Source organism: Gossypium raimondii, chromosome 12 (assembly GCF_025698545.1).
Source record: "Gossypium raimondii isolate GPD5lz chromosome 12, ASM2569854v1, whole genome shotgun sequence".
Taxonomy (NCBI): domain Eukaryota; kingdom Viridiplantae; phylum Streptophyta; class Magnoliopsida; order Malvales; family Malvaceae; genus Gossypium; species Gossypium raimondii.
The window spans coordinates 46,571,868-46,716,046 of NC_068576.1; the positions used below are offsets into that span (position 1 = coordinate 46,571,868).

General features: G+C 32.6%; 11 protein-coding genes across 19 annotated transcripts in view; 3 read left to right on the top strand and 8 right to left on the bottom strand.

The window, feature by feature from the left end:
* Window positions 1-1,990: 1,990 nt before the first annotated feature.
* LOC105764528 (uncharacterized) lies at window positions 1,991-6,086 on the top strand. Its single transcript, XM_012583133.2, has 13 exons — window positions 1,991-2,158; window positions 2,266-2,327; window positions 2,500-2,553; window positions 2,639-2,714; window positions 2,871-2,941; window positions 3,344-3,445; window positions 3,626-3,715; window positions 4,110-4,184; window positions 4,458-4,490; window positions 4,737-4,814; window positions 5,124-5,189; window positions 5,478-5,590; window positions 5,862-6,086. The coding sequence occupies exons 1-13, from the start codon at window positions 2,104-2,106 to the stop codon at window positions 5,881-5,883; spliced, it is 897 nt and encodes a 298-aa protein (XP_012438587.1). The 5' UTR covers window positions 1,991-2,103; the 3' UTR covers window positions 5,884-6,086.
* Window positions 6,087-9,783: 3,697 nt separating this feature from the next.
* On the bottom strand, window positions 9,784-11,900 carry LOC105762225 (AP2-like ethylene-responsive transcription factor At1g79700). The gene is made up of 7 exons (XM_052625886.1): window positions 11,539-11,900; window positions 11,363-11,445; window positions 11,237-11,245; window positions 11,048-11,136; window positions 10,874-10,947; window positions 10,641-10,691; window positions 9,784-10,549 (listed from the first exon to the last, which is right to left on the bottom strand). Exons 1-7 carry the CDS (start codon window positions 11,760-11,762, stop codon window positions 9,820-9,822), a joined length of 1,260 nt encoding a protein of 419 aa, XP_052481846.1. The 5' UTR covers window positions 11,763-11,900; the 3' UTR covers window positions 9,784-9,819.
* Window positions 11,901-18,144: 6,244 nt separating this feature from the next.
* On the bottom strand, window positions 18,145-26,545 carry LOC105764529 (alpha-amylase 3, chloroplastic). Its single transcript, XM_012583134.2, has 13 exons — window positions 26,010-26,545; window positions 25,420-25,550; window positions 25,249-25,303; window positions 25,056-25,169; window positions 24,811-24,931; window positions 23,880-24,235; window positions 22,588-23,213; window positions 21,977-22,166; window positions 21,550-21,656; window positions 20,327-20,576; window positions 19,937-20,059; window positions 19,164-19,331; window positions 18,145-18,717 (listed from the first exon to the last, which is right to left on the bottom strand). Exons 1-13 carry the CDS (start codon window positions 26,286-26,288, stop codon window positions 18,559-18,561), a joined length of 2,679 nt encoding a protein of 892 aa, XP_012438588.1. The 5' UTR covers window positions 26,289-26,545; the 3' UTR covers window positions 18,145-18,558.
* Window positions 26,546-34,127: 7,582 nt separating this feature from the next.
* On the top strand, window positions 34,128-36,375 carry LOC105764532 (mitochondrial outer membrane protein porin of 36 kDa). The gene is made up of 6 exons (XM_012583142.2): window positions 34,128-34,290; window positions 34,389-34,456; window positions 34,914-35,024; window positions 35,210-35,296; window positions 35,437-35,645; window positions 35,869-36,375. Exons 1-6 carry the CDS (start codon window positions 34,242-34,244, stop codon window positions 36,173-36,175), a joined length of 831 nt encoding a protein of 276 aa, XP_012438596.1. The 5' UTR covers window positions 34,128-34,241; the 3' UTR covers window positions 36,176-36,375.
* A 205-nt stretch (window positions 36,376-36,580) lies between these two features.
* LOC105764530 (hypersensitive-induced response protein 1) lies at window positions 36,581-40,365 on the bottom strand. 3 transcript variants are annotated; one of them, XM_012583136.2, is made up of 6 exons: window positions 40,190-40,365; window positions 39,072-39,263; window positions 38,624-38,744; window positions 37,650-37,741; window positions 37,468-37,564; window positions 36,581-37,238 (listed from the first exon to the last, which is right to left on the bottom strand). In XM_012583136.2, the coding sequence occupies exons 2-6, from the start codon at window positions 39,258-39,260 to the stop codon at window positions 36,880-36,882; spliced, it is 858 nt and encodes a 285-aa protein (XP_012438590.1). In that variant the 5' UTR covers window positions 39,261-39,263; window positions 40,190-40,365; the 3' UTR covers window positions 36,581-36,879. The 3 variants fall into 3 exon arrangements, with proteins under 3 accessions (XP_012438590.1, XP_012438593.1, XP_012438592.1); XM_012583139.2 differs by lacking the exon at window positions 40,190-40,365 and adding an exon at window positions 39,779-39,822; XM_012583138.2 differs by lacking the exon at window positions 40,190-40,365 and adding an exon at window positions 39,396-39,666.
* Window positions 40,366-65,930: 25,565 nt separating this feature from the next.
* Window positions 65,931-73,057, bottom strand: LOC105764533 (uncharacterized). Of its 2 annotated transcripts, none has more exons than XM_012583149.2 (11): window positions 72,791-73,057; window positions 71,912-72,158; window positions 71,195-71,272; window positions 70,507-71,078; window positions 68,765-69,388; window positions 68,503-68,657; window positions 67,957-68,141; window positions 67,722-67,855; window positions 67,272-67,627; window positions 67,092-67,195; window positions 65,931-66,627 (listed from the first exon to the last, which is right to left on the bottom strand). In XM_012583149.2, the coding sequence occupies exons 2-11, from the start codon at window positions 72,123-72,125 to the stop codon at window positions 66,557-66,559; spliced, it is 2,493 nt and encodes an 830-aa protein (XP_012438603.1). In that variant the 5' UTR covers window positions 72,126-72,158; window positions 72,791-73,057; the 3' UTR covers window positions 65,931-66,556. The 2 variants fall into 2 exon arrangements, with proteins under 2 accessions (XP_012438603.1, XP_012438597.1); XM_012583143.2 differs by having other exon boundaries at window positions 71,912-72,212.
* Window positions 73,058-78,454: 5,397 nt separating this feature from the next.
* Window positions 78,455-80,743, top strand: LOC105764535 (aldehyde oxidase GLOX). The gene has a single exon (XM_012583152.2). The coding sequence runs from the start codon at window positions 78,802-78,804 to the stop codon at window positions 80,479-80,481; it is 1,680 nt and encodes a 559-aa protein (XP_012438606.1). The 5' UTR covers window positions 78,455-78,801; the 3' UTR covers window positions 80,482-80,743.
* A 700-nt stretch (window positions 80,744-81,443) lies between these two features.
* LOC105764534 (protein NRT1/ PTR FAMILY 4.6) lies at window positions 81,444-85,668 on the bottom strand. The gene is made up of 5 exons (XM_012583151.2): window positions 85,501-85,668; window positions 85,202-85,313; window positions 84,871-85,088; window positions 82,836-83,276; window positions 81,444-82,747 (listed from the first exon to the last, which is right to left on the bottom strand). Exons 1-5 carry the CDS (start codon window positions 85,501-85,503, stop codon window positions 81,773-81,775), a joined length of 1,749 nt encoding a protein of 582 aa, XP_012438605.1. The 5' UTR covers window positions 85,504-85,668; the 3' UTR covers window positions 81,444-81,772.
* A 14,478-nt stretch (window positions 85,669-100,146) lies between these two features.
* On the bottom strand, window positions 100,147-110,824 carry LOC105764536 (serine/threonine-protein kinase STN7, chloroplastic). 5 transcript variants are annotated; one of them, XM_012583154.2, is made up of 12 exons: window positions 110,740-110,802; window positions 107,708-107,763; window positions 104,217-104,644; window positions 104,037-104,126; window positions 103,595-103,717; window positions 103,381-103,479; window positions 102,945-103,113; window positions 102,761-102,854; window positions 101,768-101,861; window positions 101,627-101,683; window positions 100,552-100,965; window positions 100,147-100,456 (listed from the first exon to the last, which is right to left on the bottom strand). In XM_012583154.2, exons 2-12 carry the CDS (start codon window positions 107,748-107,750, stop codon window positions 100,295-100,297), a joined length of 1,773 nt encoding a protein of 590 aa, XP_012438608.1. In that variant the 5' UTR covers window positions 107,751-107,763; window positions 110,740-110,802; the 3' UTR covers window positions 100,147-100,294. The 5 variants fall into 5 exon arrangements, with proteins under 5 accessions (XP_012438608.1, XP_012438609.1, XP_012438607.1 ...); XM_012583155.2 differs by lacking the exon at window positions 107,708-107,763 and having other exon boundaries at window positions 104,217-104,715; window positions 110,740-110,824; XM_012583153.2 differs by lacking the exon at window positions 107,708-107,763 and having other exon boundaries at window positions 110,740-110,821.
* A 7,549-nt stretch (window positions 110,825-118,373) lies between these two features.
* LOC105764537 (ethylene-responsive transcription factor ERF119) lies at window positions 118,374-121,209 on the bottom strand. Of its 2 annotated transcripts, XM_012583159.2 has the most exons (3): window positions 121,059-121,209; window positions 120,368-120,658; window positions 118,374-120,250 (listed from the first exon to the last, which is right to left on the bottom strand). In XM_012583159.2, the coding sequence occupies exon 3, from the start codon at window positions 120,027-120,029 to the stop codon at window positions 119,013-119,015; it is 1,017 nt and encodes a 338-aa protein (XP_012438613.1). In that variant the 5' UTR covers window positions 120,030-120,250; window positions 120,368-120,658; window positions 121,059-121,209; the 3' UTR covers window positions 118,374-119,012. The 2 variants fall into 2 exon arrangements, with proteins under 2 accessions (XP_012438613.1, XP_012438611.1); XM_012583157.2 differs by lacking the exon at window positions 121,059-121,209 and having other exon boundaries at window positions 120,368-120,997.
* Window positions 121,210-143,414: 22,205 nt separating this feature from the next.
* LOC105764538 (alpha-xylosidase 1) overlaps window positions 143,415-144,179 on the bottom strand; it is a 4,777-nt gene continuing 4,012 nt past the window's right edge. Inside the window, exon 3 of the mRNA XM_012583160.2 lies at window positions 143,415-144,179. This exon is cut by the window's right edge and continues 1,294 nt beyond it. Within this exon, the coding sequence (XP_012438614.1) occupies window positions 143,594-144,179 (586 nt within the window). The 3' untranslated portion in view covers window positions 143,415-143,593.

The window sequence follows — 144,179 nt, forward strand, 5'->3', positions numbered from 1 at the left end:
GTCACGACCTCGAGTCTTTTAAAGTCACAACAACACTTGTTGTTTTGATAAGGTCATGACGTGATATCCATGGTGTCATGATGAGGGAAGTCAATGAGTTACATCGCAACCTGGAACCCCCAAAGTCACAAAGTCAACCTGATAGTTTTAAAATCTTACAATTTGGTCCTGTTTCGACCTCGGGTTAGAAAAAGAGCTTTCGTAAGCTTGGATAAGGCCCGAAAATGATTAAACAACGTATTGTGAATATGTTTTATACTTGCCAACATGCATAAATGGTTAAATTGTGTTGTAAATAGTTGTGGTTACTCCAACAACGAATATGGCATCTTGTAGCTTGGACTCAGTGATCGGATCGGGTATGGGGTGTTGCATTGCTGCTCAACATAAGTATTTAGACTGACGTATATGAGAGATTTATCAAAATTTACTTTTTGTTTAGAACTCACCTTATATATGTTAAGGACCTCCTTAACTTGTTCAGCCATAAATCTCGCATTCCATAAGACAAAAGACTATTGTTTGCAAAGAAAAGATTATTGATCTAAGGCCTATGTTGATTGGCCTTGACCCCTCAAATAGTTAAATTCTGCTTAAATCCTACTATTGAGTTAACATCGCTGAAAGACCTTGTGTACATATTAGGGAGAGATAAAGGGACAAATGATCTCCTTATCTCATACCTTTCTCAAGCTAAAAGGATTATGTAGTATACCATTAATTCAAAAGAAATGAAAAAAAAAGTTACACAATTCATTATCAAATTATCTCAAGAAGTATCAAAACCCATACAAAATATGATGTCCCTAAAAGAGGACTACTTCACATAGTCATTCACTTTCAACATGTCCAATTTCATGTAAAACCTTTATAAGGGCATTTTTGGAGCTTTTAAGATAGTGCACAAACTCATAAGCAACCAATACAATATCCAAAATAAGTCTATCAAGAACAAATGCACTTTAAAACTAGCTAATGCAATGAGTAATAATATGTTTCATGTGATTAATCAACACCTTTTAATGAATTTTGCATATGACAATACACAAATTAATTGAATTAAAATCATGCATGGAATAAAGGCCAAGGTAAACAATATTGAACAAGTGAATCTACTATTTTTCTATTGGAATTGGTACGTGCTAATATCACGTGCTAATATCAATATGTTTTGATCTATCATTTCATATTTATCGATATTACAAAATATATGTATATGAAAATGTTTATAAATATCAAATAAATAATTCTAAATAATATTTAAATATAAAATATTCATCAATAATAATAAAAACACTCAAACTCTACAAATAAAAATTCATCATTCAATAAATCTAAAATTAACAAGAAAAAAAAAGGCGAAATTCTTACAGTTACTAACTCTGACATGAAAAAATGTAGTGTCATGATCACCTTCTTGAGCCAGGTCCCCGTAGATTGATGGCTTCAATATTGCTCCTCTTTATTAAGTATCTTCCTCAATTTGCCCTAAGAGAAAGCATAGCTTAGACATTGACATCCGAAATGTCATCATTCAATGAATCAACCATTTTGTTAAGAACATTTATATAGTGGTTTCATGCTTTATACCTTTTCCTTAGCTAAAATTTGAGATGAGTCCCAAATTCCTTTGATAATTGTTTTGTTTATGTTTTTCAACTCTGAATTGGTCTGATTCAGTCCAATCCATTTTCCTATTTATAAATAATATAAAATAATTTTATAATTAAATTTAAATAAATCAATTTATTATTATTTAATTTGTAAAGCAAGCTATTTGGGTGAATCTGAATCAGACTCAAGCTCGGGTTTGAAAATCATTTTGGAATCAGGCCTCGGCCCTAGGTTAGACTAGCCCAACCCAACTCATATAAGTCCAACGCAACATTCAACATATGTAAAACGACACTGTCCTAGTTCCTCAATATGTAAGGCTATTAGATTTGAAGCGTCGTCGTTTAGGAATGACAAACCATGTGGAAAACAAACTTGTCTCAGCAGCCACCTAAATACCTCCGTGATTTTACTCCTCCGTTCTCTTCCCTAAAATTTTCCCAGTCTCAACCAAACTCTCTCTGGTGACCCTTCAAAAGAATCACCGCCATGGCGATGCAAACCGGAGTCGGCTTTTCGAAGATTTTGATCCTTGCCGGCGCAGGCACTTCTCATTTTCACTCTCTTACTTCAATCATCCTTATATTCTCATTTTGTTTTTCTTCTAGTTCAATTTTGACTTTTCTCGTTTCGTAATTTTTTTCTCTTCAGGTTACACCGGTACGATCCTTCTCAAGAACGGTAAGCTATCGGACATGTTAGGCGAATTGCAGGTTAGTTTTAACTGTTTCGCATTTATTTCAATTCGTTAGTTTCTCGCTGCCATCTCATTGAACTTACTATCCTTCGGTTTATTATTTATTTATTAATCTCTAAATTATGTCCTTCTAACTTTCTTTCTTTTTCTTTTTTCCTTTTTTTTTGATCTGGTAATCTCTTGTGAAGGGACTGGAAAAAACTGGGGACCAATCAGATGATTCAGATGCCCTTCTGGCTCAGGTATATGATTAAATAGAGCTCAAATTTTAAAATTTTTGGTTGTAATTTGATTCTTTTTTTTTTTTTTGTGTTAACTAATCCGTAGGTGCGTCGTCTCTCAACGGAGATTAGGCAACTGGCCTCAGCACGGCAGATAACTGTTCTGAATGGGGATTCCGGCGGTATTTTTAATTATATCTGCTTAAATAGTAGTTGGTAGCTTTAAAATTAGAAAATGTGTGAAACCGGTTTATGATTATATTAGCCAGACTGAACGGTGCATTTTCTAAGTGAATGTGTCTTAGTTGTTTGCTTTTTCTTTTCTTCTGATTTGGCAGTTAAGTTAACCTCTCTGGTAATCCCTGCTGCTACCTTGGGGGCATTGGGTTATGGTTACATGTGGTGGAAGGTATGTAAATTATAGATATATTGGCATTTTTTCCATGATTTGTTTGACAACATGAGAAAACAACACTACCTTAAATATGATAGGAATATCTCAAAATCTATACTATACGAATTATTAACAGACTGGCATTTGTATAAATATAAAATACCTTAAATATGATAATGATACGGCAAAATACATGAACGTGACATGGATGCCCAAACTGCCTGGCTCATTTCTCTATCCCTTTTTGATTTATTTGCTTCCACATTATTAATACCTTTAGGATAAAATCATACTCTTGCTTACTGATATTATTATTTTTTAAAAACTAGCTCTCTTTCTGTCCATTCATGTGGTCTGCTTTATAATTAGGTTAATATGTTCTGTTTCTTTCTTTTGTTGTCTTTTTTTAATTACTAGGGCATTTCGTTCTCTGATCTATTTTGGGTAACAAAACGCAATATGGCATTGGCTGTGGAGAACTTAACAAAACATCTGGATTCTGTGTCAGATGCTCTCTCTGTAAGTTTATATTCTCTTGTTTTCATTTTCTTAGCATTTTGTTTTCATTGAGCATGTTTTCTACGAACCAAATGATTTCCATTGTCAATATCATGTGCATCTCTAATATGAGTTGACCTAGTTAGTATATAAATTTTGTATGAAAACCACCTTTCATTACTTTACAAATTATGTGGTCAGGCTGCAAAGAAGCATTTGACCCAACGTATCCAGAACCTGGATGATAAAATGGAAACACAAAAGGAAATCTCAAAAAGCATTCAAGAAAGTGTAAGTGACATGTTTTCCTTTTCTTTTACCTGAACTTTGAAGTCAGAATATCATATGCAACACAACCTCATTGAATAAGGCCCACTTCCCCACTTGTTTCTTCTTGCATTGCGTATGAATTTTAGTTTTAAGGAATGAAGAGAGTAGGTCAGACATTATTTTTTTCAAATTCTTCTCATATGACGATGAATCTGTGATGATTTCAATAAAAATAAGTGGGTTTGGATCATTCGTACTTGGTGTTAGAATATGAACTTTATCATGCGCTTATTTGCTGTTTGGTACTGGGCTCTTGGTTAATATACTTGGATTTTAGGGTCAGTAGACAACAAATTGGATAGATCAAAAGAATTAATGTTTTACCATCTTTAATGTTGTTCATATATGTAAACAGGTAGAAGAGGCTCGTATGGATCTTTCCAACATTGAATATGATTTGGATGCACTGCAGAGAATGATTTCTGGTTTGGTCAGAATTCTTTTGTTCTTCTCTAATGTATTTTGCAGTTTTGTTATTGAGAAGCAGTTGTTATATTGTATCACATTGGCTGCATCTCTTCTTTCTTTCTTTCATTTTGCCCCATGTCAGGAGATATTAAACTTGTTAATGAAATCTGGTTCTCCAGAAACATAAAGGAGCATTGCTATTTCTTTTTAATGTCTTTACCTTGTTCTCGAATGTCATGGTATTTGTGTACATGTATCTGATCTGTTTTGCTTTTCCACCTTTGCCCACTTGCAGGATGGAAAAATAGGTTCATTGGAATATAAGCAGGTAAATAACTTATTTCACCTTTTCTTGTACTTTGCAATATTGAATTTCAATGTGTTTCTGGGCGGGAAATTTCATTGTTTGACCTTGCTGCTTTACCCTGTGATCACCTGCATGGGCTGATTGTGGCACTGATGAAAAAGAATGTGATATTTAGTTTCATGCACATCTGACTTTAAATTCTTTTGGTATGCAGTTTCTTTATTGATTTTGTTTAACAGGATTTACCCACATGTTTATTTTTGGCAGGATCTTGCCAATGCTGGTGTGTGGTACCTTTGTAACATGGTTGGGGGCAAGAAAGCAAAGATGCCTGAAGCCCTGCAGGTTGGTACTAGTAAGAAGATGACTTTTTAATTTGTTTGCACATTTTGTGTTTGCAATGTGATGATATTTTCATTCCATCATATTTAAAAGCAAAAAGGAAGGGGGAAAAATGGGGAGGTTTGGAGATTGTCTTTGTCATTTGTCTTTCCTTATTGGATCATTTCATCTTATAAATCTGATGGTAATCCCTGCTAGTCTGTAATAATTACATGATTCATGTTTCTGTACTAAAAAACAACCTTTCTCATTCCATCTCTGCAAATGTTTTAATGACTATATCTTATAGTCTGATTTGACATTTTCTTGCAGGAGCAACTTAAACTTTCTGGGAAACCTCGTTCTTTACTCATGCATTCAGGAACTCCAACTACAAAGGTATCTTTTTGTGTTCATAGATAAATTTTAAATCTCTTGTGCTCTCACATCTACACATGCACACACGTAGTGCACTTAACATGTGGTTGAATGAAGTGTGCATTGACAGGTTATCAATATTAGCTTGAATGTGATAGCTTAAACTTTCATGGATGAACCCAATTAATGTGTTTGCTCTACTGCTTCCTGGGTTATGATTGCTTGCTGGAGTTTAAACTGATAACTTTGGAGTTTAAAATTTTGACATGCATATCGTTTTCTATAATAGTTTTACCTGGTTCGTTTCAGGGTCTGAAAGACTTTGTAGATATTTTTTCTGCAAGTATGAAAGATTCAGGTCGAGATGTTATCGTGCAAGATGATATTTATAATTTGGAGGATGAGCCAAGAGGCCTGCACAGGTGTGATTCACAATCTTGGAAATCTTTTTTTTTTTTCTTAAAGAAAGTTCACCCAAGTTTTAACCTGTGGAAAACTGTTTTGGATGGCAATGCTATTACAACTCTTGGGGCATGCCATTGTTGTGGCTGTAGTTTTTTTCTCTTTAAAAAAAATATTCTGGAGTTGATTTCTTAAAATTTTGTAATAGCTAAAAGAAAGTAATATTATGATAGTCTTAAGGAAAAAGAAAGCTTCGGTCCATTTTGTTTCACATAAATTTGATATTTGCAGGAGCATTTCAGGTAGGTGTTGATGGCATGTTGGCAACCAACAATTTGCAGTTTGGCAGTTAGGAGAAATTAGCTATACATGGTAATGAAATGATAAATCCAAGTACAGAAGATTTAGTTAGCCAAGGACAAAGAATTAACTTCATATTGTTTATCTCTGTTTGTAAACTATACCCATTTAACAGTTGATTCAGTTTAAATCTTATTATGTTATTTTGATTCTTCATTTTCCGTAATTCTTATTATCTCCAAGTATATAGGAAAGCTTTTAAAATATACATTAGACATGCATACTCGCGGCATCCTTTAATTTTGGTAATTGTGATAAAGGTTTTTTAACGATGATGATTGGAACTAAGTTATGAAAATATGTGATATGCTGTATGAAATTAAAAGTGCTAAATATTGGGTTTGAATTCTTTATCCAGCTTAAATTTTTGAGTTTTAAGTGAGAATAATTATCAAGTTTAGAGATTAATTTAGATAAAAATAATTTAGGCTTCAATGTGAGAACAACTTGAAAAAATATAATCGTTAGATAAATTAACAATATGCGAGACAGTTATTCAATACCAACAAGGGTTTGTTGTTGACCTAGTAGAATATTATGTTTTATATTAAAATGCTATTATTTAGTTAACCCTTGTTGAAGCAAAATTTTTGTACCGTTTTTCTATAAATAAAACCTATGAGCAATAATTACATTGCCATTGAGCATAATTATTCTGTAAAAACATAGTGACAATTTTTTAGAATAATTTTTTTAAAAAGTTCATAGTTTTTGGTTCCGTAGAAATAATTAATATTTTTACTTAAAGTTAATCAAATTTTTTATTCTGTACACTTGGTTCGTTTTATTTGAGCCCATACTCAAAGTAATTCGAGGATAGAAGATAGAGGAGAAGATCGATTGATAGAAAGAAAGCCGAGAAATGAATTGGACCGCTTCGTACAAAGCATAAGTAATAATTTAGTTAAGAATATATTACTATAAATATCATAAGGCTAGGTTTTAAGAAAAATTTTAAACTCCAACTTTGCCTAAAAATACTATTTTCTAAATTTATTTTTCCAACATGGCCAAAATGTTTTCCCATTGTAGAGGTTGGCATCATCAAGAAAGGAAGAAGCAAAACAACCATAAGACAGACGAACCAATGGGGCATAACGAGGCATCCATTGGTAAGGTGACAAAGGATGAGAGCCTTGCTGCCAAAACACGGATGGATCGATAAATGTTTTACAATAAGAAAATGATGTTAGATCTTTGGTTCAAAAGGGTGACCTAGAGAATTCCATGGTTAGTAGCTGGGGAATATCTTAGCTCACCTTCGTTGACTATTGTTATCAACAAACATCTCGTTCAACTTCTTCAGTACACCATCTTCATAGTAGCAAAGACAAGGACAATTGCGACCTCCTCAACATGAGAACTTCAATAGAAGACCAAGAAGGAAACCAGTGAATGAAAATGTTAGCGGAGGTGATTGAAAGAATGTTTATCCACCCAAAAGGCACAACACTAGCAGTGACATCCTATTCAAAATGTTCAAAAAGGCAGGACATCTTGTTCGGCCTCTTCACGGAAAATATAAAAGTAGTCCCAAAGAAGTGGTTGACGTTTCCCTTGAATAACAAACAAGGAATACAAAAATTTGGCCTAGCATATGGAAAAGAAGATTAAGATGTGATGTCTTGTCCCCTGTGGAAGAATTAATTGAAGGCCAAGGCATAATGTCTTAATCCTATTACACTTACAAAAATTAATATATGAAGTCCTGATTTCCTTGAAAAAACAACCGAAAGCCAAGATGTGAAGTTTTGTTCCCTCAATGAATTGGCTAAGGTGCAACGTTTCATCCCCGTTATGCCCATGAAGACAAAAGTACGAGGTCTCATCCCTATTGGATGAATCAACCAAGACGAAGGAGAGAGGCTCCGCCCCATGATGATAATGACCATAGCAAAAACATAGGCATAAGGGCCTACGACAAAACTACCTTTTTAGGCCTAAACAAATTGTATAAGAAAAAGCCACTACTTATTCAGGTGAAAAATGCCTATTTAGGTAAAAAAAATGCATTTTTTTTAAATCAATGCAATGCACTCATCTACCAAATATCAAAGTATGAAAACACAGATGCAAAAGAATAACATGACAAAGCTCAAAAGTGATTAACAATAAAAGCAAAAAAGTAATTTCTTTCTTAATGCTTATAAAATATATGACTAAAAAGTCATTGTTGTCAATCTCTTCGAGTGAAATATTCTCAGGAATAGATGAAGGTTAGCCATCAATGCTTTTCCCTTTTATAGCAACATGTATATCCCAATTTCATCTCTCTAAATTAAAGTTTGTGACACCTCACACTCGATCCAATCTCCGGACTTGAATTTGTGATGCTACATTACATTGCTGAAGCAACTCAAGCTACTATAACACAAATACATTCAATTTAATCAGTCATATAATTCATATACATGTATTTAGAAATTCAATGACTTCATTTCATCAATTTATAGAATTTTATAGGTTAATATTAGAGTTAGGACTCGAATTCAAACTCAAATACTAAATTTCAAATTCATGTCTCGAGACAAGGATCTCTATGTCTCGAGATAGGTCATAACTTATTTTGAGATTTTTAGCTTCAAAGTTAGCATGTTTCAAGACATGGTGGTCGTTAATGATGAAAAAAAGGTAAAAGTTGAATCTACGTAAATTTTCCTCATAATTTTTTCCCTATTAAATTGTTTTATTTATAAGACCATTATTTTATTTATAAAATTATTATTTTAATAAATAAATTTCATGTTAGAAAATATGAAAATATATATTCATTTATTTATCAATATTTTTATAATTTTGTATGCATTTTTATAAAATCTTATGTATTTTTATCGAAAAATAAATTTTAAATAATTTTTATTCTTAAATTTTTAAAATTTTATTTTAAAAATAAGACTAAATTTTCAAAATGTGTAAAATTGAGGGCTAAATTTGTTATTTTTTTAGATTTAGACTAAATTGATAGAACAGTAAACATTAAAGGTATAAATTTATTAATGAAGTAGTGATCAAAATATTAAATTTTGATAATGTTGATAGCTAAAATGAAAATTTTAAACTTGAGTGATCAAAATAGAAACACTTTAATAAATGGATAACTAATTTTATAGTTAAAGAAAAAGGAAAAGGAAAACAAATAGAGGAATTTTTTTTTTTTGTAAAGAAAATAATTCTCCATGGCAGTGGTTTGTCGCCAAATGCAAGGCTCCATTATCAGTCGACTACTCGTCATTTAGTTCGGTGATGATCCCATTTATCCTTTTTACATTCCATTAAAAATATTATTACAGTAGAAAACAAATCCAGGGATCGGCTTGGCATCCACTTCTTCTTTATCTGCGTTAGTAGAGTTCTACACGAGTTGGATAAGGCTAATTAAAAGATTTTCAAGTTTGGGTTCGGCTTGATTTAAAAAATGAGTGTAAAATTTTGTTAAATTCGATCTAGATAAAAATATTAAATCTGAATTAGGTTAAGTCCGCTCGTATTAAAATTTTGTATATAAAAATAAATTTACAAATATAATTAATCAAATATACTTAAAACTTAAAATAAATGTTTCCAACAAATGTAAAAATATATGTACTTAAATAACACTAAGATAAGTACAATTTAACAAGTAAATACCTCTATATTAATAGCAAAATTAATAATAAAACAAAAATTATATAATATTTAAACAATAAAAATAAAATAATAGTAATATAATAGTAAAACGATAGGAAAACAATGAAAAAAAAGTAAAAACAGTAGCAGTTTTTTTTTCTTCTTCAAATTCAGATAAAAAATACTTACATGAGGCTTAACTCTTTTAGAAAATGAATCTTATTTTTTTTTATCCAAATCACTTTTCTCGGCTTTGCTTCGAGCCGGGCCAATATGGAGAACCCTATGCGTTAGTTAAAAGGTTTAAGGCACCATTCCACATGGACTGCCCTGTTTTATTGTACAATGGAACTTTACTTTCCTTTGATTCTAAACCTCTGTTGTTGGAGCACATAAAAGGGAGTACACCACCATCAACTTCATTGCACAACATTTCTCCCCCTCCATTCTTATCAACCGCCACCTTCTCTTCAGTTTGGTCGTAGTTTGCGTTCAAGTTCTGCTCTACTAGTTTGTTAAACATCGAAGACCTAAGCAGGAGACTCAATGCTGGTGATGACTTGGGACAAGGACTAACAACGCCCTTCTTTCGGATATCTATGGCTTCTTCTGTTAGAGGATTGGAGTTAAAGAGAGTTAAGCCATTTGTTTGCTCAGTTGGGAAAATGTTCGATGTCATCATCGGCCGAGTTGCCGAGGCTGTCTTAATTTGTTCCGAAATAAGGGCATCGTTGGCTCCTGGTTTTAGCCATCTGATGTATGTGCTTAAATCAAAGTTGGTTACAGCATTGATCCCTCTGTACTCGATCGCTGCAATATCATAAGCATGAGCAGCCTCCTCTTGTGTACCTGCAATAAGAGACCGGTTCGTCGGAATTAACCGAAGTTGGACGTATAATAAGGGCATGTTCAAAAGCATTGAAGTAAAAAACTCACTGTATGTGCCGAGATAAAGATATTTATTTCCAAAAACCCTCCCTATCCTTGCCTCCCATCTCCCATTATGATGATGCCTGCAATGCAGTTGGTAAATGATGTTAATTAATGTTTATTTATTTTTCTACATTGAGATAAAGGTTAGGTTTTGTCTCCTTATTTGCTTACCTTGCTACTCCTCTATACCTGGAAACACCCCTTGAGAATCCACTGCTTCTCCTATAAAACCAATGATTAAATACAGAAAAGCTCAAGTCATACATGATATCTACGTACTCGTCCTTGATACATATCCCAAAATGGATATAGGGATACTGCCTTCTAGAGACCCTCTAAATACATGGAAATTTTGACCAAATAAGAAAATGTTGACATTTTAGCAACTTGGGAAGGGAAATTACCTTCTTAAAGAGGCCAAGTATTCCTCCTTTGTTACACTTCTCATTATCTCAATCTCCGTGCCATAATCAGATACCTGAAAAGTGTATTGTATGTGCATTTGACCAAATATTAGAGATTTCATGGCATCAAAGAAACGAAAATAACTCTCAGATCAGAACAGACGGTAATTTTACAGGAAAATTTGTGAAAGTTGATGTTCCCCAGTATTTAATGGCAGCCAAATCATAGGCTCTTGCTGCAGATTCTTCTTCATCATAAGCTCCTAATAAAATAGCCAAAATACCAGAAAAGATATTAAGTTTTCCATTTAATCTACTTTACTCCAAAAGAAAAATGGTATTCAAAAGTTTTTAAGTACTCACCAAGATAGACTGTTTCATCCAGCAATTTTCACCCAAGGTTCAACCACGTGACAAATTAAACAATCATAGCATTAGCAAATATGTGTATGTGTCTGATAAGAAATCGGATTTTACAAGTCAAAATACCTTGTTTTCCCTTCTTCCTTTGTGTCGGATTCCATGAACCTTTATCCCATAAATGAGCTTCGAACCTTCCGGTCCAACGATGTCTGTTTCAGCATGTATCAGCTTCATCCTTTTGATAATTAAAACATTTTAACAAAGAAAACTACGAGAGAAAAAAAAAAGTGCATATGAAAAACCTGCTGACACCCCTGAATCTTGAACTTCTCTTCACAGTAGTTGCTGTAGGTTGATCACCTTGTAGCTGTTGATGCTGTTGTTGTTGATTACTCAAGCCTAATGCACCATTGGAGTGATCTCTTCGACGTCTTTTGATGCACTTAGTGTCGATGGCATTGTCTTCCGCCGTGCACAAACGAGTTCTTCCGGGTCTGAATTCAGATTTCGCAGTGACAATTTCCATGGTTCTGTAATTGACTTTTGCAGGTTGCTGGACGATGAGAAACTGAAAAATGGTGTCTGAGATATATATAGGTGCGGCAACTTGATCTTTTACTTATTCTGTTTCTTTGCTGTTGCAATTTGTCTGATATGGTTAGGGACAAAACCTGTCGATACTTACAACATCAGCGAAAGACAAAAATGAAGTGTCCACATTCAGCCAAGCTGGAACTATAGTGTAATTACCTGAGTTACTGGTACTCCTAGTGTGATGTCTGATATAGATATATGTCTGAACAAAGACTGTAATGAAGGCCTAAGAGAATAATCCTTATTCTATATAGCGGATGTCTAGTGTAATCAGAACTGACTCCTTCCTGTTCCCTCGTTATCTTCAAGGTTTCAGACTTTGACATATATATCTAATCCCTTCTTAAACCATTTCCAGACTTGGATAAGGTTATACCATGTTAATGATATTTAAAAACCAGGTCTTACATTTAAACTTTTACACGACAGAAACTGGTAGCTATGGTTTAAATAGCGGCTGTAACGCAATGGTTTTAACTCTTCCTATGGTTGATATTTACTATAATCAATGGGGAGAGTTTTTGTGATATCTATATTATCATAATGGACAAAGTGGAAGGTTAAAAGGAAGCCAAGGCGACAAGTTTGGTATGACAAATGAAATTGGTTTTTTATGTCCAAGAAAATGCAAGTTTTTGTCTTCTGGGATATACCATGTCTGACAGGAAAATATGTCTGATTGTGCATAGTCCTTAGGACTTTTCGTCAACGAAACTTCTATATGCAATCATAGCTCATCTGCAGCTTCTTTTGTTTAAATTTGAAAATTTTGACTAGTTTATTTTTTTCTGCACCAAAAAGAAGAAACATTCACCACGGAGCTCTTGAGGTTTAGGGCGATTTCTACTATATACATAAAGAACCTATAATATTCTCTCTTATTTTTAGAGACTTCCAAGCAGCTTTTTTTTATTATTTTTCCTTCTCTTTATTTTACTATAAAAATAAGAGGCCTGAAACTATATTTATAACAGTTTTTAAGGAGTGTAAATATGGTTAGTTTAATCTTTTACTTCAGTAAAATGGATTTGTTTGGCTTTTAACTAAACTAGTATTTTGGCTCAACTTTGCTTGGGTTGTGTTTCTTTCATATCACTTATATTTATATTTATACAAGAATAATTGTAAGTTCAGGAAACTAATACCATCAAAGAATTAACCAATAGAGGAGAAATGCTTGTTTGGACCACCGCCATTCCTGTGGACATAACAATTTTTCTTTCTCTTTTTATAATTTTTAAAAATTTTAAATCAAATTTTTTTCATTTTGGAATGGCCAAAGTGAAATTTACCATTATTAATTTAAAATTTTATAAATTATAAAGAAGTAGTTTTTTTAAAATTCCCTTCTTTCACTTTTTGGTTGGGCTGCTTGACAATATTTTTTTTTGTTGTGAATTACAATAATAGGACAAAATCCTAACAACAACGCAACTCAAACCTAAGCCACACCTAAAGTAGTGAATACCCTTAACTATTAAGCCATTATATAAGATTCTTGACAATGCTACTTTTAAATAGTGTATTATGCCTTTAGAAATTTTTTATTTTTTCTTTAATCACGTGATGGACATGCAACTTACCATCATATAAGTCATTTCCAAGTTTGATTTTTTTTTAAATGAGCATAATTTTTTACATTTCAAATTTCATGCAATGATAGATTTGAACAAAAAGATCATCTTATCCAAACCCACATGAATTACCCAACTAAAACAAAAGGTAAGATGTTACTCTCAGAAACCTTAAAGATTGTTTTTAAGCATAACTTGTCATATTTCAAGTTCAACATTAAAGCTTTATCTTGATAAGTTTGAATAAAGATATCATCTCACCTAAACCCACATGAATGACCCAACTAAAACTAAAAGCCAGGTGTCACTACCAGAATCCTTAGGGGTTGTTCTTAATAAATGGTATAGATATGAATAAAATGGATATTTTATTATGCATTTTTATTTAGTAAATTTTAACAAGAATTAATAATTAAGTTTTTATGTTATTTCTAAACTATTGGAAACTTTGACTCTCTTGTTCAACCAAGAGTTATAACTAGTTGTTTGGAGCAATCAAAGTTTTGGGTGTTGGCATATTTGACCTTTTTACGACTTATGTTTTATTATTAGTTAATAACAAATTATAAGAGAATTTCATAGTAAATTAGAATATTATCATTATCCATTTGATTAGCCTTGAAGAGGAAGGAAAGAAGTTTGAACTTTGGTTAATACTCATCATTATCTTTCTCTTTCTCTTTCAGAGTATTTCAAGATAATTAATAGAATAGAATCAACTTTTAAATGAGTGTTTCAAGGCTATTAAAGCGGTGCTGGTTGAACACTTAAAAGAGGCATATAAACAAGTTGTGTGTGTCACATATTGTTTTGTAGTTTTGAGTGTTTTTGTCAACACTTTTGTTGTATTTTCTTGTATTATTTTGTGACACTTTTTAGATATTCTTTGGAGAGTTTTATTGATTGTAAAGTGAGGTATTTGGGAGGGTGGTTTGTAACAATTTGGATTCGACTTTGAGGCTACAAATATCTGTGTGTGTAAATGGTAGTTTGGGCTTTAGCTAATAATTGTACCAGATACATTGTTAAATAAAATCATTTTCTAAGTGAGGCTCCGCAGAATAGGATTGGTGAATCCGAATTATGTTAACCAACATTATGTGCTATCTTTTCTTTCTTTGCTCATTCATTTATTTTGCCTTTAATCAGTTCCGTTCAATTTTGTCCCAATTTCAGTTAGAATGAAATTATTTTACAACCAACCAAGTTATCTATTTAAACAATTGTTGGAATGGAGTACAAATTGAAGGCTTTTCCAATTGGTATCAGAACGGGCTTCAAACATACTTGAAGGAGATCTTGAACTAAGGTTTGCAATAATGAAGTCCAAGAAGAATGTTGTTCTATCTCACGTCCACCTACAGTGATTAAAGCATCAAATTCAAACCATGATAGATATTCCTTTCAACAACCACAAGGAAATGTTCAACCAAATGTTGAAGAACATGGAAGCGTTATTTTAATTGAACAAGTTCTTAAGGAACGAGTTCTTAAGGGAAGAAGTTATCAATCTCAAAGAAGAAAAATAAAGGCTTGAAATTGTGGTCAAAGAAAAAGATAATGTTGTCATCAATTTTAAAAAAGCCAATGCAAATTTTGATAAAACTATATAATAAAAAAAAGGATGAGATCATTTTGCTAAAATGGATGCAACTTTGAAAGCAATTGAGCAAGAGTTTAATGATGCCAAAGTCATTCTCAAAAAATATGAAAGGCAAAGTAAAGATATCTTAGCTGTTGGGAGATCCAAACCTGGTTGTAATGTACTTGGTAAACACCCTATATCTCCTACGAATTTTGTTAAATCTAATGAGATGATTGCTACTTCTTCCTTTGAGATAAGTAAAAGGAAGAATAACAAATATGTTTGTTACTATTGTGGAAAGATCGGACAGATTAGATATCATTGTTACAAGTTGATGAATGATCAAGGAAGGAGAAGCACAAGGAAAATTCAATCTAATATTGCAACAATTAATGGAACAACACCTAGACAACAACATATGTCACAAGAAGAAAGGAAACTTAATATCCCCACTGTTTTAAGATGACGGAAGATTGAAAGAAATTTAACTCGATTGCCAAAACAAAAAGAACAAGGAGACCACAACTTAGACAAGTTTAGGTGAGGAAGGATCAAGCACATTTATGTTATAAAGATCAACGTTTGATTGATACTCGTGTGAAGCATGAAGTTACAACGGATGGAGATCATATTGAAGATTTATCGAGCATTGGACAAATGTCATCTAGATTTTGTGAAAAACACTATTGTTGTTCCATAAGCTACAACTCATCTTGTTGATGAAGTAACTTTTAGTCTCATCCCCTCTATACAATAGAATGCAAGCTAACAGGGGATGAATAGTAAGGGAAGTAATGATTTGGTGATTTTTTCTACTTTGATTTTACTTATGGTTGTTTTTTAATGTTTCTATATTTTGAGTTGACGCTTCTGAGTTGATATTATTGCCCGTTGTTATTGCTATATTCGTGTTGATTTTAGAAGACAAGTTTTTTTAAGATATGATTTGGTTTAATCATGGCATTAAAGAGGTTGGTGGATAAGAAAGCACAAGGAGAGACGAAAATGAAACAACATTATTTATTTTGGTTGTCCAAAAAGCTCAAGTTTGGGGTTTTTGAGGATCGATATGAATTTATTTAATGCTTATATTTAAAGGTTGATAGTTAAAAAGTCATTTTTGCTGAAAAGATCTCTTGGTGAGGGGGAGCACTTTTGACATCTTTGCTAAAAAGGGGAGAAAATGATAGCAATAAATGAAATGTTATTGTTGACTTGTTGAATATGTTTTTGATGTGATGATGTTTTATAGTTATAGTTGTTGTATTTCGCTTTTGTCAAAGGGAAATATGATTTTGATTTTTTAAAAACTTTGTTGATTCGATAATAGTTTGTTACTTTTAATTTTTATGGATGGACATAAATTTGACTTATACCTTATGCTCTATATCCTTTGTTTTTATCTTTGGGTTTTTGATTCATGCGTAGTTGATTTTGTGATGAACAAGCTTGGTTGTTGATGTGAGAAGTGGTTATTTCAGCATGATTCTACCTCTTAGGGGGAGATATTCTAATTCCCTTAGTATGTGACTTGTTTGGACTGTGTGCTAATCAGTTGTTGCAGGATTTTTTCAAAAAAAACTTTGACTATCTTATTTGAACAACATTGAGAACAAGCTGTTTGGAGAAATTAAAATTTTGGGTGTTGGCATATTTGACTTTTTAATAACTTATATTTTAATATTAGTTAACAACAAATGATAAGAGAATTTCATGGTAAATTAGAATATTACCATTATCCATTTGATTAGCCTTGAAAAGAAAGGAGAGAAGTTTGAACTTTGGTGGATGCTCATCCTTATCTTTAAGAGTATTTCAAGCTGTTGGAGCACTTATTTATGAAGGTTTTTATATGACAAATGTCGAAGATTTTCAATTTTATCAAAACATTGTTGGTTGATCTTGAAGAGACCAATAAATAGGTTGTTTATGTCACACATTCTCGATTAGTTTTGAGTGTTTTCGTCAATAACTTTGTTGTATTTTCTTGTGGTTATTTTGTGATACTCTTTAGTTTTTTTTTTTGGAGAGTTTTATAATTGTAAATGACGTATTTGAGAGTGGTTTGTAACGATTTGGATTCGACTTTGGAGCTAAAAATATCCATGTGTGTAAAGAGTAGCTTCGGCTTTAGCCAATAATTGTACCGGAATCCCAACTGCGTAATCTCTTCCTATTTTGCTCCTTGCTTTATTTTATCTTTAATCAGTTCCATTCAACTCTGTTCAATCTTTGTTAAAATGAAATTCTTTTACAGCTAATCAAATCTGATCAATAATTGAAACGTATTGCAAATCGAAATTTGTTTCAGAAATTATCTTAATTACTACAAAGTTATTATGATAGAGTTTACTATAACTTTTTCGAAGTGATCATGCCAAGTTTCAATGAGAGATGGATTCAATGGGTGACCGTGTCTATTTTCGACTTTTGATAGGGCTAAGGTTAACGATGTCTCTCGAAGGCAATTGTGGCTTTGAGGGGATAGCATAAAGGTGATCTGATGTCCTCATACCTTTTTATTTTATGCGTAGAGGGACTCCCTGCTCTTTTTACGGGTGCGGTTTATTGAGGTGAACTTCATGGAGGTGTGAATTAAACTTCATCCATATCTTACCTTTTTTTTTTTTTTTTTTTTTTGTGCTAATGGTGCGTCATTGTTCATCCGAGCTCGTGTTATTGAAAGATATGTTACGTCTTTATGCAGAGTGTTCCAACCAACGAGTTAATAAGAATAAAATTTTTATTTTTAGTAAAAAATGGGCCTGGCAAAGTTGAAGGATCTTATTGATTCGTGGGATAATTATATTTCAGTCAATTTGGGGCTACTTATATGGATTTCTAGGTCCAAATCTGCCACTTTTAGGTTCATCAACGATAAAGCTTGGAATAAAATTTAGAGTTGGAAAGGTAATCTTTTCTCTCGGGACGGTGAAGAAGTCCTAATCGAAGTTGTGACTTACCTTAGTATGTCTTAGTATGCCCAAAGCTTTGAGATCTCCAGGTTTTAATTGTCTTTCATTCCACTACTACTACTACTACTACTACTAACAGTTATATTATAAAAAAGGTCATATCAATTTTCAAAAAACTTGACCTGACAATCGCGATGATATATTTAGATAGAGATAGAACCAGGCTATTAAAAAGCAGGATCGCAGGAAAACTGAGAACTAGAATTTAATATGAATAGAAAAAACAATAAGAATATAATATATGTATCCTATTTGTAGAAGGCAAGAAATCGGCCTTCCAGTATTTAGTCTCAACACTCGTAAAGCATTTACACATAAACTATAGTATGGAAAGGATACCTTTCCTTCGACATTAGCTAACTGGCTCCAATAATCACCTGGTCTAGCCTTGCCCTTAATCAATCACTCCTATGTATTTCTGAGTAAAAAATGGTACAACAATGGCACTAGCAAACAGTATTATCAGTGAGGGCCTACACCCTTCCTGCTATCCCCAACAAACACGACACTGGTTCGATATTCTTCAACTTGATGGTTGGCATCCGTATAGGATATACACATTTGGAAACATAAATAATATCAATGGTTTTACATTTAAGATGTTTCCCATACCTTGTAATCCCTCCCTTCAAGGGCCAAGGACCATCTTTGGGAACCACTAGGAGGCTCGTAATAACCTGGTCCGATCTTCATCGCAACCTTTTCATCAATAATTGCAGCATACACATCCCTCTCTGCCTTGACGATTTTAACCTACCATATATAATTCATAATATCAAGTCAATAATTTACTTTTTCCAAAATCTGCTTGTCAATTTTTAATCTGGTTGGTGATTTGCCAACAAAAGGTGCCTAAACTTTTTCTAGAAGCGAAAATGAAGAGCAGTAAGGTAGCAAATTTGTGGCGGAGATAAACTAGAAAAATCAAAATCAATTAGATTTATACATCATACTTCATTTTGTTCCTGAACAGTTAAAAGCAATCCATATAAGCAAGTTAGATACACTTGGATCAAGTCCAGCAAGGGTTTCCGGGGAAATCTAATAAACAGTGTTTATATTACTTCCCAAAATTCTCTCTTCATAAAGTCGCTCAGATTGCCTTAGTTCCCAAGTATAAAAGAACTTGAATTTATTTGGGAAAAGCTTTCCACATAAACCTTGGTCCACACATATGAAGCAAAGTTATTAATACTTACTAAACTCCGGCAATGGATTCCGTTTCTGTTTCTGACAGAGATAAGGCTGGCAATCTCAGATCGATGATGAGAGAAAATATGATCATAGAACACAGCCGGCGTTCCTGGGTGAGTCAAGATATAAGCATATCCTTGCATTTCCTTTCCACCTGGGAACCTCCAATGACCCTTCAGAAAAGTTGCAAAAATGGATTAAAGGATAAGTAAGAGAAAAAATCTTTTCAAAAAACCATGGAAGCAGCATCATAGCAAGGTCTAAACAAGAATCCTTTCATCAAAGAAAAATTGCAGTGGATATACACATTAAATCATATACTAAAAATCAACCATCTATTAAGAATTAAGATGATTACTTTGTCAGCCTAACATAATATTAAAAGTGAACTTACCTTTAAATCTTAAAAATAATAATAACTTGCTTAAAGCATCAAACAAAATAGTTGTAATACAGAAGAACCATCCATGATCACCTATTAAGAAATTCATACAACTATCTACTGAAACATGTTAACATATGTGAGGATGCTCTCTTCTATAAAATTTTAGAATTTAGTAAATTTTAACTGAAACCTAAAGAAGAAAATCAATTATCATAGATGAGAAAGAGGAAAACAAAGGAAGACAGAACTACAACAATTTCTTCAAGCCTCAATTTCAGCAAAAGTGCTATTATCACAAACACTTGACTGGCATGCATCATTGCTTCTTTGGATTACTTCAGCTCAGAAAAAATGAAAAAGAGGAAGAGTGAAAGACTCAAGTGAGCTTAAAACCTGGGTAGAACCAGTGTCATGATTCTCTATAAAGGTAACAGCACGAGATGGCCACCATCCAACAACCCCAGGAGGCTTCCCCTTCTGATCCGACAATCTCCAATATTCACATCTTTCCAGAGCCTGAGGGGAACAATTATCCATAAATATGTCCTGTGCCTTACTACTTTAGAAAATAAATTATTAGAAATAATTGCAAGGACAAACGACCAAGAGCAAGGACCAGTAAAAGCCAGGTGCAATATACCTAGAATTAGAAACATCAAATAGTGATTCCCAGTTTGTGGGCAAAGCTATGGAGACAACCAATACAAAATTTTTGTTTGAATAAAATTCTATAGATTGTGTCCATGAAAACGCTTAACAGGAGAAAATTGAATAAATGCTTACTGAATGAAGAATTCCCTTGGTTGTGACATCAAATGCACCAGCAGTTCCATTAGTAGCATTGATCCAGTCAACAATTCTCTGTCGGTGGGAATCTTGATTGTGGTCCATTTCACCATAAGTGTAACTGAGAGAATCCCAATATTCACCCACAGCAAAGTAAGGTCCACTTGCTTCCAAGTAGTCCTTGACATAACCACCCCAAAATCCTCTGACAAAATCCAGCCTCCATCCATCATAACCAATTTCTTCCCTACAAGTCACAAAATGCCAGCAAAATACTACATGAACAAACTCATGCAGTTGAAGTACGTATTATGGAGAAAAGGAAATAGATCTGTCCTATCATGTAGAAGAATATGGGGTCAGAAATATTCTTGAAAGAAACAAAGATAACATGTTCATAGATTCCTAATTATTAACAGTATATCAGCTCAGCTTCCGTGGAATAAAAGTTGCCACCAATTAAATAATGAGAAAGTTCAAAACAAAAACCAAATAAAAAAAAAAAAAGTAAATAGTTAAGGTGTAAATATGGGACACGTAACCATAAAATTGAACCTAAGTTTTAAGTATTTGAATTAATAAAATATCTCAACAGAATGCAATTTTGATGCAAGTGAACTAGTAATAGAGATGCCGAGAGAATCCATTATTTGAACATGATATTGTTAAATTTTAACAAAACCTTTAGTAAAATTAAGCCATATAACCAGCATAAAGGTAGAAATTTTCAAATGTCGAGGATTGGGGAAGAACAACTATGTTGCACCTTGTTTGTTTACAAAATGAAGATTTTCCATCAGTACAACCTATTTCTGCCAGGCCATGCATTTTTGTTAGAAACTCAAGATAAATACTTATTATAAACTACAACTGCAACTATGTTTCTACTTCATTCATGTAATCATCCTATTGCCAGCATATACAATTAATACAAACAATCAACCCAGTCCATGGTAGTGGCAAAAAAATCTAAATATTTCATGATACCTATATTGTACATCTTCTATTCTCAATTTAGAGCATTTTAAGTAGGCTCTTGACACAAAACAAGGGATCTTTGGCACCAGTGTTAAACCAAATATTCAGTAGGTATGTGTCCATCGCAACTTTTGACAGGGAAAGAAAGAATGCAAAAGCATCATCAAACTAAAAAAATACATGCTCTAGTAATCTTCTTATGCATACTAGATGGTGGAAGGAAATGAAATTCAAGTTTTAACCTCAGCCAGCCAAGCCATTCTTTCAGATCCTTCCTCACAAACTCTTGGGAATGATCAATGTTTGGAGCAGCATGGAAGTTATCTCCACTACTTTTGTTGCCCCGTCCCTGTATGAAAAAAAGTTCATACCTTCTGGAACATCAAACAGTAAGATGCATAAAGTTCAATCAAAAGGGGCGATACCAAGCTTAATATAAGCAATATTCTTCAGGTCTAGATTGAAAATTTGGAAAACATGCATAAATACGGCATGAAGCTAGCTGAACGATGGTTGCCTATATAACAAGCACAGTTAGAGGTAAGCCATATGGGAACTTGTACAACAACTGAACTGTAAGTCAACCAAGAATTCTAAGATGTGCTATCCATGAACCTCAAAAGTTCCCTGTATTGCTAAAGCTTTGAGAATCAAAGAGAACATCAATACCTGAAAATGAGGATCATCTGCAACCACTGCACGATCATCCCAATTTAAGCGACCACCAAATATATTCCATACACCATTCTGATTTTTAAAGTGTGCACAACGATGATTCAATACAACATCACCGAGAACTTTCATACCAACTTCATGGAGGCTTTTTACAAGTTCCTTCAGCTCATCAATAGTTCCATATCTGATAAATCAAGAAATTCACATAACCTTTTGCTTTAGGCCCTTTGCGGAGCATGTAACACATGATTTCTTTCATAACAAGACATAACTATTGACTTTCTACATCTCTGGATGTCCAATAGGTAGTTTGCAAGCTATCTTTAGACTAATACAAGTAACAGAAGTCTAATTTTAGTTTTACAATGACAGTTTCTTTTAAGTACAACAAAGCGGAGAAGAGAAGGTACAAAATCTGATACTTGGACACCAACATTATATGAGCCACTGAAGCAAACATAAAAAGACATAAAGTTTCATCTTGTTTCTTGGAAAAGGAAAACTTGAAAGTTCATCTTTGCAAGTTTCAGCTTCTATGACCTAGTCCAAGCACCATCTAATACACCCAAAAGATTGATTATTTAACACAAGCTCGTAATATGTACCTGGAGTTTAGATTATACAAGTCCTTCGGCATGTATCCTTCAGGTGACACAGACTCTGTTGGTGGTGGTAGCCAAATCACAGTAAACCCAAGTGAAGATATTTCTGAAGCTTTTTCTTTGAGTTCCATATACCATCGTCTGGATTTATGAGATTCCCAATTGAAACCTTGGCACAATATTTCAAACCCTGTGCCTGTTCCAGAGGATATTTTAACAGCAGGCTTTGTTGTCTCAGTTTCTGAAACAACTTCATCTGGAACAGTTGTAATGGAGCTCCGGAAGATGCTATACGCTTCAGCGGCTAGCTGTTCAATTTCTTGAAGAATGCTTTCTTGCACTTCCTTTTTTTTGGTCTTCAGACTCTTCTCAGAGCTAAGGCCGCTAACCAAGTTTCGTATCTCATTGATGATACCATCAGTATATGATTTACTAGAAATTTCTTCACTTGTACTGTCAGATTGACCATATTGACCTGGAACACTACTTGTACCCAAGAGGGGAACATAGAAGTCGTTTTCTTTAAATTTCAACCAAGTATTATCATCCAGCTTGAGTACAAAAAGAAATCCAAAATGTTCCTCATCTAAAGTGAATAATGCTCCTGATCTGTTCCCCGTAGCTTTTGGCTGCAAAAAAGATTTTGATGCAAGAACAGTAAATGAATAAAATAAAAATTCTAAATCAAGATAAATTAAACAAAGCGCAAGGATAAAGAAAAAAAGAAGAAAACCGATCTTAGACATCCTAATAAAACTATCCAATGAAGAGGGTAAAAAAGAGAAAAAAGTCAAAAACTCTAGAACATAGTTACAACAAATTAATTGCTGTTAATCATTGACCTTAAGTTCATTTCAAAATTATTGGAGTGCATCAGACGAACAATATGTTTTAGTCAAAAACTAGCTCTTTCAAACATACAGTTACTAAACTAAAAAGAAGAAAAATAAATGCAACTGTGGTGTGTAAAGAATACGATCATACTATTCAATTCCTTTGATTAGTAATCTCTTATAATATTTTCATCCTTTAGTTACTGCAGAAAGGTGTTCCAGCATAATCTAACAAAAAAAATTGGCATCTGTACCCCAAACAATTATAGTCTTCATTTTATCAGAAGTAACAAAAGGAAAACAAAACAAATGCATGAAACTAATAAAAACTATTTCCTGACATGTAAATAAGAAAATATAAGCTTGCTCAACATATTTTAGCAAGAATGGAACTACTTATGTGTAGTAAGAGCTGAGTCTATGTTTAAGTTCTCGCTGAGAAAATATAATTACAATTCATACCTGCAATAAAGTGCGTAAAGCCTTGTTCTTGAATACAGTTGTTTCTGGCGGGTACGGGGCAGCAGGAATTTTCCATATTTTAGCATCATCTCTGCAAACACCCCAGTGAACTACAACATCTCCAGGTATATCAGTTTCCAAACACACAACAACTTTTCCTGTTTCAGGGGACTTCCTAACTGCAACACTCACTAAGTTACCAACAGAAACTTCTTTTACAATGGACTGCTCCTCATAGAACCCTTCAAGGCACCTATTCTTATTTTTGGAGTCCTTGGACTCTATGCTGTTGTTTTGACTATCAGCATGTGATGCTTCTGACTTAAGTAGCACATTAGAGAACTGCTGCAGAGCACCTGGTATCAAGAGTAGACAGAGAAATGTGTCAGTATATCACTAAACAAGGAAGGGAAAGGATATGAAAGATATGGTGGGAAAATAGTTCATTGTGTTCCCACCCTTACCCACATCCCCTAAAGTAGGCTCAGATGGGATCCTATAAATAACCTGGAAGTAGGCCACTTGACTCATTATTCTATATTGACCTGTAACTGCACCTAGAGTTTTGGGGAAGAAAGCAAAATTCAGCCTCTGATACACTAACCACAACTCATGATTGCACAGGGTACAAACCACAGAACAGACAAGGTAGATAACAATAGTGTGATTTCAGTGATGTTAATCCTACTCATCTTTTCAAGTAAATTAAGCGATTGTCTTTTTCTAGTAAAAGTTAATTATTAGTTCAAGACCACTGAATTCCAGGATCTATAATATATAACGTATCAGGAATGACCACCAACCAGTACGCATTATCACACCAGAAACTTAAAAATAAAAAACCATCCTTGATGAATTTAAATTAATAGCGGAAACTGATTTCTTGTATAAACTGGAACATGCAAAAACAGAATATAACACTTTCAGCAACCTGACCATACGCCAAACCCTCTTTTCGCTCCAACTATATTGCCATCATCCTCAAGGTAATCCACAAGAGGCACCTTAAAATCCATACCTCTGTGCTGATACCATGCTCCAGTTTCTTCATCCTGCAGCAACATATTATCCCCAAAATCAGGGAAAGGCAAAAGCAAGATGATATGATAATAAGATTGACTAATGATTATAATGTCTAATGTAAAACCTCAATCACTTCATATTGTAAATACGAACCTTCAGGACAAAATGTATAGCAGCAATTTCACTGATGGGATTAAAATCAATCTTTACTTCATGAAAAATATCCCCTTCAGACAATTTCTTCAACGGAGTTTCAATAGCATAGTCCTGAAAAGATTCCACTTCATACATATATGTTCATAATGAAAAGACAGCCTTCTATACAAAATTAGAAGCCAATACATACTTTAATGGGAATTGAACCAGGAGGTCTCATGCCTTTAGGAGGTTGATCCCATTCACTGCAAAATCCGAAAGACAATTTTTTTAGCACACAGAAAAAGTTCTAAATAGAAACGGCAAAGTAACATCTTTCCATGCAAAAATAAATATCCAAAGGGGCAAGATCAAGGCTTACCTGCCACTATCTCCAAGGTAAGAAACTCCCCAATGAAGAATCCACTTACCTGGAAGACTACATCCTACTGTAAATTGCCAATCATGCTGATCCTTTGATCGATCCAACCTGATGAAAAATTTTCCCTCCACCTAACATTTCAAATCAACGAAATTTTTTGTCAAAAAAAAAATCAACGAAATTAGTGACCCCTCAAAATAAGAAAACATCTAATCAAACTGAAAACAAATCCCAGATCTCTGCTCAAAATTGAAGTAATTTCACTTTTCAAAGACACACTGATACTAGAACAGAACAGTCAGATCTGATCGACTTAAAAACAGTACCTTCCCCAGAAGTTCTTACCATGTATTGAATAAAGAATCGTTGGTCAGCCGAATTCACAAAACTAAAATCAAAATTTTTAAATTTTTCATATTTTCCTCCAGAAATTTTCTCAGCCACCAAGCATCCAAGTTTAGAAAAGAAAAAGAAAAAAAAGTTTCAACTTAAATTCAAAAACTTCCCTTTTCCAGGTAACGAAACAAGCAAAACACATGAAGCAACCATTTCGACATACAAACAACAATATAAAGCTAATGATGAGAAACCTTTTCAATTCGCTTGACGGGAAAAATATCTTTGTACAAGATGTCATCGGAAGAAGAGATGTCGAAGTTGCCAATAAGAGCTGTTTCAGAGGAGCTGGCTCTGACGACATGAATCGTCCGACGAGGATTGAAGCTACATAAGCAAGAGCCCCGAGAGAGGGGAAGCTTTCGATTTCGAGAACAATCCAACGAGCGAGGCGGTTTCAGCAACACCTTAGCTTTGGGACGAAATAACAGGGTAGGGTTCTGGAGAAGAGAATCTATGGTAACCGCCGCCATGGTTGGCCGCCGATGGAAGTGGAAAGACGTGGATTTTGATATTATTTTTATAGTACTTTTTTGCAGAATCTCGTAAACGAGAAAGATGAGGAGATGATAATTGGATTATTATTATTGTATTATTTTTCTCAATCGTATAAGCTTTTTCTTTCTTTTTTTTTAGTTCGATCTGAATCGTTAATTTGGCACCAAACAAAAATGAAAATATCGTTGAGCTTCAAATAACGCAACTGTATTCCCTTTTAAGCATATCATAAATGTGTGGGATTCTGGCTTTTGACAGATTCGAATGGAGCACTTCAAATTTATTTAAAACATCTAATCTAAGCCTGTTGCAAAAGAAGTAAGGTACAGTTTGGTCTTTTTCATGAGAATGTGATTGTTAATTATAATTAATAGCAATGACACACAGAAATACCAAAATACTGATTACATTTCATTTTTAAGTATTTTATTAATAATTATGACAATAAAATTCGAAATTATCTCATCAAATAATTTATATTTTTTTGTTAATTTTAACATTTTATAATGACAAATATATAATTTAGTCTATTTGTTTTAAAATTCAAAACTAATGTAAGTTGAAATTATAAACACAAATCTTTTAGTTCAAGAAAGATGGAGATAATATTTGGATTTAATTTTCATTCTGTAAATTAACTGAAATAATAATAATAATAATCATTTATTACTGGCTTGGAGAAGTCGATTCCAATTTCCAAGTCTATCTCCATTACACATTACCAAATAAACTTTCGGCAAAATGAAAAAGGGGAAATATGAATCTGCCTGCTTTACACTTTTGCTCTTTACGTACGTCCAAAAAGTCCAACGTTAATTGTTTAATAAAGGATTTCTTAATTTAATAATTTAATTTGTTTAATAATAAATATAATAATTGAGTTGAATTTGAATATCAAATGAAAGCTTATACATAAATAATAGCCTTCTTTTTTTTACTTTTAATTTTAATTTACCGTTGATGAGTGTTTTGGTGAGTCATCTCTATTTATATGATATAGGTATTATTGATTGATATGACATATTAGCAGGGGTGAAACTAGGGGTCCCGACCCCCTTAAAATAAAAAAATTTCTATTTAGGCCTTGAAATTTTTAAAATTTTAAATTAGTAAAAGTAAAATTACACTTTACCCCCCTAAAATGATAAAATTTTGATTTAATCATTTAAAAATTATAAAGACATAGGCTATTAAAATGGTGAAATTATATTTTTATTATCATAAGAATTACAATTTAATTTTGGCCCCCTAAAAAAATTTATGGCTTCGCCCGTACATACTAAGTAGGTTCCATGCATTTAAACACATATCTTATTCTAGATTTAACACGTGTTTATATGGTTTTATGAGCGATCTCACGTGTGACTTCACAAGAGAATGTAAGTATTTATCCTACAAAAACTTATTATTATACAAGCTTAGTATGCAATCTAGATACGCAAGCTTCAAGTTTTGGGCCAATGATGGCAAGTATCATCACAGCCCTATTTCCTTCAAAAAGCTATAATGATTCTAGCTTTATTTCTTTCAATTTTAGTTTCTTGTTTTCAGTTATGTTATAGTGTATACACAATATTTATCAAGATAATTACTCTATTAAATTTCTTGAAAACTATTATTAAAGGACTTCGTTATAATAGAGCATTAAAGTGTTGGTTATGAGATTGGACTCCAAGATGATTAAGCAAAGGAAGATAGATTTTCATGTCCCATGATGTGATAGGGTTATTTCGCTGCCTTTGATAATAGTTAATTGGTTGTTCGAAGTTTATTCTCAAAATAGTTTGATGATAATTATTCTAACATGTAATTATTGGTTGTTGATCAAGTTGATGCATCTTTAATTAATTTCCAAACTTTCTAATGTAACAATTATTGTTAGTTTGTCTTACTCTTCTATTGCACTATTTTTGCGTGCAATAACATTTATATTATAGTAATTATACAATAATTTATAATATTTTTTTGGTAGTTTGTACTGTGCATAATCTTGATGTCTTCTACTAATGGCGGGTGACTTTTACTCATTTGATAAAGTGCAAAACCTAATTGTCCTTTCTTACTTGCAGTTGCAGATCCACTCTGATGGGAAGTCGCTTTACCGACAATAATACTTAATATAGCAGATGTAGTTTATAGCTTGTTCTAAATCCTAGGTGATACAAGATCGAGCTATTAGACCTCCATTACTGCTGATAAGCATGAAGACATCCTTGTCCCTATTATCCCTTGAATTCAGCTTAGAGTAAGAATGTGAGAAGAGGTACTATTAAGATTGTTGGCCTGCAACTCTGGTTAGATTGGAGTTTCGTAACCTTATTAGGAAATTCTTAGTTCTTACATTAAACTTCCTTCCCAATTCAAAGCCATTATGTGAGCATATACACCGCTTTACCGGCAATAGTACTTCATGTAGTAGATGTTTACAGCTTCTTTTATAATTTAAAATGAATTAATTAACTATATATTTAATTATTTGTTTTAAATTTTAAATTATTTATTTTATTTTATTTATCGCTTATATTATTCACATAAACTTAATTATTTAAAAAATTATTTTACGTATCAAAATTTTTATTGATTAAATAATTAATGAACGGGTACAACGTATCATAATAAAATACATGTTAATTCAACATTTTTAAAATAAAAATATTGCATTAAATATTTTATAAAAATTGAGATAATATTATCTCATTTTTTAAAATTATACATTTTATTTCTTGCATTAAATTTGGGTCTACAAAGGTGTCCTAGCCAAGTCTAAACTTATCTTTGAAAAAGCGTGAGCCGCCGCATTTCCGCCCTTTTCCACGTGCGACAAAGAAATAACAAAGAAAAAAAATCCACAAAATACTTTCTAGTATTAGAATAATATTTTATTTGTATAATTAAATGTGGATTTTGAAATATTTTATTGAAGGCAAAATTATATGTTAAATTACACTTTCGATTTAAATTATTCAATTTTTGAAATACACAGCATAAAGCTAAAACTTATAAAATAGATGCGATGCATTAACATTCCCTATTTAGGTATTTTCATTTCATTAAAATTAAAAATCATAAAAATAGAATTTCATTATTACTTTTAGATATTAATTATGCTTTGAAGTTTTTAATTGTTATAATATTTTAATTATTTAATATATTTTAATAGATTCAACAATTTAAATAATAAATCTTATATTAATTATATGAAAAACAAATAATTTAATGAATTAAAAAGTTTATTACATAAAATCATGTATAATGCATGTGACAGAAAAATAAGTAAAATAATAGGATTAAATTACATTTTGTGACTTAAACTTGACAATTTTTCTCATATTCTGACCGAACTTTTTTTGTTTAAGTTAGGCCCTGAACTTGAGAATTGTTCTCACATTGAGATCTGGACTTTTTTTTGTCCAAGTTAGACCCTAAACTTGGAAAATGTTCCCACATTGGGACTTCAATTTTTTTAAAAATCTAAGTTAATCCTTAAAAACCCTAAAGTTCAAGCCTTAATATGGGAACAATTGGTAAGTTCAGAACCTAATATGGGAACAATTGCCAAGCTCAATGCTTAACTTTGACAAAAAAAAAAGAAAGTTCAGGCTCAATGTGGGAAAAGTTACCAAGTCTAACTCCCAATGCAAGAACAATTGCTAAGTTTAGGACCCAACTTTAACTAAAAAAAAGCTCATACCTCATTATAAAAAAAGTTACCAAATTCAAACCCCAAATAATGATTTAACCCAAAAAAATGCATTATAATGTGATCTAATATTTCACATTCACATAACATATATAATTTTATATAAAAATTAATTATAAAATATGTATTGAAAAATAGTAGTCACAATAAATATAATAAAATCAAATCAAAAATTTAGATACGTTATTAATTTGTAATAATAACATGATACTAAATATAATAATTAAAAATTTTATTAACATATTTTCATATATAACCATTATTTAGGAGCTAACCTAAACCTTAAGAGATGTTTGTTTAGTCGGATAGAAAAAACATGTATATGTCATGGGCTTAGAATTTTAGTTTGACAAACCGTGCGACTTTAGGCAATTCCTTTACTTCAAATATATCTAAGTCGGCTTATCTATCGAAAAAGCAGGAATTCTCAAGGGAAATTCTCTAAGGAACCGAAATGAAGCGAAAGCAAACTCTCGAGCGAAGAAGCAAAAAGTGAACCAAAAAGCCATAAGAAAACTAAACACACTAAGTGTTTGAGTAAATGCTCTCAAAGTGTTTTTATAACTTTGAAGAGTTAAAATTGAGTTATTACAAATGAGGGAGAAGACCTCTATTTATAGTTGTGCTCCCCCAAATTCAACGGTACAATTTAAATTATATCAACAGTCGATTTTAAAGTCTATCCATAAGATGAAAATCCTAAGAGATTTAAACTCTATACAATTTTATCCTTAAAATTTATAATAGTCACCATGGTAACTCTAGTTTAACTAGAGTGTTCCACTAGGCCACCAAGGCTTCAAGTAAATTGGTTTCTCCAGGTGTTCCACAAATCGGGCTAGTTCAAGTGAATCAAATGAGCCCTATTTAATCAATTAACCTCCATGGGACATTTTGTGTGCATTCGTCATGGGATTTGGTTAGCAGCTCGTGACATTCTCCCCACCCATTCTTGTGACGCCTTCATCACATCCTCAAAATGACACTAGTTTGACTCGTCTCAAAACTACCTCAATGCCTCAACCATTTCCCAACTACCTCTTTGTTGGGTAGTTTCACCCCTCGAAACATTTTTCTTGGCTTATGTCTCCACAGTCGTCTCATTTGAACTATCTCTCTCGTTTGTGCTTCTCAATTGTAAGAGCCTACCACTTTTACTTACTCCCATTTTGACTTGCCTCGATCGAGATCCCCTTAATCCTCACAAATAGATTTAGGCACACCCAAATTGAACATTGGGTTAACCTTGAGTATTGGCGCCAACTCCAGTTTGTAAGCCTCAAGACTTACCCGCTTTAGAACTCTGAAAGGGCCCCTATGTCTTTGCCAAGCCAATGGTAAGTTATAATGAAAAACACTAGAAAAGTGTTTGAGATGTACCTCGCTCATAGCATTTACTCTGTTTAACTGTCCAGTTTGCATCACTACTTTTCTCACAAAGTTTGATGCACAACCCACCTCTCTCATAGGTGGTAGCCCCACTGATATCTCAACAAACTTCATACCGATTTTTTATACCTCTAGCATTTTCAATGAGATCTTTTTAACACTCCGATTTAGCAAGTCAACATTCCCACCTCAAGGAATACCCTTGATTAGCTAGATCGTCAATACTATATTGGCTTCACTCCTCATGTCTCGACTCACCAGCATAACGCATTATTGTTGACTAGTATTTGAAATACATAAGCAATCGAAAAAAAAAACCAAAAGAACATTAATTTTGTCAAGAAAATTCAAGCAAAAAACAAAGTCATAATTATTTAAGTGCATTACCTTGAAGACTTCGTTACCTTTCCATTGGCCAATTTATAGCTCAACTCCTTATGTTAATTCCACATTTGAGACCTCTTTGAAATTTATCATCTTGTCTTCTTAATTGATTTGCTAATTGAGAGACCAAGTTTTTCCACGACTTTTTTCGACATAAACAAATTAGATGCCCTTGTATCAACAAGTGCACTCCTCTTTTGGCCTACGATGTTAATGTCCTCCTCATCAAGATCTACTTTCTCTTCTTTACTAATCATGGATATCTTAGATCGCTCCAAACAGTCTTGCATCATTTATGGAGCACAATATATGAATCATTGTATTGGCTTCTTTTCATTCTCTTTACCCCTCAAATGGTTGTTGGGTTTCCTCTTCTCATTCTATGGTTTCCCATTACCACCATTCTTACTATTTCCATCGTTGTCATTTTTATCTTGTTATTCCTCATTATCTCCCCTACCATTGCATGTCTCTTTGTCTTATAGACTCAAACTTCTCTTTCCTCGGACCAAGCTCGACAAAGGACTCTGCCTCAGCCATAACTTTGGTAAGTTCTTTGACCTCTAATTGATGCAACTCTTGCTTCGCCCAATGCTTCAACCCATCATTGAACTAGTAGAATGCTTCTTTTCCACTCAAATTAAGGATTTGGAGTAACAACTTAGTCCCGAACATACTCTCGAATTGTTCCTTGTTGCTTAAGTCGATGCAACTTAGCCTAAGCTTCTTCCTCAACCTGCTCGTGGGTGAAACTACTTCTTAAATTCATTATAGAACTCCACCCAAGTCCTAATAGCAATATCACATTATCTCTCATTTGTGGACCTACGACGCCACCATGAAAAAGCAACATTAGTAAAATAAAATTGGAGCGATGTTTACTTTAGTGGCATAATCTTTAATGCCTATCGTATGGAAGTACTGTTCCATCCCTCCGTAAGAAGTAGTCCACATCCCTTACGGACCTAGTCCCCTTAAACTCTTTCAGTTTGGAAACATCTATATTACGTTTGGGTGTTGCCCCCATCATCCATTTTCTCACGATAGCTCTGCACACAACGAGCTCTCCCCCGAGCTCTTCAATTTTCCTGGCCATGGTTTCAGTTTCCTCTTTCAAAGCTATGATAATAGTTTCAAGAGCATCATTCCTCTTAGTTAGCTTTTCATCGGTGGATTTGAGAATCCCTTGCATCTCTTCCACATTAGCGTTGATGACACCTAAATCATGTTCATTGAGTTGATCTTTCCTCGAGTCTACCTTTACAGTGCGTGCTCAACTACTCCAAGAGTCTCCCTTACATCACCCATGGAACCCTTGAGTTTGGCAACCTTGCCTTCCAAAGTTGACAGCATATCCCTCAATCTGTTAGCTTTCTTGCCCCCCAAGGGTCTCATTAGGCTCAATCTGCTCGTCTACTCTTTTCGTCATCTCAATTGGTGCCTTATCGAACACTAGCTCCTGATACCAACTGTCACGAGACTAGAACTTTTGTATGGCAAATGTGTGGCCTTAGGTGATTCTTTTGCTTCAAAACCGCTTAAGTTAGCCTATCTCTTAAAAAGAAGAGAATTCTCAAGGGAAATTCTTTAAGGCACTGAAATAAAATAGAAGCAAACTCTCAAACGAAGAAGCAAAAAATGAACAGAAAACCACAAAAAAACTAAGTACGCCAGTTATTTGAGTAAATGCTCTCAAAATGTTTCTATTACTTTGAAAAATTACAATTGACTGATTACAAATGAAGGAGAAGGCCTTTATTTATAGTCGAGCTCTCTCAAATCCAACATACAATTTAAATTACATCGATGATCGAGATTAAAGCTTATCTACAATATGAAAGTCTTAAGGGATTTAAACTCTTTACAATTTTATCCCTTAAGATTTATAATATTCACCATGGTAACTCTAGTTTTATTAGAGTGTTCCATTGGGTTACTAAGGCTTTAAGTAGATGAATTTCTCTATATGTTTCATGAATCGAGCTAATTTAAATGGGTTAAATGAGTCTCATTTAATCAACTAATCTTCATGAAATATTTTATGTATATTCCTAACAAATTTTGATCTGCAGCCCATAACATATAGCCTAACTTAAAAAGAAGGTTGTAAGATTGGGCCGAAGTAAAATAGTTTTAGCAAACCAAACAGGGCCTACATAAAACACATATTAATTATCACAGGTCCGTGACCGAAAACGTGATGAGATGCGGCGAATATGCCCAATCTAGATTCCCTACTCCCGAGGCTTCAACAACCGTAGCAGTTAATATCAACGGTCAAGAACAGCGAATATTTTTATCCACGCAAGATCAATGGTCCAGAATCACCAAATATTTAATTTTGCTTTTTTAATTTATTCTTTTTCTTCTTCCGTGTGTTTCGCAAACAACCAAAAGCCAGAAAACCAGCTCTCGTTTCTCTCGTTCCCTCTCCATTTTCTCGGGAAAAAGAAGCATGGGAAAAGGTCCTGGTCTCTACACCGATATCGGCAAAAAGGCTAGAGGTGATATTTCAATTACTCGTGCTTTTTTCGTTTATCTTTATTTTTTAAAATTTTTTCTACTGTTTTTATTAGTTTTTTCTTTTCTTTTCTTAATTTAGATCTTCTTTACAAGGATTACCAGGCCGACCACAAGTTCACTCTCACTACTTACACTTCCAATGGAGTCGTGAGTTCGTCTTTTTAATTTTTGGATATCTAAATATCGTTTCCTTTTTCAGCTAATTTCACGAAGCTTCTGCTGTTCATTTCCGGTTCTTTTTATTTATTTTTATTTGTAAGAACGAACTCACATTTTAACTTCCCTATTATCTGTGTCCCATAATTTACATCGACTTTTAGTCTATTATGTTTGTTGAATAATTTCAAGACTTATGTGTAAAATATGTGTGGCAGTTCAGCATGTTATTTACTTGCCATGTTTATGTATGAAATCATTTTGCTTTTGCCTAGTTATAAAGATTTCATATGATTTCTTTTGATGTAGTTGCATGAATATTTTGTATGCCTGGTTTTGTGATTAATCTAGAGATCTATGGTTTACGGTCTTTGTTTCTTTTGTATATGCTACCTTCTTACTTCTTATATAATTGATTTTCTTGTTCTTTAATTTGATAAATATTTAGGCAATCACATCAACTGGAACTAAGAAAGGTGAATTGCTGTTGGCTGATATAAGCACCGAGCTGAAGAACAAGAACATCACAACCAATGTCAAAGTTGACACCAGTTCTAAGGCAAGTTGTCAATTTTTCTTTTTTCACATTTGGTAAACCTTTAATTTCGATGCATGCCATCTCATTACATTGAATACAAAGTTAAGGAATGTTTTTGTCTTGTACAACTCATGCCATGGTGAATTCAACCTTCTTAGATATACTATCTAATTGTGATTTTTGGGGGTTTTATTTTTATGTTTCAGCTTTTCGCCACTGTTACTGTTGATGAACCTGCACCGGGTTTGAAGACAATCTTTAGTTTCATTGCCCCTGATCAAAGGTCTGGCAAGGTAATGGAGACTTCCTTACTCCTGCCATTAAGCTTTTTGTTCTTAAATACCAACATTTTGAGCTTCTTGTTTGTCCTTCCCTTCTGTAAACTTGTAGGTTTCATGAGTACATGACAAAGTCTTTATTATTGTTGTAACAGGTGGAACTGCAATACCAACATGAATATGCTGGCATAAGCACTAGCATTGGATTGACTGCAAATCCCCTTGTTAACTTCTCTGGCGTGGTTGGAAACAATAGTGTCACTGTTGGGACTGATCTCTCATTTGACACTGCCAGTGGTAACTTTACAAAATTGAATGCTGGGTTGAATTTCACCCATTCTGATCTCATTGCTTCCTTGACGTTGTAAGTGCTTTCACCGGAGCAGGAGCCGGGGTTGATTATTTATGTTTCACATGGAACTTGTATTGCATTGCTTTATATGATCCTCTGGTCATTTATTGGTTCATAAGCAGTGAAAGTTGCCTAGAAATATCTGCCTTTCTTTTTTCTCCCTTGTGCACTGATTGCATTATTCTACTTGTTATGCTTCTGGTTTTGATAAGGTAGTTTTGTTGATTAACTCTAGGAATGATAAAGGCGACACTCTTAATGCTTCCTACTACCACATAGTTAGCCCATTGACTAACACAGCGGTTGGTGCGGAGCTGAGCCATAGCTTTTCAAGTAATGAGAACACTCTCACAATTGGTACACAGCATGCTCTTGACCCATTGACAACGGTAAAGGCTCGACTGAATAACTATGGCAGAGCAAGTGCTCTAATCCAGCATGAATGGCGCCCAAAATCGCTCATTACAATATCTGGAGAGGTGGACACCGGAGCAATTGAAAAAAGTGCTAAAGTTGGGCTGGCCTTGGCACTCAAGCCCTAGGCAAAGGCAAAACTGTTTTTGTTGTGTCATATGGAAGGTGGGCCTTAATTTTGATTGGTTGAGGACTTGGAGAAAAATAGTGTACTTTCATGGATTATAAAAATAATGTTATTGGCAAACCGAAATTGGCAATTTGCTTTGTTGAACAAGTGTTGCTTACATCCAATTAGTTCAACTTGTTTACTTCTTTCAGTCACAAATCTTGCAGGCAGACATGGGATTTGGTCATTTGCTATTATTTGCTTGATTTCAGATTAACTTACAGAGATCACTATTTATCTAAACCATTTTTTATTAAGCATACTGCTTGTTTTGTTTTAATACAATTGAAATGAATTAACACCCTGGCAATTGGCATTTAGCATTTTGTTGATTTGTTGATCATATCTTAAATTGTGTCACATCTTTAGGTACAAAGCCATAAAAACATTTTATACAAATTCATAAACCGGGTCACATTTTCTTTAGGTACAATAATAAAGTGCTAATACTATCATTATTTTTTCACAAACAATATATAATAAGCCTAAATTATAAAGAAAATCTGAACCTTAAAACCTTGAGCTATTAAGACGTATAACAACCGTTTTGCCAAACTCGGATTATCACTCAAATGCATATCAAGAAGGCCATTGTTCTTGAGTAGAATGACTAAACAATACTATGCTGGGATGCCCAAACTACTAAGCAACACTTGAGGGTACTCAGTTGTTTTGGCTTGCTTGAAGAAGACCATCCCTGATTTGAGAAGCAATGTCTCTTACAGCACCTGGCCCATGTGGGATGAAAACAGAGTTGGATTTTGACGATGCACCGATCTCCTTCATTGTGTCGAAGTACTGTGTCACAAGAACCATGTCCATGACATCCTTTGATGATGTACCAGGTACATTCTCAGAGAATGCCAGCACACTGTCTCTAAGTCCATCTACAATAGCCTGTCGCTGCCGAGCTACACCAAGCCCAGCCAGATACTTTGACTCGGCATCTCCTTCTGCTCTCTTGATCTGCAATATCTTCTCTGCTTCAGCTTTCTCATTGGCAGCCACCCTCATTCTTGCCGCTATTTATAACAAGCCAACATATATCAGACCTATTTACAGAATTTATGGGGTTTTTTTTTGAGAGAACAAAATTTATGTTAAACAAGCTAAAGATTTTCAAACATAATTTCTTCAAGTGAGGACAATTAACATTAACAAACAAGGCAAGTTCTCAAAAAATTAGGGGGAAAAGAGCCAAATAAAAGGCGAAATAAATATATATAATTCATAAAGTTGCACGAATCATACCTGCATTAATCTCATTCATTGCCCTCTTCACATGCTCATCTGGTTCAATATCCACAATAAGAGTCTGAACAATCTCGTACCCATAATGTGACATAGCCTAAAGATTCAAACAATACGTAAGTTTTACCTTGTACAACCTTGGTTAATCCAAACCTAAAACAACAAAGCAGGCAGGGCAATACCTTTTCAAGTTCCTCTTCCACAGCTCTCGCTATATCATTCTTCTGTTCAAATACTGCATCCAGCTCCAACTTCGGAACACTTGCCCTAATAACTAAATTAAAGTATATCCCATTAGTTCATCGTCAGAACAGTGATCTACAACCAGATTGACTTGAATTACGAGAAGGAAAAGTATGAGATGGCATGATAAAATGAAAACACAGATTGCAAATTATATCAATTATTCACATCCTCCACGAGGTGAGGATAAAATGAAAGTCTAGAGTAGTCATGAAACAGTGCAAGAGAATAATGGATTAGAAAGTTCTAAAATAATTGCAAGGAAATCCTTATTGAAACATTTCATAAGCTGCAATACAGCAGAGACAAGATTGGAACCTAAGCTCAACTGGAAAAGCCCAAAGCCAATCCTAGGAAAAGTGAAGCTCTATAGGGTCTTTCTGTCCAGGTGTGGCAGTTTGCATCTTCATAGATCCCTTTTTTGTCCAATGAGAAAAAGATGATGATTCCGTGGATAATGGAGGAGGAATAATGAGGAAGTTAGTGGTAGGGCTATTTAAATTCCCAAAACCCATGAACCGAATCATAATTCATACATAATGCTGAGCATAAGTTACTTTCATCTAAAACAATAAAATTATAGTGGGAAATTAAACATGTCAAATAGAGGGCATCATTAGCATTTTCCTTTTTCTTTGAAAGTTAGAAGAGATATATTAATTTAGTTCAACTGAAAACTTTCAAAAGGAAGAGCCCATAGAAGCACAGTAGATAAGTATTTAAGTCCCACACCCCATATTCCATACTGACCCCCTGATTTGCAAATAAACCACAATAGCATCCTGCAACCTTTGCAATAATTATAGACAAACTTCAAATAAGCACAAACCACATATTTGACATTCTAGATTATGAGCAGAGCAGCTATCATTCAAGTTTTTACACAATTTAAGGAAATCTAAAGCACACATACCATCAAAGACATAGGATTGAATCTGGGCTCTAGTGTTGCTGAGTTTATAGAAAGCATCTTGTGCCTTTTCAGCTAAGGCTCGGTATTGAATTGAAGCAACCACGTTAACAAACACGTTATCCTGAAGGCATAATAAAATATCAGAATCAGATGGAATAAATGATGGAGGACTAAACCAAAAAGCCTTTCAACTTAAATGAGTACATAACCAACTATAGCATCAATATAAATGATTCAGAGGTCACAATGCTGGTATCAGACTAATTACACCTTTCTCTTTATATATATTCCAAAGAATGAAATTTAAACTTCCTTTACCAATTATTCCCCTTGTCTACCTGATGGCAAGCATTCCATCTCACAATAACAGCTATTTGGGATTGGCTGTTCTTTTTTTTTTAAAAAAAAGATGCATTGTCATGCGGGTATCAATTATGCAACAACAAACCTTGGTTTTTGTTTCACATCGAACATCCAGTTGCTGCACACGCAAGGAGAGAGTACCGGCTGCCTGTTTCCCGAAACACCACGGCAAACAATGACAACCAGGCTGAAGCACATCATCAAACTTCCCAAATGCTTCTGTTATAGCTACAGTTGACTGCTCCACTTGAATACACCCAAGAGCCTGCCCCATTTTCTGATCAAAATAAAGTATTCCAAAAATCAATACGCATACACAGCCTTCAATCAATACACTAACTTTAATCCAAAAACACGCGCGCGCGCACACACACACACACACAAAAAAAAAAGAAATCCTTTTACACACATTTCTCGCCTGGTTTGTAGAAAACTGAATAAGCGATTTCTAGACGTCCTTTAAATACCCCCAAAAAGATATAATACAAGAAACTCGTACTAATATTTAACACCCATCATAATAAACAAATGTTAAAGAAGACAGATGTTACCAGTTATAATCGAGGTTTTCGGACCAAAAAGATAAAATAGAAAAGATAAGAACAAAACGATGAAACTTTCTTTGAATTTTTCTACATTGAAACTGACGGCAATCAAAGAATTAATAGCAATTCTGATGCAATTACAGTTCAACCCTTTCATTGAACTAATCAGTCGGAGTATAACTATAATTTAAAGATGCAAACAAAATACGCAACATATAAAAAAACATTTTTTGAAAAAGAACACAACTTTATCAAATGCGAAAAATCGTCAGCCGTTGTGTTGCTTAGAAACTAAGAAATTTGACAGCAAATCCGGCCTGAGAAACCACCTATAACATTTTCAAAGTATTAAAGAAGATTACTTCCATTAAAATATTGTTTAACTTAAAATTACTACTATTTTAAACTATTCCGAGTAAAACAAAAAAAATATATTTTTTTTAAAAAGTCAAGATTGAATTGAAATAAGGAAATCATGACGGTTCTGACAGAAAACGAAGAAACCGAGTGAAGCCATAAAGAAACTGGAGATTAAGCCCTAATTTCCGACAGCAAAACAAACAGAAAACAAAGCAAGCGAAACCACAGAGGAAATAAAAAAAATTGCAGCTGAATTGCATTAATTAAAAATAACAACAAAAGAATATCTTTGAAATACCTAAAAGAAGGTGAGAAATCGGAATTGAAGAGTACCAAAAAGTTTGAGTAAAATACAGTATGCTGTTTTGTTTTTTATACAAAGTGTGCTGTTATTCTGCTGCCAAAAGATATGGTTTATATAGTAATATAATTAAGATTATGCAATTTCCAGGAAACGACGGCGTATAAGAAGAATCTGCTAGGAAACAATGGAAAAGGAATTGGAGACGTTTAGTCTACGGACTCGTTTTCTCTGTCAGTTTCAACTTTTAAATCAGCAAAAGCTGCCATTTATTACCCTCATTTTAAGTTATATATTCGAGCTGTGTGAACTAAATTTTAAGAGACTATTTATAAGTTAAGTTAAACAAAATATATATTCTTTATAGAAGATTTAGTATTTATGAGTATAATATATCTAGTATTTATTAACATAATATATTTGACTTTAATTAGAATTATGTTTTTTCAACCTATAAATGGATGTAATCGAAACTCCTCTTGTAATCATTCGAATTTGACATAGTGAATTTTTTTTCTCCTCTGCCCGTAATTTTTTTCCCGAAAGGGTTTCCACTTAAAAATCTGTACTCATTACCTTCGTTCTATTTTTACAAATTGGTATCAGAGCTTTCGGGTTATTCGTCTTGGTTAAGGTAATGGCGTCTTTGAAGTATGAAATTCGGCTGTTGGATCGCGACACCAGATTTGTGTTGTGGCAGATTAAGATGCAAGCAGTTCTTGCGCAAATAGATTTGGAGGATGCCCTGCTAGGGATAGATATGATATCTTCGACATTAACGGATGAAGAGAAAAAGCGTAAGGATTGAAAGGCGTTAACATAATTACATCTGCATTTGTCTAACGAAATTTTGCAAGATGTGATGAAGGAGAAGACCGCCACTACATTATGGAAGAGGCTATAACAAATATGTATGTCGAAAACTCTAACCAGTAAGTTGCATATGAAGCAGCATCTTTATACTCATCGTTTAAAGGAAGCTGTACCTATGCATGAATAATTAACAGAGTTTAAAAAAATTCTCTCAAACTTGGAGGCCATGGAGGTTCAACCTTGTTAAACTTTATTCGTTGATTCTACTTTGTATGATAAGGAAGATTTAGGGTTGATTCTACTTTGTTTGTTGCCACCGTCTTATTCAACCTTTAGATACATGATTTTATATAGCCGCAAGTCTCTCACAATTGATGAGGTTTATGATTCTTTGACCTCGTATGATAAGATGAAGCATCTTGTGGTTAAATCAGACTGTAAGGGAGAGGGTTTCATTGTTCATGAGAGACAAGATCGGAATACTGATGATGATTGTGGAAGGACACAAGAACGGAATCCTTGTAATAAATCTAAGGGTAGATCAAAGTCTTCAAACAGAGGTAAAACTTGTAATTTCTACAAGAAGAAAGGGCACATTAAATCTGAGTGTTATAAGCTACAGAACAAGATCAAAAGAGAGGCTGCAAATCAAAAGGGAAAACAACTAGAAAATTCTAGTGAAATTGATGTTGTAGAAGACTACATCGATGGTGAATTTCTAGTCGCTTCTGTCAACAATTTTAAGGTGAGCGAGGAGTGGATCCTTGATTCGGGTTGCACCTTCCACATAAGTCCCAATCGGGATTGGTTTACAACTTACGAAATAGTGTCTGAAGGTGTTGTTTTGATGGGAAATAATGCTTCGTGTAAAATTGCAAAAGTTGGAACGATTAAAGTTAAGATGTTTGACAGAGTTGTCAAAACACTTAGTGACGTGCGACATGTTCCAGAATTGAAGAGTACTCTTAATTCAAAAGGGTACAGATACACAACTGAAAGTGGGGTTTTGAAGATTACCAAAGGTTCCCTCGTTGTGATGAAAGGGCGAAGAAAGACTGCCAAGTTATATGTTTTGCAGGGTTCTACTGTTACTGGTGATGAAGTTTTCGCTTCCTCTTCGTTGTTAGATGATGATATTACTAAACTTTGGCATATGTGCTTAGGGCATATGAGTGAGAATGGCATGACAGAATTGAGCAAAAAAGGATTTCTTGATGGGCAAGGAATTTGCAGACTAAAGTTCTGTGAGCACTGCGTTTTTGGGAAGCAAAAGAGAGTTCGATTCACTAGAGGAATCTATAACACGAAGGGAACGTTGGAGTATATTCATTCTGATATGTGGGGGCCATCTAGAGTGCCTTCGAGAGGTGGAGCTAATTATATGCTAACTTTTATTGATGATTTTTTCAGAAAAGTTTGGGTGTTCTTCCTGAAGCAGAAAAGCGATGTGTTTTCCGCATTTAAGTCTTGAAAAACATAAGGGAAAACAAATAAAATACCTCCGCACAGACAATGGCTTAGAGTTCTGTTCTGATGAGTTTAATAAATTGTGCAAGTTAGAAGGGACCGTGAGACACTTGATAGTTCGTCATACTCCACGGCAAAACAGCGTTGTAGAACGAATGAACAGAATGATCATGGAGAAGGTTTGATGTAGTCAAATGCCAACTTACCAAAGTCGTTTTGGGCCCAAGCAGCCTCTACTACATGTTTTTTTATCAACCGATCTTTATCCATTACCATTGAGAAAAAGACTCCAAAAGAGGTATGGTCTGGTAATCTTGTTGACTATTTTGATTTAAAGATCTTTGGGTGTCCTGCGTATGCTCATGTTGATAATGGAAAATTGGAGTCGAGATCCATTAAATGTGTTTTTCTTGGTTATAACGCTAGTATAAAAGGGTATAAGTTATGGTGTCTTGAAAATAGAAAAGCTGTGATTAACAAAGATGTTTTTAATGAAACTTGTACAAGCCCAAATATGCCCGGGGCCCAGATAAATATAAATCAGGCCCAACTAAACCTAAAATGGCTCAAACATTAACCCAAACAAAAAAATTCAGAAACCCTAGGTAGCCTCCTCTCTCCAGCCGCCGCAAGCCGCAACCACCCTCGCATATCGCGCCCCTCGCTCCCGCACGTCGCGCCCACCGCTACACGCGCGTCGCGCTCATTCTTCTCCAAGCACGCTCCTGCAACAAACAACCACAACAGAAACTACCACGCAACAAGAGAAATAATAGGGAATAATAGAAAAATAGGGATTTGATGTTGATTGTTTTTCTTATGATTTTCGGCTATATAAGGGGGCTTTAAATTTGTAAATGGGGGGACTTTTGAGTGTAAAAAAAACATACGAAAATAGGGAGGATACGAAAAACAGAGGGAAAAAGGGAGAGATACAAAATTTTTTGGAATACAAAAAGGTGATTTTTTGGGGGGTTCTATTTTCTTACTTTCGTTTTTTTATTTATTTTTATTTTATTTTATTTATTTTTTGTTTAAAATATAAAGAAAAGGGGGAAGAGACTTACCTGGTCCTCGGAGTCGTCAGGCCGGTGTCTTCTCCGGCGAAATCAGGTCGTGAAGGCGTAGGCCGAGCGGCGGCGCAAAGGTGGGTTAAGGAACCCTAGCAGAGCACCTTCCCCCCTTTCTCTATTGTTTTAAGAAAAAGAAAAATGTATTAGAATGGTGTTTTTGAAAGAAAATTTTAGTTTTTATATTGAAGACGAAAACGACGCCGTTTTGATGGCCAGACCCGCGCGGTGACCCGACCCGGAGGGGAGGATCCGCGCGTTCTGGCCGAATGGGATATTTGCGCTATTAGTCCTTTTTTTTGCAACGCGCTTCAATCAAATCTTTTTTTTCTCTTTAATTTAGCCATGCATTTTGTTTTTCGTCTTAATTTAATCCAGTGCTGCGCAACATATAGGAGGGTGGGATTAATTTCCCTTTTGGTCCTCCATTGTTTCCTGCGCAATCAAATTGGTTTTTTTATTTATTTTCGAATTTGCCCCCGTTTTTTCGTCTTTTGTTCAATTCAATCCATTTTTTTACATTATTATTATATTTTTATTATTACTTGTTTATTATTCTTATTATTATTTATTATTATTAATATTATTTATTATTTTCATGTACTTATATATATATATATATTTGTAAATATTTATTCATATTGGTCTTAAATTAAAATTTTGTTTCATACCATACATTAACTTTAACATACCTTTCGGGAAATATATTTTGGTTTTGTCTAAACATTAAAATCATCATATTTTATAAATTTTCAAAGTATTTGGCGTTCATGATTCTCGAGAAAGACCGTGTCCTAACTTACTGGATTGCGATTATTCTTCGATGAATTTAGAACGCTAAGTATTCATTTTGCATTAAATTCGCAAATTTTAAATAAAAGCTTATTCTTGGGAGTTCAAAAATGTTGGGTCCTAACTTACTGGTCCTGATATTTTGACTTCTCGAAATAAGAATTTTCAAAAGCAAAAGGCAATATTCGGGTATTTTGAAGATTTAAAAATATTGTGCCCTAACTCACTGGGTGTGGTGTTTTATTTCTTTGAAATAAGAATGTCTTACTATTTTGTTTCATTCATGAAATAAAAAGTTTTATTTTAAAATCTTTTCAAATTTTCGACCCAAGACAGTAAATAATCAATTTGGTACCGATTTTGGGCGTTTCGAGGGTACGAACTCTTCCTCGTATGTAACTGACTCCCGAACCTGTTTTCTCAAATTTTGCAGACCAAAATTATTTTTAAGGTGAGCCGATCACACCCCAATCAAGGATCGGTGGCGACTCTAATTTTTATTTTTAAAGTCGACAACTAAATTTTTGTTTTCAAAAAACGGTTTCGACAGCTTGGCCACTCCGCTGGGGACTGTGAGAGTCGAGCTATAAACTGATTATATTTGTCTTTGTGTCGAAAATCAAAAGTTTTTTAAAAAAATTTTCATGATTTCCCTTCGCATTCATTGATTTTTCATCTTGGTATGTTTGCAACTTTGCATTTGCATTTTGCATTTTACCTTTAAGTGGGAACGAGAAACTAGTCCTTCGTGAGGTTTTCACCTCCGTGCAGGGTAGTGGACCGCTTCCGGGATACATCCGTACCTATGTCTTCGTGAGATTTTCATCTCCGTGCAGCCATAGGGAAATCTATCCCCCTGAACTGAACTCGATCCACATGAGTCTATAACGGGTGAGAATCGAGGAATCTGCTGGTTCAGGTACCCTTACTCTAGAAACTAAGCCTCATATAGTGAGCTTTAGGAACTTGCCCTAGGTAGAGCTATACCAAACCCTAGTGGATTCCTGAATAAATGTTCTTGCTATTTCATATTTGTGTTGGATTATATATTTTTGGTGTGATACTGACTTGGGTTTATTTTGTTTTGATTGCATGACATCATGATTGCATTGCATTTGCATCTTAGAAAAGAGATGTTGATTTGAGTTCGATTACTAGATTAGAAAGCTTGTTATGGAATATGGGTTTCTTGATAAGGTAGAAGATAATACGGTGGTCCGAAGAAAACATGGCACGAAAAGCCTAACAAGAGGAGTATACGACTTTGCTACATGACCTGAGGATCCAAATTGTCAAAGTGTATTCAAAAGTCATCAAAGGTCCCAATCTCATAAAGAAGCTAATGAACGTGAATGAGCGATGATTTACGACCTAGATCAAACAAAAAGGAGATCAAATTCGTAAGATGTATCTTAGTATCTGAAGGGTCGATGTCTTCACTTGGAGTATGAGGGTAAAGCCGTATATATATATCCGCTTTATGTAAAGAGATTTGTTTTCTAGTAAAGTTTTCTGGTAAAAAAATTGAACATGAATCAACGTCTCTTTTCGCATTCATTTCATGCATTTGCATTTCATTACATCATATGCATTAAACACAGTTAAAGGATCCTAATTAACTAAAATCATTGCTCAGTTAACCTGAAAACCAACCAACCAACCAAACATCGTTACGGTACTCGAGCAAAGATTAAGGACATGGATCAGAGATTAGAAAAACTCGAACAGTGTCAGAAGGAGATGCAAGACCGACTTCAGCTCAGGGTGCAAGAGCGGTTAGATAAGATGCAACAGGATATGTCTGAGAAGATACGAGAATCCCAAGATGATATAATGGCAAAGCTAACCAAACTATTGACTGGAGGAGGTGATAATGGAAAGGGTCCCATGGCTGATGTCGATGAACCACTCTATCCTCCAGGCTTTACTCCTCCACATGTTCGAACTCAAGTTGAATATCCGCACAAACCCACTGTCACAATCAGGCCTCAGCAGTCTCAAGCCAGTGCTTCGAACTTTCAAGCTAGATTGGGCTCTAACCCCGAAAACTACCCTATTAACTCTACCATTCCTGACTTTGATGAAGTGGCTGAAAAGGAAAGAATAAAGGAGGAGTTGCCAAAGCAGTTGGAGGAAAGGTGCAAATGGCTCGAGGAGAAATTCAAGGCGATGGAAGTCACTGAAAGCTATCGCGGGATTGACGCTAAAGAGCTAAGCTTAGTTCCAGATTTGGTACTCCCTCACAAGTTCAAGGTGCCAGAATTCGAGAAGTACAATGGGACAACTTGCCCAGAAGCTCATATCACCATGTTCTGCAGGCGAATGGCTAGATATGTTAGCAATGACCAGCTAGTGGTACACTGTTTCCAAGATAGCCTCACAGGGGCAGTATCTAAATGGTACAATCAATTGAGTCGTACCATGATTAGTTCATGGAGGGATTTGGCACTGGCGTTCATGAAACAGTATAGTCATGTAGCAGACATGACTCCTGATAAAATCACCCTTCAAAATATGGACAAGAAGCCAAACGAAAGTTTTAGGCAGTACGCACAAAGATGGAGGGAAGTCGCAGTCCAAGTTCAGCTACCGCTCTTGGAGAAAGAAATGACCATGCTGTTTATTAACACACTGAAGGCACCGTTCATTACGTACATGTTAGGGAGTGCTACAAAAAGCTTTCCTGATATAGTTATGAATGGAGAGATGATCGAAAATGCCATAAGAAATGGAAAGATCGAGACTGGAGAGAGTAACAAAATGTCAGTCTCAAGGAGAAGATAGGATGAGGTGAACAACACAGGTTACTCTAAATCAGTTACTGTAAGTCAGCCAAGAAAGGTGGTTGGTAATCAACAGAATTCATCGAGTCAAGGTTCCGGCATAAAGATTGAGAAGTTCTAATTTACACCAATCCCAGTACCATACAAGGAACTGTATCAAAATTTATTTGATGCACATGTTGTTTCCCCTTTTCATGTAAAGCCTCTACAACATCCGTATCCTGAATGGTATGATGCGAACGCACAATGTGAATACCATACGAGAATTACAGGACACTCGATTGAGAATTGCACTGCCTTCAAGAAGCAAGTTGAAAGACTTATTAACATAGGTATTGTCAAGTTTGGTGACTCGTCTAGCGTAGGAAATCCGCTGCCCAATCATGCTTGAGGATGGAAGGTCTGCAATGTATGAAGAAGTGGTGAGAAATTTGCACATCGATGCCAAATATGCAAACACAATTAAAAGGGTCATTGTTAGATATTCGTCTTAGAGGTGTTTTAAATAATGAGACTGCAGAGGAAACCCTTGAAGTATTTAGAGTCTGTTAGAGTAATGTTCAGAACACACTTGTTGCTTTCAGCCTAGAAGCAATAGGAATTTCTTTGTGAAATAGGCTCCCGTCTAAACATTATTATTTTAATGAAATACATTATTGCAATCATCTTTGAGCAAATGTTCTTTCATTCTTTACGATTTTTTTTCATTCTTTCAGATTTTTTCTGCCAAACCATTCATTCGTTCATTCATATTATTCATACATTCTTTTGTATATTCTTTGGTACCCACTATGGGTCCCCAAATATCAATGACATGAGTGACGCCGCTACAGACTCAGAATCCCCTTTTGGGTAAGACATGTGTTTAGAGGGATCTTACAACTTTGAAGATGACATGGATTGTAGCTTATTTCTGGACTTATTAAGGATGGTAGAGCAGGAAGAAAATTTTACCTCATGAGGAGACAATGGAGACTGTGACCTTGAGGGAACATGCATGACCAAAAAAAATAAAGCAAGACGTTGTTGGGTTACTTCAAGCATTCAAAGATGCCTTCGTAAGGTGATACCAAGATGTACCCGGTTTAAGCGCTGTCATTGCAATCTGAACAACAGCACGATATCAGAAATTTACAGTATGTTCAAGGTGAATATCATGAATGGTGCAATAAAAACTCTACCGGGGCAATGCCACTCTTTCTAGTTTATCACATTTTTTTCATTGAAGTTGAAATTCTTTCTTTTCGAGTTTTGGCTGAGCTGAAGTTGGATGAAGATCCAATCCCGATACGGTTAGTTGAACTTAGTTGAAGAAAAAGGCTAGAAACTATTCATCAGGGTTAGATATACCAAGAAATGAATGATGCGAGCCTACAGCAAAAGGTTTGTCCCAGAGAATTCCACGATGGCGACCTAATGCTGAGGAAGATCCTCACTCTACAAAAAATATAACGGATACCAAATTGGGAAGAACCTTATGTTATAGAGAAGGTCTTTTCCAAAGGAGCTTTGATTTTGAAGGAGATGGATGATAAACCTGTAAAGTCCTGTAAACTCAGGTTCAGTCAGGAAATACTCCGCTTAAAGAATGAGATGACCAAGGTAAAAACCCGCAAAGGGCACTTTGAGTCGAAAAAATGACGAGATGAAAAATGAAAAAGTGAAAATGAAAACTGAAAAATGGAAAAGTAAAATGAAGAGGCTAAGGTGAAAACCCGCAAAGGGCGCCTTAGACCAAAGGGGATTTGAGTTGAAAACCTGAAAAGGGCGGCTCAAATATTGATCAGAATGTGGCATGAGATTATCGGAGTAGCTCAAATATTGATCAACATGGGGCATGCAGTGGTCTTGCTATACCTGAATCAACAGGAAAGGGTAGGTGACGTTTTGGGGCATCGACAAAGTACTATAGATCTCCTAAACACATGTTAAACTCAGAATGGTCTTCAGAAAGTCTGTACAGCAAAGTTCAAGCTACGATATCTGGGGCACCTAATCCTTATACTATTTTTGTTATTCTTGGAACACTTCATTCATTTCCAAGATACGTATTCCTAAATTAATTTATTTGTTATCCATCTTTATTACCCTTGACAATTTATTCATTTCGAGCTATGCTCAGAGCCAACTCTATTCTTATCCATGATCTTTTTGCAAGCATGTTGCATTAGAATAATAATTAATAGACTAATAAAACTTTCACTAGAGAAGTTTTGCATATTACTCTAGAAGTTTCTAAATAATAAAGTAACCTGAAACAGGGCTATTATTTAGAATACATCGAGCTTAAAGGTTGAATATCTAAGAGGGAGAGTCTAAATTAAGACTATCCCTTCACATTTTGTTGTCAAAAATATTGACTGAACAAGATGACGAGGTCGTGTTGGTGATAAGGCTTCGATAACAGGGTAAGCGATGTTCACCAAATAATGAGAAAAAATTGTTCTTGGAGAAGAAAATTTTTCATTTGTGCATTGGTATTTAGTATACGCCCAGTGAATGGTAAAAGACCAAAGAGCGTCACATCTTGTATCCTTGAATCGTGATAGCAGAGGATTGAGAAAATGTCAAATCTTTTTACTTTTGGGTTACAACGGGAGAAAGATGGTACAAATTGTACATCTCAGCAGATCAAACTTGGAGGTTTACAGTGGGGGGCAATCTGGTCAAGTGTTTATTGGGTTCGCTAGCTGAGCAAAAAGGAGCCATAGCACATTGGCAATAAAACTTTAAATAAACTTTGAGTAATGATAACCTAAGTGACAAGAAGGAATCATTCTCGAAAATGACATTCTGCATTCATTCAAATGTCATTCATACATGTCTAGTTAGGAGCATTTGATTCATTCTGTTCATGACATCTTAATCACTAGGCATAATTAGGTTCATAAAATGAATCATACAGGTCATGTTCCACAGAGAGCAGATCGGTGAAATCATAAGCCTTATCTCCCTGAGCAACAGTGGAGCAGGTTAAAAAAAGAAGCAGATCTTGTCTTCCCATACTGGTGGCGAAATAGATCGAAGAAAGTAGATTTTGTCTTCATGTACTGGCATGAAGTAGATCAAAGATAACAGATCTTGTCTTCCCATACTGGTGGCGAAACAGATCGGAGAAAGTAGATCTTGTCTTCATGTACTGGCGTGAAGTAGATCAAAGGTAACAGATCTTGTCTTCCCATACTGGTGGCGAAACAGATCGAAGAAATCAGATATTGTCTTCATGTACTGGCGTGAAGTAGATCAAAGATAACAGATCTTGTCTTCCAATACTGGTGGCGAAACAGATCGAGGAAAGCAGATCTTGTCTTCATGTGCTGGCGTGAAGTAGATCAAAGGTAACAGATCTTGTCTTCCCATACTGGTGGCGAAACAGATCGAAGAAAGCAGATCTTGTCTTCATGTACTGGCGTGAAGTAGATCAAAGATAACATATCTTGTCTTCCCATACTGGTGGCAAAACAGATCGAAGAAAGCGGATCTTGTCTTCATGTACTGGCGTGAAGTAGATCAAAGATAACATATCTTGTCGTCCCATACTGGTGGCGAAAGATCGAAGAAAGCAGATCTTGTCTTCATGTACTGGCATGAAGTAGATCAAAGGTAACAGATCTTGTCTTCTCATACTGGTGGCGAAACAGATCGAAGAAAGCAGATCTTGTCTTCATGTACTGGCGTGAAGTAGATCAAAGATAACAGATCTTGTCTTCCCATACTGGTGGCGAAATAGATCGAAGAAAGCAGATCTTGTCTTCATGTACTGGCGTGAAGTAGATCAAAGATAATAGATCTTGTCTTCCCATACTGGTGGCGAAGTAGATCGAAGGAAAAAGCAGATCTTGTCCTCATGTATTTGCGTGAAGTATATCAAAGACAACAGATCTTGTCTCCCCATACTGGTGGTGGAGTAGATCGAAGAGAACAGACATTGTCTTCATTGGCGTGAACTAGATCAAGCGCAGTAGATCCCATTACTCTGAAGTTGCAGAGAGCAAATTATATCTGGTCTTATCTCCCTGAAGTTGCAGTGGAGCAGACAGAAGTAACCAATCTTATTTCCTTGAAGTTGCAATGGAGTGGATTAAAACCACAGATCTCATCTCTCTGAAGTTACAGTATAGCAGATCGCGTTAGATTTATCTTTAAGTTATAGTAGAACAAGTTGAGGCTATAAGTCTTATCTCCCTGAAGTTGCAGTGGAGCAGACTAAAGATAGCAAATTTTGTTCTTTTGAGAAGCTACAAGGTACGAATCCTATCTCCCTGACGCTGCAGTGAAGTGGATCGAAGCACTGGTTCCTATACCTCTGAAGATACAGTAGGAATGAACGAGACTACCTGAGGAAGAAAAACACTGATAAATTCGAAGCTCAGTAAGACCGGGCACAATTGGTGTAATACCCTGAAAATTTCTATAGTAAGGAAAGTAATATAATATCTCTGATATAGTAAAATAAGAAAATAAAGTGCTAAAAAGGGGTAATTTTGAGTTATGGCAATATTGGGAAGTATATTATAACATATTAATTCAAGAAAGGATTAAATCGCAAAAGTGAGAAAAGTTTTGTTACTCAAGAGTAAATACTCAAAAGTTAAGGGGTTAAAGTGTAAATATGAAAAAGTTGAAGGACCAAATGGTGTAAATATTTTAAGGGTGGAATAATCTAGAAACTAAGAAAAATGGATGGATTGGGACCAAATTGAAAAAGGTGAAAAAGTTTGAGGGACTAAATCACAATTTTACCAAATTAAGTGGTGACTCAAGGATGGAATTTTAAAAGATCATTAGGGGCAAAATGGTCAATTAGAAGAGAGAGAAATCTAGAAGATAATGATGATGTTGGAGATATTTTAGATTAATAAATAAATATTAGTTTATTAATATTTTAATTTGATTTTTTTTAAATGATATTATTTTATTATTATTAATTTATTTAGTATATATATGTGTGGAAAGAAGGATGAAAAGCCAGCCATTCCCCCCATTTTTGCATGCATTAACGTGAGAAGAAGAGGGGAAGAAAGAAAGCTTTGTTTTCTTTACAATTTGGTCCTTTCACCAAAAATTCACCATTTTCACTTAGAAATCAAAGGAATTTCCATAGCCACCAAGAGATAAAATTGACAAGGAGACTATGGGGAGCTAGAATATCAAGTTAGATTCAAGAAATAGGGGCTGGAGGAGAGAGAAAATCAAGTTAAAGATTTAAGTCAATTAAGCAAGGTAAGAACATCATGATTTCAATATATTTTTGAGTTTGATATTATTGAAAAAGTATGAGATTGATATTAATGTAGGGTTTTATTATATAAGGTTATATGTTCTTGATATGTTATTGAAGAGAAAATAAGAGAAAGTGTTGAGAAATAGTGTAGAGAAGGAAAATAAGAGTGTTATAGACTTAGTAATCAACATTTTACACTAAAATAGTTTTGAAACAACAGCAGTAGTCTGACTTTGAAAATCTACCAAAAATCGTATAAATTGAATTAGAGGATGAAAAAATATGAAATTAAATCTTATTGAGTCTAGTTTCTCATAGAAGAAACGGTGTAAGCAATGGAATTGTAAATTATGAGATATAATAGGTTTTGTGAGATAAGGTCAGAATAATTTCGTGTTCCCCTATTCTGACTTTGGAAAATCATCAAAAATTGGAGAAAAATAATTAGAGTCTTAAATTTATATGTTTAAATCCTTAAAGAGTCTATTTTCAATAAAAACAAACGGTAACATCATTTGAATTCTGTATGAAGAGATCACTAATTTTTAGTGAAGAAGGGTCGGAACTGTCAGACAGCAGAACAGGGATGATTTTAGAGAATAAACTGTACTTATTTGCTAAACCAAAAATTCTGAAAATTTTATGGTAAGAAGATATATGAGTCTAGTTTCATAGAAAATTTACGGATCTCAATTTATATTTCTGTAGCTTAAGATATAAATAATTTAGTGACTAAGACTCAAGTGGCAGCTTTGAATGAATATAAATAAATGTGAAATTATAGATTATATTACATATAAGCATGTTATATATATTAAGGATGTGGAATGGAGAGGAGGAGGAGGAAAATATATGATTACTCAACTAGCATGAATTTTCATTAAAAATGGCCAATTTACATGTTTTAGGTTCAGGGACTAAATTGAACAAATGTGAAACTTTAAGGGTAAATTTGTAAAAATGTCAAAAAGTGACCAAATTGCATGAAATGAATTGTTTTATTATTTAAATTACTTAATTGAATGAAATATTAATTTAGATCAGATTGGGTGGAAATTCAAGAAAAATAGAAATTTTCTAAAATGTCCCTAAATTTTGGTATTTCGCAATTTAGCTTTGATAAGTTCGTATGAACTATATTTTGTATAATTTTAATTGAACTGGATGCTATTCGGTAATGAACATTATATATATGTGTGTGTTTTATTGTTGGAATTGAATTATTATTAGTAATATGTATAATTATTAGATGTTTTGAAATGATTATCGGAAACTCGATTGGGTTGAAAGCTTGTGGGAGATATATCATATTATCTATTGGTTCTATCAGTAATTTTGGATGATTTGATTTTAGTTATAATGACTTGTATAGTTAAATTGGTTAATGTTAACTTTTAAATGTTCTGATTTTGATTGATTATAAATATGAATGCTTGATGAAATGAAATGTCTGAAAATTAATTTGTAAACTCTGGTAATGCTCTATAACCCTATTCTGGAGAAGGATACGGGTTAGGGGTGTTACAATTGGGCTTTTAGTCTTTGCTCTATTTTCGTTACACGACAATGAGCAAAGAGGGGCAGCTGTACAAGCCCAAATATGCCCGGGGCCCAGATAAATATACATCAGGCCCAACTAAACCTAAAATGGCCCAAACATTAACCCAAACAAAAAAATTCAGAAACCCTAGGTAGCCTCCTCTCTCCAGCCGTCGCAAGCCGCAACCACCCCCGCATATCGCGCCCCTCGCTCCCGCACGTCGCGCCCACCGCTACACGCGTATCGCGCGCATTCTTCTCCAAGCACGCTCCTGCAACAAACAACCACAACAGAAACTACCACGCAACAAGAGAAATAATAGGAAATAATAGAAAAAATAGGGATTTGGTGTTGATTGTTTTTCCTATGATTTTCGGCTATATAAGGGGGCTTTAAATCTGTAAATGGGGGGATTTTTGAGTGTAAAAAAAAACATACGAAAATAGGGAGGATACGAAAAACAGAGGGAAAAAGGGAGAGATACAAAATTTTTTGGAATACAAAAAGGTGATTTTTTTGGGGGGTTCTATTTTCTTACTTTCGTTTTTTGTTTATTTTCATTTTATTTTTTTTATTTTTTGTTTAAAATATAAAGAAAAGGGGGAAGAGACTTACCTGGTCCCCGGAGTCGTCAGGCCGGTGTCTTCTCCGGTGAAATCGGGTCGTGGAGGCGTAGGCCGAGCGGCAACGCAAAGCTGGGTTAAGGAACCCTAGCAGAGCACCTTCCCCCCTTTGCTCTGTTGTTTTAAGAAAAAGAAAAATGAATTAGAATGGTGTTTTTGAAAGAAAATTTTAGTTTTTATATTGAAGACGAAAACGGCGCCGTTTTGATGGCCAGACCCGAGCGGTGACCCGACCCGGAGGGGAGGATCAGCGCGTTCTGGCCGAATGGGATATTTGCGCTACTAGTCCTTTTTTTTGCAACGCGCTTCAATCAAATCTTTTTTTTTTCTCTTTAATTTAGCCACACATTTTGTTTTTCGTCTTAATTTAATCCAGTGCTGCGCAGCATGTAGGAGGGCGGGATTAATTTCCCTTTTGGTCCTCCATTGTTTCGTGCGTAATCAAATTGGTTTTTTTATTTATTTTCAAATTTGCCCCCGCTTTTTCGTCTTTTGTTCAATTCAATCCATTTTTTTACATTATTATTATATTTTTATTATTACTTGTTTATTATTCTTATTCTTATTTATTATTATTAATATTATTTATTATTTTTATATACTTATATATATATTTGTAAATATTTATTCATATTGGTCTCAAATTAAAATTTTGTTTCATACCATACATTAACTTTAACATACCTTTCGGGAAATATATTTTGGTTTTGTCAAAACATTAAAATCATCATATTTTATAAATTTTCAAAGTATTTGGCGTTCATGATTCTCGAGAAAGACCGTGTCCTAACTTACTGGATTGCGATTATTCTTCGATGAATTTAGAACGCTAAGTATTCATTTTGCATTAAATTCGCAAATTTTAAATAAAAGCTTATTCTTGGGAGTTCAAAATGTTGGGTCCTAACTTACTGGTCACGATATTTTGACTTCTCGAAATAAAATTTTCAAAAGCAAAAGGCAATATTCGGGTATTTTGAAGATTTAAAATATTGTGCCCTAACTCACTGGGTGTGGTGTTTTATTTCTTTGAAATAAGAATGTCTTACTATTTTGTTTCATTCATGAAATAAAAAGTTTTCTTTTAAAATCTTTTCAAATTTTCGACCCCAAGACAGTAAATAATCAATTTGGTACCGATTTTGGGCGTTTCGAGGGTGCTAACCCTTCCTCGTGCGTAACTGACTCCCGAACCTGTTTTCTCAAATTTCGCAGACCAAAATTATTTTTAAGGTGAGCCGATCACACCCCAATCAAGGATCGGTGGTGACTCCAATTTTTATTTTTAAAGTCGACAACTAAATTTTTGTTTTCAAAAAACGGTTTCGACAAAACTATTATGCCACCTAACTTATCTCTTAAAGACTCTTTCAATAAATAAAATCAAAAGCAGGTGGAGTATTAGATTAATCCAGAATCTACAACAGAGTCGACTTCTCAAGCCAGTACAAAAATTCAGAATAGAGTTGCTTCTTTACCACAATACTTTATCGCAAAAAAATAGAACTAGAAGAGAAATTAAACCTCCAAAGAAGTATTCCGAGGCTGATCTAGTTGCTTATGCTTTAAATGTGGCTGAAGATATAGATACAAACCAAGAGCTATCTAATTATTCTAAAGCGGTTAGCTGTGGAGACTCAGAAAAGTGGATGTTTGCTATGCAAGATGGGATGAAATCACTTCACAGAAACAGAACATGGGATCTTGTGAAACTTCCTAAAGGTAAAAAAGTTGTTCGTTGTAAATGGGTGTTTAAAAAGAAAGAAGGGACTCTAGGAGTTGAAGAACTCAAATATAAAGTAAGGCTTGTTGCAAAGGGTTACAGTCAAATTCCAGGAGTGGACTTCACAGATGTATTCTCCCCAATTGTGAAGTATAATTCAATTTGAGCTTTGCTTGGTATTGTGGTGATGCATGATTTGGAGTTTGAGCAGTTAGATGTAAAAACTATATTTTTGCATGGAGAACTTGAGGAGGATATTTACATGCAACAACCAGAGGGTTTTACAGTCTTAGAAAAAGAGGACTATGTTTGCTTGCTGAAAATGTCCCTTTACGGTTTGAAACAGTTACCAAGACAATGGTACAAGAGGTTTGATTCATTTATGACTTTTTATGATTTCAAAAGAAGTAGTTTTGACAGTTGTGTTTACTTTAAGAAAAACAGTAATGGTTCTTTTGTGTATCTACTCCTTTATGTTGATGACATGTTGATAGCAGCAAAAGATAAATGAGAGATAAAAAAGGTCAAAACCTAACTAAGTAAAGAATTTGAGATGAAAGATTTGGGACCAACAAAGAAGATACTTGGTATAGAGATTCTCAGAGATAGAAAAGCAAGTAAATTGTACCTAAGTCAGAAGGAGTACATTGAAAAAGTTCCTTGCAGGTTCAATATGCAGAGTGCTAGGCCTGTTAGTACTCCTTTAACAACCCATTTCAGACTTTCATCGGCTTTGTCTCCAAGATCAGATGATGAGATTGAGTAAATGTCACATGTTCCATACCTAGTGTAGTGGGATCTCTCATGTATGCTATGGTTTGTTCACGTCCAGATTTATCATATGCAGTCAGTGTAGTTAGCAGATACATGACGAATCCCGATAAAGAATATTGAAAAGCAGTTCAGTGGATTTTAAGATACTTACAAGGTACTACTGATGTTTGTTTACAGTTTGGAAGAACTAAATATAGAGTTATTAGGTATGTTGATGCTGATTTTGTTGGAGACCTTGATAGAAAAAGATCTCTCATAGGTTATGTCTTTACAATCGAAGGTTGTGCAATTAGTTGAAAAGTCACTTTACAAACTACAGTCGCTTTGTCTACCACTGAAGCTGAGTACATGGCGATTACTGAGGCTTGTAAAGAAGCTATTTGGTTGAAGGGACTATTTAGTGAACTCAATGAAGACCTTCAAATCAGTACAATATTTTGTGACAGTCAGAGTGTCATCTTCTTTACCAAAGATCAAATGTTTCATGAGAGAACAAAACACATCGATGTTCGGTATCATTTTGTTCGTGATATTATTGCTTGTGGTGATATTGTTGTGAGCAAAATTAGTACTCATGAAAATCCTGCAGATATGATGACTAAGTCACTTCCTATAACCAAGTTTGAGCATTGCTTAGACTTGGTTGGTGTTCATTTTTGAAGTTAAACCCTTAAGGGGTTTTATGGAAGAGGTGAAAAACTTGTTTGTTGAGAATTCATGTCATGGTGGAGATTGTTAGAATTGTGTGACCCAAATTTTAAGAGATTACTTGCAAGTCAAGTTAAACAAAATATATCTTCTTTCTAGAAGATTTAGTATTTATGAGTATAATATAGTTAACATTTATTAACATAATATATTTGACTTTGATTAGAATTAGGTTTTTTTAACCTATAAATAGATGAAGTCGAAACTCCTCTTGTAATAATTTGAATTCGACATAGTGAATTTTCTTCTCCTTAACCCGTGATTTTGTCTCGAAAGGATTTCCACATAAAAATCTGTGTGTTCTTTATTTTTATTTCTCTTTTCTTTGAAATATATTGTCATTACCGACATTCTATTTTTACAATTCAAATACCTACCGCAACCAATTTGCAAATACCATGGCATTGGCAATCACAATTTTGATTAGTAAATGTATGCCTGAATCCTCACAAATTGATTGGACAAAAGATTTTAAAAAAAATTGATTGCTCCTAAAGAAAATCTCAATAAATCATACCAATACGATAAATTATGGAATCGTAAAATTGAAAATTTATTGATAATATTTTTACAATGTTGAAATAATAAAAGAAAATGAAGATCTTGAATAAAATTTTCGAAAAATACAAATATGAAGTTGATTGGTTAAAATGAAAAGTTTAAATTCGAGTAAATTAAATTCATGAAATTTTTGGATGAGTAGCCCAAACGTCTAAAGGTATAAAATTTTACTCGAAGCCTGGCCCATCTAAATAACGAGTCTTATTTTTTATATAAACTCAATTTTCAAATATATATTTTACTAAAATTCTCTCACTTGGTGGAAGATGAAATTTGGTTTATGATAACAGTCTCATTCCTCATCTTTCAATTCTTTCCTCTCTATATATAATTTTAGTCCTTACTCATTCCTCTCTATAACTTTAATATAGAAATATAAATAACACCCTTTTTAACCTTTTATAAATATAAATAATAAGCAAATATTATTCCATTTCTAGTTTTAAGATAAAGCCTTTTTAGTTTAAAATTTAAATAAAATTGATTTAATTTTAAGATAATTTTTAACAAAACCTTTTGAAATTTTAAATTTAAGATTATAGATAAATAAATTTTAATATAAATTGAAAATCAATTGATTTTTATATTTTTAATTTCAAAATTTACTAAATATTTAAAGGTTAAGTAAGCAAATAAGATTTTAAAACGTTGAAATTTTTAATTTTGAAAGGAATAAAGAAAATAAATTTTCCTATCCTATGTTAATTAGAAAATATTTTATTATTATTATCTATCTCTCTATCAACCCTCTTCATTCTCGCTAGCCTGTCGAAAATTTGCTTTCAAAATAATTGAAATAATATGTTCTAAAGCTTGATGATTTGGAGAAAGAAAATTGATTTATCCATTTGTTTTGTTGCATTACACTACTTAGGATTTTATGAAATTACTTTATTGTATGTTAATTGTAGTTTTATATTTATATTTTAAGATTATTTTTAATGATTTTTATTTTAATTTGAAGTTTAAGATAAAACATGTTTAATATAATTTGAAAATCAATAAGCTTTTATATATATATATATATATATATATATTTTTTTTAACTTGAAATTTTACTAAATATTTGTAATATGATTTTATTAAAAATTTAATGGATAATTAAAATTATAATAATTAAATATAAAAATGGAGAGATTGCAACTTAGCATCACTATATATTTTTATACCTTGTTATATATATATGTGATTAGATATGATATATGATTAGGATTAGGGTGTAAATGAGACACTGGTACTTGCAAACTATTTAAGTTTGAGTTGAAAAAATTCAAACTCGATTCAGTAATAATCGAGCCGAGCTCGAGCAGTTCGTGCTTAGTAATACATGACTCGAACGGCTCACAAGCATTATTGAGCTTTTCATATTTTATATTCTTAAATTACATTATCATCTTTAATATATATTATTAACTCTAAGCTTGATTTATTGAGTTGAGCTCAAGCTCAAGTAGCTTGATTATATCTAGAGCCAAGTTCGAGCTTAAAAATAGATGTTTGATTGAGCTAGAGTCGAGTATCGGGCTCGAGCTTGGTAGAATTTGGGCTCAACTTGGCTCAACTACACCCCTAACTAGGGTAAACCACACTATTAGTCACTCAACTGTGGATAAGTTTTTGTTTTGATCACTTAATTAAAAAAATTACAATTTGATCTCTAACCTTTTCAAAATTATACTTTTACTCACCCGATTGTTAAATGACTAATGGTGACACTTTTTAGTTGGTATAATAACAATTTTAGTCATCGGTTTTTATACTTTCTATCAATTTAATCTGATTTATATAAAATGATAAAAATAAATAAATTATTTTTAAAAGTTTAGAAATTTCTAACAAAATTCTAAAAATAAATTAAAAATTCCAAAAAATATAAAGTGAGAGAAAATGAGGAAATTTATTTTAAACCTTTTAAAATTTCTCTATTTGTATTATCTATATGGAAATATCAAATACCCATTCTTTAGGAAAACATAAAAAAAATTGAAATATTAAGTAAAATTATTGGTTCTTTGTTTTTGACCTCTGCTATTTTTAACAAAGCCTTCTCATTATAAGGAAAGGAAAAAATCGGAATATGATTAAAAAAGAACTTGAAGATATCTTTAAACTATTGTCAAATTTTTAAATAATTTTATAATTTATAATTTTAATATTTAATATTTTTATAATATTTTTTTCATAATCATTAATAATTAATTACAAAATTTAAATAATTTTTGTAATATCTTAAATCTCGTCTGGAATGAACTTACACAAATGGTTGTCCAAATTTAAATGAACTTAGATATCCATTGTCTAGGTTTATTTTGACGGTCAACATTGGTCAAATCAGTCAATGACAGTCAACAACACTCAACATCCACCTCATCGGTCGATGGACATGTCATCGATAGCATGGGAAAAAGCCAAATACGTGGTGCGTTTCTCATTGGTTAAGTATGCCACTTAATTTTTTAGTATCTTTTGTAATGACCCGATAGTTAGGGGTGTCGAAAAGTATATTTTCGGGACAATATTTTCGTAAATATTTACGAAGCTAGTTATGTAGTTAATTAGGTTTTGGTTAAGTGAATTTGCTTGAATTAAGAGTAATTAGGTATAAGGACTAAATTACATATAGGGTGAAAGTTGAATTATAAATCAAAGAATAATTAAAGGAGCTAAAGAAGCAATTATGCCATTGTTCTTTAATGATGCGGCATAAGTGTAAAATTTATATATATTATTAATAAATTAAAGTTAAAATATATATTATAATATGTTTTACTTAATATTTAGGTAAATATATATAATATAATAATAAAATAAGTATAATAAAAGAATGAATGAATAAAATAAAAGAGAGAAAGCCAACGAAATCAGAAAGGAAAGAAAGAAAAGAAAAAGGGAAAGAAAGAAGAACTCACGGCCAATGGTTTCAAAAATTTCAAAGTTTAATTGTTAATGTCGTACCAGAATCTTCAACTAAAAAGGGAAAAGATAAAGTTGACGTGGAATAGCTCGAAATTCCTGGTTTGTATTTCTATAATCCGAACCTAGTTACTAATTGTTGTATTTTGATTTAATGCATATGGTAAGTGGTTGAGGTGAGTATTTGGTACTTTGATATTGAATTGAATTAAAGTTGATTAAAATGGATTGAATTGATATATATATTATGAATGTATTGATTATTTGAATTGAAATGAATAAATATGTGATAATGTGCGAATATGATAATTGGATATAGGTTGTATTTGGAAAGTGATTTGGAACCCTATTAATTGTATCGGGCTGAGTCGGATATAAGTGGCATGCCATAGGATAGGAAGAATTCAGGGATTTCTTCGACTTCGAGTTGATGAGGCACTGGGTTCCAATTTACTTCGGTTTAACCGATGAGACGTCAAATTTATATAGCGCTAGCCGTATATTACTACGGATTTTTCGATGAGGCATTGGGTGTCAAACTGGTGTGTTGGTTGGATCCGTGTATCCGTCCGAGTCCAAGTCGTGTTAATAAGGGTAATTAAATAAAATAGTACTATGATTGATATTGGATGATATTGTATGTGAAATGAAAATGGGATAGTGAATTGAAACATGAAAATGAGACACATGAATTACGTATTCATGAATTGGATATGGATTAAATAATATTATTGTATAAATGATATATATATTAAATTGTGAAAAGCTATTATATAGCAAGTGATGAGATTTGAGAATGGTATAAAATGATGTATTTATGAATTGAATATTGAATGGCTAATGTCATTGTTTGAATAAATGTGGTCTTAAATATTCAAATGTGCTTATAATTAAAATATGCATATTATATTATCATGTCTTTAAATATTCGGATTATAGAAATACCACTGAGTTTTACTCAGCGTACAATTTTTTTCCATGTGCAGATTAGGTACAGTGATTTTGAAGAGTTGTAATTGAGGTTGTGGGCATCCATCTCATTACATCTCCAAGTGCCAAGAGGGTATGTTTCAAAATTTTGAATACAATGACATGTACTTAGGAAGATCAAGTGTGTTTCAAGTAGTAGGGACTAAAATATAAGTTATGAAAACTTTTTTTTTAATGTTCAAATATATTAGTGATTAGCCAAAATCACTTTGGCACCAAATGTAATATCCCTACATCAGGTTCCTTAGGTCGAATCGGGTATAGGGGTGTTACATCTTTAACTTTATTAACAAGAAAACTATAAAGAAAGAATAGTTTAGGTACCAAAATGAGACCAAAAAAAGTACTAAAATGAGAAAAAAAAATTAGTTTGAAGGCCAAATCGTGACATAAGTTATTTCTTTTTAAGATCGATTAATATAATATTTATAATTGTAACATCATTAAAATATAGAGGGTGTGGTTCAATGGCGTGTCAGGTTAGGAAAATTAGAGAATTTTTGGAAATAGACTAAATAGGAATTTGAGAGTAAAAGTATAGAAAGTGATTAGAGCGGGTAGAAATTAGCAATATTTTCAGGATAGGAAATTATGATTTGAAGTAATGACTAAATTATATGAAAATGAAAAGTAGTGGGGCAAAAATGTAAAAATTAAAAGTTAAGTTAATAACATAGGAGTAGATGAAAAACAAGGAAGGATTAGGAATAAATTTTACCAAATAAAATGTGACTCATGCATGGGAATTGTAAAGATGATAAAGGTTAAAATAGTAATTAGAAAAGCAAGATATTTATGGACAATGATTTGGGGCAAAGTGTAAAGATGAGAGGTTGAAGGACTAGGTAGCAATTTAGCCAATTTTTTAGTAAAAATCAAGAGATTGGAAGAAAAGATGAGAAAGTCCTATCTTTCTCTTGCAACCCACCCGTCACTTCCTTTTCTCTCAAAACCAAACTTTCACTCTTATTTCATCTAAGTCCTTTTCACCATTTTTTAGTCAAACAAGCTTGTTTTTTCATTTTTATTTCATGATTTCTCAACCAAATCAAGAGTAGAGCAAGGTAGTTATTTTAGCTTCATGAAAAAGGAGTTGATAGTTAGATGAAAGGAGAGAGAAAGTTAGGGTTAGTTTGTATTAACAAGAAATCAATGTAAGAGGATGAAAATGTTTCATGGTATTCATGTTAATTTCATTAGTTGTGCATGGATATGTTATATGGTTATGATTTTAACAAGTGGATGTTATATATATTTGCTATTAAAATAAAGAAAAGAGAAGAAAGAAGAGGATCAAATTGAAGAAAAGGAAAAGGTGTGGTCAAGGAGTGAAAGAAGAAGGAAACTATACAAGGATTTAATCCTATTTCTTTAGATATCTATAGTAAGAATTATAAATTAAACGTTTAATTTTAGATTTATGTATAGTAATAATATAAAAGACTAAATTATAAAGATAGTAAACTATGATACAAGAATGTGAATGAGAATTAAAGTGGTAAAGTAAGTTAAGTGTATTAAAATTATTGTATGTCTGTAAAAAAGATGTGAAATTAAATGGAAGTTATATGTGAAATTATAAGATTAAGAGCTAAATTGGAAGAAATTGAAAGTTGGTATAATTGATACTAAGCCCAAGTAGATGGATATGAATTATTAAGATATCAATGGCATGCTCTTAAGGAATATATTGTGCGCTTCTTGTTTATCCACTTCGACGGTGTTCAGTTTCGTTCCGTATGTCCTAATTATTCTCATCAATCTTCTTTGGGCCTTGTAAGTGAAATACGAATTGGTAAGTGTAATTTTGATAAATGTGATTGTTACTATGAATAATTATATATACATATGTATTTACAATATAAAATGTAGTTTATGATTTAGTTCTTGCTGTACTTACTAAGCTATATTAGCTAAACGCGTTTTTTTTAACACGTAGGTTGAAGCGGGAAAGAGAATTTAGAAGTGGTTTGAGACCTACTCGTCTCATCACATCTCGAGGCCAAGAGAGTATGACTTTTAAATTTTGGGTTAGAATGACATGTACATAGGTATTTAGTGTGTGTTTCTATTAGAAAGGACTAAAATGTAAACCTTATAAACTTTATAAATTATAAGAACTTAATCTAAATGTTTGAGTAGTACGATGGTAAGATAGTGTTATGGTAGTTTTAAATGTTTAAATTATCAATTGGTTAGTTTGCTATTGGAATTTGATATGCAGGGACTAAGGTGTAAAAATTTAAAATTTACAAAATTTCCTTCAATTTTGGCTCACACGACTTTAGAAAGTTACACGGGCTAGCCACGCAACCATGTGAGTGCTGAAATTGGTCAGTTTTGGAACCACGTGGCCTCAGAGACTTACACGGCCTGACCATACGACCATGTGCCCTGTTTTTCACAAAAATTCATATCTCACTTTAAAACACTGCTTTAAATACTAAAATGTTTAAGGAACTTATTGTGCTCCTTCCTAACATTGATAATGGTTAATTAATGACTCGATAAGTTACAAATAGGTCCAAATTGAGGCTTTGCTTGTTAAAGTTTGATTGGTTAATACTCTGATATTTAATGTAGCATTCCTATATTTGATTCGATAATTGGGTTAGGTGCAAGGGTGTTACAATAATAATATTGCTATGATTATTGTTTATTATTTTTATATATTCAATAAACTATTATACATATAGTAATTTAAATAATAACAACATAAAATGAGTACTCACTTCAGTAAGTAATTTTATTAAATCAATCACTTTGATCCAAGACCCAAACAAGGAAGAGCTCACCAAGTCAAAGCTAAGAAGTTACTTTGTTTAAAGGGTAACACTTGAACTAATATTGTACGACCATACAATGACAAGACTATGTCTTTCATAAACACTTATCTCTTATATGTTTAGCATATGAATCATCGTCAAATCACATGATGACCTACTTAAAACTCTATAGCAATAACTGCAATCACACTTGAGTACACGTATAGAAAATCTACTATAACTCAACTAATGACTCGCTTTAGCAAAACAGTTGTCCAAAAAAAATCCACATCAAGTTCAATGGCTATATAAAATTTTTCACCACCAAAATTCTAAAAAAGAAAAAACCCTTTGCATATTAAAATATTATCAAACTTTCCGAAAATCTTTCATTTCTCTCTAAAATCACCGGAACAACCTTAGAAAACTTTGGGTAGCAATTCTTATATTAACAATATTCTTAATGTCTTATTAAAAGTATTCTTAATAATTATCTGAACATACAAAGCAGCCAACTCTTCATCTTATCCTAAAGTGGCCCTTGTTTGGCTAGTGGATTTCAGATCTGGAGATTTACAAAAATAATTTAGTTTTTGGTCAATGGATTATTGGAGTAGATTTTTCTCATGGTCCAAAAATATTTACATTAACTAATCTTTGGTCAATGGACTATTGGAGTCGACCTTTTTCCAAAATTGGAATTTAGTTCACATTTTATTTGGATTTTGGTTTCGGAGATAAACATCCCCCCAGATTTTGATCATCGGAAGCTGACTTTTCTCATGGTCCCATCGTTCGACTAAAGTTGGCATTTAAGTTGGATTCTGGTTGGCTTTCATTTAAATTAAAACTCATCATTGGTGCCTTAATTAGTGTTCTAATTCCTCCATTTTGATGTAGCCTATTTTGCTCCTGAAAGACGGCTAGTTTCCAACTGAAAACGGAACAAAAATGGCAAAGCAGAGAGGTAGAATAGGGAAGGATGAACTGTATGACCAGTAATCAAACTGACTGATGCAGATAGCAACTTATATCTTATCCACCATAAAATATTCAAATGCCAAAGAAAAAAAACACAAGTACCAGCTTCATAACCGGTGCTAGTCTTCTTGATCTGCAAACTTCAAGCCATTTGAGATGCTCATGAACCAGGGTTGCTTGCTGCCATCTCCATGAGTTACAGCAGTTTTTATAAGAGGATTACGGAATCGTTATTTTTCAAATGTAACATCGCTGTCTTAGAATCCTAATAATTTTTTGTATGACCAGATTATCTATAAAGCACTCTGGTTCTCTGATTTTTTTTATTTGCAACTGGTACACTCTCACGCCTCTAGATTCTCCTAAAAAGAACATTTCTTTCTTGTCAAAGAGGGTATATAAAAAATGCCGTTCTCAATATAGCAGCCGCTTGAAGAAATCCTTGCGGTTGTATTTTTCATACGGGTTAGCAAAGCAAGTGCTTTTTTTTTGCTCAACACGGGAAGATAACCATCTTGGTTTCAAAGATTCTGCACAATCTGGCACTAAAAGCCCAATGCCAGGTTACAAAATGAAGCTTTGAAATCCTTGATGGTTCAATTTAAAGTAACATAAGAGACGCAAGTTGAAATCCATCCTAAATAATCCCTGTGGAGACACTAGAAGTTGCATTTATCTTCAGTGAGTGCTCTGGGATATATGTACGACCTGTTGCATCATAAGGGGAGTCACCGTGAAAATTTTAGCTTTTGGGATCAACCATAAACATTACATTTGATGATATCCAGTAACAAAGCGTAACATTTTATGGAATGAAGAAACTAAAATGAAATCAGCAAGATCTGCAAAAGGTGCCCGAGAGAATGTGAACATAAAATATACTACCTTATTGGTTGAAGAGAAGAGACTACTAAATACAATGCAATCCAGAAAATGCAAGCACTATTCTATTATGCTCTAAATGCACCGGAGTTTTATCTTTCAGTGTCATACATGGATATATGATGTGCTCAAGATCAGTGCGAGGCTAACTATCAAATCATAAATAGATCTCATAGAAAACATAGAAACCAGATATAACAATTTTCAATTATGCCACTTGCAAGGTAGATCATTTAATAATAATAATAATAATAATAATAATAATAATAATAATAATAGCAGATGGATACCTTTCTCCTTAACAGCAATCCGTAAACTGTCCAAAGTTATAATGCCATCAATCAATGGAAGTAGCTCAAGCTTGATGGTAGCCGTAGATTGAGCAGGAACACATCTGAAGCAATCAATCAAATTGTTATCATTTTCTATATCCAAATTTAAAAATAGTATTATAAAAGGTGATGCATTACCCTAATGGTACTCTACTCTGCAGCCAGAGATGAGTACATCCCCAATAGGAAGTTGGAATAAAATTAGATATTGTAGTCAACTGCTCATTGGAAGATGTAAACCTAGTCCTAGCATCACCATTCTGTTTCTGATTCTCTGATACAGTGGGCATTGAGCTGAATCTCTTCACTGCACTATTGGGCCTCTCGCTACTTGCTTTCCCCGCAAGATCAGAAAAACCAATAAATGGGCTCAATGGTGTTGTCGGATAAGAATTCAAGGATACCACAGATGGAGGTGAGGTAAAGGAGGCTGGGGCAAGAACTGTCATAGTTAGATCTTCAGGTGTCAAATTTGATGCCTGTAGAGTTAAGACCTGACAATCACGCCAGTTGAATGAGAATTGTCATGGTTAGAAATATTGATAGTGCACGAGGATGAAAGAGGGTGAGAATCAAATAGTATAAAACCTGAACTGGAAGCTGGGTGATTCTTTCATTGGGTCTAGAATATTGTCCGGACATTTTGCATGTGACAGATATCATAAGATCCCTTGAAACCCGTGGTCTCCAATTTGTTGGCTGCTTTAAAAACAATCTTGATTCTAAAACATAAAAAGGAACCAATACGCTAATAGTTACAACATGTATATTACTGCAAACTTGTTGGATGATACTGTAAACTAAGAGAAATGCAAGCACGTACTGCTGTAATTGCAGCGGCATGATATCATAATTGCATACTTGTGAACATTTGAAGTACTCCCCTTTTTGTCGGAAGTCTTCAAACGAGGTTTCAAAGTGGATGACTTGGACTTTCCTCCATAAATTTTGAGGTCTTTCCATACAGAAGAAGCTGGTTTTAAAATAAAAGAATGCTCTTCACCCCTCCTGCAACAGAAACCATCAATAAGCTCACGGGATAGAATTCTGTTAAACCTTAATTCCAGACCCACTTCAAGATATTGGATAACAGCCAAATATATGTATACAGTATACCCTTCAAAGTCAGTCGTCATGTATGCAACATTTGTAGCAAATTTGCTTATTTAATATTCTACAACAATTTGGTTTTGTTGCTCGTAAAATGAACCAGCACATTACGCCATACATTCTAAGAAAGCGTGACTAGATATGGCAAAAGAAGATGAATATATTTTTCTTTTTCAGGGTATACCCTAATCATCATGCTAAACTGCTAAATGTCAAAAAACATTGAGAAGTAAATTAAGGTACCTAAAGTGAAAACAACCTGAGAGCTAGATTTGGCAAACAATGGCCGTCTCCAGCTTCAATACATGCAATTGGTAAGGAAGCAGGTGGTCCACCTTTTGAAGCCTCTTCTAAAACAAGTGTTATAGCATCTATGTATACTACAATATCTGGTATATGTGCTGGAGAAACATTCTGCAAAATAACTTCACAAGTAAATAAAAGAACCTAGCGACCATGTCCACAGAGAGTGGAGACGAAGTGTTTGTGATTTATCAGGTATAGTAAACATTAAGATTTACCTTTATCAGAACACAAAGGAGGTCATCTGTATTACAGTTGGCAGAATAAGAATGAATCTCAACAGGTTTAATTATTTCAAGTTTCCTCCTCCATCTTCTTCCTGGGATATGGATCCCTTCTAATCCACAACGGACAGAAAATCTTTCTCGCTCTAGTGACACACCCCGAAATGATAAAATATCTTCAATCCGTGTTCTTTGACTCTTCAAAATCTTTTGAGAAGAGTAATGGTCCACCTCATCAAGGTCAAATGATAATTTAGAACTTAGTGCTTTAGCGGGTCCACGAGAAGGAGGAACATTTTGAGGAAGCGATGACATGGAGTAACTTCTAAAATTACTAAAAGAAAAGAGCTGGGAGCCAGAGGAGGCAGAAAGGGTAGACCTATGAGATGGGCTACCAATTCCAGAACCTAAAGGATGAGAAGATAAAGCACGAGGTGAAAGAAGAGTGTTATCCACAGGAAGCAACCATTTCAACAGTTCTCCACATGGATCATGATTTGCATAAACTCCGTTGTCCTGATTCTCAGACAGGTTTCTGTCCATATATTTCTCAAACTGAAGAATTTCAATGACAGGATCTCTGAAAAAACCAACGCCAACATTTACTTGTAAAAGTACCTGCATCCTTCCAAACAGAGAAATAGAATGAGAATCATTAGTCTGAATCAACAAGTCAACTAGCCAAAAAAACAGTTGATTCAATATGCCAACTAGAACAATGGATTGTGAAACAAAACAGAAGCGTTGCATCTAAGGGCTTCTGCAGTCAATTCTAGAACAAGAGAAGCCCTAGATAATAGTTAACTGAAAGTAGTTTAAAATCTGAATAAGCTTCCTCCAGTACATTCTGGGGGTAAAAAAGGGAACCAAAAAGTCAGCAGCCAGGTTGCAAAATGTAGCATATTGAAATTCAGTTACATGACTAGCAATGCCCTCATAAGCAACCCTCCAAATTATAAGGTAAGAATAGCCTACCTACATTCCTCGAAGTTACCAACCTTTTCTCACAACACCATCCAAGAACTCAAGTCTTTGAATATAGGTTACATCAGCAAATCTTGATATCAAACGGCAATGTCTAACACTCTCAGTAGCAAAGATCCACAAAGATGGAGTTTAGGAGCTCTACTTGACATTAAGGTACTAACCAATAGTGCACCCATCTTGTCATCAATATGGTTAATCTTCAACAACTTGGCTCAAAATTTCTCTATTCTCCTCATTTTCTTTTTTCAATTTTTTGTTTGGCTTCGTAGGAAATCCAATTGTCTGTAGCTTTGTTTTTAAAAGATTTATTGTCAGAAAAAGGAGACAGTTCTTGGGATAGAAAGGTGAATTCTTGCCAGGTTTTGACAGTGGGGGATTGGAAAACGCTTTAGCCTCTAATTGGAGGCAAGACAGAAAGGGATGGTTCAAGCAAGAGTCAGAGATAGGTTGCAGAGAATGCATAACTTCTATGTGACCCTGCCCCTGCCATTCTTTTCTCTAGGGAAGTGAGCATTGCTCATTTACACCCAGCTAAATGTTTACCAGGTTCAACAATAATACATCCAACATAGTTAGACAGAACTATCAAGCAGCTTTTACAATAACACCATTTGCATGTAAAACAGACACAGTTAACTTGCTAATATCAGCTAAAAGAAATTAAGTGCAAATGCCTGCCACATTTATCTTAAGTCAAAGCAAATAGGAAAACAATATCTTTAACAATTTAGTTCTTCAGTGGTTCTTACCACTATATCTCCATTGGAAAGAGAGCAACAGTTAACAGTATCTCTAGCAACTCCACTAGAAACATTAGCATCAAAGTTTCCTCTATCAATAACTGCAGTCCAACTAGATATATTCTTGGTAGTGTTTTTGGCTTCATTTGCAATAGATTGTTGACTATCACTTTCATATGAATCAGAAGCTATCTGAGAAGCACCTTTTTTTGACCACAAAGGCTCATCCCACTCTGCAATCCTCACAAAGAAATGAGAGTTATTAAACCTTTTCAATAGTGTTTCAGTCTGTCTTCTCTGCTCTTCCATTCTAAGAAATGATTCACTATCAGAGGCATCTGTTGCTGGATCAATCTTCTCTTTCTCCAAGTTTTCATCATTCTGACTTATCACTGCACCATTAGGACTCACTTCCTCTCCTCCAGCCACTGAACTTGTCTCACCCTCCATGTCTCCATTTTGTTTCTCAGTGCCTTTCCGCATGCCATTTTTACTCATCACTTCAGCAACTTTAAATGGTGTAATAATTTCTGTTTCCTGATTACATGCTGATAAGCATACTAGAACATGAACTTGTTCACCTGGAGAAGGAAACAGGAATAGTTTCAAGTTACAAACACAATATCTCCTAAGTGACTGCAAATCAACAGCACACTAAATCTTAGAGAAGTAAGAGATCTGAAAAATAAAAAGGTACCAGGAAAAACAAAAGAACGATCCAGGGAGCGTAATGAACGCATGTTTGGTGCACAATCCCAATCATCAGGGAGATCCTCTAGAAAAGCATATCAAGATTAATATAGGACTAAGAATTATGGAATAAATTGAATACTAGTTGAGGAAGTAGATCAAGAGCATGCACCTATACAAACTTCAGGAAATTATTATCAAACTGAAATATACTTAAAATAATTCCACCAACATCGTGAACCTGACAAGCCATCACAAGCACAATTCTATGCCATACCAATGACTCCTATACTAAAATCACAGCCTACCAAAACTTACCTTATTAACCAACTAGATGATCAAAATAACTTCTTGTACCATCATATTTCAGTGATTAGTGCATTCTCATTCTAGTTTCCAGACATTATAAATCAGCAATTAAAACAAATACCAGGCCATTGGCTTTCTACACAACCTCAATTATTCAGATATAGGATGTTAAAATCATATTGATTCAATGCACAGCATGAGGTCATACACTAGTAGCAAATATCTCTAATAAAGACAAATCAGTATTTTACAAATTTAACTGTTTTCAAGGAATAGGGAGAGGAGAAAAAATAACAAAAATGAATAAAATTCAATCAATAAAACCATAAATATAGATGGGAAAAACTACAAGAACCAAAAATTGCCAAACAAAAATGTGTGGATTAGTTAGCTTTAGTGGATAGTTTGCACTTACTATTTGGAATAATGATCCATCCATCTTCCTCGGAAATATCAGTGTGGCTAGCAATGACTGAAGCATTCTTATCACAAGCAGCACCAGCATTCTTGCCTAATAAACCGTTGCTTTGTCCATGATTTTCAACCGTCAGATACTCTGGAAATGGATCCTGTACAATAAGCCTTTCCAAACTTGTCACTGACTTAGGAACATAAGATGATTCCGCCATATCCTCTTGTACTGGAGGTGATTCTGGTGTTCCCTGTTGATTGGACCGCAGCAGCAGAAAGTTCATTGTTTCCACCAAAATCAGCTTCTGCAATGATACTTTACAACTGAAGTACTCGAGGAACAAGTTCTACTCTAAAACAAGAATGCCATCACAATGCTCACAACTAATGGTTATTTCTCTTTCAAAATCGATCAAGTTTCTCACTCAGCTCCAGTTTCTCAAGCAAAAGTGAACTTTAAATTCTACGAAACTGAATGAACCAAACCACTCTTCCAACAATAAGCTAAACTAGACCAAATTTTCTTCACCGAATTCCTTTCCCTTCAGGTCTTCGAATCATCTTGAATTTTAACTTTCTAAGTTTACAATAAAGTTCAAGTAAAATATAATCATAAAAATAATAATTCTAACTAAGTGAAATCAAGGAAACAAAATCTCGTAAACTGGATTAAGCTGTGAACTCTTACAGTATCCGATTTCCTTATTAATCACGAATGTGTACAATCAGGCAAATCCAAAGCTAGATAAATTTCAAAAAGAAAAAAAAAGCGAAAAATGAAATTCAAGAACAAAAATGTGATTGAACAATTTGCATTTGATTAAACATAACAAAAGAAACAAAGAGATGAATGGAAAATGGAAAATCGTGAACGGTTGTTTACCTGATCGGAGATCAAATGCTTATGAGCTATCCTTTTCTTCTTTCTTAACTGTTCGGTGGCAGTAGAAAGGAAGATCTAATTTCCTGAGGAGACATTTTAACTATAATACATCGGTTGTTCAATCTGGTTTTCGCCCGTCTTTTAAAAAAGACAAGAAATTGGGGCTTTGCTCGATTGCGTGCTTTAGCCCATTTCTTCTAGCTTCGTACCAGTTTACTCCAGCCCATTCCCATTGATACTCCATGATTTGCGACTTGAATACTTGGCTTTTCAACTTTAAACTGCAAATATTCCGGTGTCATGCAGGAAGGTAAATTTCATCAGTATTTGGTATGTAAAGTATTATTTACTTTTCTTAAAATTTAATTTTTTATTTTTCCACGAATATGATAATATTGATTATACATTTATTTTTATTTTTATTTTTTATAAAATAGGAGTAGAATTGTTACATTTAAGTTATGTAAGAATTGTGGGTTAGATATCTAATTTAATTATTTGTAGTTTTGTTCATGGCAATACTTAGAATTCATTATTTTAGCTTTTAGCTAAAATAATCGTAATTTTAAGTATTTTTTAATTATTCAAAATAAGTTTAATATATTCATGATTTTATATATGCATATTATATTTAGAAAATATATGCTAGACAAATTTAAATAATTTTGTTTTTAATTAAAATTAAAATTAAAAATAATTTAAAATTAACAACTAAATTTTATTATTAAATATTTAATCTAAATATTTATTAAGAATAACACTTATTATAAAAATTAAATTAATAAATTTTATATTTTATTAAATAAAAGTAAATTTTAAATTATCGTTACATTCATAAGAAAGTACTTATCACACTCCAAGGAAGCACCAAAGCTGCCTAAAATCTATTTACACCGATGCAGTCTTTTACGATTAATATTTTTAAAATATTAATAGTATAAAAAATTATAGACGGATGTAAAAGTACTTAAGTTTACATTAGTATAAGTAGATATCTACCCTTTATTTATTGGGTAAACTACATATATAGTCACCCAACTATCAAAAATTCTCATTTTAGGCATCTAAAATAAAATAATAATAAAAATTTTACAATTTAAGCACCCACGTTGCATAACTCGTTCATTTTGATTACTCTCATGCTTTGCAACAAATGCCCATTTCTACTCCATTTCTTTATGGTGCAAATAGTTGAGTAGAGCGGGGAAGCAGTGAGTAATGTTAGGTCAGCGATGATTGGGGTGGGTCGGAACCTAAACTCAATAATTAATAAAATATTTTATTTTAGTTAATAATTAGTATTGGGTGAATTATATTTTAGTCCTTTCAAGTTTAAAGTGGTATGCAATGGTAAATTGTGTCATATGACTTCCGATTGGTCCACATGTCAAAAAATGTCATATCAAAATTGTGTTAAAGTTTTTAGGGAAGTAATTAAAATGAACAAATTATGTAATGTGGGTACCTAAATTATAAGCTTTTTATTTTAGGTGCCTAAAGTACAATTTTTTATTATAATTAAGTGAGTATCTATATAGTCTACCTTATTTATTTATAAACAAAATAAAACGTTTTATTATATATACTTTTTATTATATTTGAATTAATTATACACATTTCATCATTTGAAAGTATTAATAATTTTATATTTTTTACACTTTTCTATATTTTTAAATATTTTAATAATTTTCTGTATTTTAAAATTTTTGTATATTGAATGTTAAAAGAAAAAAATAACGTACACTGTATCAACCTATATAGATTTTTTTTAAAATGTATATTGATTGTTTGTAACCTATACGAAATTAAAAACTATAAATGTAGCTTTCTAAAATATAAAATAACTTTACAACATAAATGTTACTATATTAAGGTTGTATCAATTTTATAAAATGATCAACACAAAGTAGCTTTCTAAAATATTAAGGCTGTATCAATTTTATTCAATTTTATTTAAAATTTAATATTATTTATAATTTTAATTTCAAAATAATTGAAATAATATTATTTTATATTTTAGAAAGCTACATTTATATTTTAGAAAGCTAGAAAATTAATTTTCTTATCTTATGTTAAATAGAAAAATTAATTAGATAAATATTTTTATTATTTTCTATCTCTCTATCAACCCTCTTCATTTCTCTCTATCAACACAAATAATTGAAATATAAATGTAGTTTATGCTTGTCAAGCCCGACCTGATCTGAAATACGGGTCTAAAATTTTGCTCAAATCTACTCATATTTGTAATTTGTTAACCTAAGTCTATTTTAAGCTCGCCCATATTATTTTTTTAAAAAATTTATTTATATTTATATTAACTTAATATTTAATAATTTTTTATATTTTTTATTTTTTATAGTTTTATATGGGTCAAATTATGCTATTAGATCTTATACTTTGTATAAGTTGTGGATTTAGTACTGTACTTTAATTTGATCAATTTTAGTCCTTGTACTTTTCAAAATTTAAAATTTTAGTCCGACCAAATGGTAGCAATTAAATCTGTTTGGTTTAATTATACTATTAGTCCTATATTATGTATAAAGTTATAGATCTAGTCTATGTTTTCCAACTGGATCATTCTTAGTCTTTATATTTTTTGAATTTCAAAATTTCAATCTTAATGTAAATGATGGTCGTTAAATAGGAATTGATTTTTTTGTGCGTAATATATAGAAACAACAAGTTGGCATAGCATTCCACTTCAATAATTTGTTTGATGCATCAAATTTCGAAAATAACAGAACTTAACTTAACGAATTTAATAGTTACCATTTGGTCAGGACTACAATTTCAAATTCTAAAAGTACAGAGACTAAAAATGACCAAATAAAAGTACAAGTGCTAAATCCACAACTTGTGCAAAGTACATGGTCTAATAGCATAATTTGACCTTTTATATATAGTCATCTTGATTTTTTTAAATGTTTACTTTATAATAGTATAGATTTAATTTTTATGTGTTATAAACTACATTATATATAAAAATAACATGATATAAAACACTAGAAACTTTAAAAATGGGTCAGGTCAGGCTCGGGCCTCAAATATTCAAGCCCAAGCCTGACCCATATTTTATAAACATGCCTAATTTTTTCCCAAGCCCATTTTTCGAGCCCAATATTTTTGCCCAAACCCTCCCAAATTTCGGACGAGCTTTCGGGCCTAGGTGGGTAGAGAGAGAGAGAGAGAGAGAGAGAGAGAGAGAGAGAGAGAGAGAGAGAGAGAGAGAGAGATGGTCTCTTTGGTGTTGTGAGTGGACTTATATACAAGGGACAAGGGATGCCACGCATCATAAGCTCACTAATGGCGGCACAGTCACATCTTGTCTCCTTATAGCAACGGTGATGTAACCTTCTAGGTTGGTGATGTGACATCTTAGGACGATTGAGCAATCAATGGGCCCAACGTTCCATGCGCTCTTAGCAGAGATGGCTTAGTTAGAGTTTGTCATGGTGCTGCATGATGTTTAAGGTCTGCTTAATGTAAAGTTCGCCTAACTAAGGGTGCTTTTGGATGGGTGGTGTGTTTACCTCCAATAAGGTTAAAAAGAACGATAATGGTGATATTAGTTATTGTAGTTGTGAGGTAAAAGATTCCACTACACCACAACCAACACCCATCCAAAGACAACTAAAAATTATCAATTTGGAGAACAATGACTAAATCTACAATTTATGCATAATACAATAGTAATAGCAGAATTTGACTTAATAAATTTAATAGCTATCGTTTAAGTTAAGATTAAAATTTTAAATTTCAAAAATATAAAAACTAAAATTGATCAAATTAAGATATAAAGACTAAAACAACAACTTACACATAATACAAAAACTAATAACAAATTTCACCATAAATGCATATAAGGATAATAAATTAAAAATATAAATTATTAAATTATGTAATATCATTTTTTTAAAATGTATTGATAATAAATAACATGATATCATTTATTAAAAAGTATAAATATTTATTTATATGATTTCTAAAATCATATATATATATTATATAAAAGAAGGTACGAGAGAATATATGAAAATGTTGAATTCGATTAATTATTTGAGTTTGAAAATATATTTTAATTATATTTAAAGTGAGTTCTGTTTTTTAAAATAAGTTATAAATATAATTTTTTGCCATTAATAACAATTATAATAATAAATTTTAAGCATCATCAAATTATATATCATATACTATAATATAAGGTGAGGAACATTGAAATTTTAAGAAAGTTTTAGTTGTAGTTGAATTCTTTGAGTTACAAATTATTTCCATAATTATTACTCAATTTGATGTGACTTATAAGTCAGTAAATGGAGGCCTTAATCTTTGCATTAACAATTTCACATGGTTTTAAGAGATATATGTATATTCCAACACATATATTTGAGAAAAAATGCATATAATTTGGCAAGTATTATAAGTCTGTCAATAGCTTTGAAAAATACATGTATTTCGATATATTATTTGATAACAATAAATATTCACTTAATCTAATATATATTTATATATTCATTAATAAAATTTATATATTTATAAAATATAATATTGTATAAAAATTATAATGTTAAATTTAGTTTCCATAAATAGTTCATTAAATTTATAAAAAAATTAAAAAATGATTTAATTTATTTTAATTGATTCATACAATCAATTAGTACATGGTAGGTAAGAAAATTATTTAACAATATAATGTATTAGTATAATTTAATATATTTTAATTAACACATACAATCAACCTCTTTAAAATAAATTTTATATTAAATTATTTTGCTTTTATTTTTCAATCTTATTATTTTTGAAATATTGCCAATTTTGTAACATTTTCAAAAAATAAAAACTAGTAAACTTGAAATTAATTATCAAAATGAAACGGATAAGGTCATGTGAAAGATACGTATGTTAACTGGGCCGCCGCTTACGATATGATAGACAAAAATCCAACAGTGGTGGGGACGCCCTTTGCCACTTGTAAGTTACGAATCAAGATTCGCCCAGCCTGGCTAACCATGTTAGCTTCTCAATCACAACCCAACACTATCGCTAACGATGAACCATTGAAAGTTAATCCACCCCTACCCGTTGATCCGACAAACATTCACGAGCTTATTTCTGCCTCTCCATTATTTTATGCCTTCTACAACAGTACTCATAAATACTAAATTATAATTATATTAACTTAAATACTAAATACTAATACCAAGAGTTAGCTTTTGAAAAGTTTAATTTTAAATCTAAAATTGTAGCTTTAATATGAAAAGTTTTGGTTTAAGCTTTAATGTTATATTTTAATAATTTTAGAAATGGAAATGAAAAAAAAAACCTTATTTTGAGTGAGATGAATGAGAGGAAATAGATAATTCAACTCAAAAGTGATTTTTTAAAAGTCGAAAAGCACTTTTGTTTTCTAAAGCATTTTTTCTAGTGTAGTAAAAATTCAAAGTTGTACTTTCCAAAAATAATGCTAAATCATAAATGCTAATTTAAATCTTAAATCACAAAGAGTTGACCGGTGATTCCAAAAATGGAATCACTGACCATGAAGCAACATATTTTCCATTATTACAAACCCTAATTCCCACACGTAGGTATCTTTTCAATTTAAATCCACACGTAAGCAACCATCCTTTCCAATCACAAGCTTTTTTTCCAAAATTTTCAATTCCCTTGCTTGAAAGGAAAAGAAAAAAAAAAACGAAAAAGCTGTCTCTCTTGGAAGACAATAATAAAGTCCGCACTCCTCAGCCATTACAAAGTTTTCTCAAACTTGGCCACTATGAATCAAACCCATCTATATACTCCGCAGAGTCTCATAAGTCCCATCCAAACATTGACAGGCAGCGGCATCTCCTTCTTTTTAATATTTCCCTAATTTTAATTCTAAACATCCGGTGTTTTGTAACTCATCAGCTTCACATGCTGCAATCTCTTCTCTTTCCATACTAATACTTTCCTACACCAATCAATTCCCGTTAAAATCTCTGGTTGGCCATCAAGAACCAGCTAAAATGGGGTTCAAGAATCCATCTCTTTTCATGATCTTCTCCTCTTTATGCATTCTTTATTCTTTCTTGAAGTTAACTAAAGCTGACCCATGGCTTTTGGTCAACCAAACTTCGCCTTCCTCCAATGTATCAGGGGGTAACTGGCAGCTCTTACAATCAAGCGTAGGCGTCTCCGCCATGCACCTCCAACTCCTACCAAACAACAAAGTTGTCATCTTTGACCGTACGGATTTCGGCTCTTCCAACATTTCATTACCCCCCGGCAGCTTCTGTCCTAAAAACGACTGCACTGCCCACTCTGTCCTTTACGATGTCGTATCCAACACTCTCCGTCCCCTCCACGTCTTAACAGACACCTTTTGCTCTTCCGGTGCCCTCGACCCCAACGGTACCCTTATCCAAACCGGCGGATTCAATGAAGGCGACCACGTCATTCGCACCTTCGCCCCATGTGGAGCCGACTCTGTCGCCTGCGACTGGAATGAACTCAACGCTACTCGCCTTGTCGACCGTCGATGGTACGCTACTAACCAAGTTTTACCTGACGGACGAATCATCATTCTTGGCGGTAGAAGGGTCTTTACCTATGAGTTTTACCCTAAAAATGACGCCCTCAACAACAGGAAGAGCTTTTACCTTCGTTTCTTGGTGGAAACTAGGGACCCTGAAGAGAACAATCTTTACCCTTTCTTGCATTTATTGCCAGATGGGAATCTATTCATATTCGCTAACAAAAAATCCATATTGTTTGATTATAAAAGGGACATTGTTCTAAAACAGTTCCCTCTTATTCCTGGAGATGATAAGAGAAACTATCCTAGTACCGGCTCTTCGGTCATGCTTCCATTGAGGCTGTCTGAGAGGTGGCCTCCGGTGGTTGAGGTGCTCATTTGCGGCGGTGCACCGGCGGGGGCATTCATGAAGTCGGATAAGATGAAGGTCTTTGTAGAAGCGTCGAGGACATGTGGCAGGCTGAAAGTGAACGATGCAAATCCGCAATGGCTTATGGAGGCCATGCCCATGCCACGTGTCATGTCTGACATGATACTCTTACCCACGGGTGATGTGATCATTATCAACGGCGCTGCTAATGGGACTGCAGGTTGGGAGGATGCTGTAAACCCGGTTTTCAGTCCGATTCTGTACTCCGTTAATGCACAACTATCTCAGAGATTTACTGTTTTGTCCCCGTCAAAGGTCCCGAGAATGTACCACTCCACAGCAATCCTTCTTCCAGATGGCAGGATATTAGTGGCTGGGGGCAATCCGCATACTACGTATGTATTCACAGGATTATACCCCACCGAGCTGAGTTTGGAGGCTTATAATCCTTACTACTTGGATGCTAAATTCAACTCGTTAAGGCCCTCCATTATATCGGTGGAGTCGGGGAGTACGGTGTCGTATGGCCGTAGATTCGGGGTGTCCTTTTCAGTGTCGCTTTTTAGGCAGGGCACGGTTTCGGTAGCGCTGATATGGCCGTCATTCACGACACACTCGACCGGGATGAGCCAACGCATGGTGGTTTTGAACACGGCGAGCGTGGTTCAATTGTCGATGGCCAATTTCAAGCTGGTAGTGGATGGGCCGACCAATGCTAACGTGGCACCTCCGGGTTATTATATGCTGTTCGTGGTCCATTCGGGTATTCCTAGTCACGCAGTTTGGGTGAAGGTGATGTGATTTTAATAATTGATTTCCCCAACGTGATTGATCATATACAATTGTTAGATACTGTTCTTTTATTTTTTGGTTTCTTATTTGAGCCGAAATACAAAAAAAATAAATAATAAATCCATAGCATAATTTAGGTTGATAAGCTTCAAGCAGTAAGCATTGAAGCCCAAATTTTAGCTTCTCCTTTTTTTTTTTTAGTTTTGATTCTTAAGATTTATTGTATACAACAATTATAATTTGGTTTACAAGCGCTTCCCTTTTAGTCCTCTATGCATTTGATTTTTATTTTCTTACTTAAACCGAAATGAGTTCAATAGTAATATTATATATAATTGTTCATCCATATATATAAAGATTAATTAAATTTATTTAGATGCATTCATATTGTTTTTAAAACTTATTTTAATAGAAATATGTTAATTTTATTTAATTTATGTTTTTTATTATATCTGTAGACAACTCATATATCTATTTTTTGTTTTTGTTTTAAATCCATTTTTGGATTAATACCCATCAATGAGTAGAGCATACCTTATATCCAAGTCGATCTAACAGTCAATGTTGAAGATCGATGAAGAAAATTGTTTAGATTTTGGCTTGCATATTCATGGCATTCAAAGTTGCTTAATGAAAAAATCTAAACTATAAAAGAAATGGGAAATGGGAGCTTTCAATCAGAGTAGATGATGCGAATAGAGAACGCCATACAATAACAATTTTAACAACTTAGTGATTTAAATGAAAACTTTTAATAGTACTCATGATCATTTTGCAACTTTTTGAAGTATAGTGACCAAAATGTAAACTCAATAATAGTTTAATAACCTTAGATTAGATGTAGTTTACCCTAGTAGTAATAACTGTCATGTTTATTTAATTTTTAGAATTTTAAATTTACTACTTTAGTTGTGAAATTTTTTAATTTAGGCACCAAATAATTATTCTAACATCAAACTAGGGAGGGGAAAGAAAAGGAAAAGCAGAAATCCTATAATTAGAAAGTCGCATGTTAAATAAAGAGTAGAAAATGCAAAGCCCAAGGAACAAGCTAAAATAGCTGATAACCAACAGTTAGTGACGCAGTTGCCCATATACATGCTTACAAACAAATATCTGAAAAAGCACAGGGTTTGGCATTTATGTCACGGGCAATTGGGATAAGCATGGGGCTGAGCTGAGGTTTTCATTTCTTTGAAATCATCAAGCGAATTACTGGAGCAGAACAAAAGAAAACCCAGAGACTTGCTGCTTCAGTGCATAGCATTTGAAATACCTCAGAATTTGGTAGTGGATGTTTTTACTTGGTAGATCCAACTGGTTTGTATTTGTACCGCATGGCCCAGAACAGGTAATGCATGAAATTCAAGACGCTAAGCACACACATAAGCCAGTAGAATCTGTCCAAACGATACCCATTTATTGTATGACCAGAGAGCCAAGGCTTGTTTCCGGACTTCTCTGTCACGTTATTTACTATTGATACAATCACCGAGCTTAAATAATACCCCATGGCCAAAGAAGCCCAGCAGAGAGATGTAGCCAAGGATCTCATGCTTGATGGCGCCTCTGTGAAGAAAAATTCAAGTAAGCCTGCCAAGGTGAAAAGATCTGCTGACCCCAAAAACAAATACTGCAAAGCAATCCAAAAAATGGTAATGGGTAATGGGTTGGTCGAGTTAAGTAGGCTTGAGTTGTTTGCCAGTGCCACTCTCTTTCTCTTGATCTCAACAAGGGCTGCAACTGCCATGGCTATTATGGAAAGAAATAAACCAACTCCAATTCGTTGTAGTTGAGAGATGCCGGTCTCGGTTTTAGTTAATCTCCTAGCGAATGGGATAATGAGGTGATCGTAAACTGGTGCTAGGATCATGATGAAGACTACAGGGAAAACCGGTAGGGAAGCTGGTGGGATTTTCAATGAACCAAGCTTAGCGTTCATGGTGGCAGCTTGTTCTACAGAAAATGTGGAGAGCTGAGCTAGGCAGCAGTTGAGAATAATGGTGCAAGCAAATATGGGTAGGATTTTTAGAACAATCTTGACTTCCTCCACTTGCTGGACCGAGCATTCAAGTGCTGGGTAGGCTGGCTTGTTCTCCACTGCTCTGTTGATGAATTTGAGGCTTTTTGTTGGGATTTCGTCTCCATGTTTAGCATTTTCTTCAGCTTCTTTGCTGGTTTGGGTTCGATAAGAGGGGCTTGTGGTAAGGTTGGCAATGGCATTGCTTGGACTTCGGCTTACGCAACTATTGTTCAGCATAGCGGCAACCAAGACCTGTTGAAGTAAAAACACGTATCGTTATTAATCTCTAATTTTGTGGAATTCATTCAATTAAAACATGTCCAATTTGCTTTTAGCATACCTTGCAAATGGTTGTCAAAGGGCTGCCAAAGGGTATTTTGTTCCTATAAAACGTAGAGCCAGCGAGGAAGATCGGGATTGATAATAAGATTGCAATGGTGGAGATAGCAAAACCCCACTCCCACCCTTTGTTGTCTTCGATCCACACAACAAAAGTGACGGCAATAAGGGCACCAAATGAGAGACTGAAGACAAAGTAGTTGAAGAAGGTGGATCTTTGCTTCCTCCCCTGTGGGGTATTCTCATCAAACTGCTCGGCGCCATGGGTTGGTAAAGAACCCTTTATCCCTCCAATGCCAAGTGCCACAAGATAGAGGCCCATGAACAGCATTGCTGCTTTCCCACCTCTAACTTCCTCGCATGGGATGGAGGATGCGGATGGACTGCATTTGGGTGGCTTTAGGGAAGGTGCCCGTGCTTGTATTGTAAGAATGATCAACCCCTAATCAACCATAACAAATTTGGCTATTTCATTATCACTGTCATCACATATGCTAGTTCTAATCAATCATGTCAACAGTTGATACTTATGTTAAAGGCCATAGCTCATCCATTGGACCAAAATGAACCGTATAAAACAGTTTGAAGGCCTTAAAATACAGGCCAGAAGGGATCAGTCCTGGACCAAACCAATAGGCCAGTTTCCCTATCTAATTTCCCACATCCAAAACCAAAAAACTAAAACACTTGCACTTTGGCTAAAGGAAAAGTCCAACACTTTGGGGTTCATTTTAAATATCATCCAATGAAGTTAAACATTTCTACAAAGAGTGGGTCCTTCATCACATGTTACCCACACACAAGATATTGGACTACATTGCCGACGAAACGTCATTGTAATGACCCTGGGGCTGTTTTCTACATAGCTTTAAAAAAAAATGGGGTGCATGTGGGCTTGATTCTCACTTCCCATTCCATAGACATTCCAATTCTCACTTTGGGTCTACCATAGTAACCTGTAGCCACACACGTGGTACATGAACTTGCCCAAAATAAGTAACTATTCATATATATACATATGATTTTTTTTATTGTTGTACTTTAGGAAGAAAATCCCATTTGAGGAAAGAAATATAGGGATTATAATTGGATTTGATTTTCTAATGATTTTCTCCCACATTATACAAAGTCATTGGTGGATGAAAATACTGTTATCTTAAACGTAGACCGTACGAGCTGGAGAGACAAACGTGTCCCCCAGCCGTTCCCAAAGCTGCGACGATTTGGACGTTCTTATAAACAGGTGTCTAGCCAAAAGGGTTACCATCTGTCATGTAGGCTTATCATATCATGGGTGTGCTTTCAAACAGAGACAATATTTCAAAGCAATAAGACAAGATAGATATAGAAAAAGGAAGTTTCTCATGTCGTAAATAGCGACACAAATATTATAAAAAGGTCCCCGCCACCTCCTCCCTATAGCCCCATCACCAAAGGCGTTGCCTTTGATTGGATACGTTTCAATTTTCATGACTATCCAATGGACCCGACGTTTCTCCTTCCCCTCCACGTCTAAATTTATCTTTAAAATGTGCCTTTTCACAATTTAATTGGACATCAAATAAAATTTGAGGTGAAAGAATCTCAAAAGCTAAATGTTGTTGCAAGTTTTCTCATGTGATGAAAGATTGAAATTTGAAAGAGACCCTTTTACTTTTTCTCTTTTTCATGTTTTGTTTTGAATTATATATATGTGGAATCTGATAGAGAGATTGAAATTTATGAGCATTCATCAATAATGCCTCGATAGATGTACCTAAACAGACGGTGTTCCTTGGATCTATATACCAAAGTCTTAGGGTTGCTTTGCGCCTATGACGGCCCCCAAACTTTAATGCTTTGCACACTAAGATTTTTGGTCATTGTCTTTTTTCTTTCTAAAGTGCTCATCTTTCATGCAAAAGGCCTCTAACTTGCTTTCTCAAAAGAAAAAGAAAAAAAAAAAGGAAAAAAGAAGAATCATCGATGAAATTCAAAAACGACAATAGAAATGGTTATGCATATAGAGAGAAGAAGAAGCAGGAGAGAGTTAGTACCAGAAACTCGGTGAATGCGCTTATCAAGTAGATGTGATAAGTGGTGAAGAAAGCATCAGATAAGAAACCTCCAAGCAGAGCTAGAAGAAAGGCAGTCCCCATGAAATTGGTGACATTGTTTGCCGATTTAGATGGAGATAAGTGCATGTACTTGGACAAATACATCACTAGGTTGCTGGCATTTGCCAAGTACGCCAGGTTCTCCAGCACTTCCACAACTGACGACACACAAAAATTATCATTATACCATATCAATGAAAGATAATAAATATATATTATATAAGTAGTCCCTTTCAGGCTGGTTCTTTCATAGGTAACTAAGCTAAATTACCCAAGACAAAGGAGGCTGCAAAAATGCCACCATGTCTACCCTTGAGAGCAGGTCGATTCCTCCAATCAGCATAGCCTTCCCATCTGGTATCCTGTAGGTTCACCCCATGTTCCTGCGGCCAAAACTCAAATAAAAACGAAGCGTTATTAGAAAAATAAGAAAGCAATACCCAGCTTTCTTGTATGTTAGCTTGAACAAAGCAAATTAAGCCAGGGGGAGGAGTGAAAGAGAGGAGGAGAACATAAAAATAAAAAATAAAAAAAAAGGAGAGAAAATTAGGGGAGGAAAGAGGAACCCACCATTGCTAGCTGTTTCTCTCTCTTAAGTTTCCAACTTGGTTAAGTTGGATTGGATCTCAGGTGAGAGAGGAAACTTAGATTGGAAAAGCTGGGTGGTGAGTGGTGGATGTATTTAAAGAGTGGGGAAGGGAACTTTGGAGGAGAGAAATGTCTAGACACCTTAGAAAATGACTTCGATCCATCCCCTATGTTATTTAACTCAAATGGATCTAATCTTCAATTAAGATTATGATTTTTTATAAGTAGGATTCTTCTGTGATAACTAATGAGATATTGGCACATATTGCATAAATCGTTTTATATTGATTAATCCTATTATGTGTTGTTTAATCTAATTAGACTATGTTCTATTTGTGCTTTCTAATTTGTAGTTAGAGTTATTTAAATCTGTCTGTTATGATTCCAATCTAATACCTTTGCCTTTATTATTATTGATGGATATGATTGTAAAAATATAATAACAAGTCCTTTGAGTGATCACATATTCCAAAAATATATAAATTAAATTTTATATGTTTTAAATATGAAACTAGCTAATAAATTTTGGACAAACAAAATACTTTTTACATATTTGTTTTCGGGTATATAAAATTATATAGCATCCAAAAAGAGGAGAGGAAGATTAGGATAGAATTATGAAATCCTCCCAACCCAAAGTAAAAGAGAGGAATAAGGTGTATATTTGACTCTCAACATAACCACATACTGAGTATATTGATATTCAATTGTTAAATGTAAAGTTGTTAAAGCCTCAGCCTCCTAATTATAGTATGTTAGCTTTCGGTAAATAGCAACAATGTTAAAAGGGAAGCAAATCTTTAATCTTTGGGATTTTTTAATTATTTTCCATGTTTCTACTACCACTACTATAATAATAAGATATATGATTAAGATGAAAGAATTGATTCGTTAATCCTCCCCGTATACGTGTTCCAACATCATCCTTTAAGCTTTGCTACTGACTGATCAATTCAAGAATTTTATCTCCTGGATGACGATAACATGTACATGCATAGCAGCTTTTATACAAGTGCATTTCTGCCTCACTCTATTTGTTTTCCAAAACCCTAAATCAAAGTTTCACACGAACGAATGGACTCTTTGTGGATTTGCTATCATCTATTTTGTTTATTTAAATTGAGTTTTGACGGTCTCTTGTAAAAATCTTGACCAAGAAATACGAGTAAGGAATGATAATGGAGAAAAAGTGAGTCAAACTATAGCTTTTTTAAGGACATACCCACCATCGTCCACTTAACATGCCTAGTGGTACGACCATTGATGGTGATCTTTCTAAAACTATATATAAAAATAAAGATACCTTAGAAGAAGATTTAATTCTTTGGTTTAGTTAAAGTTAACTGACATGATAGAATTTATGCTAGCAACATGATTTTCGGTATCATTTTTATACCGATCGATATGTCTCAATTTTAAACCAATATTATATAGTTTGTGTTATTTTCTAATTGAAGTTTCAAGATATTGGTACGTTTTAACCTATACTTATTAGTATTAGATTTTAATAGTTTAAACTAATTTTTATATATTTATCTTTTAACCATATTTACTTGTTATAATTACATTTAAAAATATAATATAATCAATTAATTTAATTATTAAATTTTAAAATTTATATTTATACATACATATTGATATCAAAACAAAAACAGTTGAGTGTTAGGATACTAATTATTTTGGCCGGCGATATTGTATTATTGCCTTGTTCACTATCTATGGGTTCTAAGCTAGCCCTGACCTAAATTATTTATAGAGGAAAGATGTAACATCCTTTGACCTTTTGCTGTTAATAAAATTTGTAAAGGCATTAGTTAGGAGTTTGGTGCAATACTTTTTAGCCTTTTTGCAATTGTGGAGGTAGACCAAAGGATTCCTACCGCATTTGTTTGGGAAATTGAAGTTCAACTATTCGTTGACTGCTTGGAATAGCCAATTGAACCCATGGCTAATTGCTTCAATTTATCGTGAGAATTTTTTAAACATTCTACAATATTTGCTTTGATGTGTAATGAAAATTGGTGAAAAGCATAGGGCCAAATCAAAGCATCCATGCTATAAAAGAAGCATTTCATCAGTCACCACAAAAATTTAAGATTCATTGAAAACCAACGGAAGAATGCATGCAAGTTGCAGATAGTTAATAAGGCATCATATAAGAAGGTTCACACATTTCCCATCAGATTATGACAATACTTTGAGACCATCATAAACCGTTAATTTTAACATGATCCACAAACTTAGTTCGTCCCATATTTCTGTATATATAAAATCAAGGTATTCTTTGTTTTACCCAAAATTCTTTTGTTTTTTCTTTCTTTTTACACCTTAATTTCTCCAATTAAATCTTGCCACATACTGTTTTATCGACCTGTAATAATCTGTCAAACATAAATTTTGATGTAGCAATGCGTTGTTCAACTTGTATCCAATCAGAGTACGACACCTAATTAATGAATATGATGTGTGAAGGTCACTGTTTCATGAAAGACAGGAGTTATGAACACCAATGAAATTGTGTCTTTGGACATTTTTTTTTTCTGTTAATCTGAATGCGATTGTTGTTATATATGTAGTCGAAAAATGCTTTTCATAAACGAACCATGATGACGCTAATGAGTTGATTCCATGCACATGCTTGTCAAGTTCAGAAATTCATAAAATGGAAACCAGGCGGAATATATAAAGGTGGTGGGCAACTGATGAAACCGGCCAAAACGGCTATTTGTTTGTTGCGCCAATTATAGCGAAAGATTTAGGAAAAAGATTTGTAGTAAATAGTGGTAATTGAATTCGTCCACATAAAATTTTAAAAGAATTTTTTAGTATGATTAAGACTTCTTTCTTATTTGTTTCATAGCGCATGAAGATTGTTTTTCTAAAATTTTGTAATTTGTTTTTTTTTACAGCATCATCTCAAATGCTCCAACTTAAATTATTTTCTTAAGAGTACTGCATGTACTTTACTATTTATTGATACCATTATCGTGTTATAAAATAGGAAAGCCATTTTTGTTTAAAAGTTTTGCATCCAAATGTCCTAATTGGATTTTGAAAACTCGAAATCTCTTTTTACTTCTACTTTTCTACGTTTTTCACCAAAAGAAAAAATTGAAAATTTCTCTCTTCAAATTAAATTTGATGTTTTCTCTCATTTGAAGATAATTCTCTTATTTAAATCTATATTTATTATTAATCCCTTCCCAACACCATATTTCTCTATCTCGTAACCCAACTTTATCACTTTTCCACCATTGCGATGTTAAACTGTATAGCTTTCATTTCTTCTTTTCTTTTTCTCTGGTTTTATTTCAACCCTACACTAATCATTCCCTGGGAATATAGTCAAAAAAATTGAAGAAAAAGATGGAGAAGTTCTATGTTGTTTTTCTAGGGAAGAAACCTGTCATCTACCTTTCATCGCAAGAGTGTGTTTATCTAGTTATAGGAGTTAAGAAAAACCCATATAAGTCGTTGGATTTTGAGAGATGCATTTGTAGCAATCAAGAGATTTAAAGAAGAAAAAGTTCCATTCGAATTTGAGAGTGAAGGATGTTGTTCATTTTCTATACTATCCAAATCTTATGAAGAAATAGAAGAACCTACTGATTTGTTTTATTCTCTTATTGTTGGTTTGAATATTTCTATAGAATGTGTGTGATTTGTAACACTTCTAGTTATTTTTATTATTTATGATTTGAAGTGATAAAGGATGAGAAGGATGAACGCGAATGTAACAACCCGTTTTCAGTGAAATCAGAACAGTGGTTTTGGGACCACAAATCCGAGTCCGGGAGAAAAATTATTTTTAAATTATTTCATGGTCTGCTTTATGATTGAAATACCATATGAAAATTTCATAAAGAAATTTTATCGGTTACATGTCTAATTAGATGGAAAGGACTAAATTGCATAAAATCAAAAAGTTGAGTTCTAGTAGTTAAAGGGATCAAATAGCTATGAAATTCAAAATTTGAGGTCCTTATATGGTAAATAGACCATTAAGAGGACTTAGTAGATAAGTATAATGATTCATCTTTGGAAAATTTATTAAAGAAAAGGACTAAATTGGAAAGTAAAAATAATAAGCGATGATAAATGATTAAATAATGAAAATATCATCATATTATCATCTTTCCCAAATAAAAGATGGAAACCCTAGCCATGAAAACCTAAATTCAAGCAAGCTTATTTGGCTTAATTAGGTAAACATTCTTGTCCCATTTTAATAATTTTATATTTACGAGATCGTAATAACTTAATCTAGCTATCTCGGGATTAATTTGTAAATTTATCAAAGTATTACGATTTTTCCATGGATGAATATGTATGAATTATGAAGTTTTAAGGTATAAAATGAAAGGTTGTTGATAGATAAGCAACTTTTGTAAAGTGAATTTTGATGAAATTATGATTTAGGGACAAAATCAAAAAGATGTAAAATTCATGGAAAAATTATAAATTTTATGAAATACATGGGCTGCTATTGTTACATGTAAAAATTGGCTAGGCTTGGAATAAGGATTAAATTGTATGAATTTCATTTTCCGAGCCTAGGGACGAAATTATAATTAGTCAAAAGTGTAGGGGCAAAATGGTAATTTTGTCTAAGATGTGAATTGGATTGAGTTGAATATGAATTGCATTACATTGAGCTAAATTTACTCGTATAGATATGGATAGACCAAATACGGAGTTAGATTGTGGAAAAGAAAAAGTGTCAAATTAGTAGATTTTGCGTACGCGAACACTTGTCAAGGTAAGTTCGTGTAACTAAATTGTATAATTATATGTTTAAATTGAATGTTATGTATGTGAATTGTGTAATTGCCATGTATATGAAAATCAATCACATATCCGATAATGTTCGACAAATATTAAGTATTGTTTGAATAAATGAAATTCGATGGATACGGGGTTTCTGAATTGGTTGTGGTCCTGCATGTGTTGCGGACATACCAGAGCTCGAAAGAGTGTCCCGTTATTAGCTCTCATAAGCATCCTGATATTTGGCTCTCAAGAGTTTCCCGTTAATAGCTCTTCGGAGCATCCCGATTGGTTATGATCCTGCATGTGTTATGGACACACCACAGCTCTTACGAGCGTTCCTGATATATGGCTCTCCGAAGCTTCCTGATAACTGGCTCTTATGAGCTTCCCGATTAATGACTCTCCGGAGCTTCCTAATATTGACTCGCTTGAACTTCTCGATTACAGCTCTTATGAGCTTACCGTTACATAGCTCATATGAGCTTCCTGTTATATGGCTCGAAAGAGAGCTTCACGTTTAAGTGCTCGTATAAGTATTCCCGAATATGAATTGACAGATTGTAGATTTATACACTTCATGTGTACTACTTGTGTATCCATCGATATTTTAAACGATTCAACAGACAAAGTTTTGACATTAGATAACATGAAATTGAAATGAATTATACCAGTATATGCCCGAAATAGATGGAATTGATGTTTGAACACAAGATGTGGAAAGTTTATGAAAATGGAAATTTGATATTTGATGAGCTCATATATGTTTCTTGAAATTCATGTGAAATACATGACTAACATGTTTGATGAGGATATGTGTATAAGCTATTGGCCAAATTGCTTTGGATGTATTTTGTATGCTTAACTTAAATGTAAATGAATGGTAAGTTAATTTCCCGTTATACGAACTTACTCGGCTTTAAAGCTTACTCTGTTTTATTTTCCTCTGTTCTATAGTAATTCAGAAGCTTGTTGGGTTGGAAGCTTGGCGGAGATATCATCACACTATCCATCGGCTCATTTCAGTACATATAGAAAACTAATTTTGGTTATAATGGCATGTATAGGGTAAATTGGTCAATGTTGGCTTAATAGCATTTTGTTGTAAATAGCCATTGGAATGGCTTGAGTTGAACATATTTTGATATATATATGTGTGGCTTTATCATGTTGTTGTTTTTGATATGGATGAGTGATGAATAAATTATGGATATGTTGATGAATGATTTGAGATAACAAGGTTAGTAAAATATGCATTTATGTTATATGGTCAATTAGGTAAGATTGAATACTAGGACATATGGGGTGTATTGACATGTATTGAACTTAAGTTTGCCTTGAATTGAAGATTTTATTGTGACTTGTGATTGTGCAAATTGTTGTGTTTAGGTTGATACTAAAATGGGGTGAGAAATAAGGCTTGAAAATGGTCTATTTTGTCCACACGGACAGAGACACGGACGTGTGCCTCAGTCGTGTGTGACACAGGCCTCACGCATGGGTGTGTGGTTTGGCTGTGTATCCCCTGCAAGTTTAAAATTTCAAAACAGAATGCCTAGGTATTTTCACATGGCCTAGCACACGAACGTGTGACTTGGCCGTGTGACCCATGCACCTATTTAATGCAAGTCAGTATGTTCACACGGCCTAGAACACGGGCGTGTGGCTTGGCTGTGTGACCCAAGTCAGTGAGCACCCTAATTTGGACACGGGTTGGGACACGGCTGTGTGTCCCTATTTCAAATGCCCACACGGCCTGGCTACAGGGGCGTGTGTAACACCCCTAATCTGAATCCGTCATCGGAACAGAGTTACGGAGCATCACCGAAATTTACAAATTAATTTTCAGACATATCATTTCATCTAGCATTCATATTTGAAACCAACCAAAATTAAAATATTAATCAGCCGACATTGGCTAAATTAACTTATACATGCCATTATAACTAGAATCAAATCATCCAAAATTACCGATAAAACCAATGGATACTGTGATATATCTTCGACAAGTTTCCAACCCAATCGAGCTTCCGATAATCTGTAGGGTAAATAAAAAAAACAAATGCGTAAGCAATGAATGCTTAGTGAGCTCGTGTAGTCTTTAATCATATTAGTTCCTTTAAAATATAAAATCTATACACATCATGGATAACCCAATGTTGATACCACAATACCCATGAACCTATATTCATCAACTTACAAGGTAAATAAATCAACAGTATCACTTAAACACATTATCCCAAGCTTAGTAGGATTTTATATAACTTTAACTCTTCATAATTTCTTTATTTTCATTTTTATTTCTTTACTTTCCACGCTTATTCCAACCACAGTCACAAGCTAATGCATTTCCAAAGTCTTTTTCGAATTGATCACATGATCAGTTATTTCATAAGAAATTGTATAATCTAAACCTTACCACTTTTTAGTGAGCGCTAGCATATTTTCAGTTAAATACTTTCCAATTCAATGCATTATACAAATAATCATAATACCATTCAACCAATAGCTTGACACTTGCCTAAGCATCAAGCAAGAATACTAGTTAGTGTACTTGCACACATTACATATAAACTCATCATGCATAATTTTCTTGTATCAACATATTAAAGATAATCATACATTTACATGTCATGATACATATCATTCTCTTGTCGTTTCTTCATAGACATATATCATTCATTTCATTATTTCGATATTTCATGTACCATCATTTTCATGAATTTTGTACATACCAGTAATAGTTCATTTCAAATTCATGTTATCTCACTTGATTTTACCCGTTATATCATTTAAATATCAATGGTTATATTTATTTCAGATCAATACCAATAATAATCTATAAATCTTTCAATTCAATCACATAAGTCTTTTACCATTTCTTTCTGAATCGAAGAAAGACTTACAGATATGAGTACATCGTTCTTTGGTGCCAAATTCCAACTATGGTCTTGCACATATAAACACTGCCATAGTCCGACCATGGTCTTAGATTCATAGTGCCATAACCCAGTTATGGTTTTATCCGTTAATTCATCCTTTGCCATAGAACGATTGTGTAATACCCCAAAAAATTTTTACAGTAAGCTATTATCTTTGATATAATAAAGTAAGGAAATAAAGCGATAAAAAGGGGAAATTTTTGAGTTATGTCAATATTGGGAAGTATATTATGACATATTGGTTCAGGAAAGGATTAAATCGTAAAAGTGAGAAAAGTTTTGTTGCCCAAGAGTAAATACTCAAAAATTGAGGGGTTAAAGAGTAAATATGAAAAAGTTGAAGGACCAATGGTGTAAATATTTTAAGGGTGGAATGATCTAGAAACTAAGGAAAATGGATGGATTAGGACCAAATTGAAAAGGGTGAAGAAATTTAAGGGACTAAATTGCAATTTTACCAAATTTAGTGATGACTCAAGGATGGAATTTAAAAAGATCATAAAGGGCAAAATGGTGAATTAAAAGAGAGAGAAATCTAGAAGATAATGATGATGTTGTAGATATTTTAGATTAAATAAATAAATATTAGTTTATTAGTATTTTAATTTGATTTTTAAATGATATTTTAATATTTTAATATTATTTTATTTAGTATATACATAAGAAAAGGAAGATGAAGAATCATACAACCCACCATTTTTTCATGCACTAACGTGAGGAAAAGAGAGAAAGAAAGAAAGTTTTACTTTCTTTACAATTTAGTCCTTCCACTAAAAATTCACCATTTTCATCTAGAAATTAAAAGAATTTCCATATCCATCAAGAGAGAAAGATAACAAGGAGACTATGGGTAGTTAGAATATCAAGTTAGATTCAAGTAATAGAAGCTAGAGGAGAGAAAATCAAGTTAAAGATTGAAATCAATACGACAAGGTAAGTACATCAAGATTTTAATATATTTTTAAGGTTGATATTATTGAAAAGTATGGAAATGATGTTAATGTAAAGTTTTGTATATATGGTCCTATGTTCTTGATATGTTAGTCAAGAGAAAATAAGAGAAAGTGATGAGAAATAGTGTAGAGAAAGAAAATAAGGGTGTTACAAACATGCTAATAATCATCTTGTACTAAAATAGTTTGGACAATAACAGTAGGCTCACTTTGAAAAATCACCATAAATTATGAAAATCTAATTAGAGTATGAATAAAATATGGAATTAAATCTTATTGACTCTAGTTTCTCATAAAATAAATGTTGTAAGTAATGGAATTGTAAATTATGAGATATAATAAATTTTGTGAGACAATGTCAGAATGAATTCGGGTTCCCCTGTTCTGACTTGGAAAAATCATTAAAAATTGTAAAAAAATATTTATGGGTTATAATTTATATGTTTAAAATCCTTAATGAGTCTATTTTCAAGAGAAACAAACAAGGACATCATCCAAATTTGGTATAAAGAGATAATTAATTTTTAGTGAAGAAGGGTCGGAATTGTCAGACAGCAGAACGAGGTGACTTTAAAGAATAAAATGTACTTATTGGCTCAACTAAAAATTCTAAAAATTTTATGGTAAGAAGATATGTGAGTCTAGTTTAAAGGAAATTTATCATATCTTAATTTTGAGTTCCGTATCTCAAGATAAAAATAATTTAGTGACTATGACTCAAATGGACAGCTTTGAATAAATTTACAAGTAAATTGTGAAATCATAGAAGCATGTTATATAAATTAAGGATGTGGAATGGATAGGAGGAGGAGGAATATATATATATATATATATATATATATATATATATATATATATATGAATATTCAGTTAGCATGGATAATTTGCACGTTTTAGATTAGGGACTAAATTGAATAAAAGTAAAACTTTATGGGTAATTTGTAAAAATGTCAAAAATGACCAAATTGCATGAAATGGATTGTTTATTTATTTAAATTACAAAGTTGAATGAAATTTAGAACAAGATCGGGTGAAAACATGTTTTAGGGATTAAATTGAAAAGTGTTGAAATTATGAAAATTCTAATATTTTATAGAATTCATGGGCTGTTATCAATATGTATGGGAATAATTAGGCTTAAAACAAGGATTAAAATTACAAGAATTTATTTTCCTGAGCCTAAGGATTAAAATCGTTATTAATTAAAATCTTAGGGGCAAAATAATAATCTTGCCTAGAGCATTAATTGAATATATCAGAATATGAAATGAATGAAAATGATGATCAAATTTGTTTAGAAAGATCCGAATGACTCAAATACAAGACTTGAACGTGAAAAAGAAAAGACATTAGATTAGTGAAATTGTAAACACGAACAAGTAACGAGGTAAGTTCGTGTAACTTGAATTATATTCTTAAATGCTTGAAATGTTTGTTATTGATGTGAATATGATTTGAATGTTCATTGTATGAAAATATATGAAACATTGATATATTTGATAAAAAGGGGAAGAAATCTCGGTTGAATGAATGGAAAATTCGATGGATTTCTGAAAAGGAATTGACGGTAAGAAAGGATCTAGCTCGGACGGGTGATCCTATCCTGATATAGCCCTCCCGAAGAATATTTGTGAAAAATATCTAGCCTGGATGGGTGATCTTGATATAGCCCTCCCGAAGAATATGTGGAAAATGGATTTAACCTGGACGGGTAATCTAAATTAGGGTCTGAATTTAGCCTGGACTGGTAATTCAGATCCAAGCTCATTAAAGTAATTGTCGTTGTAGGGGATTTAGCTTGGACTGGTAATCCCGACAATACTCTATGAGTTTATATTACAGGGGATTTAGCCTGGACTGGTAAACCCACTGTAAGGAATGAGGTTCGCAGGAGTGTGCTCTCTTGTAGGGGATTTAGCCTGGATTGGTAATCCCTCTATAAGGATGAGGTTCGTGGGAGTGTGCTCTCTGAAATGGAAATGTGTGCACATGAATATGAATTGACGGACCCAGAATTGTACACTAAAAGTGTACATCTGAAAATCCATCGAATTTCCAAGAAATTCAACGGGATAAATATGGGAAAATAATAAGGGCAATAGAAAACATGAAATTGAATTATTATTGGAAATATAATATCAAATTTAATACTCAATTTGGATTGAATGCGGGATTGAGTACAATCGTTTTGTGGCAAAGAATGAATTGACGGATAAAACCATAACTGGGTTATGGCACTATGAATGTAAGACCATGGTCGGACTATGGCAGTGTTTATATATGCAAGACCATAGTTGGAATATGGCACCAAAGAACGATGTGCTCATATCCGTAAGTCGTTCTTCGATTTAGAAAGAAATGGTAAAAGACTCATGTGATTGAATTGAAAGATTTATAGATTATTATTGGTATTTATCTGAAATAAATATAACCATTGATATTTAAATGATATAACGGGTAAAATCCTGAAGTGAGATAACATGAATTTGAAATGAACTATTACTGGTATGTACGAAATTCATAAAAATGATGGTACAAGAAATATCGAAATAATGAAATGAATGATATATGTCTATGACGAAACGACAAGAGAATGATGTGTATCATGACATGTAAATGTATGATTATCTTTAATATGTTGATATAAGAAAATTATGAATGATGAGTTTATATGTAATGTGTGCAAGTGCACTAACTAATATTCTTGCTTGATGCTTAGGCAAGTTTCAAGCTATTGGTTGAATGGTATTATGATTAGTTATATAATGTATTGAATTGGAAAGTATTTAGGTGAAAATATGCTAGCGCTCACTAAAAAGTGGTAAGGTTTAGATTATAATATTTCTTATGAAATAACTTATCATGTGATCAATTCGAAAAAGACTTTGGAAATGCATTAGCTTGTGACTGTGGTTGAATGAAATGTTTATGACTTGTGTGTCACGCATATGGAATAAGCATGGAAAGTAAAGAAATGAAAATGAAAATAAAGAAATTATGAAGAGTTAAAGTTATATAAAATCCTACTAAGCTTGGGATAATGTGTTTAAGTGATACTGTGGATTTATTTACCTTGTAAGTTGATGAATATAACTTCATGGGTATTGTGGTATCAACATTGGCTTATCCATGATATGTATAGATTTCATATTTTAAAGGAACTAATATGATTAAAGACTACACGAGCTTATTAAGCATTCATTGCTTACGCATTTGTTTTTTTTATTTACCCTACAGATTATCGGAAGCTCGATTGGGTTGAAAACTTGTTGGAGATATATCACACTATCCATTGGTTTTATCGGTAATTTTGGATGATTTGATTCTAGTTATAATGACATGTATAAGTTAATTTAGCCAACGTTGGCTTATTAATATTTTGATTTTGGTTGGTTTCAAATATGAATGCTAGATGAAATGAGATGTCTGAAAATTAATTTCTAAATTTCGGTGATGCTCCGTAACCCTATTTCGACGACGAATTCGGGTTAGGGGTGTTACAGTTATTGGTATCAGAGTTACGGTTTAGTCGGTTCTCGGACCAAACATAGCATATGTGAAGTCAGGAAATACATGCCATTATATAACCTTAATAGTGTGAAATAGGACCACAAAGCAAATAACATCTGCACAATTGCAATGCCATTCTGATATTCTTCCCCCAAAGAATCTTACTTTTCTTTACCCCACTACACAAAATCAACTTTAGATCGTATCATATGGGATTCCAACATCAATTTAAAGAGAACCAACCACTTAGAAATTAGATTTCAACACCAAATTCCCTTTAACATTCATCATTGGACAATTGTACTATATAGGTTAACATGGTGCATCTAACCCACACTTCAATTTTGAAAATTGTGAACAAAATATGAAAAGGGAAATCCAGACTTGGGCTTTGGTTTGGGTCTTTTTAAGTGTTTGACCTTCAAATGGGGTTGTTTGGGTTTCAACACATTCATTCATAAGACCCAAATTATTAGGTCCTTCTTCATCTTTTCGGACTAGGCTTAAATATAGTTGAATAGGGTTGTATTTAAAGCATGCAATCCATTCACTCCCGGGGGCTTTAATGGCTGCATTTAATTTTAAAGTATGCTGTTAACAGGGGGTCACGATGGAGGAAGTAAGATTTTTTTTTCTTTTATTCAATTAAATATACATATTTAATTCATTTTATCAAATAATTATTTACTTTAGTTACAAATATAATTTAACTTTAAATAATCTTAGAATTTTTACGCATGCTACAATCCTATTAGCCCATTGTGCCAGCAATTTTATAAAAAATAAAAACAAACATTATTTGTAGCAAGTCCTTAGTTGTGTAACGGTTGACAAGTATAGGAACAATATGATAAAAGAAATTAGGGACTAATATGAGAAAACATACCAAAGTCAGGAACCCAAATAATAATAAAAAAACTATTTCCATAACCTACCGTCAATGTCTTTTTCTCTTCTTTTTTAAGCTACCGTCAATCTCTTGATTAATAAAACAATTCATACTTCTATTTTATATTTATATACTAGTTTATTATCCCGTGTCATTCCCAGATTTGATTAAAAATATTATATTTAGTTTTTAAATTTTTATATTAAATTTATAAGATTCAGCAAGTAGGATAAATATGTTTAAAGTTTTGATATTATATTTTACTTTTTAAGGAATTTAATCTCTACTTTAAAGATTTACAATGCACTTCAATCGTTAATCTCGTTAAGAAACTTCCATTAAATAGAAGTCCATTATGATGTTAAAGCCTACAAGGAGAATGTTTTTTTCAAATATCATACAACGAAGTTAATAAAAAATAAATAGTGTTAATAATTGGATACGGATTTTAAATCTAAAAAGTAAATGAACTCAAATCATTAAATTAAAGTAGAGGGCTAATTTTTAAATATAAAAGAGTATAAGGACTTAAACAATAGTTTAACATAACAAATAATATGATTACCATTTATAATTTATGTTTTTATTGCTAACGAAAATAACTCATTTATTATATTTTTAAAGGTTTTAACTAAATATTATTTGTATATTCAAAACTACTTAAGTATGATCAAAATCTATTGCATATTTCTTTTTAATTTTAATATTGTACTTTCTTAATTATTAAATTCATGTTTATGGAAACGTAATCAAAATTTATTGTAACAAATTTAAATGTATATCATTTAAAACTCTAAACCTTAAATGTAATTAAATATCATTTAATTTATATATTTTAGTTTACAATCTCTTATTTAAAATTGACATTTTATTTAGATTTGTGGCCAACCCGAAGATCCGTTCAAAAAATGAAAGGGTTTAGACAAAAAATATAGGCTTAAAAAATGGGTTAGGGCAAAAAATAATGTCCGTTTTCTAAATAAGTCAGGCCTCAAGTAAACTTTTTTTGGCCCGACCCGAATTTGTAGAAAAGAAATATTGTTGCTGCTTTTTTATTGTATTTCATTGTTTTGCTATTATATCGCTATTATTTGTTGTTATTATTTGGATATTATATAATTCTTGTTTTATTATTAAGTTTGCTACTAATTTTAGAGGTATTTAATTGCTAAATTGCATTCATCTTAATGTTATTTAAGTATATTTTTTCCATTTGTTGGGAAACATTTATTTTAATGTTTTTAGTGTATTTGATGTATTATATTTTTTAAATTTATTTTTATATAAAAATATTATTCGGGCAAGGCTTGGATGTGTTTTAGATGATCGTGGTGTCATTGCTGGTCATTGTACAATGGTAGGTTTTAGCACATCACCTGAATTAATTTCCCGTATGACCATTTTCGATTCAATGCAAATGGGTCTTTTTGATATACATGGAAAAATCATTCAAATCTAGGTTTCTTGAATAATAAGTGTGAGAGCAGGATGTTTCACTGACTGCTTCAAAAAAATCTTGGCAATTGGCTTATTATCTTCAGAATTTAATGCAAAGGACACAACAAGCTTCATAGCAATTTAGGTTGATTCAGAACTATATAGACTTCAACTAATTATATCATTCACAAAATACTCCTATAGTATTCCAGCTACGTTCCTTATCATGAGAATGGTCAGTTAACAGAAAGGGAAAAAATTATGTACATATACAAACTCTATTCCTCTTTGGGGATCCACCTGCTCCACCATAGGCTTTTACTGCGTCTGCTAAGCTCATCCATGCTCTCATTCAATGTTCTAATAATCTTCCTTTGAAGTTTAAGAGCTGAAGCAAGAGCATTTCTTTGTGGACTCGCCTTCTTCTTAGGCTCTATATCCTACACCATGATGAGAAAAATCAGTTTAAAGGGTTATCCAGTTAATGGTGTTTGAAAAAAAATACTTTTCTAATTAACTATAGTTTGATACAGACTCTGAGATCCTGAAGCTGTGCTTCTGTGAAACCACCCTCTTTCTCTGTTCCAGATTTTGCCATTAAATTTATTATCCACTTGGCAGTTTCCCCATAATCTTGTTGTGTAGCCCTAAAGACTTGCAACTTCAGATTCTGTACGAAGGATAAAGCTAATAGCCCTTCCCTGTCAAAGTAAGGGTAAGCCAGTGCTGCTTTTGCACTGATTCTTTGTCTTGCTTTATAGCGGACCATTGATGTCAGAAGTTCCCATCCTATCCCATTATCTAAATCCAGCAGCTCAAACCCCTTGCGAAGGTCAGGGCTTGCACGAGGCTCGACAGTGTTCCTCCATGCAACCAAGTCGTAATCACACCTCTTTAGCTGACGGTTGAATTGAATCAATGCGTTGTCCGTCCTTAAAGATGGAAATGCCTGTTTCAAGAAAACTGTTAAATGTATTTTGATTGCAACCTCGGTGTCGTATAACACAACAGTCTTACTATTTACAAATGTCACAACTAGAAATTATACATTTCCCAGAAGTAGCATGCATTATGGATTCTTCTACTTTAGAAGGTTACTAAACCAAAGATATTAAAAAGTTCAACCATATACATTGGAAGCTATAGATTGTTGATGGTGCATAACTACTTCCTATAAAATATTTTTTTCTCAAGTAAACACAATTTGAGCATATCATCTTCACACTTCTCACATGTTCTGTATGTGATTTTCATTCACTAATGAAATTTTGAGATTTCTTTTTTTTTTAAATTTTAACCATATTTCCCATTGATACATCAGAAATCAACTTAAAACCAGACTACAATCGTAGTACAGAACTTGACTTGGGAAATCCATTCTTTTCTTGAAGTTTACCAGCACAAATCCAACAATGCTGCTTTTTGCAAACTATCTCTTTGATTTGTTACTTAAAATTTTAATATCAAAGTGATGTTAATTTAGATAAGATTGACTTCTAACTGCTTTCAGCATCATCTTTTGCATCAATTTAGCAAAAAACCTTAAAAAGGTTTTCAAGAAGAAAAAAACAATAATAAAGATGACTACTTGAGCATTATCTGCCACTCACCATTTGAAGGAAAATGAGACCAGCACTGTAGATGTCAAATCGATCTGGCAGATTCATCTGTTAGCAAATAACAACAACAGAAATCTGTGTCAATGAAAGCAAAAGGTGAAAATAGACATGGAAGAATCTACTGGGACAAACCTGCCACAAAACAGGGGAAAGTGCAGTTGCCACTGGAGCAGAAGGTGCAGAAGGAGTTTGTGTACTCATGATATATTGCTCTGGTGCAGCATATCTAAGAAAACACAGAAAATTGAACCCCTAAAGAAGAAATTATATAGAATTGGATACTATGTTTTGAAGTATGAATCAGATGTCAATTTAAAGAGTTTCTTGTAGAAAACTGCAATACTCCAACAGAAATTGGTATCAGCTCACTCATTCCAAACACAAAACCATAAACGACTCTTTGCCCTTTCACCCCCATTGCACCTATCTGCAGTTAATTTCTGCTTAAGTGTTGATCAACCATTGCTTTAGAACAAAGTAATACAGATAATTAATTGTTACTGAGAAAGAGCTATCGAGAGAAATTGTCATCAGAGTTGTTAATCTTTCTATGCAAATGCGAAATAGAGGAGTAATCCTGTAACTTAAGGTCCATGATTTGATAATAGTGCAATATCGCATTGTTTGATTTGTATTCACATATCATTTGGGTGTTGGTTTACTAGAGCCAAGGCAAATCAATCAATATCAAATGAAAACAAATGCTTTACAATAGTGTTATACCAACAAACAAGAACAAAAGATGAAACTATGGAGGGTTTGTGCATTATGTGATGGTTATAATTGATTTTTTTTTACTTCGTTGCTTTGAAATGTTTTGGATTTTGAGCCTAAAACATGTAGACTTTTAAAGAATGAAGTTCTTGAGCTGTTGAGTTCTCTGTACTGTTGAATAACCCTCCTATATATATAGTAAATGAAATCAGGGTTAAAGCATGAAATGTTGAAGTAGTGTAATAGGGAGGGAAGCTTATAAAGGATGAACTTCATAAGTTTGTATTCCACAATATCTTTTGCAGCATGACATAGATCAAATCCTATTCTTAGGTTAAAGCCCTAACTGCCTTGCATTACAACGACAACATTCTGGATAATATTTATGTAGCTTATAGATAGGGAATTTACCTTGGATCCAAAAGAAATTCCTTTGGAATGTAGTTGATGCCCACTCTCAAATCTGCTGCAGCTCCTAGATCAATGATTTTAAATGTACGAGACCCTACTCAAGTTCCAAAACAGCAAAGAATTAATCTAGGAATTCTTGCATTAGAAAAATCTTCATCAACCAAGTCAAGCTTACTACTATTACCTTCAGAGAAAATAATATTTTGTGGCTTAATATCTCTGTGCACAATTCCAGTTGAATGAAGACCATCCAAGGCAAATAAGATCTGTCTCATGATAGTCTGGATGATTTGATTTTCCCTTTCCAAGCCCTTGGGCAAGTTCTGAACCTCCCCAAGTATCATTGTTTCTACCTGATATTATACAAAAGGAGTTGGCAATTAAAAAGCTTAAACTGAACTAAGATAAAGTGCTGATTTATGAAAGTCAAAAGTACTAAATCTCTAAGCCAGTCCTTAACAAGAAAAGCAATTAACATTCAATGGCATCTAATAATCTGACTATCCGCCTATAGCATTACACCACAAAGGCAGAAAAGGGGCAAAATTCACTGAGGATTAACATGTTAGTTGATAAACAAGTGTTCCAAGGAAAAAAAGCTAATGAGAGAAAGTAGGAACATTGTAAGGGAACTCTTTGCTCAGCATCAAATCTGAAAGTGTGGCCTCCCCCTCATATCGCCATACAAGCCAATATTCTTCTCCTTTCTTTGAGGAACCCTACAAGAGGTTTAAGGGTAACAGTTTCAGTACGAAGAGAAAAAGGCTTAAATGATATTACCATCAGAAATCAAACTAAACTTTATCTATTGAGAGTAGTCATAAGCATTAAGACCTCAAGAAAGCCGTATAGAAAATCAGCACAACTGTTTGCACAAGCTCTTCGAACACGCTCATTCATCCAGATCTCCACCGCACCATATTCTGTAGCTTTTTTCACTACCAAGTCACCATATTTCTGACAATGAACAAAACCCTTAAATTTGTTAACTATTGACATCCCATATTCAATTCCACTATTTTAAACATGCAAAGAGTCTATTCAATTGCCTCTGAGTAGTGGCCATGCAAGCCTAAGTAAACATACACCAATTCCTTTTGTTTGCAAAATCAAATATCTGAAAGTACTTTCTAATTAACGCAACCAAATTCAATAGCTTAACATCCCAATTCAAATAGTAGATTGATAATTAATTGTCGCATGCAAGTAAAGGTAAAGGAATTATGAAAGGAACACAGTTGTTTACACAGTGGATTTCTTAAACACGCAGCCTAACCTTTGAATTAGGCTTCTTATTAGCCAATGAAACTTTATAGACGACACCAAAAGCACCCTCGCCCAGCTTCTTTCCCAAAACAAAATCATCCTGCAAAACCAGAAACAAAGCTTTTTAACCATAAAACAAATCCTCATTGAGAAATATGAACCCCCAAAAACTAGATATGAACTCACTCACCTTATTGAAAGTTGGTCTAAATAACCTCTCAAGGAAAGCAAGAACAAACATGTCGAAAAACCCAGGAGCGACACCTGGAGTGGCCCAGAGATAAGACAAAGCACCCACAGCCAAAATAACACCCGGTAGAGTTAAGGTTAGCCCATCGGGCTTGGGCAAAGTGCTTCTATATATGATATCACCACACTCCATGACGGTGCATGGCAACCCCACCCCCACTCCAACAAAGAGATCACGAACTACATCAATGAGTTGAGCTTTCAAGGACAAAACTCCAGGCGTTTTAGGAATTGAGGGGCTGGCTTTGGAAGAGAGCTTGAGTTTGAACTTGGTGCCAAGAAATGGAGATGGGTGTTTTATAAGTTGATGGGAGTTGCAAGGATTGATAAGGCCGATGGAAGCTCCACCGGATGCAATTGTGGCCATGCCTATAGAAGAGAGAGAAGTAGGCTAATTTGGGAAGCCTTACCGAAAGAGCAGAAACTCAGAGAAAGAGACACTGCAATTTACATGAACCGACTTTAAATTTAGACCACTAGTTGATTTGTCTTTTAGTTTACGATTTTTTTTATATTTGATTTCAATTTTTGTTGTAACACCCTTTACCCGTATTCGATGCCGGAATAGGGTACGAGGTATTACCATGACATATACAATTTTAACCATAGTAAACCGAGTTATAAAATTTCATCTAAATTAAAACTTTTAAATTGTTATTCTTAAGTCGTTAATTAGGGTTTACGTGGCTAAATATATTCACAACTAAGATTCTAATCAATGTCCCGCTATTAATAAAGTATCTAAACATGGAGTAAATCAAATATAATTTGATCAACAATCGATGTAGAAGCAAAACTTATATAACCCTGGTAACGGTACTGTAGTACTCCCAAATTCAGAACATAAATTATAATTATAATAGATATAGTCATTTCTGTCAAATAGATATCTCTTACAGATAATCACATAGAATCATAAGAAAACCAGGGTAGCGATATTTCAACATCTGAAGCTATACAAAAATCAGAAAATTACAACTCATGTAGAATGATATGTATTCTGATAATATCCCAGAAAATGTTTAGAAAGATCAATGTCACTCATAAATACTGGAATCTAAAGTAAAAGAGGCAATATAATCTTCACGTATATTCAACAGAACAATAGCTAGTAGAAACAAAATATTAGCCTCACTCAGACTTTATAGTCGATTTTCATATTCACACAAGGGAATAAATACCAGAAAAAGACATGGCAATGTCGAACATAACCCAAACAAACCAATAATTCTTTCATCTATTAATATATTTAGCTAATGTTCTCATACGATAAGAATTCTTTTTGAAACTAAACAGTCACATATACTTCTGAGGATAATTGTACACACAGAATGTCTAAAAGGAATCATAGTAATTAGCCCATTATAGCTACTGTACTCAGTTATTAATACAATACAAACATTACTCAATTGTCTAATTCTGTCATCAAAATTTTCACATTATCTTTTTACTAACAGAAATTGATCCAGACAAACTTCCGATTAATTCTTTCTTTAAATATCACACCTGAATAAATCATTTAATCAGATTTAACTTCTTTTGTGACAGCAACTTTACATAATCTGAGTATTTTTCAGAACTATCCAATATCTCTCTCTTTTTATATTGTCTTCATTTGCTAATTCATTCACTTTTCCGACCATATTATTAATCTTCCGTACACAAACTTCTGTAACACTGCACTCATAAGCTTATTCAACCAAAATTTTACAAATTTCATTGTAACATTTTACTGATATGGGGGTGAGTATAGTAAACCTCAAATTTATCCTACACATAAATGTGCGTGACACATACTATCACAAATAGCCAATTCATTACTAATTTCACATTCTCAAAGCATTTAATAAACATTTGTTTTTAATCACTTTTTGTTCTCAACACATAATTCATATGCCAACTCAAATCACTAATTCACAATCGAAATTTCTATATAGCATCATAATCCAAATATCATAACTCATGTGCTCATATAATTATAGCATTTATCAATAACAAAATGTTATACTCTTTGATCCATACCTTCATGAGTTTCAACTCATAATCAATACATTTTCACTCAAACATTTAAGTGTTTACTTATATCTTGTCGTAATTAATTCGGTTGAAAAACATATCTCATCTCATAAAAATAATTTTCATCATAAAACAATACTGATGAGGGAGTGATAATGAGGTCGTAAAGCCTCTAACTTATTCTCATAAATACATATATATAACTTAGCTTCCATCATCAATGTAATACCATCATAACCACATAGTTCATTCTAAGCAAATTAACACATCTATTTATACACAATTCATTCATATATTTTATTGTGCTCCTTCTCCTCTCCATTCCACATCCTTTATGTATAAAACATGCTTAAATAGCATTATCCATAATTTCACTATTCACTTATTTTTAAATTCAAAGCTGTCTATTTGAGTCAGAGTCACTAAATCATTTTTATCCGAAGCTACAGAGCTCCAAATTAAGATCTGTTAATTTTTTCCGAAACTAGAATCACATGTATTGTTACCATAAAATTTTCAAAATTTTTTACTTGTCCAATTAGTACAGTTTATTTTTTAAAGTCATCCATGTTTCACTGCTCAACATCTCTGACCTCTCTTTACTAAAAATGAATTATCTCATTGTACAGAATTTGGATGATATTTTCGTTTGTTTTCTTTGAAAATAGACTCATTAAGGATTCTAAGCATATAAATTATAACTTGTAATTATTTTTTTAAAATTTTTAATTATTTTCCAAAGTCAGAACAGGAGATTCCGAAATCAATCCGATCCTGCCTCACTAAAATTCAAATATCTCAAAATCTATAACTTTTATGCTTGTTCTGCTTCTTTTATGTAAAAATATACTCATTAATCTTTCATTTCATACCTTATTCACTCTCTAATTCAATTTCCACCATTTTTTGTGATTTTTCAAAGTCACACTATTGTTATTGTCCAAAACTATTTTGTTGCACATTTTACTTTTTCATAATTTCACTTTTTCACTTTCAATCATTATTCAATTCAATTTCACACATATAATAACACATTTGACTTATTTAACACCCACATTATTCAATCTAGTCCAAAAATCATATTTTAGCAAAATCACATTTTTACCCCTAAAATTTCACCAAATTTCAATTTTGCTCCTAGGCTCGGAAATCAAATTTTATTCCTTTTTCTTATATTTTATGACATGCTAAACATTTTTCCCTTCTATGGCAACATCAAATTCTTGCTCTAACGTGCATTTATGAACATAATTCTAAGCTTTATATTCTATCATGAAACATCAAAATACACACTTTTCAACTATGGGTAATTTTCCAAACATAAATCCTAGCTCGAATTAATGGTAGAATTAGCTAAATTAAGTTACCGGAACTCTAAAAACGTAAAAAATATTAAAAACGGGATAAAAATTGTACCTACATGGACCATAGAAGCTTGGCCGAATGTTTGCTCATCCATGGCTGCCAATTTTCTTCATAAACGGTTGAAGAAGAAAGAAAAAAAAAAGATGATAACTTTTAAATTTTGTCTTATTATACCTTTATTAACTCAATTACCAACTTGCCCTTTTATTTTCAAACTAATTTCAAAAATATAAAACAAATATCTTCCACTAACTTATTAATGGACTAATTATCACATAAGAACTTCCACTAAAAATTTCATAGCTATTTAATACCTCTAGCTTCTTGAAATCAAGTTTTGCACTTATTATGATTTAGTCCTTTTGACTAAATTGAGTGCCCAAACGTCGAAATTTTCAAACGAAATTTTTAAAAAATCATTTCGTGAAATCGTAAACCATAAAAATATAATGAACATAAATATTTTTTCATCGAATTTGTGGTCCCGAAACCACTGTTTCGTCTAGGCCCAAAATCGGGCTATTACATTTGTAACACCCCTTACCCGTATTAGATGCTGGAATAGGGTACGAGGTATTACCAGAACATATACACTGTTAACCGTAGTAAACCAAGTTGTAAAATTTCATCTAAATTAAAAATTTCAAGTTGTTATTCTCGAGTCGCTAATTAAGGTTTTCTTGGCTAAATATACTCACAATCTTTCACTTCCTCGTCGTATGAATTTATAAATTTTCACTTACTTGTTGAATTCGTCCTGAGTACCTGAACTTATCCGTATCATTACATATTCTCATATCGTCAAATTTTCCTTTTTAACTAATGTAATATATCAATTACTCACTATCTAGTAAGCTAATTGTCACATATATATATATATATATATACATTATCCATTCATCTCTCACAAAGCTAACAAAATTAGCCACAAAGATAGTACAAATTTTCTCTATTCGATATAAACCAAAACCTGTTATTTCTTTTCCAACAAACCTTACTAAATATACACTTTATACTAACCCAAGTGTTTAACCATTCACCCATGACATAAATATATTTTATCCATTATTGCGAATATAGATATGCTTCACAAATCATAATTCACCTCACATAGTAACTGAATTAATTTTTATCGTCAAAGAGATTACAAAATAAGTTATATAACAAAATATAGATATATTTTAAACCACACAAATAAGCAAATTTTCATGGCATTACATGATCATCACATATCAAAGACAAATGTTCTTGACATTTCTATCACATAAACCGAATTAATCAATGCAACCTCAATGATATAATCATCCATATATCATTATTTTCACACATATAAATATCATGACTAAATTTCTTAAACATTTGATCAATTGCATTTCAATACCGCAATAGTCCTTCAAGATCAATACATATTTACCATTCAATTTAACATTTACCGATTATAATCGGGCATATGACCATTTATACACAATTCATTCATACATTTTATTATCCTCCTCCTCCTCTCCATATCACATCCTTTATGTATAAAACATGCTTAATTAGCATTATACATAATTTCACTATTCACTTATTTTTAAATTCAAAACTGTCTATTTGAGTCAGAGTCACTAAAACATTTTTATCTGAAGCTAAAGAGCTCCAAATTAAGTTCTGTTAATTTTCCCCAAAACTAGACTCACATGTCTTCTTACCATAAAATTTTCAGAATTTTTTACTTGGCCAATTAGTACAGTTTATTCTTTAAAGATTCCCCTATTTCACTGCTCAACATCTCTGACCTCACTTCACTAAAAATGAATTATCTCATTGTACAGATTTCGGATGATATTTTTGTTTGTTTCCTTTGAAAATAGACTCATTAAGAATTCTAAGCATATAAATTATAACTCATAATTATTTTTGTACAATTTTTAATTATTTTCCAAAGTCAGAATAGGGGATTCTGAAATCAATCCGACCCTTCCCCACTAAAATTCAAATATCTCAAAATGTATAACTCTTTTGCTTGCTTTGTTCCTTTTATGTAAAAATAGACTCATTAAGATTTAATTCCATATCTCACTCAACCACTAACTTAATTCCTATTATTTTTGGTGATTTTTCAAACTAACGTCACTGTCACTGTCCAAATCTATTCTGTTTCAAATTCACTCATTCACATAACACTATAACAATTTATTTTGTAAGCACGGTACAAAACTTCATCACTCCAGTGACTCTTTTGCAACTCATCGCATCTCAATCACATATTCTTATTGGTTTGCAATTTCTCATATCCCGTTAAACATGTCGGTATAATAGCAAACATTCGGTGGTTTGCACATAGTACCACTCATTTAACTATTATCATTCGATACACGTAGTAGCCTTCACATAGTACTATAAATGTGACCTTTCATTCCGGTACACGTAGTAGCCTACACATAGTACTACACACGTGACCATCACTTTCACTTTCACATAGTGACCTACACACAGTACATGTCACACATGTGATCATTTCTGTCACTTCATTCGTATCCCTTTTTATTCCGAATATTCAATCGAGAAATTTCTCACTTTTTCTCATTTTTTTCTCTTTCACTAATCAAAGTCAATTCCTTATCTTTCTTGACTTATAATAACACATTTAACTTATTTTACACTCACATTATTTAATCCAGTCCAAAAATCACATTCTGACAAAATTATATTTTTACCCCTAAAGTTTCACAAAATTACGATTTTCCCCTAGGCTCGGAAATTAAATTTTATTTCTTTTTCTTATGTTTTATGACATGCTAAACAATATTTCCTTCTATAGCAACATCAAATTCTTTCTCTAAAGCGCACTTATGAACAATAATAATTTTTAACAATTATACCGTTTCACTCGTTTTCACTGAAAATCGTTTAGCAAAAATCATTTAACATAATTCTAAGATTCATATTCTATCATGGAATATCAAAATTCACACTTTTCATCTATGGGTAATTTTTCAAACATAATTTCTAGCTCGAATTAATGATAAAAATAGCTTAAGCAAGTTACTAGGATTCTAAAAATATAAAGAACAAGAAAAACGGGGCTAGAACGGACTTACCATGAAGCTTGAAAGAATGAACAAATCCTAACCATGGAGTCCACATAATAGTCGGCCAACACTCCTGGAGAAGAAGATGATAAGAAGATGATTTTGGCCTTATTTTGTCTTTTTAATTTGTTTTAATTATCAAGTTACCAAAATGCCCTTAACTTAAAAATATCTTATTTCACCTATTTCATGTCTATTTTTGTCCATAAAACCAATGGTCTAATTACCATTTAAGGACCTCCAATTTAAAATTTCATAGCAATTTGACACCTCTAGCTTCTAGAACTCAACTTTTGCATTTTTTACAATTTAGCCCTTTTGACTAAATTGAGTGCTCAAACGTCGAAATTTTCGAACGAAATTTTTACGAAATCTTTCCGTGAAATTGTAAACCATAAAAATATAATAAGAAATAATTTTTTTCTCATCGGATTTGTAGTCCCGAAACCACGGTTCCGACTAGGCTTAAAATCGAGCTATTATACTTATTTTGGCAAAACCTTCTTAAATGTTAGGGTAGATTATTTTTGGTATAAGTTAGCCATCAAAGAGAGGCGACCGATGGTGGCGGACGGCAACCTTCTTGGCAATAGTTGTTTTATTCTAGAATTTGATAAATCAAAATTTCTAATCAACAACTAAAAATGTTTGGTATATAAAAATATCTAACGAAATTTTAGAAGCTTATGGGAATAATGGGGTACAAATTTTGGTTTATATGAAAACTTATAAAAAGCTTATATTAGGAAGTGTACGCTAGAATTTTTGGAAAAGGAGAGACTAACAAATGAGTAGTTTTAACCTTGGGTTCATATATATATATATATATATATATATATATATTAAGTGGGATGAGAAAGAAAACTTTTAAATTTTATTTAAAAAAATAACAAAATTTCAATCGTGAAGCTTGTGGACAGTATAACAACAGCTGATAAAAGTTAATACGTAATTATTTTATGCTGAAATTTTAATCATCTGACATTCAATATTGAAAGTAATTAAGCAAAAGTTTTAGATGTGCGACGTGGCTTATTTTCAATCTTAGGTTAGGCATAGTTTGAGATTTTTCAAATGTGGGATTTCAATGTTATGAATGAATTTCTGTTTATCATTCTTTCATTGTTTTACTTTGTGTTGCTTAGCGATTATGTATATATAATTAAGGGTTAACCATAGATTACAAACATAACTCATGATTCTATTATAATTTTCATTCTACTTCTTATCTAATAAAATTTTAATATGGACAAAATAGTGGAAGAAGATAGGCATAGTTTAATTAAATGAAATCTTTCTCTCTCCAATAACATAACATCTAAAGAAGAAAAAACCCTCTTATAATTAGGTATTTATAGAGATATTTGGGGTGGAAGCATTGTTCTAACTTTTTAAAATTTAGAATTTTTCAGGTGAGTTCTAGAGAATGGTGTTGGTGAAGTAAGAAAAATCCATGATGATGATGAGAGAGAGGAGAAATGATTTAGTATGGAAATTGAAAATAAATATCCATTACTTTTTATCCTTTGCACTCTTCTTATAATTTTATTCCATTAAATGATCATTTTAAATATTTTATTAATGTATTATTTACATTAATATAATTATAACTATTAACATTATTTCATTCATGATATTATTTTTGGAAGATTTGTTTAGATGGTAATCAATTTAAACAGGTTTTAAAATTATTTAAAAATCATATAATGATGTTTCATTTGATCCATCACTGGTATTTGCAGCGGCAAAGAAAAATTTTGCGGAGAGCTGATTGTTGAGACTTGAGGGGTACAATTAAAAAAAAACCTAAATTAAATAATTAATTGTTAAGACACCAAACTAACATCTTTTATCCAAAATTTGGTACACAATTAAACCAAGATTTAAATTGACTAAGGTCCCCAAGCTCCCTACCTCTTCTATATTTGTCTTCTTGAAAGAGAAAGTGTTGGTTCATAGTGATCTTTCTGTAATTCGATTTAAGATATGGGCCAAATGTAATTTCTTTAATGGAATTGCGATGATATAAGATGATTCCTTAGCACTGCAGCTCAGCAACCAACAACTGTCCCTTATTTATTTGTTTCTGGTTGGGTGGTTGTGAAGTGTGAAGAAAGTAAGAAGAGAGAAGAATTTTTACACATTAATAATTTATTTTATGTTATTTTTATGTCATCACTCGATTCATATCTTTTCTTTATTTTTCTGAAATAAACTGTTAAAGGTGATCCAATTTAGTCAAAATTATTTTGTTTTTGAATGATATATTTAAAGTTGTTTATCCAAAAGTTGAGTCATGAATAAATTTAAGATTAAATTTGACCAATTAAGAAAAAAGTTAAAAATAAAAGCATTTAAATAATTATTTTTAATTTAAAATTATGTATTTACAAAGTTTTTGGTACATTAATCTGCAAGTCGGTTTAAATATCATCTCTAATTCACTTGCAAAAATCATTATAGCAAATTTAATTTTCATTAAAAAATTAAATGAATATTTATGATTTAATAAAACTTAACATAAAATTAATTTCAAATATTTACTATTAATTAAATAAAATAGTTTTTAAAATCCCCGGCGTAGCGGGGATGTATTACTAATTAATAAATGTCAATTTTGATAACTCTTTTGAAAAAGGTAGCAACAAGTAAGAATCAAGCTAGGAATGGTATTGGCTTAATATGGTAAAAACCCCTTAAATTATTACACTTTATTTAAACAATCCTTTTTAACTACAAAAATAATATAAGGGTTTGTTTAAAAAGTATATTAGTCGATGATATTATTGGTAAATGGCATGAAAATAGAAAACCCTAATGAACCAGCAATGCCTCAAAAAGTATGGATGACAAAGGGAACCCATTGTAAGGCTTAATTCGGGTTTAATTCAACTCAAAAAAAAAGAAAAAGGAGAAGAATTTGGTAGAAACTGCTTTGATTCTCAGGTTGATTGGAGGAAGAAGACTAGTGAATCAAAGGAAGGTTAGCAGTATCTATAGATGAAATTAGCATTCCCTATATTAATATTCTTTTGGTTTTTGCCTCAGGTGTGTTTTTCAAACGGCCCTTCCCTTGGAAATGAACCTTTCTTTTACGTGTTTTTGAACATTCACAAACGGGCTAAAATATTATCATTGAAGACGTTGATGAATAAAATCTATGTAGTTGAGAAATTAAATGCCCAAAGAGGGCAAAGTCAAAAGTGTGGTGCTTTCCTTTTAAAGGATTAAATAACATCTGCACAATTGCAATGCCATTCTGATATTCTTCCCCCAAAGAATCTTACTTTTCTTTACCCCACTACACAAAATCAACTTTAGATCGTATCATATGGGATTCCAACATCAATTTAAAGAGAACCAACCACTTAGAAATTAGATTTCAACACCAAATTCCCTTTAACATTCATCATTGGACAATTGTACTATATAGGTTAACATGGTGCATCTAACCCACACTTCAATTTTGAAAATTGTGAACAAAATATGAAAAGGGAAATCCAGACTTGGGCTTTGGTTTGGGTCTTTTTAAGTGTTTGACCTTCAAATGGGGTTGTTTGGGTTTCAACACATTCATTCATAAGACCCAAATTATTAGGTCCTTCTTCATCTTTTCGGACTAGGCTTAAATATAGTTGAATAGGGTTGTATTTAAAGCATGCAATCCATTCACTCCCGGGGGCTTTAATGGCTGCATTTAATTTTAAAGTATGCTGTTAACAGGGGGTCACGATGGAGGAAGTAAGATTTTTTTTTCTTTTATTCAATTAAATATACATATTTAATTCATTTTATCAAATAATTATTTACTTTAGTTACAAATATAATTTAACTTTAAATAATCTTAGAATTTTTACGCATGCTACAATCCTATTAGCCCATTGTGCCAGCAATTTTATAAAAAATTAAAACAAACATTATTTGTAGCAAGTCCTTAGTTGTGTAACGGTTGACAAGTATAGGAACAATATGATAAAAGAAATTAGGGACTAATATGAGAAAACATACCAAAGTCAGGAACCCAAATAATAATAAAAAACTATTTCCATAACCTACCGTCAATGTCTTTTTCTTCTTTTTAAGCTACCGTCAATCTCTTGATTAATAAAACAATTCATACTTCTATTTTATATTTATATACTAGTTTATTATCCCGTGTCATTCCCAGATTTGATTAAAAATATTATATTTAGTTTTTAAATTTTTATATTAAATTTATAAGATTCAGCAAGTAGGATAAATATGTTTAAAGTTTTGATATTATATTTTACTTTTTAAGGAATTTAATCTCTACTTTAAAGATTTACAATGCGACTTCAATCGTTAATCTCGTTAAGAAACTTCCATTAAATAGAAGTCCATTATGATGTTAAAGCCTACAAGGAGAATGTTTTTTTCAAATATCATACAACGAAGTTAATAAAAAATAAATAGTGTTAATAATTGGATACGGATTTTAAATCTAAAAAGTAAATGAACTCAAATCTGTTAAATTAAAGTAGAGGGCTAATTTTAAATATAAAAGAGTATAAGGACTTAAACAATAGTTTAACATAACAAATAATATGATTACCATTTATAATTTATGTTTTTATTGCTAACGAAAATAACTCATTTATTATATTTTAAAGGTTTTAACTAAATATTATTTGTATATTCAAAACTACTTAAGTATGATCAAAATCTATTGCATATTTCTTTTTAATTTTAATATTGTACTTTCTTAATTATTAAATTCATGTTTATGGAAACGTAATCAAAATTTATTGTAACAAATTTAAATGTATATCATTTAAAACTCTAAACCTTAAATGTAATTAAATATCATTTAATTTATATATTTTTAGTTTACAATCTCTTATTTAAAATTGACATTTTATTTAGATTTGTGGCCAACCCGAAGATCCGTTCAAAAAATGAAAGGGTTTAGACAAAAAATATAGGCTTAAAAAATGGGTTAGGGCAAAAAATAATGTCCGTTTTCTAAATAAGTCAGGCCTCAAGTAAACTTTTTTTGGCCCGACCCGAATTTGTAGAAAAGAAATATTGTTGCTGCTTTTTTATTGTATTTCATTGTTTTGCTATTATATCGCTATTATTTGTTGTTATTATTTGGATATTATATAATTCTTGTTTTATTATTAAGTTTGCTACTAATTTTAGAGTTATTTAATTGCTAAATTGCATTCATCTTAATGTTATTTAAGTACATTTTTTCCATTTGTTGGGAAACATTTATTTTAATATTTTTAGTGTATTTGATGTATTATATTTTTTAAATTTATTTTTATATGAAAATATTATTCGAACCAGGCTTGGGAAAAATTTTAAACTTGAGCTTAAATTTTTTACTTGACCCAGCCCGCCATGAACAACTCTACTTTTATTTTAAAAAATAAACAATTAAATTTTAAATAAAGGATAGGGAACTAAGTTAAAAGCTAATTCTCCTTGTGTGCCGTTGCTTACAAGGTACTCAACATTTTATTTCCCTTGATAGAAATGGTTATGAGTTTAGTAGTACTAGTTGTTTAATCCCACTAACCAAACTTTTCAAGTGGAGAAGGAATAGTCAATGAAGACATTGGTTTCCAAATCCCAAGTGTTCGTAGCCCTGTTTAAACACGACATAGATTTTTTCTTTTTTCACGTAAATTTGGTCAATGCCCGTCCTATTTAATTATATAAATATAAACCACCTTCAATTTCATATCAAATTATATTATCTGTGCAAAATCCCTACTTCTATTCAATCCATGATTTGAGAATATAAATGATGTTTGAAAGGTGAGAAAATACAGTGAAAGTGAGGAGGTAAAAAAGCACCGGTTATATCATCAATTTCACTTAAAATGGTGGTTTAATTCAATTGAATAAATTATTAAAAAATTAAAAATAGAGAAAATCGGTTCAATTAATCCAATCAATTGATCGGTTGAACTAGTTTGACCAGTCAATTCAACCGATTTACCGATCAACCAGTCAAATCCCTTATTCCAGACCAATATCTTCGATTCAATTAATCCAATCAACCAATTCAGTTCCAAAAAGAATGATTAAAGGATGACCAAGGCAAGGACACAGAAGAGAGTTGGCAAGGCCTTAGCCCCCTAAAATGCTAAACTTTATTTGTAATCCCTTTAAAATTGATATAATGGTTAAAATGCAGTGGTAAGATTTCAATTTAGTCTCATTAAAAATTATTAAATAATATTTTAATACAATGATAAAATTATACTTTGACTCTTTAAAAATATAATTTAAAATAAATTTTTGACTTTGTCCCTAAATAAAAGAATGATATAAGAAAATAACAAATTAGCAATAAATGTTTAGCGTAATCGTAAGGCATATTGTGTTCGAAGAATAAAATTCAAGTTCAAACCATGAAAATGACATTATTGGAAGGGTAACCATAAAGTTAACTTTCTTTTAATTTTATTGATGTAGCATATACGTGGATTACCACATGGATGAATATGAGTAAAATATTTAAAATGTTAATTTTTTATAATTTTAAATAATTTTAATGTTTTTAATTTTAAAATGTTTTATATATTTTTAAAAATTAATTAAATGTTGATGTATTATCCACATGGTTATCCACGTGTATGTCATGTCAACAAAGTTAAAAAAATTTTAACTTTTTCAATTATTTTAAGATAAATGGACAAAAAAATGCAATTTAAAAATTAAAAATATGAAGGGATAAAATAATTTAGAGAAAAAATTATTGTGGGAAAGTGAAAAACCAACGAAGAAAGTTGATTATTAAATATTGAAAACCAATACATTATATATACACATACAATGAACCATTAAAAGTTGAAGTCAGCCAAAGTGATTAATTAATCTTAATGATGCCATACCCCCATTAGCTTACCAAGTATTTGAAGCCAAAAGTTGGCATATTTTTTTCATCCTAGCCTCTAGGTGTACCCATCTACACCCTAATATGTTATTTTAATATTAGGTGTTATGTTTAAAAATGGATAATTTTTTTTGCTTAATTTTGTATTAAAAATGCATATATGAAATAGCAACACATTTAATCAAGTAAAAATAAGAGAAGGAAATGGGAGGCATTGACTTAGAAAGACGGTAGAGTCCTATCCAACCATTGGTTTTGTGCCATCTCAGAAAATAATCAAATCATATATGTTCACGCCCTAATCAGTTTCTACTCTGACTCCCAACACGTTTCAATCTCATATTTAAATGAAAGCATGTGTGTTTTTTTAACTACAACTTGTACTGTTCCAATATCAAGTTTTAGTTTGAGAGATATTTCCTCTCTTGTTTTTCTATTTTATTATTGATTTAAATTTTAAATAATGAAAATTGTAGGATATTATCAGAAGAAAATAAAAGCTATTCAATCCCCAAGTAAAAAGCGTTTTCAAGATAAACCATTATACGAATAGCTAATAGCCAAGACATCATTGAATATTTAACACATCAAGCTCATCAATCAAATAAAAACTAAATTAAATGTCAAGTACAATATAAATATTTAAAATTTTTCACTTTTTATTTAGTTGTTAATATAATATGGAACTCGAAATTATTAAAAATTAACCTCTAAAAATGCAAAAATAGTTTTTTTTTATTCGACCAATTAAAAATGTGTTATTATGAAAGAGTTGAAAAAAAAGTCAAACTTTGCATTCCAACTGGAGGCATAGCGCAGAAAAGACATAATGAAAAGCAGCCGTTCCCTTAGAATCAAAGCATTAGGTAGATGTAGTTTTCAAACCCCAACTAGAAGATCCCAAACCCCTTCTTTTCCCCCTTTTAACAACCATGAATGGAGCTCAGAATATATACCGCTACTCAACCTCGTTTCATTAAAGCACGCTGATTCATCCAACTACCCTTATCATATCAATTTGTAGCAACCATGACCATGAATCAATGTTGTATTTTAATTAAATAAAAACTTCATTCCAACGACAAAAAATATAGAGTACTTAAGCATGTGAGAATGAGCCAAAAAAAAAAAAACCAGTATCAATGGTGCTCCAAACATCAAAACACTTTCCAGATAGATGAGTCCCTTGGGACGGCTCTATAGCACAAGAAAACCCAAGGGAATCAAGACCGCTCATTTCTCCTTTTCAATTCACCAGCAAAACACATACTAGACTTTGCACTCACAAAAATAAAGCACATCACTAACAACTCGTCTTGGAGAGTCCCTGTGATCACTTTCTACTTTCATGATTTGACCCAAAACTTAGCTAACAACGCTTTATAATATTAACTTCTCCTAACTGCAAAATTTATGGGCACGCAATGTTGAGGGGGGCTACTTCATCGAAAACAAAATCATCAGTGCTGAAATCACAATCTGGTAGATCGCTTGGCTCATCGGCTCCGATCCCGCAAATACTCAGGTCTTCAATGCTGCAATAATCTTCCAACATCATACCAAAATCGTTGACAAACAGGTAGTCAGCAGCTTCAGCATCTATGTTCAGCTCTTGTCCAACTGAGCCAGATAGCAATGGATCATCAATGAAACAGAGGTCAGGTATCGGTATATCAGCAAAGTTCGCATCGAACACCTCTTTGTTGGCATCACCGCAATCATCATTGTTATTAGAGACTGATACAGATGCGGAAGTATCCAATTCATGCACAGAGGATGGTGAAGTATGCGATACAAGGCTCTCAGACTCTTCTGAAGCAGAGGGAACAGTGTTGTTGTGAGAAGCAGCCGCAGAACATGAAAGGTCATTGGTTTTATCAGATGAAGCAGAGGCGGCGGCAGCAACAGTGAGAGCCTCAAACTCGAGCTTCTTAGCTTCATAAGCCTTGGCTGCTTCTTCAAGGGTATCGTAAGTTCCCAGCCAAATCCTGGTTTTCTTGAGTGGATGCCTGATCTCAGCAGCCCATTTGCCCCACTTCCTTTGACGAACCCCAACAGGTTTTTTGGTTTTAGCCACCAGAGGTTTGTCTTCAAGGGTTCTACTCAAAACCCTTTTCCTGCTAGTAGGGGTTTTAGAGTTACTGTCTTGCGAAGATGTCTCGGATTCAAGAGGCTTTACCTGAGGAGCCAAGCCTAAAACAGGAACTCTCATTTCACGAACAAAACGCCTTCCCCTTGGGGCCTTTCTAGCAGCACTTCCCTCGGATTCATCTTCACTTGAAGATGAATCGGTTGCATATGGATCATGGAAGATGACTCGAACTTTCCTAGTCATTTGGGTTTCTTCTTCACTCATCGTTGATTGGGGTTTTTTAGGCTTTTTGCAGGACTTACTCAGATTCATGGTTTGTTTTCGATGCTCTAACATTTTTGGAAGCAAAACTGGGTAAAACTCAACTAAAACCCCCCTCAAAATACCCGGAAAAACTGTAGACAACTATTTAAACAAAATCGAATGACAAAAAAGGGTGACAAAGTCGAAAACTATGAAAGCTGTATCAAGTATGAGCCCCTCTTAAAAACAAGAAAAGATAGAAAAATCGTTGTTTTATGTGAAAACCTCCAAAGGACTCAACTCCAGAACAACTCCTGCAAACCAAAAACAAAGCAATCCGACATCAAAACACTGAAAATACCCAAAAGAAAGCACAACAAAAGGCAGATTCATATAAAAAACTAAAACATGGGGTTTATCTGTTGCCATACTTTTTGGGTCTCAAACGCATCGAAACAGTCGAGAACACGATATTCAGTCTCTGCCTATAGAAGCAGAGAATCATGCAAGAAACAGCCAACAAAGCGGTGATGAACAAGCGAGCACAGACAGTTGTTGTAGAAGATGAAAAACAGAGCTGCAACTGAGCCCCAATCAAAGCCAAATCAAACTCAGCCGACATAAATTCACTAATCAACCTCCCTTAGCTCTTCCAAAGCGCAACCGAAACCACCAACAGAGAGAAAACAACGCTCAACAAAGCCTCCTCTCTGCCGTTTTGCCTTCTCCAGAGAACCCAAAACGAGAAGAAAAGAAAATAGACTTAGATACTGCTAGATCTAGCGGAAAAAAGAAAAGAGGAAAAGAGAGAAAGGATTAGAAATCTATGGCTCTGATTTTTCTCTCTCAAACACTATACCCCTAACAAAAACCCAGCAAAAATAGCCCCTTATCGCTTTGTTTCGAACAGTAATATAGACCACACCACCAGAGTGAAAAACAGTGTAAAAAATAAGACCGACCAACGAGGTTAACAGAGAGACACAAATGTCAATGGAAGAAAAACATCATAAAAAAATTATTTAAAAATATCAACAATTAAATAAAATAATAAAAAACCCAAAAAACCAATTCCATTTCCCTAAAAATTCAGGAAAATTAATATTTATTAGTTACCATTACCTTCTCTCTCTAGTGGGTATGGACTGACTCTGGATTTTCTACTATTTTTATTCAAATCTTGACGTCGCTTTCTCTTTTTCTTCTGCTCTGTTTTTCTTCTTCTTTCCCTAAGGCCATTCACCTTTTACCACCGAGCAGTCTAAAGTCTAAAACCGGCATTAAAGCGAACTATATATGTGAATAAATATATTATTAAATTAATTAAAAGAAAAAGTTAAATTGAATTTATTTATGGAAGTAAAAAATCAATATGAGCTGTCATGCATATCGTATCATCATGCATGACCAATCTTACCATCTCATGCGTATCATGTTTCACCTGGCACGGGGTTTTTAACTAACACTTGGCACTCGTTATTGTGTATCCACGCTCGCATCGACCATCACGGATTGGTCCAGTTGACGGCGTGTTGAACACACGCCTTAAGTGAGAGAGTGGGGATAGAGCTTCTGATGTCCGCATCTGTATTTTGGTATGGACGAAGCGCCGCGATTCGGCAACGTATTGGTGAAGGAGTTTTTTTGGCGTTTACAACAGGATTCGCGTAACATTTGGGTCTAGGACTCTACCAAATTACGATATAACCACTGAGGAAGTGACGGGGTTTCATTTCTTCTACGGTCTAGGATTCCCCTTATTATCACTTGAGAAGATTTTTAGGGGAAATCTCCGTAATTTTCTGCTATTTTATTTTTATTCTTAAATGATTCTGTTTGAAAATAATAAACAGCCCATAGGTGCAAAACGTGATCTTAAATAACCTCATCAATATGTAAATTATGAATTTGACCAATCATAGTACCTCCAATTTATGTTTGGACAAAATGGAACACGTTAAAAGCTACAAGGATTAAGACAACACGTTTTGTATAGTTAAGTGAAATTAAACGACAGCTACCCAGACATGGCAATGCAACCATATAACGTAAAGTGCAAAAAATCCAACACCATTTAACCGCAGCAGTTACAAACACCGTAAATTCAATAAAATATTTTTCATTTATTTACACAATTAAAATGATTTTTATTGAATGCGATTTAAAACACCATAACTCATCATAACCACTATATAGAAAACCATTCAATTACATATCCAACTAATCATCATGCCTTTATGTAATTGTAAAATTTCCGACTCTAAAATTTTAAAATCAACATAAATGTGGCATTTACTGTATATTGTGCATACTTTTTTTTATAAATATGATATTTATATTCATTTTGTGCTTAAATTCTAGTGTATATATATAAAGAGATATTGTATGAAACTGTGATTCCACATCATCCTTATCCCTTAAGAAAATCACAATTTCAAACAATCTCTTCTTATATATATTATTATATTTTGCTTATATCTTTTCTTTTCAATGTATAGTTAATAGTTATTAACTTGTTATGAAATAAAGATAAAAAGAGTAAAAGAACAAAAATTTAGGAGAGCCAAATAAAACGTATTTTATTGATTAACATAGTGTGCACTATGCTTCTTTAAACTCTATATTTATAGATATAAGTATAAATGAAATAAAACTTTATTTATGATTAATATTCGAGTTCTAAATTACATCAAATTTATATTGATCTTAATGCACATCCACTTAATAATAAAATATTTATAACACTTCCCCTTTGACATCTATTGGTAGATTATGTGTCTTAATAAAACTTTACTGAGATAAAACAACCTTATGGAGGGAAAATTCCTAGTGAACGAAATATAGTACACATGTCTATAATACGCATAACATATTACATCATTAAAAATCTTATTAGGAAAACTTGATGGGACAAAAGCTCGGTTAAAGGAAAAAGAGTACAGCGCGTATTTACCCTCCTCACGACAACATCACATGATATCTCATATTCTACATATTCCATTTTTTAATACTAACTTGCCATACAATAACTTAAAAAATTTTGATAAACATTTATATTATCATTCTTTTGGAAATAAGAAGAATTTTGGGGAAATATATTTTAATCTCTTCAAGAGTTCTAACAATAATCACAATAAACTTTTATCATTACCATTCTATAAAGATATATATGTTTAAATCAAATCAATTCATATATTAAACAATTTTCATGCAATTTCTATATGCTTTTAGCATTTTAAATTTTCAAGGATTTTAATATAAATTTCCACTATAGTGATTCATATAAAAATTGTAATAATAATCATAAGACACATGCCAAATCTTTCACAAACTGACACTTAATAATATATCTAAATGTTATTGCATCTACTAAAAAAATATTATATATTTTCATAACCAATGCTAGGACTCAGTGTAAAACTTCAGTTTTCTTATTTCATTTTCACAAAACTTACTCATCTATACCTCGCTGGCATTATACCTTTAGACTTTTGAACTAATGGTCCAGTGTGGAGTATTCCTCGCATTTTTTTGTCGAAATAAAGTTGACATCCCAACGAGAAGAGACATCTTGTCCTTACTACGCGATGAAGGGTGTCTCGAAGAGGTAACAGCCATGTTACGATAAGGTGATGTCTTATGCAATTTTCTTGGTTTTTCTTCTTATAGTCAAATTTTGATTATTTGTCTCAGTCGAAGTCTAATTAGTGTAGGTTATTTTAATATTATTTGACCTACGAATTTAGATTATAAATATGCCATTTTCCACCCTAAAAAGATAATTCATATTACACATTTAGGTATTAGCTTTTTATAAGCTTTCAAAGAATTTTGTGTTTAAGTTTTAAGGGTTCTTATTTCGGGTTTCAAGATTTAGTTTTACCTCTATCTTTTGTACTCTTCGTTTTTGTAACACCTTTAACCCGAATTCGTTGCCGAAACAGGGTTACAGAGCATTACCAAGGATTACAGAACAGATAACAGACATTTCACAACATATAGTGTTCATATCAGAATTTAATCATAAAGTCCCTTATAAGAGCCTTCGAGGCCCAAAATGCATATTAGAATCGAGTCGGGACTAAATCGAAAACTCAGAGAATTTTTCACAAAATTTTAAAAATTTTCTAAGGTGCATGGGACACACGCCCATGTGGCTAGGCCGTGTGTCTCACACGGTCGAAAGACACGCCCGTGTCTCAGGCCATGTGGGTATTCGAAGTAGGGACACATGGTCGTATCCCAGCTCGTGTCCAAATTAGGGTGGTTACTGACTTGGGTCACACAACCAAGCCACACGCCTGTGTGCTAGGCCGTGTGAGCATACTGACTTGCATAATTAAGGTACATAGTTCACACACACGCCTGTGTGCCACACATGGCTGAGACGTACGCCCGTGTCTCTGCCCGTGTGAAAATACCTGAGCATTCTGTTTTGAAATTTTAAAAATGCAGGGGATACACGACTGAAACACGCGACCATGTGCTAGGTCGTGTGTCACACACGGCTAAGGCACACGCTCGTGTCTCTACTTGTGTGGATAAAATAAGGCCATTTCCAAGCCTTATTTCTCACCCAAACTTGTCTTCCACCTACATCAACATTTTAACACATTTACGAACCAATTCAAGACATTTAAACTATGCCAAAACCAAGTCTTAAATTTAACACATTACACATACAACCAATGTGCTCTTAGGCACCCCAATAGACAATTTATTTATATGTCATTCCAAAACTTATACTTACCTAGATACCAAATGCATATATGCATAATCAAATTCATACCTCAAACATGATAATACCATATATATCAAAACACGACCATTACAAGCCATTCCAATAGCTAGTTAAAACCAAAACATGTGTATGCCAACATTGGCCAAATTATCCTATACATACCATTATAACCAAAGTTAATTTACTAAATATACCGAAATGAGTCGATGGATAGTGTGATGATATCTCCGCCAAGCTTCCAACCCAACGAGCCTCCGAATTACTATAGAGCAGAAGAAAATAAAACAGAGTAAGCTTTTAAAGCTTAGTAATTTTGTACAACAAGAAATTAACTTACCATTCAATTGCATTTAAGGTACACATACATAATACATCCAAAACAATTTAGCCAATAGCCTAAACACATATTCTCATCAAACTTGTTAGTCATGTAATTCATATGAATTCCAAGAAACAAGGATGAGCTCATCATGTAACAAAATTTCCATATTCATAAGCTTTCCATATCTTAAAATTACATATATCAATTCCATGTATTTCAAGGATATATGGAAAACAATTCATTTAAAACTCATGTTTTTTCATGTCAGGATTTTGCCCGTTGAATCATTAAATATCGATGGATACACGGGTAGTACACTCGAAGTGTACAAATCTGTAATCCGTTAATTCATATTCAGGAATGCTCTTTAGAGCATATAATCAGGAAGTCCTCTCTTGAGTCATTTAACGGGAAGCTCATGTGAGCCATGTAACTGGAAGCTTATTCGGGCTATATAATGAGAAGCTTATAATAGTCATAATCGGGAAGCTCATGAGAGCCTATAACGGGTAGCTTCGAAGAGCCAATAATTAGGAGCTCTAGATAGCTATATATCAGGAAATTCATGCGAGCCAATATAGGGAAGCTCACAAAGAGCATTTAATCGGGAAGCTCACGAAGAGCCATATACCAGGACGCTCATAAGAGTTGCTGTGTGCCCACAACACATACAGGATCACAACCGATCGGAATGGTCTGAAGAGCTATTAACGGGAAGCTTGCAAGAACCATATAACGAGAAACTTGAGAGGGTCAAATATCGGGATGCTCATGAGAGCTAATAACGGGATGCTCCTTTAAGCTGTGGTGTGTCCGTAACACATGCAAGACCACAACCAATTCGGGAACCTTGTATCCATCGAATTTTATTTATTCAAACGAGACTTGACATTTATCGGGCTTTGTCAGATATGTAGTTAATTTCATATACAAGACAACAATACAAACACATACATACAGTTCAATTAACACATATAAATTCTCAATTTAGTTACACGAACTTACCTCGACAATGTTCGTGTTCGTAGACTATTATTTCGATACTTTTTGTTTTCTCCGATCCAATTTCGAACTAGGTCTATTCAGATCTATACGAGTAAATTTAACTTAATTTAATAAAATTCACATTCAATTCCATCCAATTCACATCTTAGGCAAAATTAACATTTTTCCCTTATACTTTTGATGAATTATGATTTCATCCCTATGCTCGAAAAATGATATTCATGCAATTTAATCCTGATTTCAAGCTTAGTCAATTTTTACATATAACATTTACAGCACATGTATTTCATAAAAATTAGAATTTTTCCATGAATTTTACAGCTTTTCAATTTAGTCCCTAAATCATAATTTCATCAAAATTTCATAATTCATGCATACTCATCCATGTAAAAACCCTAGTACTTTGATAACTTTACAAATTAATCTCGAGATGGCTAGATTAAGCTATTACGATCTCAAAAATATGAAAATTACTAAAAACGGGATAAGAATACTTACCCACTTAAGCTAAATAAGCTTGCTTGAGCTCTTTTCTCTTAGCTAAGGTTTCCATGGATTTAATTTTGGGAAAGATGATGAAAATGATGATATTTTCTTATTTTATTAATTTATCATCTTTTCATATTTTATTTTCCAATTTCATCCTTTTCTTTAATTAAATTTCCATGTATGAATCATCATACTTATATACTAACTCCACTTAATGGTCTAATTGTCATATAAGGACCTCAAATTTTGAATTCCATAGCTATTTGATACTTTTAGCTACTAGAACTCAACTTTTGCATTTTATGCAATTTGGTCCTTTTTATCAGATTAGACATAAAATCAGTAGGATTTCTTTACAAAATTTTCATGAAATATTTCAATCATAATGCAAATCATAAAATAATATTAAAATAAATTTTCTTTCGGATTCAGATTTGTGGTCTCAAAACCACTATTCCCATATAACTGAAAACAGAATGTTACAGTTTTTGCCATTTTAGTGAAATTATCTTTACCCGTGGTTTTTATCCTCTTCGGATGAGGTTTTCCTCATAAAATATTGGTGTTCAGTCTTTTTAATTTCTTCTTTATTTTAATTGTTCATTGTTTAATCGGGTTTGTCCCCAATAAACAACTATTAGAGCTAGTTCAATTTTTGCATTTGACCCATTCACATATAGAAACAAACAAGGTTTGATATTTATAGGTTCGATGACATCAAAAATTTCAATCTGTGGCAATTCTGATTCAGATCGATCTTGAGAAGGTCCTTATAGAGAAGAAGTGTAATAACCCGATTTTGACCCTAATCGGAATAGTAGTTTTGGGACCACAAATCTGAGTCTGAAAAAATATTTTAGTATTATTTTCTGTGTCTGTGATATTTGAATTTGATTGTGTGAAATTTTCATAAATTAATTTGACCATTTGTGTGTTTAATTTGATAAAAGGACTTAATCGCGAAAAATGCAAAAGTGGCTAGTTAATTGTAAAGTACTTTATTGCTATGGTTTTTATATTGTGGGGTTATTATGTTGATATTATACCAAATAAATTATGAGTGGACTATTATAGACAAATGTTAGTGGATTTTAAATGAATAAATAAAGGTTAAAATAGTAAATTAGGTATTTATATGTATTAAATAAAATAAAACATGAAAGTGGCCATGCATTTGGCTTTGTTTAGCCGAAAATTGAAGAGCAAAGAACACCTTTGGTGGTTTAAACATTCAGCAGTTTGGAAGCTAAAATTTGGTATGTATTTTGCTTAGCTTTTGATAATTTTTACGTTTCTGAGATCGTTGCTTCGTATACTTTAAAACCCATGTCTTAATTTTGTAAATTGTGGATAATTTTGAAATGTGCCATTGATAAATGCTTGAGTTTTATGATGTTAATAGGTGGAAAATAAATATGTGTTGTTAGATTTTCATGTTATAATTAGTAATTTTTGATAAAAATGTGTGTTAAGGACTAAATTAAGAAAATATTAAATTGAGGGACTAGAATGTGAAATAAATGACATGCAATGACCTATATGAGATTAGGAGTATTCGGCCATACTATAGTAAAATTTATTTGGAATATTTTGTGTTTTGTGCAAAAATGGACTAAATTGTGAAAAAATGTAAAATGTTAGGGGTAAAATTGTTGTAATTTTCCCGTTTATGTGAATTTAGGCTAAATTTGATGGAATAATGTTTAAATAAGTTTAATTTGAATTTATTTATATCAAGAATTAAAGAAGTCGAATTTGGATCCGGGAAAGACAAAAGTGGTCGAATAGCCGAATTAATAGTCGACGACATCTGAGGTAAGTCAATAAGCGTTTAAATGTTAAATTAACTACGAATGTATATATATAAATATATTTGTTATGCAAGAAAATGAATTAATCTATAGCTGAATGTATATGTAATTGTTATGCAGAGAAATGAATTAAACTATGGCGAATGTATATATATTTGTTATGCATTGAAATAAATTATTTGAAATTACATAGGTTATGGCGAATGTATATATATATATATATATATATATATATATATATATATATATTTGTTATACATTGAAATGAATTAATCTATAGCTGAATGTATATGTAATTGTTATACGAGAGAAATAAATTAAACTATGGCGAATGTATATATATATTTGTTATACATTGAAATGAATTAATCTATAATGAATGTATATGTAATTGTTATGCAGAGAAATGAATTAAACTATGGCCGAATGTATATATATATATATTTGTTATGCATTGAAATAAATTATTTGAAGTTACATAAGCTATGGCCGAATGTAATATAGTGAATTGTTTATATTCCGAGAACGATTTATTTAGATGTGAATTAGGTGAAGAACCATTTTGTAAGTTCAGGTTTTATGCCTAGCAGGCTCTGTGCCGGTGAAATGTATTGGGCTTTATGCCTAGCAGGCTCTGTACCGGTGAAATGTATCAGGCTTTATGCCTCAGCGTGCTCTGTCTTGGTGAAATGTATCGGGCTTTGTGTCTAGCAGGCTTTATGCCGATGTTTTATATAAGGCTCTATGTTTAACAAGTTTTACGTGAGAAATGGTAAAAGAAAATAAATGTGCTAAGAGAGTTAAATGATTCGGTATGTATTAACCATTTGTTTAATTAGTGATAAGGTAAGTTGATTGTATTAAATTGTTAATAGTTTCAAATGTAATATAAAGTATGAGTTATCTATTTGAGTATATCCATATTTCGGCATAATGATTTATTGAATATTTGACTTTGCTAAATATTTATGTATATTTGGTCATATGATTTGTTTATTTAACTTAATGATTAAATAAGTATCGATATAAATATATCTGTAAATTTTGCTTATGACTTACTAAGTTTTAATCGCTTACTTTGGGTGTGTTCAGTTTATTTTTATGTTTTATAGATTTTGGAGACGTTTTGAGCTCGGGGATCGTCAAGATAGTCTATCACACTATCGACTTGCCTTTTGGTATTTTGTTAAGTTTGAATCCGATCTTATGGCATGTATAGCATAGTTGAAATGTTGATTTGGAATCAATGTATATAGATGAGATTATTAGCCATGCGAAAATGGCTTATCTCTTTTGTTTTGAAATTTTATTAATGCATTAGCTTTTATGGAATAAGATGTAGTATATGTTCATATTATTTTGTGCATGGTTTGTTGGATTTTGGTATGACATATAATCGGCTATGGTATGATATTTAAAAGGTTATATTTTGATTTATTATTTTTGGCATATTGGATTGAGATGATTAAGTAAATTGTATGTTTGACTTAATCATTTGGATTTAGGATATAATATGTGATATAGGGATATTTGACTTAATTATAAAATAAATCACATGCTAAATGTGAGAGTATTGAATGAGGTTAAGTTGATTATGTATAAGTTGGAACCGATAGATATGACTTATATATGAAAAATCAATTGGCTATGTTATGATGGTATATGCATAGGTCCATTTGAGGTTAATATTTATGAGTAATTGTACATGTGTATAGAAGTTGTATGTAATATTAAATTTAATCATGTGCTCATTATGTTAGAATTATAATATTTTGGTTATGGCATATTATGTGCACAAAGATTTAAATATTAAATAAAAAAATCTTACTATGTTAAGGAATAATTCTGCTAAGAATTTTAGATAATAAATAGATTAAATTTATTTGTTTGGTTTTAATATGTGTTCAGCTATGGTACATAAATTTAATTAATTTTTTTTATTTAATGAGTTATGTTATGCCCGGTAATACCTAATAACCCTAGATCCGGCGACGGACATAGGTTAGGGGTGTTACAAGAAGCCTGCAGACATTGATCAATCGCAATGAGATAAGTTAGATAAAAAGGCTTTATCCACAATTCAATTATGTTTAACAAATAATATGTTGCAGGAAGTTTTTATGGAGAAAACGAAATTCATTTTGTGGAAATGGTTAGAAACCTTTTACGCGACAAAGCCTCTGGCTAACTTATTAGTGTTGAAATAGCGATTCCACACGTTTTGCATTAACGAACGTGAGCACCTTAGAGGTCACGTCAGCCAATTTATTAATCTTCTGAATGAAAGAATGTTAAGGTTCAGGATGACGATGAATCTCAGGCTATGCTGTTATTATGCTCTTTACCCCATTCATATAAGTTTTTCAAGGAGACATTAATTTATGACAGAGATAATCTCTCGTTCAAGGATGTGAAATGTCATCTGTTGAGCGAAGACAAAATCAAAAATTAGTTTTGTTCAGATAGCAAGTCAAGTAGGCAAACATGTAATCAAAAACATAATATTCATACATTATCGGGGTTAAATCAAACTTACGGTATTTCAAGAATAATTCAGAACAAATAAGAGACTAATTTGAAATATTGTAGAAAAAAACATGATAAAAATACAAAATAAAGGTTACATGGTCGTCTGGCCAGACCGTGTGAGAAGGCTGAGGCTGTGTGGTGGTATAACACAACTGTATCTCCAAACCATGAACAACTTGTTTGCCATGTAAGCCAAGGTTACATAGCCGTGTCGCTAGGCCTTATAACAAACTGTGGCCATGTGAATTGTCCTTTACCTAAATTAAATAGACCACACAGTTGTGTCTTGCACTCATGTATGGAACACAACTGTGTGGTAGGCCGTGTGTACCTATAATGCCTTTTACAAAAAAAAAAGGCCCAAAATCCCTTAAACCTCAAGTCAATACAATAAACCCTTGATCAACCTGTTTCAAGACACTAAAATATACCAAAACTAACATAATTCATTCAACCTAAGTGCCTAACTGAATTTCACATTTGGCACCACAATTCAAACATTAAATAATAAACATTCATCACCATTCATGTCAAGACACTCAACCCAAACATACATATACAACCATTATTTCTTTAACTAATGTATCATAAGCAAAGTTCAACAAGTGACCTATTTTAACAAGCAAATCATACCTTATTTACCAATGCCTTTATCCATTTCATACAATTCAAGTCAATCACATCAAACATAAACATTTACCATCATAACCAACATTCATTACCAAGTCATGCCATTACCTAAACATATATATAATGCTATTCAAATCTTAGCCAACATCATCAACTTACTAAGTATCAAATAGGTCTAAACTTTTAACATCTTGAACCATCTAAAGTTAAGAATATAATATTTTTATTAATTTTGCATAATTTTTCTAAATTTTTCATTTTATTCAATTTAGTCCCTAAATTTGAAACTATCATACATTTCAAATTCAAGCTTTGATTTTCAATCCAATTACAAATTCATCACTATACTCTAACATCCCATTTTTTAATAATGTTGAAAATAGTGGTTCCAAAACCATAACTCTAATGTGTCATCAGTAAATATTAAATAATTAATATTTACAAGTTCAATAGTGTCGTATTAAAATTTGGTTAGGAAATTTTATCTTTTAAATAGTTAATTAAATAAAGGACTAAATCATAAAAGTCGTAAAAGTTAGCTTTTATTAATTGAGGTTGTAAAATAGCATGAGAAAGGTTAATTAAAGGAATTTATTAGTAATTAAGCCATCTCTACTTATAGTGGATGACAATAGACCTAAAATTATGAATGATAAATGTTTATTAAAAGGGCAAATATGTAAAAAAGTAATATAAACAAAAGAAACATGTTAAAAATTCATATCATCTTCTTCCTTTCAACATTAAAACCGAAATCCTAAAGGAAGCTTGGAGAACATTCGGTCAAGCTTGGGTCTCTCAATAGGTAGGTGAAATCTTACTCGTTTTTAATAATTTTTATGTTTTTGAGCTCGTACTAGCTTAATCTAGCTAACCCAGAGACGAATTTGTAAAATTTTAAAATGTTTTAGATTGTTTCATTGTTGAGTTTGAGTTATTCTTGAAGCTTTATGGAAGATTATTGAGTGTGGTTGTTAGATATGACTATTTTGTAAAGTACTTTTGATGATTTTAATGTTTAAGGACTAAATTGTTAAAGTGATAAAATTAAAAAGGCTTGATATGAAATAATTGCAATTATGGACTATAGTGAGGCCCTTGAATATTCGGCTAAGCTTAGATTTGAATAAAAATGGTTAAATTGCATGTTTTGGGCTTAGGGACTAATTTGCATAAAAATAAAATATTGAAGGTAATTTTGTAAAAATATCAAAAAGACTTAATTACATAAAATGAGTTGATTTCTTTGTTTGAATTAGTTAATTGACTGAAATTACTATTTTAGATCAAGAAAAGTGAAAAATCAAGGAAAAGAGAAAATTACAAAATAGTTCCTATACTTTTTCAGTCGTTGTTGTTTAATCTAGTAAGTTCGTCCGGTTTAATTTCAGTACAATTTAAATGGTTGTTATATGAACTTAGTTATTAGATATTGGTTAATGAATTAATGTTTATACATGGAAATTGAATTAATGAGTTATTATCACATTGATCACTGATGAAATGTCTTGAGCTGGATGAACATAGGATAGAATACGATTGGCATGCCAATAGGTTATTTTGAGTGCGATATGTGATTTGTATTAGATATGATGTTGATTTTTGTATATCCTCTTTTCACTAAATATGATGAGGTCCTGTATTTGTTGCGGACTATCGTGTTATATTGTAGTGTTTTTTGATGTGTTACAAAGGTGAATGTTAGCCTTCGGGATAGGCACTTAGTGTCAAGGTATGTTGTTGGTTGGATCGACTCATATAAGCGTTTGGTGTGTGTTCTGGAAGGTTAATTTTGTACTCGTATTCGTTTATCGTTCATCAGACATTGTTTATGAATTATTGAATGTTATCAAAATGTAGACAATTGATTTACATGATTGTTTGAGCATTACTCACCTGTTGTGACTTGTGACTGACAGGAATTCTGTTAATAATTTTGTATTTAAATTATTATGTTTAATTCGGTAAGCTTTATCGTTTGATCGACAAACTTACTAAGCTTTATGTAAGCTTACTTGTGTCATTGTCTTTCCTTTTTAGATTGTGTTTTGTAGAAATGAAGTGATCAAATCAACTTGAAAAATCACACTATCAGATGACCTCTTTGGTAGATTTTGAATTTAACTTGAATTATATGGTATGTAATAGAACTATTTGGTCATGGTTGTATTGGTTCATAAGTATTTTATAATGTGTATGTGTTGTACTTTTGATATTCTAGAACAAGTAACTAATATGGTATGCATGTTAAGTTCCAAGTTTAAGTATGTGTGGTCAAGTATGGAAAGGTAAGTTTGATATGAATTAAGCAAGGCATGTTAGAATTGAATGCAAGTTATTTTGAATGAGTTGAGACTTGTGTAATGTAATTCTAAGTAGGTGAAATGTTAAGTCTTTGAAATGTGGTGTTATTGATGACACATTGGTTTGGCCTTAGGTTGATTGTTTGGCATGCGCTGTATGTTATTGAATTGAATTTTGAAGTCATATAATCATGTGTTAAGAATTGGTTTAGGTATTTAAGCATTTGGACATGAAATGAGCACATTTTGGGACATTTTTGGGCACACACAACTTTTGACATGGGCTGTGTAATAGCCCTATTTTTAGTGGTGTCGAAAACAATGGTTCGAGACCACTAAATCCGACAAGAAATCTCATAGATTTCATTATTTAATATTTAAAAGTCAAATGTAACTTTTAAGAGGTTTTTGAATTAGTAATTTATGTTTTGTAAAGATTTATTAGGTCAAGAAATTGAGAAAAAAGAGGTATCGAGACCTTATTGTTATAAACCGAGCCGTAAATATATTTATAAATATTTACGAGGTGTTCATAAGGTAGTATTAAAGTTTCGTTAGGAAATTTTAACGTTTTGGTAGTCAGTTAATTAAAAATGACTAAATTGAAAAAGGTGCAAAACTTTCTAAAGTGATTAAATAGCCTAAATAGTAAATAAAAGAAGACTAAAAGGGCAAATAGACCACATGAAATGGCTGAGGCGGCATAAGCTTAGAAAACTTAGAGATTTTATGTGAAATAAGGGAAAAATTGTAAATTTTACCGTTAAAAAACAGCCATTGAAGAGGGTTTAAGCTGATTTTTCATACTTTAGCTTCATGTAAGTTTAATTCTTGCTTTCTCCTTAAAATTTCTATATTTTGGGGCTTTTACAATTAGGTCCAACTTACTATTTCATTAGTTTTTGGATTTTGTTGAAAGTTTTGGAAGTTACAATAGATGAATTCATATTATTTTAGTTATTAGAAAATGAAATTGAGATCTTGGTGGATATTTAAAGGTATTTTATTAAGGAATTTTGGATGAAATCATGAATTAGGGATTAAATTGTGAAAATGCAAAATTTATGGAAAATTCTGATTTTTGTGAAAAATATGTGCTATTATAGTTACATATAAAATCCGGCTAGGTTTGGAATAAGGTTTAACTTGCATGAATTTCATTTTCCGAGCCTAGATATGAAATCGTAAATAAGTAATGTGTGAATTGAGATGAATAGAATATGAATTGTAATTAAATTGAGTTAAATTTACTCGTATAGATCCGGATAGATAAAAAACGGAGTTAGATCATGATAAATAAAAAGTATCGGATTAGTAGATTTCAACTCACGAACAATTGTCGAGGTAAGTTCGTGTAACTAAATTGTGTATATTTATATGTTTAAATTGAATGTTGAATATGTAAATTGTATAAATGTCATGTATGTGTATATAATTTACCTCGTATCCGACAATTCTTGATAAATGAATAAGTTTCGATAAAATGAATGAAACTCGATTGGATACAGAGTTCTGTTTCCCGAAATGGTAATGTTCATGCATATGTTGCGAACATACCGTAGCTCGAAAAAGCGTCCCGTTATAAGCCCTCTCAAGCTTCCCGTTATAGTGTTCTTGCGAGCTTCCCGTCATATGCTCTTCGGAGCATCCCGAATGGTTGTGATCTGCATATGTTGTAGACACACCCACGCTCTTATGAGCGTTCTGTTTATAGGTTCTTTGTGAACCTCCCATTAAAGGCTTTTTGGAGCTTCCCGTTAAGTTCTCTTCGGAGCTACCCGTTAAAGGCTCTTTGTGAGCTTCTCGTTACATGCTCATATGAGCATTTTGTTATATGGCTTGAGAGTGTGCTTTCTGATTAAGTACTCTAATGAGTACTCAATACATGAATTGACGAATTTTTAATTTGTACACTTATGTGTACTACCCTCCTATCCATCCAGATTTCAAATGAATCAACGAGTGAGAATTTGCCATGAAAACAAGTGAAAATCAAAATGAAATCAATATCTGAAAATATATGACATACATAGAATTTGGTATTTGATGAGCTCATCTTTGTTATTAATATTTACATGAAATGAATAACTAATGTATTTGTTGAGATTGTGTGCTTAGGCTATGGCCAAGTTATTTGGAATGTATGTGAATGTTTACTTAACGTACAAATAAATGGTAAGTTTATTTCTCGTTATATGAACTTACTAAGCACTAAATGTTTATATATTTTATTTTCTCTATTTTTTTAGTACTCGGAGGCTCGTAAAGGTTGGAAGCTGGTCGGAGCTAAATCAAACTATCAACCGCTTCCTTTTGGTATAAATATTAATTTGACTTTGGTATAATGACATGTATAGACTATTTTGGTCATTGTTGGCACCTAAATCTTGGTTGTAATTAGCCATTGAGATGGCTTGAACTTGGTATATTTTGAAATGTATGTATATATAAAAATATGGCTTTAATGTGTTGGATATGTGAAATTGGTTAATTAGGTAAGATTAAATACATGAATACTTGCGATAAATTGTCATGCATAAGACTTAGTTTTGGCTTGATTTAAAAGTCTTGAATTGGTTGGTGAACATGTTTAAATGTTTATGTAGGTGAAATGTGAAATTGGGTGAGGAATAAAGCTAGGAAATAGCCTTATTTTGTCCACACGGGTAGAGACATGGACGTGTGTCTCAGTCGTGTGTGACACATGGCTTAGCACATGGGCGTGTATTTTGGCCGTGTGTCCCCTGCATCTTAAAATTTCAAAACAGAGTACTTGGAATTGATCACACGGCCTGACATATGGGCGTGTGACTTGGCCGTGTGACCCCTGCACTTAATTAAGTTGCAAGTCAGAAAGTTACACGGGTTAGGGACACGGGCATACACCCCTACCTTATATGTCACACGGCCTGAGACATGGGCATGTTACTTGGCCGTGTGAGCCACACAGCTTGACCACACGGGCGTGTGACCCCTGAACCTAGGAAAATTTTTGAAATTTTGTGAAAAATTCTCTAAGTTCTCGGTTCAGTCCCGACTCGTTTCTAATGTAATATTTGGGCCTCGAGGGCCCATAGAAGGGACGATATGGTTAAATTATAATTAATTTCCGGTACGATTGTGAAATAACATAAAATATCTAAATATGATTTGTAAACTCCGATAATGCTCCTAAACCTTGTTTCGGCGACAGATACGGGTTAGGGGTGTTACAGGCGATCACACGGCTATATGTCACACACGGACGTGTGCCCCAAGCGTGTTAGAGGCAGGGTTCACATGGGCTAGCACATGGTCATGTGACCCAAGTCAGTGAGTTACATGATTGGACATACGGGTAAGCATACGAGCATTTGGAGTAGCCACACGGGCATGTGGGATAACCACATGGCCCTTTTTGGAGCTACACGGTTTGGGATTTGTCACACTGCCTGGACACGCGGTCGTGTGACCCTTGTTTTGAAAATTTTCAATTTTTCCCTAAATGTTCTGATTTTTTTTGAATTGGTCCATGATTGTTTCTAAACTATTTTTAAGGCCTCGTAGACTCGATTTAAGGTCCATAACTATATGTTTTACTCCAATTTGATGATTTATGAATTTGTTAATTAAATTTGTTAAACTTGATGCTATCTATTATTGTTTGTTCTGAATTGTACGATAATACTCTGTAACCCTAATCTGGCGACGAGTAGGGGTTATGAGTGTTACATGTAAATCCCTCTAGAAATATAATTTTCAAAAATTTCATGACAAGTTTCACATTATTATAATTTAGTCCTTATAAGCAAAACTAACGAAATTTACTTAATAAATTAGTCTTTAAACATATCTAAGGTTATAATCAACTATTAAACATAAAAAAAAATTAATTTTTATAATGACAACTTTAGAAATCTTTAAAAACTTTCCTGTCTTTATTATCTTGTTTTGACCAAACTTATATCTAATGTGGATTCCTTTTGTTTTCATAGAGTTAGAAAGCAACCGGTCAATTTAGAGATTGTAGTTTCCTTATTATGATCAATTTACTTCCATATATGCAATAGATTGAGCCACTGGGAAAGATGCTCAAACAACTATAGATATTGTTGAAGAAATAGATGCTGAGGATGTAGCTACCGCAAAGAATGTTGAAGAAGGAAACAATTACCGTGGATGCAAAGATGATGTTTCCTTATATGAGATGGATTTCTCTGCTACACAATCACAACCGTCAAAGCCAAACCAAGATGATTCCACATTTTCAAAGAAGAAGAAAAAAAAGATTTTTGATGGAAGTGAACAAATTTCTACATCACTTACTGATGTTGCCACATTATTGGGGGAAAATATATGGACGGTTGGCCTTGAATTAAGTAGGAGCATTGCCTCCAACATGTTAATTCAAGGGAAGTCAGAAATGGTCATTCAAGAAAGTGCTAAAAAATTATATCTAGCCTCATGTGAAGTCGAAGGATTAACTAAGGATGAGCGCAATCGTGTGTTGAGCAAAATTCCAAACCATCCAAAGCAAATTCAGACCATTCCAACCCTATTCCAGTCACCCTAACCAAACGTGGTGTAAGTAAAAATGCAAGTTTTAAATGGGTGGTGCGATAATCTATAAACAAATTGAAGATTTGTTGACTTTTCTTCTCTTGACTTTTTCATTATTTATATTTAATAAAGAATTTAATCCTCACTTATTAGTTGATTTTTATATTTAATATGTGGATTTTACATGTATCTTATGATGATCATTATATTGAATATTAATTAATGGAAAAGAACTAGAGCTAGTCTTAACCTAGTGTTTTGTTTCTTAAATTACTTTTTAAAATAATTTTATGTAAGATATTTAAATGTTTTGTTTTTGCTTTTTGTTTAAACTACTGGTTTCATCTACCTAATTTTAAAATTTTTCATATTTTCATTCCACATTATTACCGTTAAATTTAATTAGTCCATTCAACCTTTTCGTTAAAAACAACATTTTAACTCACAGTTAAAGATTGAGAGTTAAAATGCTCTAAAAAATGAATAAAATTGCAAAAGATATAAACATTGAATTTTTTTAATCATTATGCCAAGAGGAATATCTTACTACTAATTATGCGAAGAATTCAATCAAATGAAAGAATAAAATACTAACAATTATATTATATTTATTATTTTTAAGGTAAGTTATGCAAATAATCACCCAATTATAAAAAAATTTATTTTGGCATTCAAAATAAAAGTTTACAATTTAAGCACCTACGTTACATAGTTTAATAATTTTGGTGACTCCATTAAAATCACAAACAAGAATTTGACGTGACAATTAAGTAAATGAATATAATAACAAATTTAGCCATCAACTCTTACATATTATAACGATTTAGTCATAAATTAAAAAAATTAACCCTCAAAATTATAAATATTCTCAATTTTATCCCAATTCTAAGAAATTAAACTTATATATAAAAATACATAAATATTTTTTTAAAATATATTAATATTAAATAAAATACAAATCCCTCACCCCCTCGGCTTTTGGAGCAGAGGGATAAAAATTATGCAAAAGCAAATGCGGAGGTTTCATTGAAAGGTATGCGTAGTTAAACCTGTCTCATATTTTTTATGCTCTATGTCATGTTCAGACGAGATTGTGTGAAGCCTTTGTTAGCTGGTTGCTTGTAAATGCATCAATGCTCGTTTACCTTCAACTTGTTTACATTCTTCAAATATATGAGATATTATGTGATGTCATTGTCTTTCCTTCTTTACTTTTTTTTCCGCCATATTCTCCTTGTATCTTGACTTCCTGCTACGATCTTTATGTTCATCTCTAGATGATTTTTCTTTAAACTAGTGTTTCAAAAAATTCAGAAATTGCAAGCAAACTAGGTTATAGAGATGTATCAGATCTTACTCCAATAGAGATTGCAATCGAGATCTTTTCTTACTCTTTGTCCTATATTTTCTCCTCTAATCCAATTATGTTTGGCTAAATGGTATCATTGTCCTGTTAAGCATTGTAGCAAATTGAAGTGTATCTATAGGAGGAAGGTGGCATGGCTATTGTTGGATTATAGTTTTGAAAAAGCTATAAATATGGTGATTGAATTTCATTTTATTTGTAGCATAGCATGTAAAAATGACTAGTTTTTTTTTTGGGGGGCGGGGGAGGTGATGGATTTTATTTTATTTAACATTAATAAATTTATATTTATTTAATTTTAATATAAAATTTAAATTTATATAATATTTCTAAATTGAGAATTAGGACCAAATTGAGAATATTTATAAATTTTAAGAGTTCACTTTTTAAAATATGACTAAATTGATATAATATGTAAAAGTTGAGAGTTAAATTTGTTATTATATCATTTTTAACGCCATGCTGATTCCCATTTGTGATTTTAATGGAAGTGAACAAAATAACCGAGCTATGTAATGTAGGTTATTAAATTGTAATTTTTTAGTTTGGATGCCTAAAATGAAATTTTTTAATTAGGCGACTATTTAATAGTTTACCATTAATTTTAACATTTATGAATATAAAATCTACACCAAAATTTCAAAATGTAAATAAATTTTATAAATTTATATTACATAAACTATAAATAAAAATCGTCATAAATATAAATTTATATTCTTTAATAAAAATTTAAATTAATTTTTGATACTTAATCGATAAAATTTAAATAATTATGACTAGATTGTTAAAATTTTTATAAAATTTAATATATCTATATTTATTATTATAAATCTTTTGATTTAGTTGATATTATGAATTTATCATATATAAATTTAGTTCAGAAAAAATTATTTATCATATTTCTTAAATGACAGTTAATATTAGTCTCACCATAACGATACTTTTGTATTTCATGTTTTTATACCATCTTTAAATATAACAACTAAAACTTATATATATATTTAAGGATTAAACTGGTGTTAATAATAAAATTTAAACACATCATTTACTAATCTATTGATGATAATTATTAAATAAAAATAAAATAAAATAAATTTTTTATATGAGATGTTTTTCACCCACATCTCGGTGTGACATAATCTAATATAAATAATGTTAATGAATAAGTTGATGTTATAAGTCAATTCAATAATTAAAATTTTCTATTGAGGATACATTAATAAGGCATTAGAATGTATTTATTACATATTACATTCTGCTATTATTGTTAAATTGGAAACATAAAATTTGATTATTGGATGCAAATCTATCTTTCAAATGCGTTTTATTGTAATTTATATTTTTTATATGGATGGAATTTGTAATAAATAGTCCCTATGATATAAAATTCAAGAAAATGGGGATCCGAAACAGCGCCTTCCATGGTATTTGCAGATGTTGACAAATAGGTAATCATCGACCAAACACCAACCCCTACAGATGATCGACGCTTGTTGCCTTTTTCTTCACACGTGTCCTACCCATGTTAGACTTGTATAAGACCGAAAACATAGTTGTTCTCTTTGGCGGGAATGGATAGGCGGTGGGCTCCCTTGGCGGGAAAACGAAGCTACCTCCTCTCTCCTCATCTCCACTTGCGTGCCCGACTTGTCCTCTACCTCACTCCGCCCGCCCTTTTACCTTTTACTTTTAGTCAACATAGATGTCTGTATGTATGTGATGATCAGCATCATAAACATGGTCACGTGACTTGCGATGACAATTAGCAATGGACAGTACGCGCGTTGCAGTTGGGGACAAGATCCCAGTGCTGTTTGCGTTATTTTATAAGTGAGGGTGTGGGTAGGCATTCACTGCTGCAGATTTCGATGCCAACATGATCACGTGCCAGACCTCCCCCCTCTTTTATTAATTAAGTGCATAAACTAGATAGTTAACGTTCGTGCAGGAGTTGATACCCTTTATAAGCAAAAATAATACTCACAAGATCTTGACTCAACCATAGGAGAAAACAAGTTCTGAAACTTTGGAATTTTTTTCTCAACTGCTAACAGTTTATTAAATCAATCTACTTTTATGCTCATCTTTTTAAAGAACATTTTCATTTCTTTCTTCATTTTTTTATGTTTAATACTTAAATTACTAAAAATGAACACACATATATATATATATATGTTTTAACTAATTTTATTTTATATAAAATGTAAATAATTGTTCTTAAAAATATTTAAAATATTATATTTATATAATGTTGCAAGTGTTGAATCATATGTTTGCTTTGACAAAGTCATATTATAGTAAATTTTAATATGTTGTTTTTAATTAATATTACTAATAAATTAATTATATATTTTTAGTTTTTATATACATTTATATTCATAATATTTTATCATATTTACCTAAAAAGATAGTGAAAATTAAGAAAAAAATCTATTTAAAACAAAATTCAAATAAATAGCAAATGGGATAAGTTGATGACACTTTCGACAGAGAAAAATTGAGATTGAATTTTTGCTATTTTAAAATTTATTGAATTATAATTTATCTTTTATGTATAAAAATTAGAGCTTGACCATGAGTTGGGTCGAGATAAAAATTTAGGTCTATTTTTTATGTTTGATTTTAAAAACGAGTCTAAAATTTTGCCCAAACTTGACCCAGATAAAAATACTAAAACCCAAACCTGGCTTGTCCATTTTAATTTTTTTATATTATTATTTTTATATAAAAATAAATTTAAAAAATATATAATACATCAAATACACTAAAAACATTAAAATAAATGTTTCCAACAAATTGAAAATAAATTAAAAAAATTATACATAAAATAACACTCAAATATTAGCAAACAAATACCTCTAAAATAGTAGCAGAATTAATAATAAAACAAGAGTTATACAATATCTAGATAATAACAATAAAATAGTAACAAAACAATGTGAAAACAGTAGCAAAACAACATTTTTTTTCAAAATCGAGCCGGGCAAAAGAACTTACCTGATGTTCAACCCATTTTTTAAACAGATCTTATTTTTTGATTAAGTCCAGTTTTCAAGTCTATATTTTTACCCAAATCCTACCACTTTTTGGACAAGTCTTTGGGCCGAACCGGGTAACACGACTCATGGTCAAGTCTAATATAAACTTTTAATAATTAATAATAAAATATTAAAAAAAATGTATGGTAAACAAATTAACTATAACTTTTGAAAAAAAAGTAATTACTATCATATATTAAAATAAAAATATAAAATTTAATCGTTCAACATATTGCAATGTACACAAACATAAATTATAAGAAGTTGATGAGACGGAGAACTTAGAAGCTGTGAATATGATTAGTAAAGAAACAGAGGAAATAGGTGGTTGGGATTGGGAGGTGCTCATTCAGCACACAAATACAAAAGACAGAAAAAGAGCAGCAGCCGTTATAATGGCTTCCACTGCGAAACAAACAAATCTGGGTCTTCATGTTCTTCACTCTCCTGATGCTGCCCAATTGGGTAATCTTAGTAGATAGATTGCTTTCTACCCAATTACAAAAAAGTTACGAGTCCACATTCTTTTGAAAATATTAAGAATAGTAATTCTTTTCTCAAACGAAATTGAGATTATTCTAATTAAAATTTTAACCTAATATTTTGTAAAGGCGCATTATATTTGCTCATTACTCATGATAACGGGATTTATTTGTGTTCATCGGATTGGGCTGTTTAGCCAATAGACCCAAGATCGGTCCAAAATTAAAACAAGGGAAAGTTGGATTTCAATTTCCTTAACTACAAACAACTGAAATTATAAACATCAAATTTGCATTACTGCAGCAGTTTAAAGCTCATCGTGAACCCCCAATTAAGAGAAAGAGGAAATCATCAACAATGAAAATGGAAAAAAAAAAAAGAGTACAAAAACACCATAATCATCAACCTTGTACCCCCATTTTCATGGACATGTCAAACTTCTGCCCAACATATAAGTTCAAGCCTGAAAGTGACACTATTAAAGACTTCTTCTTGCCAACCCCATCTTCAACATCCTGCAAATGCATCTGTTCCACTGAGGTCAATTCTATGTTGGAAGCACCATTGGCTACCGGACTTCCATTAATCTCAAGGCCAGATGTGTCTACACTTCCACTCAATCCCAACACTGTTATTTTCTCAATTTTCCAACCTTTGTCTAAAGCAAACTTACCCTCCTGAACTTCTGACCAGATCTTCACCAATCCCTGCTTCAATGTGGCGTATAAGTCGACATGTGTTGAATACCCGTTTCCGAGTTTCATTTCTGGAAGCTCGTCATTGTCGAGATAAAGATTGCCTTTGGCTTGTGCTTCGCTAGCCCCGGCAGGGAAGGTTACTATAAGAGTAAATGGTGTCATTCTAGCTTCCTTGGAGATCATTCCTCCTTGCTGCATTGGTAGTATGGTGTTCTGATACAAATGTACATTGACCACATGCAAAGGTGCATCGAGCGTGAAGTACTGTCCCTTCGACACTATGGTTTGT

What these genes read in the sequence shown, in the direction of transcription:
- LOC105764528 (XM_012583133.2), top strand. Translation starts at nt 2,104, where the DNA reads ATGGCGATGCAAACCGGAGTCGGCTTTTCGAAGATTTTGATCCTTGCC. An exon ending in ATGGTTACATGTGGTGGAAG is followed by an intron (nt 2,942 to 3,343) that starts GTATGTAAATTA and finishes TTTAATTACTAG; the next exon opens with GGCATTTCGTTCTCTGATCT. An exon ending in CAGGAACTCCAACTACAAAG is followed by an intron (nt 5,190 to 5,477) that starts GTATCTTTTTGT and finishes GGTTCGTTTCAG; the next exon opens with GGTCTGAAAGACTTTGTAGA.
- LOC105762225 (XM_052625886.1), bottom strand. Translation starts at nt 11,762, where the DNA reads ATGGAAATTGTCACTGCGAAATCTGAATTCAGACCCGGAAGAACTCGT. An exon ending in AGATTCAGGGGTGTCAGCAG is followed by an intron (nt 11,446 to 11,538) that starts GTTTTTCATATG and finishes ATGCTGAAACAG; the next exon opens with ACATCGTTGGACCGGAAGGT. An exon ending in TACTTGGCCTCTTTAAGAAG is followed by an intron (nt 10,692 to 10,873) that starts GTAATTTCCCTT and finishes TTGGTTTTATAG; the next exon opens with GAGAAGCAGTGGATTCTCAA.
- LOC105764529 (XM_012583134.2), bottom strand. Translation starts at nt 26,288, where the DNA reads ATGGCGGCGGTTACCATAGATTCTCTTCTCCAGAACCCTACCCTGTTA. An exon ending in CCGTCAAGCGAATTGAAAAG is followed by an intron (nt 25,551 to 26,009) that starts GTTTCTCATCAT and finishes TTGAAATGTTAG; the next exon opens with GTGGAGGGAAAATTTTTCAT. An exon ending in TTGTATAATCTAAACTCCAG is followed by an intron (nt 22,167 to 22,587) that starts GTACATATTACG and finishes TTGATTTATCAG; the next exon opens with ATATGGAACTATTGATGAGC.
- LOC105764532 (XM_012583142.2), top strand. Translation starts at nt 34,242, where the DNA reads ATGGGAAAAGGTCCTGGTCTCTACACCGATATCGGCAAAAAGGCTAGA. An exon ending in CTGATCAAAGGTCTGGCAAG is followed by an intron (nt 35,297 to 35,436) that starts GTAATGGAGACT and finishes TTGTTGTAACAG; the next exon opens with GTGGAACTGCAATACCAACA. An exon ending in CTCATTGCTTCCTTGACGTT is followed by an intron (nt 35,646 to 35,868) that starts GTAAGTGCTTTC and finishes GATTAACTCTAG; the next exon opens with GAATGATAAAGGCGACACTC.
- LOC105764530 (XM_012583136.2), bottom strand. Translation starts at nt 39,260, where the DNA reads ATGGGGCAGGCTCTTGGGTGTATTCAAGTGGAGCAGTCAACTGTAGCT. An exon ending in TCAATCCTATGTCTTTGATG is followed by an intron (nt 37,742 to 38,623) that starts GTATGTGTGCTT and finishes ACTTTAATTTAG; the next exon opens with TTATTAGGGCAAGTGTTCCG. An exon ending in AATGAATGAGATTAATGCAG is followed by an intron (nt 37,239 to 37,467) that starts GTATGATTCGTG and finishes TGTTATAAATAG; the next exon opens with CGGCAAGAATGAGGGTGGCT.
- LOC105764533 (XM_012583143.2), bottom strand. Translation starts at nt 72,191, where the DNA reads ATGAACTTTCTGCTGCTGCGGTCCAATCAACAGGGAACACCAGAATCA. An exon ending in TCGTTCTTTTGTTTTTCCTG is followed by an intron (nt 71,079 to 71,194) that starts GTACCTTTTTAT and finishes TTCCTTCTCCAG; the next exon opens with GTGAACAAGTTCATGTTCTA. An exon ending in CAGAGTAGAGTACCATTAGG is followed by an intron (nt 67,196 to 67,271) that starts GTAATGCATCAC and finishes TGATTGCTTCAG; the next exon opens with ATGTGTTCCTGCTCAATCTA.
- LOC105764535 (XM_012583152.2), top strand. Translation starts at nt 78,802, where the DNA reads ATGGGGTTCAAGAATCCATCTCTTTTCATGATCTTCTCCTCTTTATGC.
- LOC105764534 (XM_012583151.2), bottom strand. An exon ending in TGCAGCCTCCTTTGTCTTGG is followed by an intron (nt 85,089 to 85,201) that starts GTAATTTAGCTT and finishes GTGTGTCGTCAG; the next exon opens with TTGTGGAAGTGCTGGAGAAC. An exon ending in GCGCATTCACCGAGTTTCTG is followed by an intron (nt 83,277 to 84,870) that starts GTACTAACTCTC and finishes ATGGTTGATTAG; the next exon opens with GGGTTGATCATTCTTACAAT.
- LOC105764536 (XM_012583153.2), bottom strand. Translation starts at nt 110,785, where the DNA reads ATGTGGACTCCATGGTTAGGATTTGTTCATTCTTTCAAGCTTCATG. An exon ending in GAATTTCTTTTGGATCCAAG is followed by an intron (nt 101,862 to 102,760) that starts GTAAATTCCCTA and finishes GTGTTTTCTTAG; the next exon opens with ATATGCTGCACCAGAGCAAT. An exon ending in GTCTCATTTTCCTTCAAATG is followed by an intron (nt 100,966 to 101,626) that starts GTGAGTGGCAGA and finishes TTCTTGAAACAG; the next exon opens with GCATTTCCATCTTTAAGGAC.
- LOC105764537 (XM_012583159.2), bottom strand. Translation starts at nt 120,029, where the DNA reads ATGTTAGAGCATCGAAAACAAACCATGAATCTGAGTAAGTCCTGCAAA.